The following is a 141,806-nucleotide window of genomic DNA, read 5'->3' as shown; positions in this document are numbered from 1 at the left end:
GTAATTATCTGTCTGTAATATAATAAAAATATATACCATGTGATACTATAAACATATGGTATAATAAAATTATCTCCAGTATAACCCATACATTATATATTACCATATCATACTCTTTAATATTATATTTCTATTTTTTTTTTTTTTAATTTAATTTATGGCTGAGTTGGGTCTTCGTTTCTGTGTGAGGGCTTTCTCTAGTTGCGGCAAGCGGGGGCCACTCTTCATCGCGGTGCGCGGGCCTCTCACTATCGCGGCCTCTCTTGTTGCGGAGCACAGGCTCCAGACGCGCAGGCTCAGTAGTTGTGGCTCACGGGCCTAGTTGCTCCGCGGCATGTGGGATCTTCCCAGACCAGGGCTCGAACCCGTGTCCCCTGCATTGGCAGGCAGATTCTCAACCACTGCGCCACCAGGGAAGCCCTCTATATTTTTAAAGTGACTGTGAATATCTGTGATCAGAGAGTATGTAGAGGCAAGCCAGGAAGACTTCCTGTAGGAAGAGAGATTTAAGGGCTATAAATTTGACAGGCAGAGGAAAGGAGAGCGGAAAGGGAAGAAAGAGAGTTGAAATAGAGATTTATGGGTCTTTTTGGGGGGGGGGTCATCTGGGACAGGGATCCATGTCTATACTCCACCCCAGAAACACACAGCCTGGTATAGTGGAGGGCAGGAATAAAGCACACTGGATTAAAATGATCAAGACTTGCCAGCCCCAGCAGCTCCCAAACCTGGCTGCACAACAGAAACCCTGGGGAACTTGGTAAAACACAGATTCCTGGGCCCTTTGCAGAGTTCCTGAATTAGAATCTGGAGCAGCAGCACCAGGTATTTGAATTTTGGAAATTGCCCAACTGATTCTGCGGCCAGAAGTGTCTGTGTCTGGCACAGGTGGGTGTTTGGGAACCTTGGTCCAGAGTTCCCATTGTCTGTGGATAGAACGTGGGGTGGGGAGTCACTCACAGTTCTCACATCCTCCTCTGTTCCTGGCTATCCACATGCAAAAGAATGAAACTGGACCCCAACCCTACACGATATACAAAAATCAACTCAAAATGGATCAAAGACCTAAATGACCTGTCTGTTAAGGGTCCAGTATCCAGAATATATAAAGAACTCTTACAATTCAAGAAAAAAAAAAGACAACCCAATTCAAAAACAGGCAAAGGGGGACTTCCCTGGTGGCGCAGTGGTTAAGAATCTGCCTGCCAATGCAGGAGACATGGGTTCGAGCCCTGGTCCGGGAAGATCCCACATGCTGCGGAGCAGCTAAGCCCGCAAGCCACAACTACTGAGGCTGTGTGCCACAACTACTGAAGCCCGCGCACCTAGAGCCCGTGCTCAACAAGAGAAGCCACCGCAATGAGAAGCCCATGCACCACAACAAAGAGTAGCCCCCGCTCACCACAACTAGAGAAAGACTGCGCGCAGCAACAAAGACCCAATGCAGCCAAAAATAAATATTAAAAAAATAAATAAATTTACATAAAAAAAGAATGAATTAGAAAAACAGGAAAAGGTCTTGAATAGACCTTTCTCCAAAGATATGCAAATGGCCAACAAACACATGAAAAGATGCTCAACACCATTAGTTATCAGGGAAATGCAAATCAAAAACCACTTTGCACCCACTAGGATAGATACAGTTTTTAAAAATGGAAAATAAGAAGTTTGGGCAAGGATATGGAAAAACTGGAACACTTGTACATTGCTGGCAGGAATGCAAACTGGCTTGGCCACTGTGGAAAACAGTTTGAAGTACTGATTCATTCTACAACGTGGATGAACTTTGAAAACATTATGTTTTAGTGAAAGAAACCAGACACAAAAGGCCATAAATTGTAGGATTCCATTTATGTGAAATGTTCAGAATAAGCGACCCATAGAAACAAAGTAACTGAGTGTTTGCCAGAGGCTGGGAAGAAGGAAGAATGGGGAACGGCTGCTAATGGATATGAGCTTTCTTTTTGAGGTGATTAAATGTTCTAGAATTCGATAGTGGTGATGGCTGCACATCTTTGTGAACACTAAAACCCACTGGTTGTACACTTTAAAGGATTATTTTATGGTATGTGAATTTTATCTCAATTTTTAAAAATCAGAGCTGCCTTTAATGCTGTGTATCTTTATTGTGCTAAAATATATATATCATAAAATTTCCCATTTTAACCACTTTTAAGCATTAATTACATTCCCAATGTTGTATAACCATCACTCTCTATTTCTAACATTTTCCATCACCCCAAGCAGGAACCCTGGATCCATTAAGCAACAACTCCCCATTCCCTCGCCCCTCAACCTCTGGTAACCTCTAATTTACTTTCTGTCCCTATGAATTTTCCCATTCTAGATATTTCATATAGGAGGAATCATACAATATTTGTCCTTTTGCGTGTCTGCCTGTATGGTCAGGCCACTCAAGATGGCTGTTCTCTTGCTTTCTGTACATCCCCTGCTTGACCAGTCTCTGCTTCTCCTGCACCTACTCACTCGAACGTGCTTGCCCCCTGCTCTAGCTAGTGATTGTTCTAATCCTCAGACCAGAGTGGCTCCACCTGCTAGTTTATTAAAGGGAAACGTCTGCCCTCCTGATGGTCATTAACCTGAGGGCTGAGGGACGTGCCCCAGCCGCTGGTTTCCTTGGTAACTGATGAGCCAACGTGACGTCACTTCCTCCTATAAATGGCAGCCTCCATCTCCCCGTAGTAGCGCAGATAGCCTGCAACGTCCTGCCTGCCGGCTGTCGTTCGCAGCGGGGGGAGGGGGGGTTGCTCCAGGCCCCTTTGTTCTGGATGCGTAAGATACCCCGTCCAATAAACCATTGATGTCTCTGTCACTGTTTCCAGGCCCTTTCTTCGGTCTCGAGGCTGAGCAACTACAACACTTGCTGGGGTGCAGCCCAACAATTGGCGAGCCGGCCAAGGAAACTCCTGGGAGCATTGAGATGTCCGGAAATGAGGACGGTGAACGGAAGGTTGTGAGAGTGATCCCCGGGGTGGCCGTCCACTTGCATGTGGAGCCCTGTGGCAGCTGACTACCATGAGAAACGTCTTTCTGTTCCGTTATGTTGATGCTATCCTGTTAAACCTTCCCAGTTTAAAAGTAGCAGCCCTGTGCTCGTGGCTCATCTGACTACATGAGGTTGGCTGGTGAATACAGACAAAATGTAAGGACCTGGATTATCTTGGATGTTAACTGGTTGGGTAAAACAAGCATACCCCCGACCTACCATCCCTAAACGATTACAGACACAGGCTTTAGGGATATTAACTCAGGGACAAGCTTGTGAATTGGACATGGCCAGTTACCTGGAAGGATTTGGTTGACCTGGAAGGATTTGGCTGCAGCCTGCAGCAGTGGCAAAATAATATGAGTACCCTTGGGCTTCTGGTCCCAGCTATGGAAGGGGGCAGAGCAGTGGTATAGTGTGATGGAACACTAGCTATATGCGGTCTACAATGTGTTACAACAGGTGAAAGACATGACAAAAGTCAAACAATGCAAAAAGCCACTATTTTGGATCTAGAACGGCTGTACGTGACATATAGGACCTCCATGGACACTGACAGCGACCAAGGAACCCACTTTACCAGCCATGAAGTTCAGGAATGGGCCGATAAAAATGACACACTGGCACTTCCACCTGCCTTACAACCCCATAGCTGCCGGGCTATGAATGGACTGAAACAACTATAGAGATGGGAAACCCGCTCTGTCAACACATGGACACATCCCAGGAGCACTCCTCCCAGTGCTCATGCCATGTTAACCCAGAGGCAACCAGTCAACACAATCAGAGCTCAACTGTTGACCACCAAAGGACCGTTGCCTACTATTCATCAGACAACAACTAGCTTTTGCCCTTTGCCACAGCATCTGCCCCCAGGGGAACACGTTATAAAATGGCCCTGGAACTGGCAGGTAAGTGTCTGGTGGTTTGGGTTTGCCGCCTCGTGGGGAATAGGATTAGAAAGGGACTTACAGATTTCACCTGTATTCTACCTGGCCCCGCCTAAGACTACTAAGGTAATTAATCTGGGCCCCTCACCGGAGAAAGGCACCATTATATTAACCCTGTGGTCTGTTGTTAAACTACCTCCCCGGCATTCCGCACTGGCTGTGGGTACTGAGGGTGGACAGAGGGTATGGTAAGGCAGGCCAGGACAAAAACCACAGGCAGGGCTGCTATTATCTCAGAATCCTCTTACTGCTTGTATTTTGCTTAATGGTCATGATCATCCCTGTGTTGTGCCTGTTAAACAGCTCACATTTCGTCCTGTTACCGAACCAAACTTGGGTCCGCTCGCCCACATTGCAGCAAAGCCAATCTACTGACACCAGGTTGTGATGAAGGAAAGTGCAGTGTGGATTGCAGGGCACCAAGCAAGGAGTCCAGCAGCTATGCTCAAAGGGCCCAAATTCCCCCAGGGCTTTCAGGGAAAGGTTTATTAAAGACAGGGTGAGGGAGAGGGTTACTGGGTATGGACATTCTTCTGATTGGTTGGTGGAGAGGTAATTGGGAGTCAACACCATCAACCTTCTGGTTCCAATGGGTCTGGGGTCTACATGCTTGTGGTCAGCATACAGTTAACTTCTTCCACCTGGTTGGGGGTTTCAGTATCTGCAAAAGAGCTCAAAGGACTTGGCTCAGAGTATTATCTATAGCCCTTGAGGAGGGGATGAAGGTCCTTGACTTTGTTTAATAGCTAAATTATTATTTTGTCTTGCTTGACTGTTTTCCTTTTGTTTCTGCATTTTCTTACTTCTCTGAGTAAATTTATGCTATGGAACTTGGGGAAGGCCTAGGAGGCTCAAGTTTTTCTACAAAGAGATAGGCGGAGGAGGCGGAGGGGTCTCTGTCCCAGGAAGGCCCCATTGGGTCCTGCTCACTTACAGTCCATGGTCTGAGGGGAGGGAATCTGTTGGCCAACTGGGGGACAACGGTGGCCTCACTGCGAAAATACTCTGTTTGCTGGGTCTACAGTGAGATGCTGTTGTCGTCCTCCTCGAATTCCATGAAAAATTGACCCGATATGCGCCTGGCTCCAAAGTTTGCCTACCTCTTAGTGTCTAGACACTCTCTAGCTGCTGGTGTCTGTATTGCATTTGTGGTATTTGGTTGCAGTGCCCCTCTGCACACCTGACCTCATGGATAGAGCGGAAGACGGGCGGACTGAGATGGTAAGGGTCGTGCAGGGCATATAGTGGTGGAGTGTATGGTCAGGCCACTCAAGATGGCTGTTCTCTTGCTCTCTGTACATCCCCCTGCTCGACCAGTGCCTGCTTCTCCTACACTTACTCACGTGAACGTGCTTGCCCCCTGCCCCAGCTGGGGATTGTTCTAATCCCCAGGCCAGAGAAGCTCCACCTGCTAGTTTGTTAAAGGGAAACATCTGCCCTCGTGACGGTCATTAACCTGAGGGGCTGTGAGGGAGGTGCCCAGGCTGCTGGTTTCCCTGGTAACAAGTGAGCCAACCTAATGTCAATTCTCCCTGTAAATGGTGGCCTCCGCCCCTGAGTAGCAAATTACTGCCATGACCTGCCTGCCATCTGCCGTACTTGGCGGGGTATCCATCTAGGACCCTTAGTTTTGGAGGTGGAAGATCCCCTATCCACAAAATCTTTATCTCTGTCACCGTCTCAAGGCTCTTTCTTCTGTCTTGAGGCTGGGCAAATACAAGGCTTGCTGGCTGGTAGGGTACAGCCCAACACTGCCATATTTCACTTAGTATAATGTTCTCAATGTTAATTCACACTGTAACATGTACCAGAATGTCATTCCTTTTTTTTTGACAGAAACGTTTCACTGTAGGTATATACCACATTTTGCTTATCTGTTCATCTATTGATGGATGCTTAGCTTGTTCCCATCTTAGGCTATTGTGAATAATGTTTAACTCTTTGAGGAACTGTTTGCCATAGCAGCTGTACCATTTTAGAGACACACCAGCAACGTTTGAGGGTTCAAATTTGTCAACATCCTCAGCAAAACTTTTCATTTAAAAAAAATTATAGTGATTCTAGCAGGTGTGAAGTGGTTTTGATTTGAATTCCCTTATGACTAATAATAAATTTCCTTGATGTCTATGCTAATGCAGTACCACATTTTTGCAAGATTATTTTGGCTCTTTGGCCTCTCTTGGAACTCCATATGAATATTAGCATTGTTTTTCCCATTAAAAAAAAAACTCTGAGATTTAATAGGGATTGAATTGAATCTGTATATTGTTCTGGGTAGTTATTATTATTTGAACAATATTAAGCATTCTAATCTTTAAACATGGGTTATTTTTCATTTATTTAGGTCCTCTGTAAATTAAGCAATGTGTTGTAGTTTTCAGGGTACAAATCTTTCACCTCCTTGATTAAATTATGTAATATATTTTTTAAAATTTTTATTGGAGTATAGTTGATTTACAATGCTGTGTTAGTTTTAGGTGTACAGCAGAGTGATTCAGTTATACATGTACATATATTCACTCATTTTTAGATTCTTTCCCCATATAGGTTATTCAAAAATATTGAGGAGAGTTCCCTGTGCCACACAGTAGGTCCTTATTAGTTATCTATTTTATATATATATATATAGTAATGTGTATATGTTGATTCCAGTCTCCTAACTGATCCCTCCCCCTGCCCCCTTAGGTAACAATAAGTTTGTTTTCTACATCTGTGACTCTATTTCTGTGTTGTAAATAAGTTCATTTGTACCATTTTTTTGAGATTCTGCATATAAGCAATAACATGTGACATTTGTCTCACTTAGTATGAGAATCTCTAGGTCCATCCATTTTGCTACAAGTGGCATTATTTTGTTCATTTTTATGGCTGAGTAATATTCCATTGTATATATGTACCACTTCTTTACCCATTTGTCTTTTGATGTACATTTAGGTTGCTTCCATGTCTTGGCTATTGTCAATAGTGCTGCAGTGAACACTGGGGTGCATGTATCTTTTTGAATTATAGTTTTCTCCAGATGTATGCCCAGGAGTAGGATTGCTGGATCATGTTGTAGTTCTATATTTAGTTTTTAAAGGAACCTCCATACTGTTTTCCATAATGGGTATACCAATTTACGTTCCCACCAACAGTGCAGGAGGGTTCCCTTTTTTCCACACCCCCTCCAGCATTTATTGTTTGTAGATTTTTTGATGATGGCCATTCTGACTGGTGTGAGGCGATATCTCATTGTAGGTTTGATTGGCATTTCTCTAATAACAGCAATGTTGAGCATCATTACAAGTGCTGTTGGCCATGTGTTTTTCTTCTTTGGAGAAATGTCTGTTCTGGTTTTTGGCCAATTTTTGAATTGAGTTGTTGGCATTCTTTACATATACTGGATATTAAACCGTTAGCAGACCTATAGTTTGCACACATTTTCTGTCATTCTGTAGGATGTTTTTTTGCTCTGTTGATAATGTCCTATGATGCACAGAAGTTTTTAATTTTTATGAAGACCAATGTATCTATTTTTCATTGTTTTCTGTGCCTCTGGTGTCATATTTAAGAAACCATGGCTAAATCTAAGGTCATGGAGATGTGCACCTGTGTTTTCTTCAATAGTTCTATAGCTTAGCTCTAAAATTTAGGCCTTTGGTTGATCTTGAGTTAAGTTTTGTATATGGTATGAGGTAGGGTCCAACCTCAAGGTTCTGCATGTGAGATCCAGGTTTTTCAGTACCATTTGTTGAGTCTGTTCTTTGCCCAGTGAGCAGTCTTTGCACTCCTATCAAAAATCAAGTGAAAATCGATGTGAGGGTTTGTTTCTGGGGTCTCAAGTGTATTCCATGGTCTATACGTCTACGCTAATGCAGTACCACAATTTTGCAAGATTATTTTGGCTCTTCGGCCTCCCTTGGAACTCTATATGAATATTAGCATTGTTTTTCCCATTTCTAAAAAAAAGAAAAGAAAAGAAAACAACAACTCTGCGATTTAATAGAGATTGAATTGAATTTGTATATTGTTCTGGGTAGTAGTATTATTTGAACAATATTAAGCGTTCTAATCTTTAAACATGGGTTGTTTCCATTTATTTAGGTCCTCTTTAAATTAAGCAATGTGTTGTAGTTTTCAGGGTACAAATCTTTCACCTCCTTGATTAAATTCTGTAATATTTTTATTTTATTTTTTAATTTTTATTGGAGTATAGTTGATTTACAATGTTGTGTTTCAGGTGTATAGCAGAGTTATACATATACATATATTCACTCTTTTTTAGATTCTTTCCCCATATAGGTTATTAAAAAATATTGAGTAGAGTTCCCTGCGCTACACAGTAGGTCCTTATTAGTTATGTATTATGTATATAATAGTGTTTATATGTTGATCCCAATCTCCTAATTGACCCCTCCCCCCTTCCCTTTTGGTAACCATAAGTTTGTTTTCTACATCTGTGACTGTATTTCTTTTTTGTAAATAAGTTCATTTGTGCCATTTTTTTAGATTCTGCATATAAGTGATATCATATGACATTTGTCTTTCTCTGTCTGACTTACTTCACTTAGTATGAGAATCTCTAGGTCCATCCATGTTGCTGCAAATGGCATTATTTCCTTCACTTTTATGAATGAGTAATATTCCATTGTATATAAGTACCACTTCTTCTTCACCTGTTCATCTGTTGATGGACATTTAGGTTGTTTCCGTGTCTTGGCTATTGTAAATAGTGCTGCAATGAACATTGGGGTGCATGTATCTTTTCAAATTATGGTTTTCTCCAGATGTATGCCCCAGAGTGAGATTGCTGGATCATATGGTAGTTCTATATTTAGTTTTTTAAGGAACCTCCATACTGTTCTCCATAATGGGTGTACCAATTTACATTCCCACCAACAGTGTAGGAGGGTTCCCTTTTCTCCACACTCTCTCCAGCATTTATCCTTTATAGATTTTTTGATGATGGCCATTCTGAATGGCGTGAGGTTATATCTCATTGTAGTTTGGACTTGCATTTCTCTAATAATTAGCAATGTTGAGCATATTTTCATGTACTTTTTGGCCATCTGTATGTTCTTTGGAGAAATGTTTAGATCTTCTGCTCATTATGACTGGGTTGTTTGGTTTTTTTTTGATGTTGAGCTGCATGAGCTGTTTGTATATTTTGGAGATTAATCCCTTGTTGGTCACTTCATTTGCAAATATTTTCTCCCATTCTGTTGGTTGTCTTTTCATTTTGTTTATGGTTTCCTTTGCTGTGCAAAAGCTTTTAATTAGGTTCCATTTGTTTATTTCTGTTTTGATTTTCATTACCCTAGCAGGTGCATCAAAGCAGATATTTCTGCGATTTATGTCAGAGAGTGTTCTGCCTTTGTTTTCCTCTAAGAGTTTTATAGTATCTGGCCTTACATTTAGGTCTTCAATCCATTTTGAGTTTATTTTTGTGTATGGTATTAGATAGTGTTCTAATTTCATTCTTTACATGTAGCTGTCCAGTTTCCCAGCACCACTTATTGAAGAGACTGTCATTTCTCCATTGTATATTCTTGCCTCCTTTTTCATAGGTTAGTTGACCTTTGGTGTGTACGTTTATCTCTGGACATTCTATCCTGTTCCATTGATCTCTATTTCTGTTTTTGTACCAGTAGCATACTGTTTTGATGACTGTAGCTTTGTACTATAGTCTGAAGTCAGGGAGCCTGATTCCTCCAGCTTTGTTTTTCTTTCTCAAGTTTGCTTTAGCTATTCGGGGTCTTTTTTGTTTCCATACAAATTGTAAAAATTTTTGTTGTAATTCTGTGAAAAATGCCATTGATAATTTGATAGGGATTGCATTGCACCTGTATTTTGCTTTGGGTAGTAGAGTCATTTTGACAATGTTGATTCTTACAGTCCAAAATCATGGTATATCCTTCCATCTGTTTGTGTCATCTTTGATTACTTTCATCAGGAACTTATAGTTTTCTCAGTACAGGTCTTTTGCCTTCTTAGGTAGGTTTATTCCTAGGTATTCTTTTTGATGCGATGGTAAATGGGATTGTTTCCTTAATTTCTCCTTCTGATCCTTCATTGTTAGTGTATAGGAATGTAAGAGATTTCTGTGTATTAATTTTGTATCCTGCAACTTTACCGAATTCATTGAGCTCTAGTAGTTTTCTGGTAGCATCTTTATGATTTTTTTATGTATAGTATCATGTCATCTGCAAACCTTGACAGTTTTACTTCTTTTCCAGTTTGGATTCCTTTTATTTCTTTTTTTTCTCTGACTGCCGAGTCTAGGACTTCCAAAACTATGCTGAATAAAAGTGGCAAGAGTGGATGTCCTATTCTTGTTCCTGATCTTAGAGAAAATAGTTTCAGCTTTTCACCGCTGAGAATGATGTTAGCTGTGGATTTGTCATATATGGCCTTTATCATGTTGAGGTAGGTTCCCTCTACACCCACTTTCTGGAGAGTTTTTATCATAAATGGGTGTTGCATTTTGTCAAGAGCTTTTTCTGCATCTGTTGAGATGATCGTTTGGTTTTTATTCAATTTGTTGATGTGGTGTATCACATTGATTGATTTGCGTATATTGAAGAATCCTTGCATCCCTGGGATAATTCCCACTTGCCCATGGTGTAAGATCCTTTTAATGTACTGTTGGATTTGGTTTGCTAGTATTTTTTTTTTTTTAAATAAATAAATTTATTTATTTATTTATTTTTGGCTGTGTTGGGTTTTCGTTTCTGTGTGCGGGCTTTCTCTAGTTGTGGCGAGTGGGGGCCACTCCTCATCGCGGTGCGCGGGCCTCTCATTGTCGTGGCTTCCCCCGTTGCGGAGCACAGGCTCTAGACGCGCAGGCTCAGTAGCTGTGCCTCACGGGCTTAGTTGCTCCGCGGCATGTGGGATCTTCCCAGACCAGGGCTTGAACCCGCGTCCCCTGCATTGGCAGGCAGACTCCCAACCACTGTGCCACCAGGGAAGCCCGGTTTGCTAGTATTTTGTTGAGGATTTTTGCGGCTGTGTTCATCAGTGATATTGGCCTGTAATTTTCTGTTTTGTGGTATCGTTGTCTGGTTTTGGTATCAGGTTAATGGTGGCCTCGTAGAATGAGCTTCGGAGTGGTTTTTCCTCTGTAATTTTTTGGAAGAGTTTCAGAAGGATAGGTATTAACTCTTCTATAAATGTTTGATAGAATTTACCTGTGAAACCATCTGGTCCTGGACTTCTGTTTGTTGGAAGTTTTTAAACCGTAGTTTCAATTTCATTACTTGTGATTGGTCTGTTCATATTTTCTATTTCTTCCTGGTTTAGTCTTGGAAGGTTGTATCTTGCTAAGAATTTCTCCATTTCTTCTAGGTTGTCCATTTTATTGGTGTATAGTTGTTTGTAGTAATGTCTTTTTTTTTTAATTTTATTTTTTTTATACAGCAGGTTCTTATTAGTTATCCATTTTATACATATTAGTGTATATATGTCAATCCCAATCTCCCAACTCATCACACCACCAGCCCCCCCCGCCACTTTCCGCCCTTGGTGTTCATACGTTTGTTCTCTACATCTGTGTCTCTATTTCTGCCCTGCAAACCACTTCATCTGTACCATTTTTCTAGGTTCCACATATATGCGTTAATATACGGTATTTGTTTTTCTCTTTCTGACTTACTTCACTCTGTATGACAGTCTCTAGATCCATCCACGTCTCTACAAATGATCCAGTTTCCTTCCTTTTTATGGCTTAGTAATATTCCATTGTAAATATGTACCATATCTTCTTTATCCATTCGTCTGTTGATGGGCATTTAGGTTGCTTCCATGACCTGGCTATTGTAAATAGTGCTGCAATGAACATTGGGGTGCATGTGTCTTTTTGAATTACGGTTTTCTCTGGGTATATGCCCAGTAGTGGGATTGCTGGGTCATATGGTAATTCTATTTTTAGTTTTTTAAGGAACCTCCATACTGTTCTCCTTAGTGGCTGTATCAATTTACATTCCCACCAACAGTGCAAGAGGGTTGCCTTTTCTCCACACCCTGTCCAGCACTTGCTGTTTGTAGATTTTCTGATGATGCCCATTCTAACTGGTGTGAGGTGATACCTCATTGTAGTTTTGATTTGCATTTCTCTAATAATTAGTGATGTTGAGCAGCTTTTCATATGCTTCTTAGCCATCTGTATGTCTTCTTTGGAGAAATGTCTCTTCAGGTCTTCTGCCCATTTTTTGATCGGGTTGTTTGTTTATTTACTATTGAGCTGCATGAGTTGTTTATATATTTTGGAGATTAATCCTTTGCCCGTTGATTCATTTGCAAATATTTTCTCCCATTCTGAGGGTTGTCTTTTCCTCTTGTTTGTAGTTCCCTTTGCTTTGCAAAAGCTTTTAAGTTTCATTAGGTCCCATTTGTTTATTTTTGTTTTTATTCCCATTACTCTAGGAGGTGGATCAAAAAAAAACTTGCTGTGATTTATGTCAAAGAGTGTTCTTCCTATGTTTTCCTCTAAGAGTTTTATGGTGTCCAGTCTTACATTTAGGTCTCGAATCCATTTTGAGTTTATTTTTGTGTATGGTGTTAGGGAGTGTTCTAATTTCATTCTTTTACATGTAGCTGTCCAGTTTTCCCAGCACCACTTATTGAAGAGACTGTCTTTTCTCCATTGTATATCCTTGCCTCCTTTGTCATAGATTAGTTGACCATAGGTGCGTGGGTTTATCTCTGGGCTTTCTATCCTGTTCCATTGATCTATATTTCTGTTTTTGTGCCAGTACCATATTGTCTTGATTACTGTAGCTTTGTAGTACAGTCTGAAGTCAGGGAGTCTGATTCCTCCAGCTCCGTTTTTTCCCCTCAATTCTGCTTTGGCTATTCGGGGTCTTTTGTGTCTCCGTACAAATTTCAAGATGTTTTGTTCTAGTTCTGTAAAAAATGCCATTGGTAATTTGATAGGGATTGATTGAATCTGTAGATTGCTTTGAGTAGTATATTCACTTTCACAATGTTGATCCTTCCAATCCAAGAACATGGCATATCACTCCATCTGTTTGTATCATCTTTAATTTCTTTCATCAGTGTCTTATACTTTTCTGCATACAGGTCTTTTGTCTCCCTAGGTAGGTTTATTCCTAGGTATTTTATTCTTTTGTTGCAGTGGTAAATGGGAGTGTTTCCTTAATTTCTCTTTCAGATTTTTCATCATTAGTGTATAGGAATGCAAGAGATTTCTGTGCATTAATTTTGTATCTTGCAACTTTACCAAATTCATTGATTAGCTCTAGTAGTTTTCTGGTGGCATCTTTAGGATTCTCTATGTATAGTATCTTGTCATCTGCAAACAGTGACAGTTTTACTTCTTCTTTTTCAATTTGTATTCCATTTATTTCTTTTTCTTCTCTGAATGCCATGGCTAGGACTTCCAAAACTATGTTGAATAATAGTGACTAGCGTGGACATCCTGGTCTTGTTCCTGATCTTAGAGGAAATGCTTTCAGTTTTTCACCATTGAGAATGATGTTTGCTGTGGGTTTGTCGTATATAGCCTTTATTATGTTGAAGTAGGTTCTCTCTATGCCCACTTTCTGGAGAGTTTTTATCATAAATGGGTGTTGAATTTTGTCAAAAGATTTTCTGCATCTATTGAGATGATCATATGGTTTTTCTTCTTCAATTTGTTGATATGGTGTATCACATTGATTGATTTGTGTATATTGAAGAATCCTTGCATCCCTGGGATAAATCCCACTTGATCGTGGTGTATGATCCTTTTAATGTGTTGTTGGATTCTGTTTGCTAGTATTTTGTTGAGGATTTTTGCATCTATATTCATCAGTGATATTGGTCTGTAATTTTCTTTTTTTGTAGTATCTTTTTCTGGTTTTGGTATCAGGGTGATGGTGGCCTCTTAGAATGAGTTTGGGAGTGTTCCTTCCTCTGCAATTTTTTGGAAGAGTTTGAGAAGGATGGGTATTAGCTCTTCTCTAAATGTTTGATAGAATTCACCTGTGAAGCCATCTGGTCCTGGACTTTTGTTTGTTGGAAGATTTTTAATCACAGTTTCAATTTCATTACTTGTGATTGGTCTGTTCATATTTTCTATTTTTTCCTGCTTCAGTCTTGGAAGGTTATAGCTTGCTAAGAATTTGTCCATTTCTTCCAGATTGTCCATTTTATTGGCATAGAGTTGCTTGTAGTAGTCTCTTAGGATTTTTTTTTCTGTGGTGTCTGTTGTAACTTCTCCTTTTTCATTTCTAATTTTATTGATTTGAGTTCTCTCCCTCTTTTTCTTGATGAGTGTGGCTAATGGTTATCAATGTTGTTTATCTTGTCAAAGAACCAGCTTTTAGTTTTATTGATCATTGCTGTTGTTTTCTTTGTTTCTATTTCATTTATTTCTGCTCTGGTCTTTATGATTTCTTTCCTTCTACTTACTTTGGGTTTTGTTTGCTCTTCTTTTCTCTAGTTCCTTTAGGTGTAAGGTTAAATTGTTTATTTGAGATTTTTCTTGTTTCTTGAGGTAGGCTTGTTCTGCTATAAACTTCCCTCTTAGAACTGCTTTTGCTGTATCCCATAGGTTTTGGATCGTCATGTTTTCATTGTAATTTGTCTCTAGGTATTTTTTGATTTCCTCTTTGATTTCTTCACTGATCTCTTGTTTATTTAGTAACGTATTGTTTAGCCTCCATGTGTTTGTGTTTTTTACGTTTTTTTCCCCATAATTGATTTCTAATCTCATAGCGTTGTGGTCAGAAAATATGCTTGATATGATTTCAATTTTCTTAAATTTACCGAGGCTTGATTTGTGACCCAAGATGTGATCTATCCTGGAGAATGTTCCGTGTGCACTTGAAAAGAAAGTGTAATCTTCAGTTTTTGGATGGAATGTCCTATAAATATCAATTAAATCTATCTGGTGGTCTATTGTGTCATTTAAAGCTTGTGTTTCCTTATTAATTTTCTGTTTGGATGATCTGTCCATTGGTGTAAGTGAGGAGTTAAAGTCCCGCACTATTATTGTTTTACTGTCAATTTCCTCTTTTATAGCTGTTAGCAGTTGCCTTGTGTATTGTGGTGCTCCTATGTTGGGTGCATATGTATTTACAATTGTTATATCTTCTTCTTGGATTGATCCCTTGATCATTATGTTGTGTCTTTCCTTGTCTCCTGTAACATTCTTTATTTTAAAGTCTATTTTATCTGATATGAGTATTGCTACTCCAGCTTTCTTTTGATTTCCATTTGCATGGAATATCTTTTTCCATCCCCTCACTTTCAGTCTGTATGTGTCCCTAGGTCTGAAGTGGGTCTCTTGTAGACAGCATATATATGGGTCTTGTTTTTGTATCCATTCAGCAAGCCTGTGTCTTTTGGTTGGAGCATTTAATCTATTCACGTTTAAGGTAATTATCGATATATATATTCCTATGACCATTTTCTTAATTGTTATGGGTTTGTTTTTGTAGGTCCTTTTCTTCTCTTGTGTTTCCCACTTAGAGAAGTTCCTTTAGCATTTGTTGTAGAGCTGGTTAGGTGGTGCTGAATTCTCTTAGCTTTTGCTTGTCTGTGAAGCTTTTGATTTCTCCGTCGAATCTGAATGAGATCCTTGCTGGGTAGAATAATCTTGGTTGTAGGGTATTCCCTTTCATCACTTTAAATATATCATGCCACTCCCTTCTGGCTTGTAGAGTTTCTGCTGAGAAATCAGCTGTTAACCTTACGGGAGTTCCCTTTTATGTTATTTCTCATTTTTCCCTTGTTGCTTTCAATAATTTTTCTTTGTCTTTAATTTTTGTCCATTTGATTACTATGTGTCTCAGCATGTTTCTCCTTGGGTTTATCCTGTCTGAGACTCTCTGCGCTTCCTGGACTTGGGTGGCTATTTCTTTTCCCATGTTAGGGAATTTTTCGACTATAATCTCTTCAAATATTTTCAGGGGTCCTTTCTCGCTCTCTTCTCCTTCTGGTACCCCTATAATGCGAATGTTGTTGCGTTTAATGTTGTCCCAGAGGTCTCTTAGGCTGTCTTCATTTCTTTTCATTCTTTTTTCTTTATTCTGTTCTGTGGCAGTGAATTCCACTTTTCTGTCTTCCAGGTCACTTATCTGTTCTTCTGCCTCAGTTATTCTGCTATTCATTCCTTCTAGTGTATTTTTCCTTTCAGTTATTGTATTTTTCATGTCTGTTTGTTCTTTAATTCTTCTAGGTCTTTGTTAAACATTTCTTGCATCTTCTCAATCTTTGCCTCGACTCTTTTTCCGAGGTCCTGGATCATCTTCACTATCATTATTCTGAATTCTTTTTCTGGAAGGTTGCCTATCTCCACTTCATTTAGTTGTTTTTCTGGGGTTTTATCTTGTTCCTTCATCTGGTACATAGCCCTCTGCCTTTTCATCTTGTCTATCTTTCTGTGAATGTGGTTTTTGTTCCACAGGCTGCAGGATTGTAGTTCTTGCTTCTGCTGTCTGCCCTCTGGTGGATGAGGCTATCTAAGAGGCTTGTGCGAGTTTCTTGATGGGAGGGGCTGGTGGTGGATAGAGCTGGTTGTTGATCTCATGGGCAGAGCTCAGTAAAACTTTAATCCCCTTGTCTGCTGATGGGTGGGGCTGGGTTCCCTCCCTGTTTGTTGTTTGGTCTGAGGCGACCCAACACTGGAACCTACGCAGCTCTTTGGTGGGGCTAATGGCGGACTCTGGGAGGGCTCACACCAAGGAGTACCTCCCAGAATTTCTGCTGCCAGCGTCCTTGTCCTCATGGTGAGCCGCCCCCCACCTCTGCAGGAGACCCTCCAACACTAGCAGGTAGGTCTGGTTCAGTCTCCTATGGGGTCACTGCTCCTTCCCCTGGGTCCCGATGTGCACACTACTTTGTGTGTGCCCTCCAAGAGTGGAGTCTCTGTTTCCCCCAGTCCTGTCGAAGTCCTGCAATCAAATCCTGCTAGCCTTCAAAGTCTGATTCTCTAGGAATTCCTCCTCCCATTGCCAGACCCCCAGGTTGGGAAGCCTGATGTGGGCCTCAGAACCTTCACTCCAGTGGGTGGACTTGTGTGGTATAAGTGTTCTCCAGTTTGTGAGTCACCCACCCAGCAGTTATGGGATTTGATTTTATTGTGATTGTGCCCCTCCTACCATCTCATTGTGGCTTCTCCTTTGTCTTTGGATGTGGGGTATCTTTTTTGGTGAGTTCCAGTGTCTTCCTGTCAATGTTCAGCAGTTAGTTGTGATTCCGGTGCTCTCGCAAGAGGGAGTGAGCACACATCCTTCTACTCTGCCATCTTGAACCATCCCGTAGTAATGTCTTATGATCTGTGTATTTCTGCGGTGTCCATTGTAACTTCTCCTTTTTCATTTCTAATTTTATTGATTTGAGCCCTCTCCCTTTTTTCCCCTGATAGTCTGGCTAAAGGGTTATCAATTTTTATTATCTTTTCAAAGAACCAGCTTTTAGTTTCATTGATCTTTTCTATCATTTTCTTCATGTCTATTTCATTTATTTCTGCTCTGATCTTTATGATTTCTTTCTTTCTACTAACTTTGGGTTTTATTTGTTCTTCTTTCTCTGGTTGCTTTAGGTGTAAGGTTAGGTTGTTTACTTGAGATTTTTCTTGTTTCCTGAGGTAAAATTGTATTGCTATAAACTTCCCTCTTAGAACTGCTTTTGCTGCATCCCATAGGCTTTGGATCGTCATGTTTTCATTGTCATTTGTCTCTAGGTATTTTTTGACTTCCTCTTTGATTTCTTCAGTGATCCATTGGTTGTTTAGAAGCATATTGTTTAGCCTCCACGTGTTTGTGTTTTTTTACATTTTTTTCCTCCTGTAGTTGATTTCTAATCTCATAGCTTTGTGGTCAGAAAAGATGCCTGATATGATTTCAATTTTTATTAAATTTACTGAGGCTTAATTTGTGGCCCATGATGTGATCTACCCTGGAGAATCTTCCATGTGCACTTGAGAAGAAGGTGTATTCTGCTGCTTTTGGATGGAATGTCCTATAAATATCAATTAAGTCCATCTGGTCTAATATGTCATTTAAAGCTTGTGTTTCCTTATTGATTTTCTGTCTGGATGATCTGTCCATTGGTGTTAGTGGGGTGTTAAAGTCCCCCAATATTATTGTGTTACTGTTGATTTCCCCTTTTACGGCTGTTAGCATTTGCCATATATACTGAGGTTCTCCTATGGTGGTTGCATATATATTTAAATTGTTATATCTTTTTCTTGGACTGAACCCTTGATCATTATGTTGTGTCCTTCCTTGTCTCTTTTAAGAGTTTTTATTTTAAAGTCTATTTTGTCTGAGTATTGCTACTTCAGTTTTCTTTTGATTTCCATTTGCATGTAATATCTTTTTCCATTCCCTCACTTTTAGTATGTATGTGTCCCTAGGCCTGAAGTGGGTCTCTTGTAGACAGCATATATACAGGTCTTGTTTTTGTACCCATTCAGCCAGTCTGTGTCTTTTGGTTGGAACATTTAATCCATTTACATTTAAGGTAATTATCGATATGTATGTTCCTATTGCCATTTTCTTGTTTTGGATTTGTTTTTTAGGTCTTTTTTCTTCCCTTCCTCTTTTGCTCTCCTTTCTTTTGGTTTGATGAGTATCTTTAATGTCGTGTTTGGGTTGCTTTTTCTTTTTTGTGTGTGTACCTGTTGTAGTTTTTTAGTTTGCAGTTCCCATGAGGTTTTGATATAGCAGTTTATATATATATACAAGGTTGTTTTAAGTTGCTGGTCTCTTAATTTCAAATGCAATTCCCATTTCTCACATTTGTACTCTCCTCTTCTCACGGTTGCTGGTTTTGATATCATATTTGTGTGTGGATGATTTCCTACTTGACATATTTTATTTTTTGATAGTATTATAAATGGAATTGTCTTTAATTTCCTTTGGGTTATTGATAGTGTACAGAAGTAAAATTGATTTCTGTGTGTTGATTTTGTCGCCTGCAACTTTACTGAATTGATTAGTTCTAAGGGTGTTTGTGTGTAGATTCTTTAGGGTGTTATAGATATAAGATCACATCATTTCCAAGTAAAGATAGTTTTACTTCCTTTCCAGTTTAGGTGTCTTTTATTTCTTTTTCTTGCCTAATTGCTCTGGCTAGAAATTCCAGTACACTGAATAGAAATTCCTGATCTTAAATAGAAGGGGGAAAAAAGCAGTCAGTCTTGTCTTGCCCGATCCAAGGGGAAAAGTTTTCTGTTTTTTAACCATCGAGAATGATGCAAGCTGTGTTTCTCATATTTGGCCTTTGTTATGTTGAGAAAGTTCCATTCCATTCCTAGTTTGAGTGTTTTTATCATGAAAGGGTGTTGGATTTTGCCAAATGCTTTTTCTGCATCAGTTGAGATGATCATGTGGTTTTTCTACCTTCATTCTATTAATGTGGTATATTACCTTGATTTTTATATTGAACCACCTTTGCATTCCTGAGATAAATCCCACTTGATACTGGCATATAATCCTTCTAGTTAGTTGCTGAGTTTTCTTTATTATTATTTTGTTGAGAATTTTTTGCATCTGTTTTGATAAGGGATGTTGTAGTTTTATTTTCTTGTAGAGTCTGTGTCTAGTTCAGTGTCAGGGTAATGCTAGACTTACAGAATGAGTTAGGAAGTGTTCCCACCACTTCAGTTTTTTTGGAAAGAGTTTGAGAAGGATTGGTGTTAATTCCCCTTTAAATACATGGTTAAATTCATCAGCAAGGCCATTTGATCCTAGGCTTTTCTTTGCTGGGAGTTTTTTGATTAGTGATTCAATCTCCTGACTTGTTGTAGGTCTATTCAGATTTTCTATTTCTTCTTGAGTCACTTTTGTTAGCTTGGGTATTTCTAGGACTTTGCCCATTTCATCTAAGTTCATCCTATTTGTTGACATGCAGTTCATAGTGGCCTTTTATGATCCTTTGTATTTCTGTGAAGTTGGTACTTGTATGTATATTTTGAGGGGTCATTCTCAGTGTCCTAGATCACCTAACCAATTTGATTTCAAGGGTCCCAGAAAGAACAATCATATGCAGTGAGTTTCCACTTTGGGTGTGCCTCTTGGCCCTTCAGCCCCATCTTCATCAGCCTCAGGACAAAGGTGGCAGTGCCACCCCCAGGCTGAGGCATGGGAGCTGCATGAGTCTGATGACAAGAACTGGATCAGGCTTTACTGAGCACTCAGCATGAAGCAGGTTCAGGTGAGGGCTTTCCAGGCACTGGAAAAGTAAGGCACTCCTTAATCTTCACAATAGCCTTGGCACCTGCCACCCATTACTATTCCCATTTCACCAATGAGAAGACAGCCTCAGAGACATGAGGTACTTGCTCAAGATCACATAACTAATATGAACCTATTTGACATCAGGTCTGCCTATCTGTGCATATTTCGACAACCATGCTATGCAGCCTCCTCCCTTCCCAAGGGACAACACCCTAGAATGGGGCAAAGGCTAGAGAATTTAAGCTCCAGCCTATCCATCCCTCCCTCCCTAAAAGTTTGGCAGAGTGGAGCCTCCCCAGGTACCTCTAGCAGAGGAGAACCTCCATCTGTTACTACACAAAGCAGCAAATACCCCTCTACCCAGTCCCCAGTACCAGTGAAGAAGTGAAGGGCAGAATAGCATGAGCAGTACAAGCCAGCAGAGGATGTATGTGTACTTAGCTACTCATATTTGTAAAAAAATACTTCTGGAAAGATCCACAGAAACTGGTGGTAGTGGTTTCCCCTGAAGAGGTGAGGGTCAGGGGGGTGGGGAAGAGGTGAGGGTCAGGGGGGTGGGGAAGAGGTGAGGGTCAGGGGGGTGGGTTAGAGGTAAGGGTCGGGGGTGGGGTGAGCTGTTTAGAGGTGGACTTAGATCTCACTGTAGGCAGTGTTGTGTTTGTTTTATCTTCGTGGATATATATACACACACATACACACACACACACATACATACATACATACATACATACATACTTTTAAATGTCCAGCCTGGAGAGGGACAGGGTCAGGCTCAGTGAGTTCTCCCCACTTTGCCTCATGACAGGAGGCAGGACTACCCAGGGGGCTTAAGGCGGTGGAGTCTCACAGACCAAGGACTCGCAGCTCTGTGACCCTGGCAGAATCACTTAACCTCTCTGAATCTCAGACTCCTCATCTACATAATGGGAATGATGACAATCCCTACCTCAGAGTTGTGGCAAGGATGAAGAGAGACGGCACTTGACAAGCAGAAGGCCTTCCCGACAGAGTGAGAAATAGTTTTTATTACCCATGTCATTGAATTCTTTATAATATCATCACCTCACCACCATTAACTAGCAGCCCAGTCTTTGCCGGGGAGGCTCACACCGACTCTAGCCCGTCAGAGACTGGGATGACAGTGTCCCCTGGTGGACATGTTGTGAACTGCACCAGATAAGTCTGACCCATTGGAAAAAGACCATCAGTCAAAATTCAGCTTTATTTTTCCCTTTTACCCATCAATATTTCAGCATGTACGACTTAAGGGCAATGACATACTCTTACAGAACAGTAATCAAAATCACGTAATTGAACATTGATAAAATACTATTATCCAAGTACACAGTCCATGTTCACATTTTGCCGGTTGTCAATATGGTGTTCTTTATAGGTAACTCTTTCCTGGTCTAGGACCCCTCCAGGATCATAAATGACATTTGATTGCCAGGTCTCTTCTTTATCCTTTAATCTTGAACCATTTCTCCGCCTTTCTTTATCTTCCATGACCCTGACAATTTTAGAGTTCAGGCCAGTTATTTTGCATAATGTCCCTCAACATGGATGTGCCACTGTTTTCTCCTTGGGTAGATTCATGTTAATGTGTTTGTCAGGAATTTCACAGGTGTTAGGCTGTGTCCTTCTCAGGCAAGCAATGTTGGTTTGTCCCAACACTGGTGTTCACTCTAACTCCCCCATTTGTGAGCATGTGGGAGCTGGGAGTCACCTATAGTCACACAGCGAGTTGGAATCCTCAGCTCAGGGGCTTGACAAGCGCTCAGGATACGTGCAGCAAGGCAAGAGCTTCCCCCCAACAGCCAGGGCCTCCTCTGGCCCTGCACTTTGGGTGCCTATGGGCTGGGGGAACAGCAGCGTTGCTTTCATGGTAGCATCCCAGAACAGTCCAGCTGCCTGGACCCCCTTTCTGCTTCACCCATTTCTAATTACCTTTAAGACTTTTTCATTCCACAACTGACACATGCATTTTCATTGTTTTTAGTAAAATATTTCAGCCAAAGCTAAAGTCCCCTTTGAAATCTTCTCCCCTTTCCCTGCCCCCTCTACCAGAGCTAACCAGTTATCAGTTTGGCGTGAGATAGAGATAGCTAGCTACATTGCCAGGAAAAATAATGCAGAATAGCATAAGCAGTACAAGCCAGCAGAGGATGTATGTGTACTTATTTATGTAGCATTCTCTTTCCACAAATGGTCACACTTAGGTCAGTCTCAAAGATATTTCCTGGTGGGACCTGGAGACTGAGCTGATTATTCTCTCCTCCATCATCATGTTTCAGCATGTGGCCACACGAGTGGCTATTTAGCTGATCCCCTCTAGGTGGACATCTAAGTTGTTTCTAGGGCTTTGCTATTATGGAACACACTGCCCTGTGCACCTGATCCAGGGCTTCTTTGAGGGAAATGCCCACTTCCAGGATCCAACACTGCTCCTGGGGCACCATGTCCCCTGAGTGGTCTCCTCACTTAGGGGATGAGGAGGGTTCGATGTGTCTTTGTTCACTCAACCTGTTAGAATTGCAGGACTCTTGGGACCTCTGAGAGCACCTGGGCTGGGCTTTCACAATGTGTTTCAAGGATTCCTAGGGTTCCAAGATAGTATGGTGACAGAGAGGAGTTGAACAGATGACAGCCCAGATACTCACCCCAAATCCAACCAGAAACACCCTTCCTGCCTCTACCTGGTTTTCAATTAAGTTTCTCTTAAAAAACAAAAGGCTGTTTTAAAATTCAAAAATCTCTGATGTAGCCTGACCACCCACCCAGCACCGGAATCCCATCTGTATCATGCAGATCCACTGCTCCCATTAATGCAGCCTCCACCCATGTTCTTGTTGCCCCACGACCCATACTAAGCTCCCAGCTGACAAACCCCAAACAGGTGTCCGCAAGTGCCGCCCTTGTACCATTGGGGTTGGTGTTTTGCTGTGCTCCCAGCTGTGTCCCAGCACGCCCAGCCGTCCACAGTTCTGCGGAGCTTCTGTGGCTCATCCTTCGTGGCCTGATTCAGTGTTCCCACACTTTCCTGTGCGGCAGGGAGTTTGTTTAAAAGCCACATTTCTGGGTCTCTCTGCCAGAGGTTCTGACTGAGTGGACGGGACTGGGGGAGCCTGGGAATGTGCATTTCATAAAGTTCCACAGAGGCTCCTGCCTCTCTGCTCCCTGCCTCTGCCCCTCCCCCGCAAATCTCAAGCTCAACCAGGCTGGGAGGGCTAGGAAGTCATTTGTTTTTACCCAAAGTTTTTATTCCTCGGACAGCGGGACTCTGAAGTAATTAGAACCCGTAGAAACCGTCTATCTGAGCCGGGGTTTCCCAGAGTGCTGGAGAGGTTGTTCAAATGCAGGTGCTCGGGCCGCACCCCACATCTGCCAGAGAGGAATCTCTGGGGGCACAGCCGAAGAGTCTGCATTTTAAGCAAGTTCTCCAGAGTAGCCACTGAGTCCAACTCCTTCCACACCCCTAAGAGATGAGGGAAACTGAGGATCAGAGGGTAAGAGTGACTTGGCCCGGTCACATCACACACTGATAGCAGAACTAATTCTAGACTGAGGCTCTTCTCAGTGCTCCATCCCCAGCACTTCTCAACCATCTAGCGTGGCTGAGGGCTCTTTGTCACCTGAGACACCCCACTGGCTGTCCTGGGACAGGCCTCTGCTATCTAGAAAAGCTTCAGTTTACAATCCATTGAATTGACCTTTGATTTGACAAAGTCACCTTGTGTGTACGGGGGCGGCCAGACTGGCTGTGCATGTGAACATCCTTCTCTCCACCCTCCCCTGTGGGCCTTGCAAGCGTCAGACAGACGGACAGACATGACCAACGTGTACAAACAGAACCCCACTTTATTAGCAGTTAGTTCAAGATTGTACATTAATGGAGGGAAGGTTCCCATTTTTAACACAACCCAAAACGGCTGGTTTGAGAGCCCTGACCAGGTGAGTGGGGTAGCGCCCCCCTCTCTACTCCTCTCCCCACTCCCACAAGGGAAGGAAACCTCTGCCTGCTCCCCTAATGTGCCCCGCACCCTCTCCAGTCAGCCCTCTCCTCTCCCCAGGAAATGACATGAATTTCATGCACAAATTACAAAAGGAGCCCTCTTGCTGATAAGAAAAGCTAACACAGTCATAGAAAACCCTCTCCGCCCTCATTCTCCTCAAGGGCCACAGAGAGGAAGGAGAGAGGGAGGGATGAACTTATTAGGATAAAACACAGCCAGAGTCTCCCCATAGGCCTTTGACATTGACCCCACACAAAGCCCATGCCTCTCCCTTGTGGGAACTAAAAAATGTCTCTGGTTGTCTGAGCTGGCGAGGGGAAGCCTCTGGGGGCAGGCAGTCCTGGGCGAGCAGCCTGGGGACCCAGCAGTGCCTCGCGGGCAGCGGTGAGGGGGGCCTGGGACCTCCATCCTCACTTTAACTAGAGCAGACCTGCTTCCTTCTTTGACGTCTGAAAATCCATGCTGTAGGCCCATCTGATCATTCTAGGTGGGGAAATTGAGTCCCTGGGAGGAAAACTGTCACTCAGCTACTCAGTGTACTCAATTGGGACAAAATTTCACATCTCCTGCCTCCAGCCCAGTGCTCTTCTCCGCAACCGCAGCTTGGGTGGGGCAGCGCCCCCGCGGAGCCCTTCTTTGGTGCGTCCCAGGGGCTGGCTCTGCTCCAGTGCACACAGACCATGGGCCTCCAGGAAATGAAAACCCAGAGACCACAAAACAGAGAGAAAGAGAGATGCTCTTTGGTGCCCTGTGCTCCATCACCAGGAGCAAAGCGGGCAGCACAGGATCTTCTGAGTCCGGGCCATCTCATTCCCAAAAGGCCCACACTGCGTGGTCCAGCCTCTTCTTTCTAGACCCTCCCAGGCGCGGCTGTGATGCTTCCTCCCTCGCCCTCTCCAGCTCTGGCCGGCCCCTCTGCTGATTTGGCACTTGGTACCGGTGACAGCAGAGGGGCATCTTAGGATGGACTGAAGTTTTCAAGTCAGCACAAAAGGTACCAATCCCCATAGCCTAAGTTACCCTTGCCAATACAGGGGTTAGAGGAACTTGTTCTATGTTACCATGAAGAAACAGACAAATCCAGCATGTGGGACTTCCATAAGACAGCAGCCTGCTAGCCTCCGAAATAATGTCATTCAAACAACCAGAGTGAGCAGAAGGGAAACTTTACTGACTTGAAAGAGATTTTAGAAAACACAGTTCCAAGATGCAACATGTGCACCTTAACTAGTGCCCGATTCCAAAACCAGGTATAAGTTATTTGGGAGAACTGTGAATATGGATTGATTAGCAGATGTTGCTGGGAAATTACTGTTGTGATACTGGGTGTGATACTGGGCCAATTGTAGGAGAATGTCCTAACTCTTAGGAGATGCAGGCTGATGAATTTGGGGTGGAGTCTCATTATATTTGCAACTTTTAAACTAGTTCAGAAAAAATATGCTTGTACAGAAGGAAAGATTAAAATGTGGCAAAACATTAATTTTAAGTCTGAATGGTGGGCAGTGGGAGTTCATTATAAAATATTTGGTCCAACATTTACTTATTTACATGCTCTTTCTCCTAACAAACCTGCGGGGACAGCTCGATGTTGGGACCGGCAATCTCTGCGAGTCAACCTAGCGGTATTCTTCTACTGGGGACAGACCACTGCTCCCCCAGCTGGGCCCCAGAGGCACTGGCTGCTCCTACTTAGAGGCTCGAAAGAGACCAGTCTTTTTAAACCTCAGACTCCTTCTCCCGGCACAAGAGGCCCGCACTGTGGGCAGCTCTAGAGCCCCGAGTGGCGGAGGCGGCTGCAGGTGACACGTGCCACCTGCACCGAGCTTGAGGCACAGGTGTGTGGAGGAGATGGCAGAAGGGATGGTAGAGTTTTTTTCTTGTTTTTGGCCAGTGACTTAGGACACAGGGAAGATGCTGAGGATACTGCGCCCACTGACCCCTGGTTTTCTCCTCTCGTTGGGGGGATCTGTGTGCTCAGCGGCTGAGAGAACCTAGAGGGGCTTCTCTCCCCTCCCCAGTACCCACCGGTCCTGGAAGTGGGCTCTCTCGAGAGATTCGTTAGTGGGAAGGGAGAAAGTAGCAGTGACAAGACAGACTTAAAACATGTGACAGGCCAAGTCCCCAGCCTCCCAGAAGGGCCTGAACAAAAGTCTCCAGCATTTCCTCTGCTACCACAGGGCCTCAAACCTGCCTGTTTCTTCCTCAGGCCAGAGGACGAGGGGAGCGGACCTGCCCGCCCCATGAGGACAGGCTCCGGGCAGCCTGCCCAGGTGTCCAGGCCCAGAGGGAAGATCTCAGACGGTGGGAGCTGTGACGTCCTCACGGGCCACGGAGCAGAGCCCCGCGCTGACAGATGGGAAGTGAGGCCCAGGTTTTGCACTATGGAAGCCGCTGCCCGCTCTGGGAGTCTGGCTCCTGGTGCAGGTAAGTCTTCACAAGCGTACACGCAGACCTGCCACCCTGCCCTCAGACACTCCGCTCCTCATCCCCTGCAGGGTTAGCAGCGCCCAGGGTTCCCGGGTTCTAAGGCCCCAGTGAGAAGCATGATGGAAACGCTTCACTCAGGAGACAGTAGAGCCATATGCAGCCGGCCCCGTAGGACATTCCACTTCTCCATCCCAGTGGAGACCCTGGGAACTAAGACCCAGGCTCCCAGGCTGGGAGAGGACCTTTTGAGGTGGGGAGAGCACGACAGGGATGCAAATGCAGATCTGCAACTGAGAAGGCTCAAAGGCACCCTGGCTGGGAAGGAGTGGTTTGTCCCCATATCCTGGAATGACCAAGGGCGTGACTAAAGGAGGGACAGCAACCTGGCACAGAGTAGGGTCCCAAGGATGGGCTCAGAGGCAGTGTGGCATTGGAAGAAGAGCACTGGGCTCGGAATAGGGAGCCTCGAGTTCAGTTCTGGGCCCTGCTCCCCATCAGTTCTGTGACATCAGCCCCGGAGGCCACCTCCCATTTCTGGACCTGCGTCCATACCCGTTGAAGGACCCTTCAGCCCCAACATGCTAGAGTCATCTGAACAAGACAAGGCTCTCCAGAAAGGATTTCCCAGGTGTCAGTTCAAAGCTGAACTGGCAGTGGGAGGGGCTGGGGAAAGGCACCCCAGCCTTAGTCACTTCACATTGTTAAAAGATGGGGGTGGGAGGGGTGGGTAGGAGCAGGCCCCAACCAGAAAATAGCCCAGAGATCCCCTTGTCTGCAGGGGGCCTGGAGGCAGTTCTGTGGCTCCCAGGGCAGCTCCCAACCTAGCACCATGTGAGGGGAAGGGGAACAGGCCAGCCTTTAAGCCCCAGGGTCTCCTACCCCAGCCTGGCTGTTTCCTTTGGCCAAAAGTGCCCCAGGGTCACCGCGCTTCATGAAGCCAGATCTCCTGGAAAGAGTAGGTCTTGCTTATGCATCTCGCCACCTGTTCACCCGGGGCAGCCATGGCACTTGACCTCTGCCAGGGCACTTCCATACTGTGTCCTTGAGGCCTCCACACATGAACATGGCCCCCTGCCCTTCCATCCCATTCTCTAGCACTGAGATATGACGCCCTTTGGGACTGGGGCTTGCCACCATTTTGTACGACTGAATTAAAAACAAACCCAACCAAAAAAAATATAATATATATATATATACATGTTATATATATATATGTAACACAGTGCGACCCCAGCACCCAGGGTATAAACTCTGGCACCAAGAAAAAAAAATATTAAAATACTTTAGCTTCTTAGTATTTGGGAGGTTAAGGGGCTCTCTAGAAACCCTTGGCCACAGGCAGCTGGCACAAAGCAGGGATGGCAGTCTCATCAACTCTGCCCAGCATCTGCCAGAGGCCAAGGCCAGGTGGGCTTAGGGACAACATATGTACACTGGACCATGTAGACGGCCGACTCCATGACCGCCTCAGTCTTTTACCACAGGAAACACCACACATATCCCAGGGGGAAGAAACGGGGTAGGGTTGAGGCCTGGGTCTCTGGGTCCAAATGCATGGCAGTGCCCCAGGGCCCTGAAGGAGGCCTTTAGGACTGGGTGGGTACTGTAGGAACCAGCGATTCTTTCTCTAAAGAGGGAAGGTGAGATGGGAAGGTATGAAGCAGAATGGGTGTGGAGGTCAAGCGTTCTCTCGAGGTGGACACACTCACACCCAGCCTAGGGACCACCTCTGGGTTCCCAGCTGACCCCTCTGAAGAGCCTGGCTTGAACCATCAGGGAAACGTCCAATCTCTCTCCCTGGTTTGGCAAAAGCCCCAGCTGGGCTCTTCTCCTCGTTGTCTGGAGGACAGGGAAAATAGGGCAGTTAATACCGAGTGGACACCCTACTGGAGCAGGGAGTGATGGGATGGAGAGGGTACGGTGGGTAGAACACAGGGACGGAAAACAGAGTCTTGTGGACTCCTTCCTACCAGCTTGTGGTCTTCCACCAACAGGAAGTGGCCTCCTCATGAAAGACTATGAGCAGAATGGACCCCGGTTGGCGAAGGAGGTCCTAGAGGCCACCAACCCAGCAGCCCAGCACTGGACGCTCTGAGGCGCGTGTGGACCTGCCTGGGCTCTTCTCCTGGCCCTGCCTGGGCCGCAGCAGAGTATTGCTTGTAAGTGCTTGGCCAGCCCGGGCCCAGCTCCCCACTCTGCAGGTCAGTCTGGCTCAGCGTGTGGCGGGACGTCCCTGCCGTCACATTCAGTCTGGCGGTGGTGGCCATGGCTACCTGGTGTTCTGGAGCTCCTCCCGTAGCCAGGTGGGCAGTGTCTGGCCCATCTTGTACAGCAGCTTGGAAAGCTCGACGTTGTGGTCCCGGTAATAGTCCTTCAGGAAGGCGCGGGACTGTAACAGAAAGGAAAGCTCAGATCCTGGTCGTGTGCTGACTCAAGAGTGACCCCCCCCTTCTTTAAAACCACCATCCTGTTGGCATCATCCCACACTCCCGTTATTTATTCACAATCTTCTTCAAAATCACAACCTTCCAAAGAAAACTCATAGAGTAGGAGCACCAAAATATAGCACACAAGGTCCAAATTCTTGTGACAGGGAGAAGAGACACAGAATTAAAACCAGGAGCAAACAAGAAAAGGGAAACAGTATTTTGTTGAGGATTTTTGCATCTATGTTCACGAGTGATACTGGCCTGTAATTTACTTTTTTTGTGGTATCTTCGTCTGGTTTTGGTATCAGGGTGATGGTGGCCTCATAGAATGAGTTTGGGAGTGTTCCTTCCTGTGTAATTTTTTGGAAGAGTTTCAGAAGGATAGGTGTTAACTCTTCTCTAAATGTTTGATAGAATTCGCCTGTGAAGCCATCTGGTCCTGCACTTTTGTTTGTTGGAAGATTTTTAATCACAGTTTCAATTTCAGTATTTGTGATTGGTCTGATCATACTTTCTATTTCTTTCTGGTTCAGTCTTGGAAGATTGTACCTTGCTAAGAATTTGTCCATTTTATTGGCGTATAGGTGCTTGTGGTAGTCTCTTATGATCCTTTGTATTTCTGTGGTGTCGTCTGTCAGTTGTTACGTCTCCTTTTTCATTTCTAATTTTATTGATTTGAGTCCTCTCCCTTTTTTAAAAATACTTATTTTTAATTTTTGGTTGTGTTGGGTCTTCGTTGCTGTGCGTGGGCTTTCTCGTGGGCTTTCTCTAGCTGCGGCGAGCCGGGGTTACTCTTCGTTGTGGTGCGCGGGCTTCTCATTGCGGTGGCTTCTCTTGTTGCGGAGCACTAGCTCTAGGTGCCTGGGTTTCAGTAGTTGTGGCGCACGGGCTTAGTTGGTCCGCGGCATGTGGGATCTTCCCAGACCAGGGCTTGAACCCGTGTCCCCTGCATTGGCAGGCGATTCTTAACCACTGCGCCACCAGGGAAGCCCTCCCTTTTTTCTTTGAGTCTGGCTAAAGGTTTATCAATTTTGTGTATATTCTCAAAGAACCAGCTTTTAGTTTTATTGATCTTTGCTACTGTTTTCATCTCTATTTCATGTATTTCTGCTCTGATCTTTATCCTCAACAAAATACTAGAAAACTGAATCCAACGATACATTTAAAGGAGCATACACCATGATCAAGTGGGATTTATCCCAGGGATGCAAGGATTTTTCAATATCTGCAAATCAATCAGTGTGATACACCACATCAACAAATTGAAGAATAAAAACCATGTGATCATCTCAATAGATGCAGAAAAAGCTTTTGACAAAATGCAACACCCATTTATGATTAAAAACTCTCCAGAAAGTGGGCATAGAAGGAACCTACCTTAACATAATAAAGTCCATATATGAAAAACCTACAGCTAACATCATTCTCAAGGGTGAAAAGCTGAAAGCATTTCCTCTAAAATCAGGAACAAGACAAGGATGTCCACTCTCACCATTTTTATTCAACATAATTTTAGAAGTCCTAGCCATGGCAATTAGAGAAAAAGAAATAAATTGGAAAAGAAGAAGTAAAACTGTTGCTGTTTGCAGATGACATGATACTATACACAGAAAATCCTAAAGATGCTACCAGAAAACTACTAGACCTCATCAATGAATTCGATAAAGTTGCAGGATACAAAATTAATACACAGAAATCTCTTACATTCCTATACACTAACAAAAAATGAAAGATCAGAAAGAGAAATTAAGGAAACAATCCCATTTACCATCACATCAAAAAGAATAAAATACCTAGATGTAAGGCCGGACAGTATAAAACTCTTAGAGGAAAACACAGGCAGAACACTCTCTGACATAAATCGTGGCAAGATCTTTTTTGATCCACCTCCTAGAGTAATGAAAATAAAAACAAAAATAAACAAATGGGACCTAATTAAACTCAAAAGCTTTTGCACAGCAAATGAAACCATAAACAAAACAAAAAGACAACCCTCAGAATGGGAGAAAATATTTGCAAACGAAGTGACCAACAAGGGATTAATCTCCAAAATATATAAACAGCCCATGCAGCTCAATATCAAAACAACCCAATCAAAAACTGGGCAGAAGATCTAAATAGACATTTCTCCAAAGAAAACATACAGATGGCTAAAAAGCACATGAAAAGATGCTCAACATCACTAATTATTAGAGAAATACAAATCAAAACCACCATGAGGTATCACTTCACACCAGTCAGAATGACCATCATCAAAAAAAAAAAATCTACAACCAGGGGCTTCCCTGGTGGTGCAGTGGTTAAGAATCTGCCTGCCAATGCAGGGGACATGGGTTCAAGCCCTGGTCCGGGAAGATCCCACATCCCACGGACCAACTAAGCCCGTGCACCACAACTACTGAGCCTGTGCTCTGGAGCCCGTGAGCTACAACTACTGAGCCCATGTGCCACAACTACTGAAGCCTGGGTGCCTAGAGCCCATGCTCTGCAACAAGACAAGCCCCCACAATGAGAAGCCCGTGCACCACAACGAAGAGTAGCCCCTGGTCGCCACAACTAGAGAAAGCCCACACACAGCAATGGAGACCCAATGCAGCCAAAAAAAAAAAATCTACAAACAATAAATGCTGGGGAAGGTGTGGAGAAAAGGGAACCCTCTTGCACTGTTGGTGGGAATGTAAATTGATACAGCCACTATGGAGGACAATATGGAGGTTCCCTAAAAAACTAAAAATAGAATTACCATATGACCCAGCAATCCCACTACTGGGCATATACCCAGAGAAAACCGTAATTCAAAAAGACACATGCACCCCAATGTTCATCGCAGCACTATTTACAATAGCCAGGTCATGGAAGCAACCTAAATGCCCATTGACAGACGAATGGATAAAGAAGTTGTGGTACATATATACAATGGAATATTACTCAGCCATAAAAAGGAACGAAACTGAGTCATTTGTTGAGACGTGGATGGATCTAGAGACTGTCATACAGAGTGAAGTAAGTCAGAAAGAGAAAAACAAATATCGTATACTAATGCATGTATGTGGAACCTAGAAAAATGGTACAGATGAACCAGGTTGCAGGGCAGAAGTTGAGACACAGATGTAGAGAACAAATGTATGGACACCAAGGGGGGAAAACTGCAGTGGGGTGGGGATGGTGGTGTGCTGAATTGGGCGATTGGGATTGACATGTATACAGTGATGTGTATAAAATTGATGACTGATTAAAAAAAAAAAAAAAAAAAAGGAGTGGTGCAGAAGACCTAAATAGACAGTTCTCCAAAGAGGACATACAGATGACCAACAGGCACATGAAAAGACGTTCAACATCACTAATTATTAGAGAAATGCAAATCAAAACTACAATTAGTACCACCTCACACTGGTCAGAATGGCCAAAATCAAAAATCTCCAAACCATAAATGCTGGAGAGGGTGTGGAGAAAAGGGAACCCTCCTACACTGTTGGTGGGAATGTAAATTGGTGCAACCACTATGGAAAACAGTATGGAAGTTCCTTAAAAAACTAAAACTAGATCTATACAATATGATCCAACAATCCTCCTCCTGGGCATATATCCAGAAAAGACAAAAACTCTAATTTGAAAAGATACATGCACCCCAATTTCATAGCAGCACTATTTACAATAGTCAAGATGTGGAAGCAACCTAAGTGTCCATCAACAGATGAACGGATAAAGAAGATGTGGTATATATATATACACTATGAAATATTACTCAGCCATAAAAAAGAATGAAATATTGCCATTTGCAGCAATGTGGATGGACCTAGAGAATAGCATACTAAGTGAAGTCAGACAGAGAAAGACAAATACCATATGATATCTATCACTTATATGTGGAATCTAAAGAATAAATCTATTTACAAAACAGACTCAGAAAACAAACTTATGGTTACCAAAGGGGAAAGGGAGGGGGGAGGGACAAAGTAGGAGTATGGGATTAACAGGTATACTGCTATATATAAAACAGATAAGCAACAAGAATTTACTGTATAACACAGGGAACAATATTCAGTATCTTGTAATAACCTATAATGGAAAATAATCTGAAAAAAAAAAATATCACTGAATCACTTTGCTGTGCACCTGAAACTACCACAATATTATAAATCAACTATAATTCCGTTTTTAAAAAATTATCAAGGGGTAATGGAAAAAAAAGGGAAATGTAACCAGAGTCACAGTGTGTGCCCTTTCCCCTATATCCTTATACATGCCGTCCTCTCCTACAAGAATGCCTTATCCTTCCATGCCATAGGTCCAAATACTACCCCATCCTTCCAGGCCCAACTCGAGAGACAACCCCCCACCCCCCCACCTCGTCTGAGAAGCCTTCTTACCCATCCAACTTCAAGTGGCATGTCCTTGTTCTGAAGTCTCACAGCACTTGTTCATACCTAACTACACGAAACACTTCCTCCCTTGTATTCTACTTCTTGGCACATGTGACTCATTTCCCTCCTAGACTAGGAGCTCCTTGAAGGCAAAGAACAGGTCTGATTCATTCTCAAAGCCCCATAGCATTCAGCCCTTGTAGAAGAAATACTCATTTGACTAAATCAATTCTGATCCACCATATCCCCTAGCCCACATTTCCTCCTGTTAAGAACACCACCCAAGAAATGCCAAGGCCATTGAGTGCTGGGTGTCAGGTAAAGAGAAGACTCCCTCCAGTACAGGGACCCCCATCATTTATTCCCCTGCCGCAGGCAGCAGGTCTGCTACTTACATCCAAGTCCATCTCTGGGTACTTCCGGCCCTTGCTTTTGCCTAGACACTTGGTTTTTCCTCCTTCGAGCAGCTGGCACCAAAATCCTTTCTTTGGATCAAACCTGTGAAGGTGGGGAAAGCCTGTGGATGGGAGCTGGCCTGGCCCAGTCCAGCCCCTTCCCACTTCAGGCAATGTTCACAGACCTCAGGAATGGCAGAGCCTACTAGAAAATCACAGGATCCACTCCCATATGCACATTCTGGTTTGTGGGACTGATATTTGCATCTGTTTGCCCAAGCTTTGGCTCTGGGCTCCACTAAACACACCTGCCCCCTCTTCCCAGCAGAAGGCAGGCCGCATGCTCTGAGATCTCTCTTCTCCTGACTGGGCAGGCTCAGTTCCTGCAGCAAATCCCTAACATGAACACTTCCCATCCTTCCTTATTCTGGGGATCCTCTTAGCACTCTCCAACTCAGGGGTGAGAACCCAATAGGGCGATAAAAGTTTAGTGGAGGTTCTTTTGCTTTTTAATAAATTCAATCTTTATCAAGAAGTGCTGTATCTACAGTTGCATTTAAGCATGTGCATCACTGGAATGTTGTTTTTTTTTTTTTTTTTAATAAATTTCAGAAATGATAGAGCAAGACTGCCTTCAGAATTGAAGTCATGCTGGACCTTCAAAGGTACTTTTGGGAGAGGAGATCTGATGCTGTCATGGGGAGGAGAGGCATAATGGCATCAGAATTCAGTCCCAGATCAGGAACCATTAGGAGGTTCTCGGGCATGAGGACAGAAGGAAAACAGAGTTCACATTTGGCAGGAGAGGGAGACAGGGATTTTTGAATGGGTCCCAGGGTAGGCACATGTGATGGTAATGGTGGTGGTGATGATGATGAGTAGCTATCATTTACTGAGATTAGTACATCCCGGGCACTGAGCCAAGAGCCCCACCCACATGCTTTCATTCAAGACAGTGACTCTCCGGAGGTAGGAATTATTACCTTTATCCCCAATTTACGGAGAAGGAAAGTGAGGCTTGAAGGAACTAAGACACATGTCCAAGGTCCACAGTTAAAGAAGATGTCTGGGATCCTAACCCAGGCATCTCTACTGCCACAGCCATACCCTCAGCTGCTGCTCCTTTCTACCCTCAAAGGGAAGGACTGACTACCGTTCTCCACCTTCCGTTTTCAACTTCCAAAGTAAGGAGAAGGGAATATTCTTGCTGAAGGGCTTTCCTAAGAAGGTAGCTGGGGAAGGTGACTATTTCTCCTTCTCTTGAAACTCCCTCATTCAGATGTGTCACCTGTCTGTGACCCTCGGAGACAGCCTCTCCCCAGCCCTGAGCCCCTCAACATAGGCTGGCACTTATCCATCTTGGGACAGCGTTCTCAGTGCACTTGCACTGGGTTTTGAGTGATGGGAATGATTAGCCAATGACAATATTTATAGTATCTTTTTCCTTAAATTATGTGTAAGTCATAATCTAATGATAAGAAACCCTTGTGGGAATTGGAGTTGCTCATTGCTGGTCTAACTTACTTAGGTAAAACACCCTGAAAATGTTCAGCCCAGAGTGAAAAGAACACCCCAGGTGTAGGACTGACCAGAGTCATCACATCACTTTTTCTTGAGTCAATATCTTTATTAATATGACTCAAGTCATATTAACTTTCCTGCTAAACTGCCATCAGGGACATGCGTACTTTCTCACACTTGCTGACTAATCTGTGTTTTTCTCCTAATCATTCAAGCCTTTGGCTTTTGGGCCCAGGTGCCTGCTCAGGACATCCCCCTGTTGAAAGGCCAAGGTAACACTCACGCCAAGGTTTTGTGGTAGTCAATGGTGTTCGTCACCCCAAGGAACTTTTGCACTGTGTCCATCACTTTGGCAGGTTCCGTTCGCAGCAGTTTGCCATCCAAGACCAGAATCTGGAAAAAAAGAAAAAGCAGAGTGTGATCTGAACCTGTTTTCACTCCAGTGGCAAACAGGCCCCCAGTCTTCTGGGTCAGCAGCCATGGTTATAAATTGGGGACCCCACACTCTGTAGACTGCTTCTCCCTCCACCTGTGGACGGGAGGTGTCCCCATGCCTCAGTCCTGGGCAGTCTAACTCCCTGCTTTCTCCCAGCTTCCTCTGACCGATGCCATCCTCTCCTAGGGTTTAGGCTATCGGCAAAACCCTGCCTGCCCCTCATATCCCTGTGACATCCCCTCTCTGCCTCTCTCCAAGTTTCCGGACCACATGTCACTCTCCTGCCTAAATCCTCCAAGGGTTTCCTTAAAATGCCTCAGCAATCTGGCCCCATCTACCTCTGCAACCAGGCTCTCCCTCCGTCACACACGCCTGTCTCCCTCACTCCCAGGGGCCTATCCCAGAACTTTCTGGGTCCCCTTAGGGATACAGAGCCTGTTGTGATGGGACAAGGGCTTGGGATAAACAAGCCTTGTCCTTGAAACCTTTGAAGACCCCAAAGATCTAACTCTCCAATGACACCATGTCTGGCCCTGTAACTGGTAAAAGAGATTTTGAGGCTCTCTGCTAACCACCCAGAGCCAGGGCTGTGATTGCCCTCCCGAGGGTCAGGGACAGGCAGCTACCTGGTTGGCGTGAAAGGCGCTGAGCCAGCGCTCGATGTGGGTGGCATACCAGCCGGGGACCAGGCAGCGGTTCTGGAGGGCACGCAGTTTCAAGGATGCATCAGGCGCAGCTGTGATCACCTCGTGGAATGTGTACTTCAGGGCCACCGGGTCATCATGGGCTCGCTGGTGCTGCAGACAAGGGGAGAGAGAGGGTCAGCATGTCACGTGGAGGGACCAAAGTAAGAGGCTTTTGTGGGACAGAAACCAGGAGGCAGCCAGAAGACCCTGAGCTGGAACCAGGAGCCCTGGGTTCAAGTTCTGGTTCTATCTGTCATTACCCTTTGACTTCAGGGAAGTCATAGCCCCTCGGAGCCCTAGTTTCCCCATCTTTGCGAGATGGGAGTTGGACTAGATCAGAGCTTCCAAATGTTGGTCGCTTCACACCATCTATGCAATTTCTGCCATATCCACAAACCACCTGTACGTGCCAAGTCAACCTAAGTTTCTTTACATTGAATCATCTTTCTTATTCACGTAAATGTATTTCAAAATAAAACTCAATACTGCCTCCATAAATAGAAAACTAGAATCAGTTGTCATATATAAAGGTAATCATTCATAAATACAATAAAAATAAAGCAATGTTCTCAAACACCAGGCAGATACAAATGTCTGCTACTGGCCCTGATACAGTCAGGAGGGTGGGGTTCCTGTGATGGGATTGGTGCCCTTGTAAGAAGAGGCACCAGAGTTCGCTTGCTTGCTCTGCCATGTGAGGACACAGTGAGGAGGTGGCTGTCTAAAAGCCAGGAAGAGAGCTCTCACCAGGAACCAAACCGACAGTCACCTTGATCTTGGACTTAGACTTCTAGGCTCCAGAACTGTGAGAAAAAGGTTCTGTTGTTTAAGCCACCCAATCTATAATATTTTGCTATGGCAGCCCAAGCAGTCTAAGACAGGAGGATTGGGGAAGAATTGGAAAGGGGAAAACACCAGGTTTGAACCACCTAAAATAATGCCACGGGCAGTCAGCATCTGCAGAATTCCCAAGTCCAGAGATCAGGAACCTGTCCACCAGGGGTAACCCTCACGAGCCCCTACACCTCCACTGAAGACCACACAGAGCTCGGGTGGGGGAGGTGCAATAATGGTGCATAACAGCTCCTCCTCCTGACCTTCCCTCTGAGGCAGGCCACTGTCCTTCCTCTCCCTCCAGCACCTTCCTGGATCCTCCTGGTAGGAATTAGTCCCCCTTCTCCTTATCCCGCCTCGACCATGGACAGAAGAAAGAACAGGGTCTTAGACCTGGAGGAGCTGGGTTCAAAATGGCAGCACATGAACTTGAGCTAGTCACCCGGCTTGCTGAACCTTGGTCTTCTCATCTGTGAGAGGGAACACGCACAAAGCCCTCTGCCCTCTAGAAACTGCCGTGACGCTCCAATGAGGTGAAGATGTAGAGCAGGAGCATTAGAACAGAATGGGGATGGACTTCAGCCAGGGCCGCTTTCCCTCTACAGCCTTCTCCTTCCTCTTTCCTTCCCCCATAAAAGCAGACAGCCAATCTCTGCTCATTGCCAGGAGGTGGGGAGCACTCGGCAGAGCAGAAAAGAGAAGTGGCCTTTGTTCCCCCAAAGACAAAGCCCAGAGGGAAGGAGAATATTGGGATACAGACAGAAAGTCCTAGAGAAGCAAGTAGAAGAGAGAGATTGCCCACCAGATGAGGAGGGTCCCCAGGCTTGGGGAGTGAGAGGAGAGAGAGAGGTCTGTGGGAACAGGGAGCAAAGAAGGTCTGCACCTGCCTCCTGCCAGCCTGTGGCCACAATGAGGCCCCAGACACGAGGCTCAGAGGGTGGCCAGAGGGGCCTTCCTGGACCGGCTCTAGACGAGGAAGCCCCACACCCTGGCACTGTGGCATAATCCTAGGAAGACTGGTAGGCAGGGAAGGAAACCCCAAAAGGCCAGAGCCTAAGCTTTCCTGTAAGCCCAGTGGAATGATGTTCAGAAAAAATTAAGTCAGGTCATTGAAATTAAAGAAAATTCTAGTTCTTACATAGTCAAGTAGGAACTAGGAGTCACACTCTAGCACAAACCGCAGTCCACGTAACTTCCTTACCTGATCGGGCATTTGCATTCTCCACTAAGAATGGCAGGTCCTGTGTCTTGTTCTTCTCTGATTTCCCACCCCCCTCCCACCCCGTGCCCAGCAAGGAGGCCACAGTTAGTATGAGCCCAGATCACTGTTCACCAAATCTAGGCTTCATCAAGATGGAACCAGCCTCCACCTCTTGTTGGTGTCAGAGTCAGAGGCAGGTCCCCAGATGAAGCTGGGAGGGTGAGCAGGTAACTCGGCTGGGATTCAACATGGATTTCTGCCTGGCTTCTCCTCCGGGCTAGAAGCGCAGTGGAGGCGGGACCGTTCTTACCCACCACAGCATTCCAGGAGCCTACTGAGGGCTGGCACAAAGGAGGCGCATAATAAATATTTGCTGAGGGACTTCCCTGGTGGCCCAGGGGTTAAGAATCCGCCTGCCAATGCAGGGGACATGGGTTCGAGCCCTAGTCCGGGAAGATCCCACATGCCGTGGAGCAACTAAGCCCATGCGCCACAACTACTGAGCCTGTGCTCTAGAGCCCACAAGCCACAACTACTGAAGCCCATGCGCCTAGAGCCCGTGCTCCGCAACAAGAGAAGCCACTGCAATGAGAAGCCCGTGCACCACAACGAAGACCCAACACAGCCAAAAATAAATAAATAAAATAAATTTAAATAAATAAATAAACATTTGCTGGTATTTATTGGTGGCTGAGTGGTAGACAGAGCCCATACCCCCACCCAGGGCCCCACCCCCACCCCGGCTCACCTGGTACCAGGAATAGGCTCGGTCTGCTGGGTTGATGAGGATGGTCAAGACCTTGGCCTTGGGTAACAGGGCAGCCGCCCGCCGGGGAGCCACTTCCGAATCAAAGTAGTTGGCGCTTTTCTCAAAGTAGAAGTCAGAGGTGGTGTTGGAGGGGATAGGGAAGAACTCCATGTACCTGCAGGAAGCCCAGAGAGGAGGGCTCGCAGGCAAGACCCAGGATGAAGGGGCCTGAGGGACGCAGCTGGGAGGGCTGCAGTGGCTGGGGGTGGAACTTGAGAAAGCAAGCAGGCACATGGCTCTCAGTCAAACAAGGACTCACTTCTGGCAGGGGTCCTAGACGGAGTGGCCACTTGGCAGTCTCCCTTTTATGAATTCATTCCTTTTTCGGGGAGACTCTGGGGTCAGGAGGATGTGAAGACTTGTGGGTGTGGTATGGGTGGCAGGGTATGGGAAGGGGGCTGCATCTTTCCATCCTAAATGGGATGGTCCCAGAGTGAAACTGGCAGGGCCCTAACTCTCACTGCCGCTAGGGGGCAAGCGGGGATGCCTCTGACCCAGGAACGCCAGCACTGAGGGGAGGGATGCCTTCTGCTGCCTCCAGACTGACCTCTGATGGTGCTTTCTAAGCTGCTACTGTGGACCAGGAGACAAGGCGGGGACGGGGTTCACCTCCTGCCACCCATACCCCCTCCCCGGCCTCATGCGGGTGAACCTGATAGCTTCCCAGATGAACCTCCCACGTCCCACCCAGAGTGACTGTCCACACCAGCCCTGTGAGACCACCTGTAGGTTGAGGGCCCCTCAGAAAACTAAGTGAACACTCCAGACCCTCCCAGGAGCACCTACTAAGGCAAAATAGAGGTACAACTTCAGGGGTTTGTGGGAACCAAAACCCACAAAGCCTACCCTAGTTAAGGGTGTGGGATCCCTACTCTATCCTGTGAGACAGGGTTTCTCTTAGGTGGTCCCAGGGACCCCTTTATCAGAAATCAGAATCACCTGGGGGCTTGTGAGATTTCTGCACCCCTACAAACAAAATCAAAATCTTGAGAATGGAGCCGAGAAACTGCTAGCTCTCTCACATTTCTGAATTTTCTTCACAAAATAGCATTTTTACGTCCACAATCCATCGTTTGTTATATCTAAATGGAGAAAGCTCTGAGAAAGAAGCTTTTCTCCTAAGTTTGTAGCAAAGACATTTGGCAGCAAAACCTGACTTATGAATCTTACTTGGCATAAATATTCACATACTTTGCTACAGATATATTAATGTATTTGCTAATGGGCACTGCCCCAGACCTTGGTGAAGGTGCTGTTAAATATATTGTGTCTCTCTAAATCCGGAAAGAGATGACTTTCAATAATGCATCTGGCTACAGTGGGTTTTAGATAAGAGACTGTGGCAATATTGGAGCAAGAAATAGACAGGTAGATTGACAGATGATTGGCTGATTGAAAGATAGACAGGTAGAAAGAGACTGATGGAAATACACACAGAAAAATACCACAACACAAACAGAAGAACGCCCATGATATCTCTACTCAGGTAAACCACTGACATAAAAATAATAAACAAGAGTAATACATGTGTTACAACCGCTGGTGAGAATCTGCAATTTCAACCACCTCCCCAGGAGACTCCCTGAAGGCTAGCAAGCCACCTCTGAAGGGCTCACAAGAACACCTCCTGCTCCACAGTCAGCCATCCACAGTGGGAAGGGCCAGCCTTCGGGTCAGAACCCTTGGATTTTAGCCCCAGCTCTCGGGAACTCGGGCATGTCCCTCTTCTCTGGGACTCAGGGTGCTTCTGTGCAGGCAAGGGAGGGGCTGGACTCTGATTTCTAGTATTCTCTGAGCCCAGGCAATAATGTAAAGGGGCAAAGGGCTTCCTCATCAACTATCCCATCTGTGACCAGGCTCCAGCATCATAACTCATGGGTCACCGTGTTTTGTCCCTGTTTACAGGAACTAGCTGTGTGTAAGCGAGCTCCAGCTGCTTCCTGCTATGGCCACAGCAGACCTCCTCCTGGTCAGACTCCATGGTGACCATCCCATCCCGCTGTTGACAGGCCCACTCACCAGTCGATGCCTTTGTGATAGTTGTGGCCGTTAAAAAACTGGATCTCCTCAAAGGTCTCGGAGCTGGGGTAGTTGCTGCTGAGGTCGGGGTGCATGCCCAGGAACAGGTAGAGGGCCGTGGTGCCTGTGGGGAGGGAAGGTAGGTGAGACCTGGGCCCAGCACCCCAACACAAAGACAGAGTCTGAAATTCTGGGTTCTGGTCCTGGCTCTCCATTACTCACTGGGAGATACTGGAAAAGTCCCTTCCCTTCTCTGGGTTTAGTTTCCTCATCTCTACCATGAAGGAATCATACTAAACTCAGGATGGGCAAATACATGGCTTGCATGTGGGCATGCCAACTCCTGCATCCACTGCAGACATCACTAATCCATCACGGCATTCTTCATCACTAAACAAAGACTTGGCCTCAGAATCCTCTCACCACTGTACTCCAGCAGTCATGTCCACTTGATTACTGTCTCCTCATAATCCAGGAATTATAGACGGTTTCTGCTGGTCCCTTCTGGCTCTGGACCTCTGTGCTCTATGGCACTTGGGATGAACTCAAGGACAAGGGAGTTCCAGACTCTGCAGTGTGCTGATGTGAAATTCTTGAAGGGCTAAGAAATCTGGCTCAGATGCCTCCTCTTTGGGTACCCTTCCTTCACTCATACTCCCTCCCCTAATTGACAGTACAGGACCGACCCCCTCCTTTAGAGAGTTCATTCCTTTCCTACGTGTGAGTCTACAGTTAATATGCTATAATGAGAGGTTCCAGAAGAGAAGGAGACTACAGAGTTTGGTGATCAAGAGTATAAGTTTTGGGGTCACAGAGACCAGGGTTCCAGACCTGGATCTGCCATTTCCTAACTAAATGTGTTAGGGAAAGTCACTTAACTTCTCTGAGCCTTGAGTGTTTTGTCTGTAACATGGGAGTACCCATCCATGCCGTATAGTGCGCATGGTAAATACTTAGCAACCATCTCTCCACTGCTCCCTCCTGCACCTCTGGCAGACATGAATAATTGATCACAGTCTTCTTTGCTCTGAACCAGTTTTGCCTGGCACTGCTCCAACTTGCAGAGTAGCTGATCTGGGCTTCTCTGATTTGACTCTGAGACTCCCAGCAGGACACAGGGAGAGCTCCCTGAGGCTGTGGTTCAGGACAGATAGGAGAATCCAATGCCCAACCTCTATCCTCTTCCCACCTCCACACTGATGGGCAATTCATGTTCACCCCAGCTTCACTCTCACTTCCTGGGAAAGAGGGGGCAGATTACTGGGGAGTGGGACTAGGGCATGGTGGCCCCCAGAATTCTGTGGCTGAGAGAGCAGGCACTGGGGGAGGCTGGTCAAGAGTGGAGAGACCTGCCTGTTTTCTGGGGGCCAATGATGAGGAGCTTTGGGAAGCGGTCACATGTCTTCTCCTTGGACCAGATGTCTTTATGGCGTTTGTCTTCACAGGGATCCTAAAACAACAGGGGAAGAGATGTCAGGGGTGCCCAAGAATGGACACTGGACTCCCACTGCACATGGATATGTGGCTCTCACAGCCCTGAATGACAAGTGTAACTGCATGTGCCCTTGTCACATCCCCATCTTGGGACACTGAATGGCTGGCAGGCAGCGACCATTTCTAGTCAGTCTCACGCTCCCAGACATAGCCTAGTAAAATGCTCAGCACAGCACTTGGCTCATGAGCTCCTACTGTTGAATTTAAAAGTTCAGCAAGAGGTCAGCAAACTTTCTCTATAAAGTTTAGTAAATCTTTTGAAATGTTTAGTAAATATTGTATTTTAGGCTTGGGTACTATCCGGTCTGTTGCAACTACTCAACTCTGCTGTTGTAGCTTGAAAGCAGCCACAGATGGTATGTACAAGAATGAGTGTGGCCATGTTCCAATAAAACTTTATTTACAGAAACAGACTGCAGGCCGGACTGGTTCACAGGCCATGGTTTGTGGACCCCTGAGACCATCAATTCCAGCTTCTGCTTCCAGTTTTTGACACGCCCTGGGGCAACTTCCCCAAGAACTGTCCCCCAAGCCCTGTGATCAGTCCCCTTTCCCACGCTCAGAGCCTGCTGGAGTGAGAAGGTCCATGCCAGGCAGGGCAGCTGCTTTCCACACTTGTTTACACTGTGTTCACCTACAGTTCTGTGGTGCTGTTTTTCAGAGGCTGTGAGTATGCATGCACATAGGTCTGCGTGGGAGGTCTAGTGTGCACAAGAGCAAGCAAGCATGCCCATGCTGGTGAGCAAGTGTGCACCTGAGTTTACACTTGAGAGAGCATGAGGGCCTGAGGACTGAGTCCCTGAGACCATACCTGGGGTGCATGCCCATGGGTGGTAGGCCTTCCATCCCTGCAATGAGGCACCCAGGCCACCCATCCCACCCACCTGCCAGAGCGGGTCCTTCTCCTCAGAGAAGATCTGGAAGTACTTCTGGGCCAGCTGCACTGGGGGCAGTGTCTGCAGCCGGAGGTTGGTCCAAGAGTGCAGGAAACGCACCAGGTGCTTAAAGGTGTACAGGCCCAGGCGGTCGTTCCCGTAGTTGGACAGGTGCGTCATGAAGATGCTGATCTGCTCCGGGGAGGGAAGATGCGAGGTGGGGCCAGTTAGCCTCTGAGCCCCTTTCACTACCTTCACCCCCACTTCTGACCCTCTGGTCTTGCTTGAGCTTGTAGGGCCGCTCAATGACCAGTCCAAGGTTCACCGGGGCCGTCAATAAACTCACCGTGTGACCTTGGGCTAGGTACAGCCAGGTGAATCTGGTCTGACTGACACCTGAAAGGGGAAGCTGACCTCCTGTGCAGTCATATGGGTGCTCTTTTGTACTTTTTTGGCAGGAGGCTGAGGGGGTGCGTGGAAGATAAGGGGTACACGGTTACCCCATAAAACTGATAACACCACCACTTGATATCTATCTAATATTATTAAAGCATGGATGATTATTTCCACTTTACAGATAAGGAGAGACCCAGAAAGTTCAGCTGAACTTTCAGCTGAACTATATATATAGTGCATTTTAAACTATCTATCTATCTATCTATCTATCTATGTAGATATATAGTTTAATATATAGCTTAAGAGATTCATTTTACTATGTATATTAATATACAATATTTATATATTTATATACACACACAAAGACTGGAAAAAGAACACAGACAAAAATGCCAACACTACTGGACTTCCCTGGTGGTGCAGACTAATAAGAACCTGCTGTATAAAAAAATAAAATTTAAAACTTTAAAAAAAAAATAACAAGTTAAAAAAAAAAAAAAAAAAGAATCCGCCTGCCAATGCAGGGGACATGGGTTCGAGCCCTGGTCCGGGAAAATCCCACATGCCGTGGAGCAACTAAGCCCATGCGCCACAACTACTGAGCCCGTGTGCTGCAACTACTGAAGCCTGTGTGCCTAGAGCCCATGCTCCGCAACAAGAGAAGCCACCGCGATGAGAAGCCCGCGCACCGCAACAAAGAGTAGCCCCCGCTCACCGCAACCAGAGAAAACCCGTGCATAACAACGAAGACCCAACGTAGCCAAAAATAAATAGATAAATAAATAAATAAATAAATTTATTTTTAAAAAAAAAAGTGCCAACACTATTGTATGGAAGTGCAAGATTATAAAAGGAAAAATAAGACTGCTCAGGGGCTTCCCTGGTGGCGCAGTGGTTGAGAGTCTGCCTGCCAATGCAGGGGACACGGGTTCGAGCCCTGGTCTGGGAAGATCCCACATGCCGCGGAGCAACTGGGCCCGTGAGCCACAACTACTGAGCCTGCGCGTCTGGAGCCTGTGCTCCGCAACAAAAGAGGTCGCTATAGTGAGAGGCCCGTGCACCGCGATGAAGAGTGGCCCCCGCTTGCCACAACTAGAGAAAGCCCTCGCACAGAAACGAAGACCCAATACAGCCATAAATAAATAAATAAATAAATAAATAAATGAATGAATGAATGAATGAATGAATGAAAGAAAGTCTTTCTTAAAAAAAAAAAAAAAAGACTGCTCAGATTCTCTACCAAGGTCATGCAGCGGAGCGGGGACACAGCCCGGGCTAGAGTGCGGGTTTCCCAACTCCTGGCCGCATACTTGCTCCTGCCCCTCCCCCCAGGCCTGGGAAGGCCTGCCTCGGCTGCAGACGACTGTCCGGCAGCCCCTCCTCACCGCCAGCCAAGGGCTGTGGAGCACTCACAGGGTTGAGGAGCACTGTGAGGAAGAGCTCGCCCCCGTTGATGATCTTGTCCAGCTCACTGGAGCCGCCTGGGTACTCGTTATAGAAGATCGTGTGTGTGAAGAGGCCGCAGGTCTGCCGCGGGAGGACCTGAGGATGGGGCGGGAGAGAGGAGCTATGGCTTCTCCAGGCACAGATGGTGACGAGCAGGGTCACCAGAAAGGTGATCTCAGAAAGGCAGCCTCTTGTGTGACCACACAGCCCCCCAACCCTTGGGGGTCTTCTCCACCAAAGACCTGCAGCCTGTGACACTCCCCCAAGTGAGCCCACGGGCCCTTGCCATTTTACATATGTACACACTTTTCATCTTTCTCTCTACAAAATGAGCAGACTCCAAAGTAACAGGGACAGGCAAGTGAGAATGTTTCTGGAAACTTGGACTGTGTGCCCAGCGAGGGTCCCCGCCCCTCTCTAGAGCAGCTCTCCCAGGCACACTCTGTGACTTCTCTCCTGGCTTTAGAACCTGCCTCGTAGCACTCTTGGTTGTACACTGGTTTAGCTGTTTAGTATGCGATCCAGGAGGGCAGAGAACTCACCCGTCTCGTCACCGCCTCATCCCCAGAGTCAGTAGGAACGCCTGGGAGGTCAGTGGATAGATGGATGCAGGCGTGAATCTGGCCTTCCCATAGCTGCCCATCTGGACTGATGAGAAACGTCTAGCCACTCCAGTGGCTGAGGCCAAAAACCTGGAGTCATCCTTGTCTTACCTCTCTCTCCCATACTCTATATCCAACTCATCAGCAATGCCTGTTGGCTCTAACTTCTAAATATGTCCAGAATGTGATCACGTCCCAGCATTGCACCCTGGTCCAAGCCACTATGCCTCAACGGGAAGACTGCAGCAGCCTCCTAACTGGTCTCCCTGCTCCCCACTTGGCCCCCTACAGGCTTTGCAACTCATAGCAGCCAGAATGATGGAAATCCTCTTAAAATATGAGTTAGATCATAAAAGCACTCCATTCAAAACCCTCCCATCACAGACTAAAAGCTAAAGTCCATCCAGTGGCCTTATGTCGCCCTGCATGATCTGGTCCATCAATCACCCCTCTGACCTCATCTCCTACCACCTCCTCCCAACTTGCTCCCTTCCAGCCATACTTGTCTCTTAGTTGGTCCTCAAAACCACGCAGCACAAGCCTGCCTCAGGGCCTTTGCACTTGTTTTCTCTGCCACGCATGCTCTTCCTCATGTAGCAGCATGGCTCATTCCCAGGAAGGCTCTCCCTAACTATCCTGTTTAAGCTTCTCCTCTCCTCAGCACCCCGTCTCCATTCCCTGCTTGATTTTTCTCCACAGCACTTATGCCATCTGACCATTGTATACTTTACACAGTTATGAATGCACTGTCTCCTGCCACTAGAATGTCAGGTCTACAAAGGTGAGGACTTTTGTTGATTTTGTGCACTTCAGTATTGCCAGATTTTGTGCACTTCAGTATTCTGTAGAAAAGGGACACACACACATTTTACATAAGCCAACAAATGGATGAGACAGAGGCCTATCCCAGGGCCTCCCTAGAGGCCCCTTAAAGAATGCTCATCTCCTGATCCCCTGTCACAAAAGCATAGGAGTAGCTCATGAAAGAGGCAGACTGGCAGTCCTCCTTCCCTGGGATAGAGAGCCTCAGGTGACAGAGGGGACAGTAGAAAGTGGCCTGAAACCCCTAACCAGCTCCCCAGACTCATGCTTCTTCCCAGGATAGCATGTGCATACCCGCCTCCCAGGCTCTGGGCCGCACTCACCATGATGCCGTTGTGGATGAAGCCGCGGCGGTAGCGGGCTGGCTTCAGGTGGGGGTACTCCTCCGTGCTAGTCACGCGGATGTTCCACACCTGCTTCCAGGCCTCGTACAGCTGCACGTGCACAGGGTACACGCCCGAGTGGTGGGGCGCCACTGCATACCCCATGTCTGTGGGAATGCCGTGCTCCTAGGGAGAGGAGGGCCAGGGCAGGGTGAGCACAGGATTTCTTCCCCTCTGGGCTTTATCTCCCCTTTGCAGAGAAAAATCAGAGGCTAGAATGGCAGAGCAGTGGGTCTGAGCCCTTGAGGTGCAGATGGGGAAGCTGAGGCTCAGGGCCCAGAGTCTTGGAAAGAGGCACCAGCCGAGCCGGGACTCCAATTTGGCCCAGCGTTCACTTCCTCCAGCACCAGGAGTGAGGAACAAGGACGGGTGCTGTTCCTGCCTCTCTTGGCCTCTGACTGGCTGGTGGCTCAGGCTGAGCCAGCAAGCAGGCCTCATCCCCTCCTTGCTGGGCATCTCCTCCAGCCTTCTGGGGTACCCACTCTAGCCTGAAGATGAGAGCTTGGGCTCAGGAAGCAAACAGGCCTGGGTTTAAGTCCTGCACGGACCTCTTATTAGCTGGTGTGGCCTCCCAGAGCTCCAGTTTCTTGTTTAAAATGAGGCTATTGAGATACCGGCCTCTTGGGATCCCTGTGAGGCTTCAGTGAGACAGCAGCTATAAAGATGTTAATAAAAAGCTGTCAGACGAACTGCAAAAGCAGCACAAGGCCAGTAGTTCTGACCCCCAGCCCAGCCCCAAGCCCTCCCGGCTCTGCCCTGTAGGGAATCTTACTCACGACAGCGAACTTCTTGTTCAGGGCCATCTGCTCAGCCAGTACGGACTGGTTGTGGAAAAGGTGGGGCTGCATGTGGCTCCACATGTGGGGGAACCACCAAAACTCCTTCACGTACGACAGCAGCAGGTCGTCCCCCGCGTCCTCAGCATCGGTACCTACAGCCCGAGCACAGGCAGCTCAGCCCGGCCCACCTGCCACGAGGCCCGGGGATGGGTGTGCACGGCCACAGCCCACCTGAGAGCTGCTTAGAGTAGTTCCGTGAGCTACAGTGTGGGGCAGATAGAGCCCCAGTCCAGGGCCCTGGATTCGAGTATGGCCTTGACTCAGTGGGTGACTTTGGCCAAGTACTCCCCATCTCTGGCCCTTGGGGCCTGTCTATGCAATATGCAGTTCAGAGGCAATGATTCTAATGGTTTCTTCTAGCTCTGACTTGCCTGCTCTGATCCTATTCCTATTTTTCTACTGGGTCATTTGTCTTTTACTTATTGACTTGTAGATGCTCTTTGTATATGTACAAGATGTTTAACCCTGTCTTGTGTATATCACTACAACTACATCTGATATACTAAGGGTTAGGAATATAAAAATACACACAGACAACCAAGTGTTGCTCTTATTTGGCTTTGGAGCTATGCTGCAGACTTTCCTCCCAGAACTTCAGACTAATAGGGTTTGCCTAGAATTCAAGAGAGGCTGTCCTCACTGTGGCCCACGCAAAAGGCAGCTCGAGGGAATGCTCACTACAGATGACTACTCAGAGGCTGTTCCCTCCTGCCCAGTCCCAAGGGGCAGCTTGTGAGGACCTTGGGAAAGCCCCCAAGAGGAGGGCAAGTATGAACCAGGTAACCCTGAGCCTTCAACCTCAACCCTTAAGACTCAAAAATAAAAAATAAACTCATTCCAGATGAAGGAACAAGATAAAAACCCACAAGAACAATTAAATGAAATGGAGACAGGCAACCTACCTGAAGAAGAATTTAGAGTAATGATAGTAAAGATGATCCAAGATCTTGGAAAAAGAATAGAAGCACAGATTGTGAAGATACAAGAGATGTTTAACAAAGAGCTAGTGATTTAAAGAACAAACAGAGATGAAAAATACAATAACTGGAATGAAAAATACACTAGAAGGAATCAACAGCAGAATAATTGAGGCAGAAGAATGAATAAGTGAGCTGGAAGACAGAATGGTGGAAATCACTGCCACAGAACAGAATAAAGAAAAAAGAATGAAAAGAAATGAGGACAGTCTCAGAGACCTCTGGAACAACATTAAATGCACCAACATTTGCATTATAGGGGTCCCAGAAGGAGAAGAGAGAGAGAAAGGGCATGAGAAAATATATGAAGATATTATAGCAGAAAACTTCCCTAACAGCAGAAGGAAACAGTCACTCAAGTCCAGGAAATGTGGAGAGTCCAATACAAGATAAACCCAAGGAGGAACATGCCGAGACACATACTAATCAAACTGACAAAAATTAAAGACAAAGAAAAAATATTAAAAGCAACAAGGGAAAAGCAACAAATAACATACAAGGGAATCCCCAAAAGGTTATCAGCTGATTTTTCAGCAGAAACTCTGCAAGCCAGAAGGGAGTGGCACGATGTATTTAAAGTGATAAAAGGGAAAAAGCTACAACCAAGAATACCCAGCAAGGATCTCATTCAGATTTGATGGAGAAATCAAAGATTTACAGACAAGTAAAAGCGAAGAGAATTCAGCACCACCAAACCAGCCTTAGAACAAATCCTAAAGGAACTTCTCTAGGCAGAAAAGAAAAGGCCACAACTAGAATCAAGAGAATTACAAATAGGAAAGCTCACCAGTAAAGGCAACATAAAGTAAAGGTAGGAAATCATCCACACACAAATATGATATCAAAACCAGCAATCGTGAGGAGAGTACAAATGCAGGATATTGCAAATGCATTGGAAATTAAGAGACCAGCAACTTAAAACAATCTTGTACATACATAGACTGCTATATCAAAACCTCATGGGAACTGCAAACCAAAAGTCTACGATAGACACACACACAAAAAAGAAAAAGCAATCCAAACACAATACTAAAGACAGACATCAAATCACAAGAGAAGAGAACAAAAGAGGAAGGGAAGAAAAAAGACCTCCAAGTCCAAAACAATTAACAAAGTGGCAATAGGAACATACATTTCAATAATTACCTTAAATTAAATGGATTAAATGCTTCAACCAAAAGACATGGGCTCGCTGAATGGATACAAAAACAAGACCCATATATATGTTGTCTACAAGAGACCCACTTCAGACACAGGGACACAGATAGACTGAAAGTGAGGGGACAGAAAAAGATATTCCATGCAAATGGAAATCAAAAGAAAGCTGGAGTAGCAATATTCCATATCAAACAAAATAGACTTTAAAATAAAGACTGTTACAAGAGACAAGGAAGGACACTACATAATGATCAAGGGATCAATCCAAGAAGAAGATATAACAATTGTAAATATATATGCACTCGACATAGGAGCACCTCAATATATAAGGCAAATGCTAACAGCCATAAAAGGGGAAATGAACAGTAACACAATAATAGTAGGGGACTTTAACACCCCACTAACACCAATGGACAGATCATCCAGACAGAAAATCTACAAGGAAACACAAGCCTTAGACCAGATGAACTTAACTGATATTTATAGGACATTGCATCTGAAAGCAGCAGAATACACTTTCTTCTCAAGTGCACATGGAACATTCTCCAGGATAGATCACATCTTGGGCCACAAATCAAGCCTTGGTAAATTTAAGAAAATTGAAATCATATCAAGCATCTTTTCTGACCACAGTGCTATGAGATTAGAAATTAATAACAGGAAAAAAAACTTTAAAAAACACAGACACATGGAGCCTAAACAATATGTTACTAAACAACCAACGGATCACTGCAGAAGTCAAAGAGGAAATCAAAAAATACCTAGAGACAAGTGACAATGAAAATACAACAGTCCAAAACCTATGGGATGCAGCAAAAGCTGTTCTAAGAGGGACGTTTACAGCAATACAATCTTACCTCAGGAAACAAGAAAAATCTCTGAATAAAGGTTATTCAGAGATTAATAGGCTAATAAACAACCTAACCTTACACCTAAAGCAACTAGAGAACGAACAAAGAAAACCCAAAGTTAGTAGAAGAAAAGAAACCATAAAGATCAGAGCAGAAATAAATGAAATAGAGACAAAGAAAACAATAGAAAAGATCGATGAAACTAAAAGCTGGTTCTTTAAAAAGATAAAATTGATAAACCTTTTGCCATACTCATCAGGAAAAAAAGGGAGAGAATTCAAATCAATAAAATTAGAAATGAAAAAGGAGAAGTTACACTGGACACCACAGAAATACAAAGGATCATAAGACAACGCTACAGGCAACTATGGGCCAATAAAATGGACAACCTAGAAGAAATGGACAAATTCTTAAAAAGCTACAATTTTCCAAGACTGAACCAGGAAGAAATAGAAAATATGAACATACCAATCACAAGTACTGAAATTGAAACAGTGATTAAAAAACTCCCAACCAAAGTCCATGACCAGATGGCTTCACAGGTGAATTCTATCAAACATTTAGAGAAGAGTTAACACCTATCCTTCTGAAACTCTTCCAAAAAATTATAGAGGAAGGAATACTCCCAAGCCTGATACCATCACCCTGATACCAACACCTGACAAAGATACCACAAAAAAGAAAATTAAAGGCCAATATCACTGATGAACATAGATGCAAAAATACTCAACAGAATACTAGCAAATCGAATCCAGCAACAGATTAAAAGGATCACACACCATGATCAAGTAGGATTTATCCCAGGGATGCAAGGATTCTTCAGTATCTGCAAATCAATCAATGTGATACACCACATTAATAAACTGAAGAATAAAAATCATACGATCATCTCAATAGATGCAGAAAAAGCTTTTGATAAAATTCAACACCTATTTATGATAAAAACTCTCAAGAAAGTAGGCATAGAGGGAACTTACCCCAACATAATAAAGGCCATATATGACAAACCCACAGCTAACATCATTCTCAATGGTGAAAAGCTGAAAGCATTCCCTGTAAGATCAGGAACAAGGCAAGGATGTCCACTGTCACGACTTTTATTCAACATGGTTTTCGAAGTCCTAGCTACGGCAATCAGAGAAGAAAAAGAAATAAAAGGAATCCAAATTGGAAAAGAAGAAGTAAACCTGTCACTGTTTGAAGATGACATTATACTATACATAGAAAATCCTAAAGATGCTACAAGAAAACTACTAGAGCTCATCAATGAATTCGGTAAAGTTGCAGGATACAAAATTAATACAGAGAAATCTCTTACATTACTACACACTAACAACAAAAGATGAGAAAGAGAAATTAATGGGACTTCCCTGGCAGTCCAGTGGTTAAGACTCCATGCTTCCAATGCAGGGGGCGCGGGTTCGATCCCTGGTCGGGGAACTAAGATCCCACATGCCGCGTGGCGCGGCCAAAAAGAAAAAAGAAAAGAAAGAGATATTAAGGAAACAATCCCATTTACCGTCACATCAAAAAGAATAAAATACCTAGGAATAAAAGTACCTAAGGAGGCAAAAGACCTGTACTCTGAAAACTATAAGACGCTGATGAAAGAAATTGAAAATGACACAAACAGATGGAAAGATATACCATGTTCTTGGATTGGAAGAATCAATATTGTCAAAATGACCATACTACCCAAGGCAATCTACAGATTCAATGCAATCCCTATCAAACTACCAATGGCATTTTTCACAGAACTAGAACAAAAATTTTTTTACTTTGTATGGGAACACAGAAGACCCTAAATAGCCAAAGCAATCCTCAGAAAGAAAAACGGAGCTGCAGGCATCAAGCTCCCTGACTTCAGGCTATACTACAAAGCTACAGTAATCCAAACAGTATGCTACTGGTGCAAAAACAGAAATATAGATAAATGGAACAGGACAGAAAGCCCAGAAGTAAACCCATGCACCTATGGTCAATTAATCTATGACAAAAGAGACAAGAATATACAATGGAGAAAAGACAATCTCTTCAATAAGTGGTGCTGGGAAAACTGGACAGCTACATGTAAAAGAATGAAATTAGAACATTCCTTAATACCATACACAAAAATAAACTCAAAATAGATCAAATAATGTAAGGCCAGACACTAGAACTCTTAGAGGAAAACATAGGCAGAACACTCTTTGACATAAATCACAGCAATATCTTTTTTGATCCACCTCCTAGAGTAATGAAAATAAAAACAAAAATAAACAAATGTGACCTAATTAAACTCAAAAGCTCTGCATAGCAAAACAAACCATAAACAAAATGAAAAGACAACCTACAGAATGGGAGAAAATATTTGCAAAGGAAGTGACTGACAAGGGATTAATCTCCAAAATATACAAAACAGCTCAGGCAGCTCTATGTCAAAAAAACAGACCACTCAATCAAAAAATGGGCAGAAGATTTAAATAGACATTTTTCCAAGGAAGATATACAGAAGGCCAAAAAGCACTTGAAAAGATGCTCAACATCACTAATTAGTAGAGAAATGCAAATCAAAACTACAATGAGGTATCACCTCACACTGGTCAGAATGGCTATGATCAAAAAGTCTACAAACAGGGACTTCCCTGGGGGTCCAGTGGTTAAGACTCCGTGCTTCCAATGCAGGGGATGTGGATTCAATCTCTGATCAGGGAACTAAGATCCCACATGTTGCGCAGTGCAACCAAAAGAAAGTCTACAAATAATAAATGCTGGAGAGGGTGGAGAGAAAAGGGAACCCTCCTATACTGTTGGTGGGAATGTAAATTGGTACAACCACTATGGAAAACAGTATGGAGGTTCCTTAAAAAACTAAAGATAGAACTACCATATGATCCAGCAATCCCAGTCCTGGGCATATATCCAGAGAAAACCATAATTGAAAAGATACATGCACCCCAATGTTCACTGCAGCACTATTTACAATAGCCAAGACATGGAAGCCACCTAAATGTCCATCAACAGACAAATGGATAAAAAAGATGTGGTACATATAGACAATGGAATATTACACAGCCATAAAAAAGAATGAAATAATGCCATTTTGCAGCAACATGGATGGACCTAGAGATTATCATACTAAGTAAGCCAGACAGAGAAAGGCAAATATCGTATCACTCATATGTGGAAGCTAATTTTTTAAAAAATGATACAAATGAACTTATTTACAAAACAGAAACAGACTTACAGATAACAAAAATGGTTGCCTAACTTATGGTTACCTCAGGGGAAACATGGTGGGGAGGGATAAATCAGGAGCTTGGGATTAACATACACTACCATGTATAAAATAGATAACCAACAAGGACCTACTGAATAGCACAGGGAACACTACTCAATAGTCTGTGATGGGGGAATTCCCTGGTGGTGCAGTGTTTAGGACTCCACACTTTCACTGCTGAGGGCCTGGGTTCAATCCCTGGTCAGGGAACTAAGATCCCACAAGCCAGGCAGCACAGCCAAAAAAAAAAAAAAAAAAAAAATTCTGTGATAACCTATGTGAGGAAAGAATCTAAAAAAGAATAAATATATGTATAACTGAATGACTCTGCTGTACACCTGGAACTAACACAACATTGTAAATTAACTATACTCCAATAAAATTAAAAAAAAAAGAAAAGAAAAACTCATGACAGTGCTCATCTCTGGGGTGGGTACAATTATAGGGCATTTTCATTTTCTCTGCTATAAATTTCTGTAAAATTCTTAAAATTCAACCAATTCCTTTCTAAGGCAGAAGTAGTACAAAGAATATTAAAAGGTGGTGGTGAGAGGGAGACAAGAGGGAGAAGATGCCCACCCCCTGAACAGCAGAGCCTGAGGCCCGGGGACAGATGAGTGGGGGCCATCGTGTGTCACTGCTGTCTCCAAATGCCCTCTGCCTGGGGCTGCGACTGCTCTGTGGGCTGTCTGGCTCTGGGAGAGGCCACAGAGGTCAAATGTGGCCCTAAGTGGGCCCATCCGCCCACCTGCTGACCCCATGGCATAGCGCTCCGAGGGTCTGGATGTTGAGGGCCCCTGGAAGTTGCTAGTGGGGGCAGAGCCAGGCCCACTTACCTGTGTGGAAGAATTTCCCTGAGTAGCCCAGGTTGAAAGTGAAGTTTGGGATGTGTGTCCGTAGTTCGTTCTGCGTATCAAATAGGGCCTAGGATAGGCAGAGTGGGGAGAAAGGGGTGAGGGGAAGCCAGAAGTTCCCCGCTCCTCCCATAAGGGTCCAGAAGGGTCCTGCTCCTGCAGAACCAACTACAAAGTTTGCAGGGCCCATAGAAAAATGAAAGTAGGGACCCTTGCTGAAAGATTGTTAAAAATGTCAAGAAGGAAATAGCAGAGCATTATCTTGAATGGGCCCCTTCCAAGCATGGGGCCCTGTGTGACTATACAGGTCCCATACCCATGAAGCCAGCCCTGTGCTGCCACCTCCACCAGGCCTCTGGCAAGACAAGACATAGACTCTAGCCTGGTTCTGCCATGCCCTTGAGAAAGCTTTGCAACTTCTCCAGGCCCCAGTTCCCCAGGTGTGAAATAGGGATAATAATAGCTCCCTCATGGGGCTCTTGGGAGGATTAAGTGAGATACTGCAAGTAAAACAGCCTGGCATTTTGGTTAAGTGATGAAAAATGGTGCCATTATCATGTCTGTGGTCACTGCCACTGTGAGCCTCATGTCTTCATCTGTCAAACGTGGGGGATTTCACCTCATTGGTGACTGCAAGGCTGATGTCAAAGGACCACGACTTTTCCAGAGACGTACTGTGTGCCCAGCAATGCAATGTTTCCATGCACAGCGTACCCAGTGCTTTGCAAGTCAATGAAGGGATGCTGACACTTGTGAAACAAACATACAGTTGTCCTCTGGAGTCAGGACTCAAAAAAATCCCTACCAGGTATGATGCACAAGGCTGCTAGGAAACCTGTAAGAAGAGCCCGCTATCAGAACACTTTGCAAACAAAAAGTCCTGGCACTCCTTGGGGCCACCACCGGCATCTTACCAAGGCCATGCACTACCTGATGGACATCCATGCTCTAGCTGTGTGGCCTTGGGCCAGTTACTTCACCTCTCTGAGTCTTAGTGTCCACCTCTGTAAAATGGGATTTAAAACAATACCCACCTCACAGAGCTGCTGTGAGGATCAGATGATGCAACGCACAGAAAGGGCTGAGCACAGAGCCTGGCGCTCGCCAAGCCTTGAATAAGCACTGCTGTTGGTATCATTTAAGTTGCACTGTACAGCCCGTACTGTACAAGTTAATGAGGCAACATTCATGTCTCTGCAAGAAAAGCTCAGTTGTAGCCAGTCCTTGGGATTAAAGAAAAAAAAAACAAAACTGTCCTTTCTGACTCAAAAGGATGTTTAAGGCAAATGGGACCTGGCTGGCGTAGAGCTCTGCAGTCTTCACTGAGCTGAGTACACTGAAGAGGGCATCTCTTTTGGTATTCTTAAGGCTCCAAACTGCTAGCATTCTTCTCATTCCAATAATGGGGAAAATAAGAACGAAGAAGGGCAAGCCCAGGGTTCACAGGAGACACAGTGAGCCTGGCAGCCTGATTTCCTCATGGGGTCGACCCTGGACCAGTCTCAAGGACTCATCCTGGACAGAAAGCAAAGACCTAGGTTACAGCAGGAGAGAGCAAGGTTGGGCCACCCGAAGAACGTCCTAAGGAGAAAACAGAGTAATCTACTTTGCTAGAGGTGGGTCATGGCATTGCATGAAGCCTCAGAGCTGGAAGGCTCAACAGGAGTCGTCTCAGAACTTTCTTTCAATAGCGGAGCCCTTGAGGAAGTGAAATCTCAGGAGCAAACACACTGGGTAACGCAGATCAAAGCAACACTGCTCTGTCCCAGAGGTAGAGCCGGGAGGGCTCAGAGCCTGGCATCTGTACATGTCCCCTCACCCCAGCCATCCAGGCCCTTCCCATCCACCCCATCTTGTCATTTCACCACTGAGGCTCAGACAGGGGAAGGGACTTGCCCAAGTCACCCAGTCAGTTAGGGGCAGATTGGGACTGGAACCCAGGTCTTGACTCCCCAGACAGTGCCTGCTCCTCAGCAGCATCTGCTCTGCCCTTCTCCTCTGGAGGTGTAAGGAGGAGCAGAGAGTTCACTCTAGACCAAGGCAGGAGGACAATGTACCCCGCCCCCTGCCCCAGCCCAGGGCCTTCCTTCCAGGACCCACGGCCAATCCCAACACAGCATCCACACGGAGGAAAGCATTCCTCTTAATTAAGTCTCTTTTTCAATCCTCCTCCTAACGTCAAAAAGAAGTCTTGGTTTGGTGCTAATACGTTTCTAACTCTCACTAATCTCGTGTAAGAGAGGACAGGCCAGCAGTAGGCAGCAGTACTTCGCTAGAATTTAATCCCCTGTTTCGTTTTCATTGGATCTATTGTTATGGTTGCCCTCTATGTATGGCAACTGATACTGATTTCCCCATTTACACTAGTGATGTTGTTCCTTTTGCATACAACTCTGAGTAAAATAGTGAGTAGATGAAAATGGTCTTAATTTGCAGGCTTCTCTTTTATAGTGATACATGTGTAAACTTTCATGGTTTGCAAAATGCTTTCACATACAGTTAGTTTAGTTTGGTAAACATTTTTTGAATTAAACACATGCCTTTCACTATCTATATAGACCGCAGTTAAAGTATGCTTTGTATATGATTCAAACTCTAATTCTTGTTTTATGAGTTTTGTAGGAGCTTTGGTACTGACATAAACATTTTTGAGAGTTAAAAATCATGTCTGGATTAAGAGGTAGGTACTCTCTGCACAGCTACCATCTCTCTCTCCATAGTTATATTCTTGAGCTCCATACAACCAGATGCAAAATTCCTGTATATTCAATACTTCAAATAATTTTAAATGGCACTTGCTTCTAATAAGACAATAAAACCAAGTGGCCAAGGGAGGGGGACTGACAGCACAGGGGAGGTGCAGACAGCAAAGTCACGATGGGGACAGTAAGGTCTGAAGGTGGCGAGGCCCACCCTACGTGGTCTGGCGCCCCCAGCCGTACCTTCACGTCCTCCACCTTCATGCGCGTGCCCTCCTTGCCCACAAAGATGTCGTCAATGTCCACCAGGATGTAGCGGTCCAGAGGCAGCGAGAGGCGCTTGCCTGTGAGGAAGGCCACGGCGTCGATGAAGACGAGCTTGTGCAGCCAGAAGTTGAGGTTGTTGCCGAACAGCACGCGCTGGATTCCGTCGTGGAGGCCCAGGTCCTGGACCACAGTGGCATGCAGCGCGGCGTGAAGGCCGGCATCCGCGCCCAGGTGCGGGATGGACTCGGATGACCGCGTCTTGGCCAGCAGCACAGGCTCGTAGGTGGAGTGGTTCGACTGGAATACGGTCCAGTCCTCGCCGGGCAGCACGCCCTTCTCCACCTCGCTGGGCCGGGTCACGTACAGCAGCGGGGACTTGGGGTTGATGCTGCAGTCCTTCAGGCCCAGGTTGGAGTGCAGGAACAGGGGGAAACCTTTGAGCTGCGCGCTCAGCAGGCTGTTCTCATTGGCCTGCAGCCGGGTGGGGTGGGGCAGGGGGAAGAGAGCCATCAGAACCACAGCCCCAAGGGACTACGGAGTATCAGTTGGGGACTCATAACAGTCATGTCAACAGTACTCACTAACATTCACAGAGGGCGTGTCACGTTCCTGATCCTGTGCTGACCTAGCGGTGCAAACCCCGCTCTGCCTGTCATCGTAATAGACCAGCTAACACACATGCCGTGCTTACCAAAGCCAGGAACCAAGCTCGTGCACTTGACATGAAGGGGTGCCATAATCCTCACAGTGACCCCACGATGGAGGCATCACTGCCATTCCCATTATACAGACAAGGAGACTAGGCCCAGAAAGGCTAAGTAACTTGTCCAAAATCACACACAGGAAAGTCTAGCAGTGGAGAGCATGGATTCTGCCACCAGACTGCCTGGCCTTGGGCAAGTTATGTAACCTCCCCGCGCCTCAGTTTCCTCTGCTGTAAAACATGGCCAAGAATGGTAAATCCCTCAAGGGGTGATGGAGGAGGTTGAGCGTTGACTCCTGCAAAGTGCTTAGAACAGGGCCAGCGGCATCGCCCATTGCTCGCTCAGTCCTCACATCAGCCTCAGGAGGAGGGTTCCTCTGTCATCCCCACTTCACAGACGAGGACACCCAGGCTCTGAGGGCGGTGCTGCCTTGAGTCGCACAGTGGTCAGGACGAGCCACACCTCACAGCCAGATGGCTGACCCCTGAGCCCACACACCTGACCACCAGGCTCCCCTGCCTGGGGTTTCCAAGCTGGCTTTTGTCACAATCCTTTCTTCAGGAGAAATCCTGGGCGGATGCCAACAGAGAAGAGCTCAAAGAGGAGGTATCTTCTGGGAGTGCAGGAGCAGACACTCTGCCCACAGTGCTCCCAACACCCACATGCCCCCAGCACTCCCAAGGCCACGCCCCAGAGGAGCCCAGCTCCCTGTGCCTCCCTCTCCTCCCAGGACCCACTGCTGCCCGCTCCCTGGGAACCTGCAGGCAGTACCCACAGCACCCCCTTTTCCTCTTCCCTAGACTCACAGCCCCTGCTCCTTATCCCTCACCCTCCCAGCCACCTGCCTCTGGATACAGTACAATTTGTCCTTGTCCCTGTGCCAACTCCTTTTGGTCTTCTTGGCCTGACAAACTGCTCATCCTTCAAAACCCCATGCATCAGGACTTCCCTGGTGGCACAGTAGTTAAGAATCCACCTGCCAATGCAGGGGACACAGGTTTGAGCCCTGGTCCGGGAAGATCCCACATGCCGTGGAGCAACTAAGCCTGTGCGCCACAACTACTGAGCCTGCGCTCTAGAGCCCAAGAGCCACAACTACTGAAGCCTACGCGCCTAGAGCCTATGCTCTGCAACAAGAGAAGCCACCGCAATGAGAAGCCCGCGCATCGCAATGAAGATTAGCCCCCGCCCGCCGCAACTAGAGAAAGCCCACCTGCAGCAATAAATAAATAAATAAACAAACAAACAAAAAACATGCATCTACCCTCTTCTCTTCATTGGCCTCCCTGGGACATTAAAGCCTCAGCTGTAGCACTTCTCACCTTGGCTGCTGCACTATCTGTTCAGAGTCTCCCCCACCAGTCTGCACCCTCTCAAGGGCAAGTACTATGTCACTTCCACCTTGGATCCCTGGTGCCAGCACAGGCTCGACACCCAGTGGGAGCAAACGCATATCGGATGAGTCACTGGATTTTTAAAAAGAAAGAAGAACAGACAGATCCCAAATACCTGGCACATGACAGCCTTTCATTATGGGTTTCATTTGTTTATCCCACAATTATTCACTATGCCAGGCACTGTGTTAAGTAACAGGGATACAGTGAGAAAAACAGACATGGCTCCTGCCCTTGTGAACTGTAAAGGCGAGCAGAGAAGAGAGAGAGTAAACAAAACAGCAGAAATATACGTAAACTTCAGTGTGACACATGCTACACAGAGGAGGTTCATAGTCCTAGAAGAGTAGATAACTGGGCATAGTCAGCTGGCTCAAGAGAGGCTTCCTGGAGAAAGGGACTGAGTAAGCATCAACTAGGGGAGAGGTGGGAGCCAAGTTCAAAGAACAGCAAGTGCAAAGGCCCTGAGGTTGGAGAGAGCTCAGCACAGTCAAGGAATATCAAGAGGCCAGCAGAGTGATCGAGAGGGAGGAGAGGAGATGACGCAGAAAGGTCAGCTGGGACCAGACCTGCACGACCCTAGAGGCTTGAGTGGGAAGCCATCAAAGACTCCATCAAAGGGTTTTGAACAGAGGGATGACAGGTTCCAATTTGCATGTTAAAAAGATCCATCTGGCCACTGTGTGAAGAATGAGTGGGGTGGGACAAATCAAGAGTGGACAAAGGGCAGCAAATGAGGTTGGAGAGGCAGGCAGAGTGGTACACAGGGCCGCCCTGGAGAGCTCACCACGTGAGCACTGAACAAGGACACTCAGCTGAGGGCTGAGCCCTGGGCCTCAAGTAGAGCTACATCTGCCCAGGGTGCCTTTTAGTAATAACCTTCATGCAGAAGTGCTTTTTTCTAATTCCCACGAAGGCTCTACAGGGCCCTTGCCTCGTAAACCGAGAAAAGGGGCCTGCATTTGACCCTCCACTCACCAGGAGTACCTGCCAACTCCCACCCTGTCCTGAGCCAGCCTCTGGTGTTGACAGCCCCAAACTGAGAGGCCCCTCTCCCAGCCCCCGGCTCCCCAAGACCACTAAGCCGACACTGGGGACAAAGGCAGTGGGGGCCAGCGACATTTCAGGCCCTGTCCATCACCTGCTGTGGCCTGGGAGGCCACACTGGACCACAGGCACTGAGGGATCCTATTTCAAAGCCCCGATTCTGAGCTGATTGCCAGGCGCTGGCAGCTCAGCCAGCTGCCCAGCTGGGAGGCATCAAGGAAGGGAGAAAGCCAAGTTGCCGACTGTCCACCCCAGTCTGCAGTGAAAGCAACCATCTGGGGAAGGGAATGGAGAGTAAGCCTAAGCATCGCAGAGACTGACCCCCACTGCGGGCCTCGCCCCATGGGAGGGGAATCCCTCCTGTTCTTCAGCACTGGGGACCCACGCAGGAGACACCAAATCTTCCAGTGGGGTCATCAGGCAGAGGAAGGAAGAGCCCTGATCGGGGAATGGGAGACCCAGTACAGACTTAGGTAGTAACTGGCTGCATGACCTTGGGAACCTTGGGGTCCCCAAGGTGCTTCCTCTCAGGGCCTCAGGTCCCGCATCCGTCGGTCAGTTTGCTCCGACGTGCTCACCCGTGGTTGGCTTAGAAGGGCTGAGCGCGGTGGTCAAATCTTGGCTCTGACTTATTAGCTGTGTCGGTCTAGACAGCCACATAACTTTTTGAGCCTTGATTCCTCACCTGAAAATAAAGTGCCCACTTCACAGGGTAGCTGTGAGAATTGCATACGATAAGGCCTGCAAAGCAATGAGCTCAGGGTCTGGCACGTAGTAAGTGTGCAATCAAGCATCAGTGGCCCTTGTCAGGCCTCTACCAGGATGTGCTCAACCCTGGGGCACCTGGAGCTGCAAGGCTGAGCCAGGAAATGGGGCTACTGATGAAGACCCGCTCCCACCCTCAGGGTCCTCAGGGGCACATGTTGGCCAAGCCACAAGACAGATAAAGAGCTACCACCAGCTGTGAGTGCCGAGGTGAGATGACAAGGCATGCCACCTGCCATTTATTGGGTGGCTCTGGGTACCAGGCACTGTGCTAGTGCTTCCCTTCCACTATCCTATCTTCAACATGGCACAGGAGGTGGTGCTGTGATTGGCCCCCCCTTCACAGATGGGTTGAATATCCTGCCCAAGGTCACTCTGCCTATAAGTGACAGAACGAGTTGAACCAGAGTCTGGACTTCTCAGTCCCTGCTCTCCCACTGACCTGGGAATCCAGTGCCAGCGGGCATTGGAAAGTGAGTGTCTCCAGATCCCTGGAGTCCCAAGCCCGACGCACAGCATTGAAGCAGGCCTTGCAGAAGAGCAGGAGGATGCAGCTTGACCACCAGATGGCTCCCGTTAGAGCAGAAAGTCACAGGCCCCTGACCAAAACCAAGGAGGGGTCTTGTCTTACACAGCAGGGTAGGAAGAGCACGGAGACCTGGAATTGCCACTGACCCCACAGGGAGACTCTGAGCACCTCCCTGCCCCTCCTTGGGCCTCACGTTCACCTTCTGTAGAGCAAGGAACCGGGGCCTGATAGGAGCCAAGCTATGTTGTACCGACTGTGCCCAATGACCACAGCCCACTGCTTGGTCCCCACAGACTGTGGGAGCTCTGTGCACCAGTTGTGGCCTCTGATGCAAATTCTACTAAATAGAATAAATGGTATTTGAAGTTCCTGGACTCATCCCACAGTGTAGGAATAAAGCCTCTGGAGCCAGACCACCTGGGTTCAAATCCTAGGTCTGTGCTTATTAGAGGTGTGAGTGTGGGCACATTGCTTCACCCCTCTTTGCCTCAGTTTCCTTCTCTCTTAAATCAGATGACATCCACCTGGCTTGGAGGATGGTTTATGAGGGTCAAATGTGTTAATTCACATAAAGCACGTAGGACGTGCGTGGCGCTGGGTGAGCACTCGGCAAGTGTCAGCCATTGTGATGTTTTTCAGGCCTGGGGCTCTGAATCAAGCCTAATGAAGTTCATGGCAGGAAAGGGAACAGAGTCCAGGAGCAAAGGGAAACAGACAATGAAGCTGTCTGATGCTATGCCACTGCCCAGCCATAAACCGGGCCAGCGTTTCCCAGACAGTGAGCCATGAAATAAAGGGTTTTGTCATTAAGCCAGCTGGGGAACAAATCTCACCAGGTTGCTCTACTGCAGGACTTCTAAGGGCCTTCAATTTCTTGGCCCACAAAACCTGTTTTAGTGGCAGAGCAACCCGATCCATTAGTGCATGCAAGAACACAGCCGTGAGAAACCCTCAGCTAGACCAGGCTCCTCCCAGCACGGAGCACGGGTCCAGGGCGAGGCTGTGCCGCCAATGCTTGGGGACGAACAAGCAGCCGTCGGTGGACACGGCCCACTTCTGACCCATCTCCTGCTCCTCTCCCCACTCATGCCAAGCAAGAGCCGACCTTGGGACCCGTGTGTTTACTGTCCTCTCTGCCTGGAAGGCCCTTTGCACAGAGAGCCACGGGCTCCTCTCACTCCCTTCTGGTCACTTTATCAAAGATGACATCACTGGTAATGCATTCTATCAAAACCAGCACCAACTGCCCATATCCATCACCCACGTGCCCTTCCTCGCTTTCTTTTTTTTTTTTTTGTACTTATCACCACCTGTCACATGGTATGTTTATTTGTTCACTGTCTAGTCACCCACCCCACCCACTGCACTGAAATGTCCACAGCACCACAGCCTGGACTTTGCATACTTCGATAACCACTGTGTCCCCAGTGCCTAACGAAGGACCTGGAACATGGTAAGCATTCAGTAAGTATTTGCTGAGTGATGGAACAAACACCCCCAAGCACCCAACTACAGTCCCAACCACCCACCTTGCACGTCAGAGTTCTCTGACCAGAGCCTCTGGATCCCCCATCCCGCTGTTCACAACCTCCTCCCCAAGGACAGCATCCCCACGACACTTTCAGCAAGGACTGTGGTCCCAGCAGTTGCCCTGGGTAACCCGCGGAGCCCAGAGCAGCTCACCTGTCCACTGGGACTTCTTTCTCCTCTTTCTTCCAACGCAAAAGGGCTCTGGTTCAAGAGGTACATAAACTCCACACCCCTCCACAGCCAAGAGGAAAGGGCGCAGGACCCAGAGCCCCCAACTGTCTAAGTCTGGGTTCAGATCTTGGCTCTCCCACTTACTGGCTACATGGCCCCCTGTAACCTAACTTAATCCTCCTGAGTCTTGGTTTGCCCATATGCAAAACAAGGACACACCCCATCCATTGGGAGGACTGCCATGAAAGGTTTTGAGGGACCCAGCAGAGCATACGCTCTCCTCCCTTGCACCCATCCCTGGGGCCTCCCTTAGGCACGAGCCTGCTGTGTGCCGGGCCCCACGCGTGGAAGGCAATGCCCCTGTCGTGTGCTCCCAATGAAAGCTAATACTTAAAAAGTACCTACTAGACACCAGGCGCCAGGCGCTCCAAGCGCCTTACCTACACTCACCCACTTACCTTTCATGACAACCTAGGAGGAGGCGCTACCATTACACCCAATTTACAGGTGAGGAGAGTCAGACACCCAGTTAGCAAGTGTGGGGATGAGAATCAAACTCAGCTGGAGCTCTCCACAGCTCGGGGACCCACTCCCCACGTACCTTGAAGAAGCCGATGATGCCCACGCCGTAGGCCACGCAATACTTGTCCAGCAGCTCCCGGTTCCAGGCATCCAGGTTGACGTACTTGAGGATGTTCTCATAGATGATGAGGGCGAAGCGGCCGCGGCCCTTGTCGGTGAGTGTGGGCATGTCACCCTTGCCCGGTGCGATCTCTGTGCGGTACTTGAAGCGGCTGGACTCCAGGATGGCCACCACCTCCTGGCCCAGCTGGGAGTAGAGGCTCTCCACAAACACCAGCACCAACGGGTCCGTGCGGGAAGGGGTGGCCACCTGTATGGGCTTGAGTGGCAGCAGGCGGCTGGGGGCCACGGGCGGCGGGTCCCCACAGTCAGGCTCGGGGGCGTCCACCGAGGGCTCCAGGCCCCGCTTCCAGCCATATAGGTAGTAGGCCGAGACAAAAACGCTGAACAGGCAGAAGGCGAACAGCAGGAAAAGTACAGCCTGCGGGGACATGTGCCGACACAGCCTGCGGAGGCGCGCCAGGGCGGGCATCCTGGCCCCCGAGACCTCGGCCACCGGGGGCCCGGCCGCCCTGGCTGCCCCAAGGCCCCACGCAGGAGAAGACTCCCAAGTTGTCCACCGACCAACAAGTTCACAGAGACTCAGCGAGCAAGGCCCGAAGCGGGCAGTGGCAGTGGCAGTGGCAGTGGAGGATCCGGGCCCCGGCCCTTCCTCCCAGCCAGGGGCGCAGTCCGCGGCTGGTTGCACTCCTTCCTTCCTCCGCGCCCCTTTATGTCACCATGGCAAACCCCCACGTGGTCCTGTGCACAGCAGAAGTGCCCCAGGGCGTTAGGGCCTCCTGGGGGGGCTGGGCAGTGGGCCGAAGGATGCTGGACATGCCTGGGGGTGCCGCATGCCGCTCGCTCGGTGGGGCCCCCGGGGCTAAGGCTGTGGAGAGAGGAGGAGAGTCAGAAGGTGGAAAGTCAGAGTGTGGGCTCTGGGGGTCCGCTGACTGTGGACCCACAGGTCCTGACCTCGGTGGGCCCAGATTCAAAGACCGCTACCCAACCTGAGTTCATGATTTGGGGCAAGCTTGTCAATCTCTCTGAGCCTCAGCCTCCGCATTTGTTGACAACAGTACCTGCCTCACAAGAGGCTGGGAGATTACACTAATGTGTATAAATCACACTGGGCAGTACCTAGCATATGATGTCTACAATGATAGTTGCTATTTATCATCATGATCAGTCCAAGACTAAACCAAGAAAACTCCAGAAGCAGGAAGGACAAAGTGAGACAATAAACATTTGCAAGGCCTAGGAGCTAGAGGTGGAATTCTAAATCACGACCCAACACCACGTTCTCACCATCTTCCCCTCACTTACCCACGTGCTTCCCCACCCATTTCTCTGAATGCACCCAGCAGCCCCATCTGACAGACGAAAAGACTAAGGCTCAGGCTAGGATTCAAACTCAGGGCTGTGAGGCATCAGCAGCTTGGCTGTGCTAGGAGCCCCTCTCAAACACCAGTGGTCTCATCTGGAAAGCACCACCCCTGCAGCATCGGGTTGGGGCCAAGGGATAAGTGAGTAAACCTGTCAGAGGAGCCCGGCATAAGCAACACTCAAGAAATCGCAGCTGTCGCTATCTGCCCCTTAATGCAACAGGCATCTCTCATCCTCAGGGTACGTGCCCACAGTGGCACAGGACAGCAGGCGACTGAACCCCCCCAACTTGAGGATCCCAAGTTGCCCAACTTCCTCACCCAAACAGCGCCCCCCCCACACCACGGCCCTCCAGTCTCCCTTTAACATGAGTGGAGGCAGCTGCTGAAAGCTGGCAGAAGAGCTCCCCTGGAGATGGGAGATGGGGACAAGGATAGAAGGTGTGAGGGACTGGGCTGCTGCCAGGGAGGGAATGTGAGCCTCAGACCCGGAGTCGGGGTGAGGGGGAAGATCTTCAAAATCCCTCCCGGCCCAAGACTATATGGTGTGCTTCGCGTGGATACAGTATACCAGAGACCCTACAATTGTACTTCTAGGAACTTATCCTAGAGGGAGTAATTGCAGAAGTGTGTCAACATTTCCCCACAAGAATACGAATCCCAGTGCTGTTTATAACAGCAAAGGATGTTGTTTATAATAGCAAATGCCCAACCATAGGGGATTGTCTTTAGCAATTATAATGCAAGCATGTGATGGAATCCCGGGCAGCCATTTACAATATGTTGAAGGAGGACGTTTACTGACATAGAAGTATAATTACCAGGACTTCCCTGGTGGCGGAGTGGTTAAGAATCCGCCTGCCAATGCAGGGGACATGGGTTCGAGCCCTGGTCCAGGAAGATCCCACATGCTGCACGGAGCAACTAAGCCCGTGCGCCACAGCTACTGAGCCCATGCGCCACAACTACTGAAGCCTGCACGCCTAGAGCCCACGCTCCGCAACAAGAGAAGCCACTGCAATGAGAAGCCCGCGCACCGCAAAGAAGAGTAGTCCCCGCTCACGGCAACCAGAGAAAGCCTGCACGGAGCAACGAAGACCCAATGCAGCCCCAAATAAATAAATAAATAAATTTTCAAAAAAAAAAAAAAGAAAGAAATATAATTACCATATATATTGTTAAAGTGGAAAACATTTATAAGACTGTATGCATGGTCATATTTTTGTGAAAAATTTTATGCATAAGCCAGAAACTGGTACTAATCCAAGAAACAAAACAAAAATGGTAACAATTATCTCTGATTTTTATTTGCCTTTGTTTCCTAAATTTTCTACAATAATCATTTATTATTTTTGTGAATATAAGAAAACAAATGTTTTTAAAAGATGTGCTCAGAAGCAAGAGGCAGGGGTGTGAAATGAGGACATGTCTTGGACATCGGGTCTGCTCCCAGTTCTGCCATAATGTGCTGTGTGACCCCAGGCACACCCTGCCCCTTTCTGGGCTTCTTCCCTGTTAGAGAGGGGCCTGGGCCAGATGGTGTCTGGGGGCTCTTCCACCTCTGATATTCTACAATTCAGTCTCTACTATGTGCCAGCATCACAGGGAAGCCGAGACAGCCAAGAAAACAAGCACCTACAATGCAGAGAGTGTGACAGGGGAACGGAGGGTATTTGAGAGAACTGAGGGGCACTTAATCCCCCTGCAGCAGGAAGGGGGAGGACCAAGGAAGGCTTCTTGGAGGAAGTGGTAGCTGAACTGGCCAGAAGACCGAGTAAGGGTTGACCAAGGGTAGGAACAGTGAGGAACACATACACAGCTTGGAGATACGGGAGTAGGCAGAGCTTTCCAGGGAGTCCCTGCAATTCCAGCTGAGAGCAGGGCCATGAGGGGCAGGCTTCCTGGGTGGAGCCAGAAGAGCTGAGGTGACTGGCCCTGCAATTATTCCCAAAGGGCACCCATGTCCCACTTCCCATTGATAAGGGCAGCCCTCTGCCCTGCAGCCACAGCGAGCCCCACCCCTTGGCCCGGGGCCAGGGCAGGAGCACAGTGAGTGGGGAGGCAGAGCTGCCTCGAAGGTACCCTGCCTGCTGCCTGGGGGCACCTGCCTACTTGGGCCACCTAAACCCACAACCCCTGCAGGCCTGGACACTGCGGTCTCTGGCCTTTGGTCTATTGCATTAACAGCCTTTCAACATGTGTGCTAATGACGACACAACCAGCAGTCTCAGGCATCTCGGGGTCACAGACCCCTGTGTGAATCTGACAACATTTCTCCATAAAAAATATGCACATATGCTAGAAAATGTTTTAACAATTTCAGAGTCCAAACCCCGTGTCCCCAACCCCATCCATGGACCTAAAGCCCTAGTTAGTAGAGCCTAAGGATTACATGGGCAGACTAGAGCCAGGCAGCTTCGTTCAAACCCAAGCCCTACCACCCAGTAATTGTGCAATCTTGGGCAAGTTATTTAACTTCTCAGTGCCCCCAGCTTCCTAATCTGTAAAATGGGAAAACTTGACATACTTCCCAAAGTTGTGAAAATTAAATGAGTGGATACATAGGAGGTGCCATGCCTGGCACACAGTGCTGAGCAAGGGTCAGCCGCTGTTTTCATGCACTCCTGTTGCCTATTTAACATACTCACAACGTGGGTAACACCTGAGCGCACAAAGCACCATCAATTTCCTTGCTCTCTCTCTCTCTCAAGTCTCAAACAGCCCTTGGAATCCCAAATCCCCATTTTGAGAAGCCGTGTCTTGCCCGGGAGCTGGATGGATGAGCAGAGGCCAGAGAGAGGCCAGCAGGCTAGGGAGAAGGCCATGCAAAGCCCAGGCCCGAGAGAGGGTAAAGGGAGAAAGAGAGTGGGCCAACTAGCCCCCATCCCCAGAGAAGGCCGAATACCCTGGCAAAGTGCTGACCACCCGTGAGCTGGCAACGGGGGCCTCCAGCACTGGCCCCACTGCAACCCCTCAAAGGCCTGGCACCAGCCATTCAAGGCCCTCCGTGCCCGCCTGAATTCCTGCACCCCTGTGGCTCAAGGGATGGCAAACTGGGGGTTTCTAACCCCTCTGGAGCCACCCAGGCCTCAAGGACAGCTGCGGGGCTGAGGCCTCAACACCTCCCTCCCGCCCTGGGCCTGCCTGGGCCTTGCCGACATCACCAGCCGTTTTCCTAAACTCCAGCCTCGCCCAACCAGTCACCAATCTTGGTCATGCATCTAAGCCTTTGCTAATGAAGTTCCCATTGCTTGGAATGCCTCCCCCTACCCCTTGGGACACTTACTCATCCTTCAAGACCCCAGTTCCAATGTCATCACCTCACTGAAGTCATCTCCACCCACCACCCCGTTTCCCACCCCCATGTCCCATTCCTTAGGCTCCCACCCCATCCCTAAGCTATAGCATGGAAGCTGAAAGCCAGGACCCTCAAGCTAAAACAGGATGCAGCATTCTTGTTCCTTGACAGCATTTTTCTTTGAGATTAGCTATCAACATCTTAAAATCAGGAGATTTCATATAAAAGTCAGAACTTCCGACTTCTTTAAAAAGAGTACATTTTAGGGACTTCCCTGGCAGTCCAGTGGTTAAGACTCCGAGCTTCCACTGCAGGGGCACGGGTTCGATCCCTGGTCGGGGAACAAAGCTCCCGCATGCAGCACAGCACGGCCAAAAAAAAAAAAAAAAAAAACATAAAATAAAATTAAAAAATGAAATATAAAAAGAGCACATTTTGGTGACACACACGCCCACTGGCCACCATCAGCTGAAGCTATAAAGTGCCGGCCTCAGATGGGTTAACACAGTCCCATAACCAACCTCCCTCTCTCATTTGGCTTCCTGCCCAGCCCCTGAGCACACCTGAGTGTGTGGTCCAGGCAGAGCAGACTTGGGGCATTTCTACATACGGCTCTGTGCCCTGGAACCTGCAGATCACGGGGCCGGACCAGGATATACTGACCTGTGCATGGGCAGGCCCTGCCTGGTACCTGGCACACAGAGGCCTTCCCCACATGCCTGGGCTCCCCAAAGGGCAGGGACAAGTCTGATTCATTGTGGAAGCTCCCATCACTTTTCCCAGCAATGGTCCTTACTGAATACTCAGGATATAAATGATGAGCAGCTGTTATTATCCCCAGTTTACAGATAAGGAGACTGAGGCCCAAGGTGAAGTGACTTGCAGTCCTCCATGAAGCCCAGGTGCTTCTATAATAAAAATAATAGCAATAATACCATTATAATTATCATCATTGTTATTTTTAACTGCATTTACCCTGAGCCAGGCACTGTGCTAAGCACTTTTACATACTTTATCTCAATTAATCCTTACAACTAGTACTGTCATTATTCACATTTACAGTTGCAGAAAATAAGGCTCAGAGATGTTAAGTCACTTGCGCAAAACCATACAGCTAGTCAGTGACAGAGCTGAAATTTGAACCCAGACCCCATGAAATGGTGATGGATCCAGAACCCATAGGGGAATATTGGCAGGGACAGGGGAGAGCATGAGGGGGCCTCAGCTACCAAGGCCTCCAGCCCTCAGCCAGGCTTCCACTGCGCTCTCCCAGCCCTAGGCCTAGCTTTCCCTGCCAAGGTGCTGGGGATAATGAATGAGATGCTCTGGTTGTCATGGAGATGCCATGGCAACACTGCACTTTCGGGAAATACCACGGTAACTGTGACCACTGCTCTGGAGTTGAAAGTCACTCACGACCCCACCCCTCACTCCAAAATGCTCTGGTGCCCCCACAGTCCTCTCTAGGACCCAAAGGAAAAGGAGGCAGAGGTACAAGGGACTTCTCGGAGACCAAGCTGTCTAGAGAGCAGGACTGGGGAGGAGGGCCAGCTCTGCCATGGATAGACAGGTGGGCTCCAGGAATGAGACCAAGAGCTCCCTGTGCCTTTTATGGTAAAATGCACTTAACAACCCAACTCCCATGTACTTGCTGCCTACCATGTGCAGCAGGCCTCCTGTGAAGGGCCGAATGCATCATGCTGTTTCACCCCAACCGTCTGAGGGGCAGTGATGCAGTGGCTGCTAGCATCTCTGTTAAAGGCTCAGACTGGAGCCAGCTTGCATGGTCTTGAATCTTGCCTCCATTATTTACCAGCCTGTGACCTTTGCACAAATCTCTCGACCTCTCTGAGTCTCCATTTCCCCAAGTATAAAATAGGGTTATACTACTTATCTATTTTGCAGGGCTGTTGCCAAGACTAAGAGAGATGATATGTGTAAAACTGCTCAGTGCCTGGCACACAGTGATACAGGCTAACAAAATGATTATCCATTTAATGGAGTTGGAAACTGAGGCTCAGGAAGGAACTGACCCAAGGCCACATATCAAATTGATAGTGGATCCAGAAAGAGGAAGAGACGTCAGGCTTGGGAGCATACTGGAAGTCGGAAACAAGCAGAGGATCCATTCCCTGTTCCCTCATTCTGTACCTGAGCACTGCCAGGTACCAAGCCTGGCACTGGGCACTGAAGATGCAGGCCTTTGGGCTCCAAGGTTTTATCTGGTGTGATGCTGCTGCCGGGTGAATGGAGCAGGTCCCCAGAGCCCCGCATGCTCACCCAGCCCATGCTCACCCTGCCTGGGTCACTCCTGACCATGCCCCCTACTCCCTCCCCTCTCACAGGCACACGAATGGACAGGCAAACTCACATGGTGCCGAGATGTTCAAATGGTGTCATCACGGGCATCTGGGTCACAGGTACAAGTATGGGGCGGGGAGCTGAGAGGAGTGCAGGGAGAGCCCCACAAGCAGGCTCAAAATTATGTGAATGGGCACCTGGCCTCGGGGAGGAGGAGTGGCTGCCAGCCGGGCACTGGTAGCCCCACATGCAATCCCAGGGCCACTCCCCAGAGCTGACTTGGCCCCTCCCATCCTGTCACACCCCCAGCACAGTCACGCCACCACCCATTACCCAGCCATACCCCACAGCCACGCTGCTCCACCAGCTACCGGGCCCTAGCCTGCCCCACCCACCACGTACAGCAAAGAAAATCCTCCACATTTGCTTCCCAGCTGTGCAGGAGTTTCTCCAGCGCAATTACACCCTTGGGAGGCCGAGACCAGAAGCAAATCCCTTCCTCTACTGTAATCTGCTGCACACCCCATCCCCCATAGCCCCGCAGTACCGCCTGGCTGGGGGCTAAGATGCCGCGCATCAGTCACCCCGGAGTCCATGGTTGCCACCAAGGGACTGTCAGAAGTCTGGCTCAAGGGTCTCAGGGTTACAGAGTATACAGTCCATCTTGCGGTGAGCACATGGGGACACTGAGGCCCAGAGAGAGAAAAGGACCCCCTCGGGTGGCGTTGCCAGGCCTGCCCCACCTCCACCTGCCTTGGCCCATTTTCTTACCCACTAAAACCCTGCAGGTCCTCCTCCCAGGCCAGCCCCACCTCCACCTGCCTTGGCCCATTTTCTTACCCACTAAAACCCTGCAGGTCCTCCTCCCAGGCCAGCCTCAGCCGAGAGCTGGACTCTGCCAGCTGTGGATTTCAGAAGTCCTAGATGAGCTCTCCTGCTCCATACTCCACCATGCAGTGCCGGATTTATGCTGCCAGATGTCGGCTGCAATTATAACTAGAACACTGGTCCCCAACTTCACCTAAAGCTTTCCAAGGCAGAAGCGGTCTCCCACCCACAGCAAGTACTTAAGAGTGAAGTGCCCTTGCCAATGACCTTTCCCTTTTTGAATGTGCTATGAAGACTCGCCAAGCTAAATGCATTAAAACATGAACTTCCATTTATCAGACATGATATGCCTGCACTACATGCTACTATTAATCCTTACAATAGCACCATGACCTACGTTCCCTTCATTTTACAGATGAGGAAACCGAGGCCCAGAGGGGGCCCGTGATTTGCCCAGCCACAGAGCTAACAAGCGGGTAACTGGGAATCTCAGCACAGAGGCGCCAGCTCATCATCCTTCAGCAACACACGCCCTCCGTGTTCACCTAGGACAGCTGACATAAGCCAGCGCCCACACACCCCATGCTCCACTCCCTTTGAATACCACTTTCTGTTTTTATTTTCATGCATTTTATTTGTGTTTTAACATCAAAAGCAGCCTCTAACGATCCTTCTTGGAAGCAGACCCACAAATCATGCATCAATTGACAAGCAAACAAAGCATAAAGCGCCGGTTCACTCCCCAGTTCTCAACCTGGGATTTGTTCTGGGTTCCCGGGAGGGGAATGCCCAACAAAAACCTCAAGAACTTATACCCCCCACTTGTTGAGAATTTGTGTTTCTTCCAACAAGCCCTGAGTTGAGAGTTTATCTTTGCACCAGCTCTGAAAAAAAGAGTTTACTGAGCAAACAAACAAGACAGCTGGGGGCAAGGGGGTTTGCAGAGTGGGGAACAAGACAGGTCAGGACCAGCTGCCCTCTGGTCCCACTGAAGCTCTAGGGCAGACCAAGGTGGGCAGGACCCTCACAGGGCAAGCTCTTCGTTAGCCCACGGAACTCCCCAAAATAGGACTCTCTCCACCCAACCCCCAAATCCATCTACGCAGAGCCAAATCCATTCCTAGCTATTTTTCTTAGGCTCAGATCACAGGCACTTGAAAAAAACAGAAAGATATTTCTTTGCAAATATCATAACCTCCCTCGCTGACAGCAGCCAGCACTGACTGAGCTCCTGGTAACTTGCCAGCCCCACACCAGCTTTCCCTGATTTATCACACCCACTCCTCACACTCTGAGAGCTGGTGTCACCGATACGTGCACTCACAGACAGGAAACCTAGGCTCAGAGAGGGTACGAAGCAACTGACTCAAGGTCACACAGCTGGGCAGGGGGAGAACTAGGACAACCCCAAGCCGGCCCACCTCGGAGCCCCTGCTTGTAACCTCCGGGCAGCTGCCCAGCATTCCACACCATTCTTGAACCAGGTCGGCGGCCCAGAACGTACCCAGAGACAGGCTTCCTGCAGGTAACCAGCCCCAGCTGCCTCAGCGCAGGCTGATCGGCTCCTCTGGCAATGGGAAAGCCTCCCTTCACGGGCAGACAGGGGCACCACAGATCCCCAGAGGCAGGACCTCAGCCAGAGGGTCTTCACCTTCCCCCGCCCCAGGGGCCTGTGTCATCCCCAGATAGGCGGAGACCCCACATGAGAAAGGGAGGCTGCCTCTATGCCCCAGGCAGAGGTCTCATGCTGAGGAATGGGAGAGAGAGGTGGTGAGGCTCAGAAGCAGGAGATCTCAGCTAAAAGGGCCAACTCAAAGGACAACGGTGACTGGACAGCCTCACAGGTCTGCTGCACGCCAGGTACAAGCACTTCCCAATCATGACCTCAGTTATTCGTCATCTTCTCTCAAAGAAGTACAAACAAGTTTACCATTATTCATTCCCCCCTGTCTGCCACCCCTGCAGAGGAGCCAGGAAATGCTGGTCAGCCCCAGCCCCTGCCCTCCTACTTGCCCACTCCAGGTTGCCGTATGATCCCTGACAGATTCTGAGAAACAGGTGTATGGGGGGTGGGGAAGCCCTCCATCTCTAGGATGCGGAAGCAAACTCCATGTGCGCTTGGAGGCCACATCAGCATTCCAGCGCTTCCACTGGCTCCCTCTGGGCAATACCCTTCCCTTCTCTGAGCCTGTTTCCTCACCTGGACAGCAAGGGGTATAGATTAGATCAGAAGTTTGTGACCTCCTGGGGTTACAGAACCCTTTGAGAGGACTTCCCTAACCAGCACAGTGGTTAAGAATCCGCCTGCCAATGCAGGGGACCCGGGTTCAAGCCCTGGTCCAGGAAGATCCCACATGCCGCAGAGCAAATAAGCCCGTGCGCCACAACTACTGAGCCTGCGCTCTAGAGCCCGCGAGCCACAACTACTGAGCCTGCATGCCACAACTACTGAAGCCCACGCGCCAAGAGCACATGCTCCGCAACAAGAGAAGCCACCGCAATGAGAAGCCCGCACACCACAATGAAGAGTAGCCCCCGCTCGCCACAACTAAAGCCCATGCGCAGCAACGAAGACCCAACGCAAAAAAACCAAAGAAATAAAAAATAAAATTAAAAAAAAAAAAAGAACCCTTTGAGAGTATCATGAAGGCTGTTAGTGGACTCTCCCCAGACAGATGCCATACTTACTCCATACAAATTCAGGGAGGTTGTGACCGCACCCCTCCCCAAAAGCCAAGTTAAGAACATGGAAACTCTGTAGCAGCCCCTCTGACTTAGACAAGCCATAGCCTCACGGTCAAGATAAGACTGAAGCCATGAATGTAACATCTGAGCCCCTGGGACCGCATCATTCCAGCTCCCCCCATGGCCTTGCAGTAAATCTTTAACTCCCAGACCTGCTGGCTTCAGGTGGATTTGTGAACTTGCTGAGCTGTCAGGAGAAGCTCAAAGAGAAGCTAAGCCCTTCCTTCCCACCCCTCAGCCATGGTCTCCTTTTCCATCAGGAATCTGCCAGGTCAGCCCTGGCTCATCTCCCTGGGGCAGTACTGGGGGCTGGGACACTTGAGGAACCCACTTCTGGTCCTGAATGCAGACGGGACCCAGTGCCAGGCTTAGGGGCCAGCTCGCCCTAACCCCTGCACCCCCCGGCCCCCTCCTGCATTGGTATGAACACGCACACACTGTGGGTACACACACATCAGACAGACCTGGGAGGACTGGACAGGAGGGAGGGGACATGGGGCTGTGGTCAGAGGGTACAGGGAGGCCGGGGAGAAAATGACAGGACCCACCCGAGCTCCAGGTAGTAGCTGCTCAGCTCCACTCCACTTCGCGTCACCGCATCCTCTTAATGGCTTCACGCTCCTCACGTAACGCAGTCACAACTAATCCCAGAGCCAGGACAAATGGCATGACTGTCCACCCAATTCCCTCCCTGGGAGGGAGGGGGTGGCCCTAGGGCACCCTGGGCCACCAACCACGTTCCCAGAAGCCTCCAGGCCTCCCCACCACCATGTCCCTTGCCAGAGGCCACCGACCCCTACCCTCAGGAAGAGGATGTCTTGTCTGACTCTGCCCCATGCCCAGGGGACCCCTCAGCAGGCAGGGATCCCGCTCGCTCACCCCTGCCCTGCCAGAGGTGCCTTCCATGGAAGAGGAGAAAGCATGTCCCTGACCCTGATGCCAATGGGCCCTAGGCTTCCTCTCAAGAAAGGTGGCAGCCAGGAGCAGCTGAGCCCTCACTGTCAGCAAGGGTAACTGGGCTCTGGCTGCAGCCCTGCCTGACTGCCTATGCGATCCAAGCCGGGCCCTTCCCCCACCCCAGACCTCAGTTTCCCCGCCTGTCCTGAGAAGAAGAGGAAGAAGGACTGATATCTCCTATCAGGCCAGCAGGTGGTCAAAGCGCCTGTGATGTTGGCTTTTGGTCAGCTCAGTGGCCAGGCCCTTCCCATTGCCCTCGCTGCCCCGTCCCCAACCCCCGCAAAGAAAGACGGGTAACTGCCAGAGTGCGGAGGTGCTAGGGCTGAAAAGGGCCTTCCAAAGCCCAGAGAGGAGAAGCAACTCGGCCATGATCACACAGGCAGCTGGATGAGGGTCAGGCTAGCCTGGGTTTGCTCTTCAGCAGCAAACACGAAAGAGTGTCCACCTGCGAGGGTATTTGCCTTTTTATTTATTTATTTATTTTTGGCTGCATTGGGTTTTCGTTGCTGCGCGGGCTTTCTCTAGTTACGGCGAGCAGGGGCTACTCTTTGTTGCGGTGTGTGGGCTTCTCACTGCGGTGGCTTCTCTTGTTGTGGAGCACGGGCTCTAGGCTCACGGGCTCAGCAGTTGTGGCTCACAGGCTCTAGAGCGCAGGCTCAGTAGTTGTGGCACACGGGCTTAGTTGCTCTGCGGCATGTGGGATCTTCCTGGACCAGGGCTCGAACCCATGTCCCTTGCATTGGCAGGTGGATTCTTAAACCACTGCGCCACCAGGGAAGCCCTGGTATTTGCCTTTTTAGAGGATGCCAAGGAGAGCGCAAGGAAACTTGCTAAGTAGCAGAATTTCAGGTCCCAAGAGCAGCAGTGGGGAAAATAATGGCATGTCTGTACATGTAGGACCTGGGGATGGAGACTGCCGACTGTCCAAGGCCCCTCATGTCAAACCACGAGGGTGGCCTAGGCTCCTGCCAGCCCCGGGTGATCCCAGGAACGCCTGCAGGGATTAGCAGCTGTGGCCACCTCTTCACAAGTCACCTGAGGCCCAGCCTGCAGGCCCGGAGGTGGTGATGGGGAGATTGGCCCAGATGGACACCCCAAGACCAGGCTTCCCAGAAGCCTTGGGGAAACTGAAAAGGCTCCAGGCCCTGTGGCCAGAGTGGAGGGAAGCCAGGTGCACTGGGGGCAACAAAGAGGAAGGGAAAGCCTTGAGGCACTTGGAGCCACAGAAGCCCCCTAATCTCCTGGAGGCCTGGTGGGCACAACCCAGGCCTGCTGAGACCAGGGAAGCTTCATCAGGGCCCGCATGAAAGCAGCCTCGTCCCTCCAGACTCTCTGAGGCTTGTCGCCGTGACAGGAGCCCGCCGCTAACATGCCTCCCCTCCAGGGTGAGGGGCTCGAATGCTTACATGGAGGCGCAGCTGGCAGGGGAAGGGGCAGCAGGTGGGGAGAGGGGGCGGGAGGACCTCGCTTTCTCTGGATCACAGACCGCTAGAGAGCAGAGACAGAGTAAAAAGCACCGGGCAGGTGACCTGCTTATCGAAGGTCCTTTTTAAAGGGGCCAGGGGACCGTGGTGAGACTCTACAAGGTAGCTGGCAGGTGTCCCCAGACCCCCAAGGTTCGGGGACCAGTTCCTGGGGTCAGAAGACTGGCGCTCTAGTCCTAGACTGGGCTAGGGTGAGGCATCCAGGCAGCAGGCACAAACATGAAAGAGGCGCCCACTCCCAGGTGCTGGCGTGCACCTGCATGACGGCGGTGAGAGTCGCACCGCGGCCCCTGAGCACTCCTCACAGTCTGCCTCTAAGTGCCTCCCTCGCCTCGCCCTAGGCCCAGCCTTGCACTAACCTGCCAGCGACCCCACCAAGCACCCGCTCCTGTCAGGCCTTGCTTTGCTCACCAGTAAAATGGAGTGGCGCCAGATGACTCCAGGGGCCCTTCTAACTCGAAGCTGGGCAATTCTGCAGGGAGTGTAACTGACCTCCACTGCTCATCCCCAGAAATGGGCACACTGGCCCCCACTCCCGCCACCCATAAGCCCATCGGGCACCATGCTCCACCATGATACAACCTCTCCATATAACCGTGTGCTATGCCCTTTGCTAAACGCTTGGCCTCTGCTTCATCAAGGCCTCATTTTACAAATGTGGAAACAGGCTCGTGGAAGTTAAGCAACTGGGCTTGAGCTTCCAGTTGGGAAGTGCTGAGCTGAGATTTGAACCAGCACCTGGCTATAATCCTACATTCCATGGGATCCTCCACAGATAACCCAAAACTCACTATGGCTCAGAAGATGCCATTGGGTCTTTGCACCTCCTACATCTTCGAGTGTACAATGTTGAGGCTAATGCTAAAGGCGGGCTGCTGGAGGCGGGAGCAGGCAGGCAGGAATGGGAAGCCTGTGTGGGTGCTGAGCATTTGCAGACTGACCAGCCTCCACCCCAGCCAGCTGTCCACTGCTGTGGCTACAATGTCCTCGTCACCATCAGCACACCACAGCCACCACTGTGCCATTTTTAAATCATTACACAGATGCAAAGCTTTTTCACAGATGCTGCTCTGGCATCACATGACAAGCTTCTAAGATCATGGCAGGGATTTCTTCCCTCTTTCTCAAATGAGGAAAGTGGGGGTCCTGGAGGAAGAGTGACTTCCCAAAAGTACATGGTGAGGCAATGTTTGGCAATGAACTTGGAGCCCACATCTTCTTCCTCCAGGTCCAGAGCTTTGTCTACTCTTCCATGCCCTTGACTTTTCAGTTCAACCAGCATTGATGGGTCTTTGTAATAATGACCTTTTCTTTTTTTTTTTTTTTTGGCTGCGTGATCTCAGTTCCCCGACCAGGGATTGAACCCAGGCCACGGCAGTGAAAGTGTCAAATCCTAACCACTAGACCACCAGGGAACTCCCAACAATGACCATTTTTGAGAGCTCATTCTGTGCAGGTATTATACCCAGCACTTCACGTATTATCTCATTTAGCCGTCAAGACAACCTCATAAACTAAGTACTGCTACTGTTTTCATTTCGTAGACAGAGACACTGAGGCTCAGAAATGTGGAGTATCTTGCCCCAGTTCGCCGTGTTAGGAAGGGGCAGAGCTGGGATTCAAACTGAGGTCAGTCTAGCTCTGGGGCCTGCGCTCAGAACCTCCGTGCTTTGTCTGGGACCAGAGGGGAAAGGAGAGCAGACACACTCGAACAGCATGTGTGCCTGGCAGGTTATGGCAAGATTAGGATAATAGGAAGACAAACAAAGCTCTTGGAGAGCCCAGAAGATGGAGGTTGTTTCAAACGTCCAGGCAGGAGGCCAGGAGTCTGAGCAAGGGACACGGGAACAGAGGGAGGTGACAGATAGGAGGGAGGCGGCCTTGTGAGACCTTGGTCAAGTGCCTTGCTCTCTCTGGATCTCAATTTACCCAGCTGTTAAGAAAAGTTCCTGGAATATCTCCAGAGCCCTCTCCATCCCAAAAAGCCCTTGGACCCTGGGAAAACAAGCAATGCCTGGTGACAGCCTGGCTGCCAGCCCTGGGGGAACCTGAAATGTCCTTGGCCGTCCTGGCACGATTCAACTGCTGGGTAACAGGCTTGCAAAAGCGCAGGGCTCGGCCAGCATGCCTGGGCACCACTGAAGTGTGGGTCCTAAGGGGGCCACATTCCGCCCATTGTCAACCTCTCCATGGCCCCACTGGAACAAGCACCACCCAGCCGGGACCCAGACCAGCAACCGAGGTCACATCCAAGTGCCCAGTGGAATGTCACTCCAGGCCTGCCCTGCCCCCGCTGATCCTGTCCAGACAACTCGAGTACATTCAACATCACCCACCCCTCAGAGCCCCACACTCACATTCCCTAAGGTCAGCCACTGGGATGTAGAGACAAAGGGTTCTGTAGGAGATCTTCGGGAAAATGACCACCCCCATCCCCAAGGGACCTGTTCAAGACAGAGGTTGCCCATGCCAAGTCAGTGAAGACCTGTAGTTAAAGGAAGGGCAGGAGAGTCCATCAGGGCTGGCCCTCAGTTCTCACTCCGGCAGGTGGAAGGGGCTCAGCCCAAGTCTCCGAACTCACAGCAGCCTCCTCAGACCACATGAGTACCGGGTTCCTACTCGATAGCCTTCCACGGCCCCCACCACCTACCAGGCAAAACCCCTTAACCTGACCGACTGCACAGTCACTAACAGTCCCTGTTAACTGGGTGTGGAATATGCCAGGGACTTGGCTAAGTGCTTCGTGTGCATTTTCTCATTTAACCCTCACAGCGACTCTGTGATGCAGGTTCTATGGTTGGCTCATTTTCACAGATGAGAAAATTGAGGCTCGGAGAGGCTATGTCACTGGCCCAGAGTCTCACAGCCAGGCGGCCGAGCAAGGATTCGCACCCCCACTGGACTTCAAGCCAGGTTCTTCACCTCTGTGCATTCAGCCTCCTCAAGGGCTCCCTGCCACCCTCAGAACCCTGGAGCCAACTTAACACATCTATGTGCAGGAGAGGAAAGCAAGGCACAGAGAGAAACCTCTCTCTGTTGGGAGCCGAGCCAGGGACAGGCCTGAGGCCTCTGGCCTCCCCTTCCAGGGCTGCCCCTAGCCCCCCACCCAAGAAGCACGGCAGGCAGAAAGGCCAGGGCCACCATCAAGACAGTAAGTCCTCAGAATCTGCCTTTTTCCTCTGTCCAGGAGGAAGGGACAAGCAGGAAGAGCTTTACAAAGAAAGAAAAAGAACACGAAAGGCCCAGGAAATACTTATTCTTACAGACAGATTCTCAGAGTTCGGGAGGTCCTACAGGGCACCCCTCACACCCCTTCAACAACAGGAACGTGCAGGCCCAGGACCAACCTCTACCCATGTGTCTCCCCCCTCCCACCAGGTATGCTCCAACCTAAAACATCTGACCTGAAATCTCCATTTCTCTCCCCAAACCTGCTGTCCTGCAGCCTTCCAGTCCCTCAGGCCAGAACCCTTGCCATTGACACCTTCTTCCTCTCACAGCCCACACCTAATCCATCGGCACATCCAGTGAAACCAATTCAGAATCTGACCCCGGGCTGCCTCCCCACGTCCCCACGCTGAGCTGTCCTCCCTCACCTGTGGCACCCACTGGCTGGAGGGCATCCCGCTTCCAGCCTCCAGGCTTCTCTCCACGCAGCAGCCCTCAGGATCCCTCTCAAACATGTGTCAAAACAAGGCAGCCCTCAGCCCCAGCTGCTCAGCAGCTTTACTTTACTTTACCCTTTACTCAGACCAAACAGCAAAGTCCTCTTGAAGGTCAGGAGGCCCTAGGCAATCCCCTCCGCCCCTGGGCAGACTCCCTCTGGCCACATCTCCTCCCAGGACCGCTCTTATTCTTCCGCCCCTGCCACACCAGCCTCCTTGCTGCTCCTCGAGCACACCCTGCACCCTCTTGCCTCAAAGCCTTGCGTTGCTATTCCCTCTGCCTGGAATGCTCTTCCCCACATACCCCGTGGCTCTCTAGCTCCCCTCCTGGAGTCTCCTGTCCCCTTACCAGAGACTTTCCATGACCCCCAACATAGCAGAGCCACTCCCTTAAGTCACACTGTCCACCCTCAACCCAGCTTTATTTTTGTGGCAGGCACTTCTTGCCAGCTGACAAATAGCTAGTATTCATTGGTTTGTTGACTCTCTCCCACCACCAGAACGTCACCCCCAAGTCCAAAACAGGGACTGAGCTGTTTTGTTCACTGCTGTGTCCCAGTGCCCAGAAAAGTGCCTGGAACAAAGTAGATGCTCAATAAAAATGTGTTGGATGAGGGACTATGGCTGCCCTCATCTGAGCACCTTTTAGTTTCTGCAGTCCTCTAGGAGACCAGGGTTGCCTGGAGGCGGAAATGAAACTCCACCCGTGCCAGCTGGAATCTTGATGGCTGTCACATGAACAGTCCTGGGACAAGTAACTGCTTGGACCAGAACAGGACTTACGCCGGTCCCTGTCCGATACCTTTGCCCACCATTTTGGCCACTTTTGGGTCTGACAGCTGGGCCCACAGGGCGGCTCCAGCCCCAGGGGGAACATGGACTGGGCTGAAGCTGGGCTCCCTCCCAGCGCACCAGTGCTTCCGGGGTCCAGCATCTGACAAAGGCTGCCCCATGCTCCCAGCTAGAGGAGGCGGAGGAGGGAGGCCCAGTGCCATGCCTGCCCTTTTCCTGTTGTCGGCAGGAGGACTGTCAGAAGGAAGCTTTGTTCTCAGAATAAAGAGCATGAAGCCCAGTGCCAGGCGGAAACGGGCACAGAGGCAGCTGGCCCATCAGAGACAGTCTAAGGAAAAAAAAAAAAATGGGATGGAGGATGTTTGAGAGGTAATTTGCACACCCAACCGGTTTCATGCCTCCAGGGTGGCTGTGACGATGGTGGCTTCACTTTTCCAGGCCCAAGCCTCAAGGTTGTCACAGACAAGCAGACTGTCCCAGCTGGGTGATCTGGCACCGACCCTGCAGAGTGAGGTGAGGACAGAGGAGTGGGTTCTTGCCTGGGAGTCAGAAGATCTGGGGTCCAAGCCCAGCTTTCCACACACTCATGTGTGACACGGGGGGAGTCCCTCCCTCCATGTACCTCAGTTTACCCTTCTGTAAATGGCTTGTATAGGCTTGCGCTTGAAGCCTCAGCCTGCCTGCCACAGGATCACACAGCAAGGTGCCCCTCAGCCTGTGGCCAGGTCACTGGGCAGTCCAGGCCAGTCCTCCAACCTCCTTGGGCACAGCCCCTGCCCACTCAGACTGGGGCTTCCAGCCTGCCTCCTGCCCTGACATCAGGGCACTCCTCTTCTGAGCTGTTAGCTGAACAATGTGAAATCTCTGTGGGCCCGGCCCAGACACTGGCACCTGCCCGGATCCCCCGTCATCCTCTCCAAGGATGGCTCACCAGACGCTTTCAGCCACCACCACCAGGAGGAGCCCCCCGTATTAGTGCACCCAGGGTAAAAGAGAAGCCCAGAGAGGGAAAGGGGCACGCGATGTCACACAACTGCCACTCAGGGGTCCTCTCTACCAGCCCTGGCCTCCCTGAGCTAAGGCAGGGTCCTCAAAGCGTGTCCACAGACCCTCGCGTCTGAATCTTCTATGGTGGGGACACTGTACCCTGGACTGAAGGAATCAAAGATGGGGGCCAGAAACCGGCATGCTTTTTTTTTTTTTCTACAAGCTTCCCAGGTTTTTCTTGTCCCCAGCACAATTGTGACCTCTCCGCTAAGACCTCTTCAAGGAGGAGATAGCTTAGCTGGTCTCTAGGGAAGGTTCGGATTTCAATTAAGAGAGTGAAATACGCCTTGGACAGACAGATAGCTGGACAAAGAAGCTGGTGGCTAAAGCGCACACTCTAGGAGAAGAATAAAGCAGAGAAAGGCCTGAAGGAGGGAAGCCTAGTCCATTAAACACCTGAACTGATCCTTCCCCCCATCCCACTGTCTCCCCAGGATGCCGAGGTCTGCACTCGATGCCATCTGAAGGTTGCTGATCCCAGCCTCCCTCTCCCCGCAAGCTCCTCCAAGCCCCCTAGGAGAGTGAAACGTGGGGACAGCTTCAGGAGAAATGTCCCTCTCCTTGTTTATACTGCACCGTGGGGACAACACTCTGAGTGACTGTTTATCCGCAGCTTAAGAAGCTGCCTGGGTCAGTGGCTAAGCAGCCACAGCTTATCTGGGAGGAGGATTCTCTGGCCATGGGGCAGGCTGATCCAGAGGCTTCCATTAAATGGAATCTTCACAGCTGGTGAGGAGCAGCAATGCCCCGCCTTCATTCATAAATGAAGCATTTATTATGCTCCTGCTGTGTACACAGTCCTGAGCCTGAGCACAATGCTTCGAGGGACACAGAGATGAGTCAGACCCCCACCACCACCACCAAAGAGCCCACAGAGCAGACAGATGGGGGACCACACCACAGCGCAGGAGAGAAACCTGGCCGTGCCTACAGGACGGGGTCGAAAATTCAGACGCCTGGGGGCTAGAAAGACTGTATAAGTGTGCGAAGTGGGCGGGGGAATGGGGCAAAGAGGAGCTTACGTGCTTCATCTCCAGTAGTGGCCACTGGAGAACTACACTCAAAGTTGTATGATCGTCTCATTTTTGAAGTAAAGCCAGAAGTTGGGATTCTTACGTAAAATCTCCTGTTAGCAACTAGCTCAAGATTTGGCATGGGCCAAGTAAAAGCTGCCCATGGGGTGCATGTGGCCTGCCAGTTTGTGGCCTTTGTTTTCTTAAAGAGGATAGAATGCAAAGCTCAATAGATGAGCCTTCCCTGCAGCCAAGGTACCAGGGAAGGCTTTCTGGGAGAGGAGGATTGGCGCTGGGCTGCAAGGATGGGTAGGTCACTCGTGGGGAGTCATGGTGGGGGTGTGTACCCGTTCAAGCCATAGGGGCCATGGGTCAAGGGTGCCACCCCCCAGCCTATAGCCTGCCTATCCCCCTAAAAAGGGGTTCCTGTCTCCACCCCCAAAGCAGGCACAGAGGCATCAGCTCTGTCTGTCCCCAGGTAGCCAGGGGAGGGGCCGCTTGCCCAGCAAACCTCCAGACTAAATCAATTGGTGGCAGAATAGCACGGGTTCGATTTCATCCCTGGAGCTTGGGGAACAGGTCAGCTAATGCAATAGCCCTGTGGGGGGAAGGGAGAGGAAGAGACAAGGGAGGACAAAACAAGGTTGAGAATCATGTCCTGCCTGGCCAGGCCCCACTGGTTACATAATCTTGCCTTAGGACAAAGCTACGTTCAAGGCACCAGTGAGGGCCTGGGCTGGGGAGCCCAGGGATGAAGAAGGTTCCTCCTCCCTCCCCTATTCTCCAACCTCGCCCTGCAGCTCCTGAAAAGCCCAAAAGAGCTGCAGGTGGAGACTAAGACCCCAAGATAAGGCACTTAACAGGATCACACAGCAAATTAGCAGCAAAGCTGAAACTGATAATAATAGCAAACTTTAACCAAGTGGTTACTTTGTACCAGGCACCAGGATAAATTCTTCACACACATTATCTTATTTGAAAGCCTATAACACTGTGAGATAACTATTCTTATTTTCCCCATTTTACAGATGGGGAAATTGAAGCACAGACACAGTAACTTATCCAAGGTCACACAGGAGCTGGCTTAGAGGAGGAGCCAGTTTAGAGAAGCCAACAGTGGCCTCCAAGACCATTCTCTGAACCACGACACTATACTGCCACCACGCTACTTTCGACTAGAACCATACTGCCTCTCCAGCAACCTTCTCTCAAGCCTGTAGAGCACGCGTTCGGCCCCCGGCCCTCCCATCAGCACTTTGGGTGACACCAAGCCCTCTGACAACCTGATGAGACCTACAGATTCTCTCTGCAGAGAAAGAATCCACGGAAATGCCTACAAAATGTTGCACCAGATTTTAGGGGCTTACATACCCCTGCACTGGTGAGAAGAGATGGATCCAGATCATGGAATACTCCAGAGATAGGAGGTAGCAGAGGAAGAGGACTCCCCCAGGTTCTCTGGTCCCCTCATGTCTGAACTTGGAGCCCAAACGGTTGGCCACTTTAGTCCACAGGCATGGGCACTTATCAGGGCTCAGGGCCTAGTCATCCTGTCAGGGCTAGGAGAACAGAATGAATCACGATATACAATAGTCCCCGCCTCTGCACCCACTGGGTGTGACTCACAGCTCCCAGCTGCTGGGCAGACAGTGCACAGCTGGGCCCCAGCATCTGGACGGGGGTGGCATTACCAAGCACACCACTATGCCTCCCCACCATGCAGGTCACCATCCAATGGGCACACCTCACTACAGACTGGACCTGGCCTTGTCCTGACTCTAGCAGCTCTGAGTGTTTCCAAGAGGGGACCCTCCACGGTCCCCGCGAGCCTCCAGGCCAGCCAAGGCCATGGGAGCAGTAAGTCGAGACAACCGCCCCTTACAAGGCACCGCAAGACCCAGGCTCCCATCCCAAGTCTTCTGTGCCTCACTGTGCAGCCTCAGGCAGCAGCCCCCTCGCCGCACCTCTGAGAGCCTCAGTTTCACCAACTGTAAAGTGGGAAGACTACCCTATCACGTCCTTCCCAGCTCCACAGCCCTGAGTCTATAAACAACAGCATCTGACAAACTTCACAGAGCCCTGGGATCCTGCTTTCAGGAAGTTACATAAACATCCTTCAGAGAAACAAAAGTCAAACCTAAAGACTCTACTTTCTTTTTCTGTAAGGATATCAAGAAGCCCTTTTTATAGTCTGACTTCCCCCATTCTACTTCCATTGTTCCAGATATCCTCTCAGGACCTAGAAAATACATTTGGTTTCCGTCTGGGGTCTGGGCTTCTTGGTGCTCTTTCTCTTGCATGCTGCCCCACCCTCCTTGGCAGCTTTCTCCCCCGGACACACCCATCTCTACCCCCAGCATTGGTCTGGGCCACTCTGAGGGCTACGGCTACCCAGCCTGCCAAAGGAGGCGTGGGGGGCAGGAACAGTCTTCAGGAAACAAACCCTTCCCTGGTCAGAACAGAGACAGCTCTATGTCTGGTCCCAAACGTGACACGGTGTGTGGCCCTGTGCGAGTCCCTGCTCCTCTCTGGGCCTCTGTTCCCCACTGAGAGATGAAGGGGTTCCTGCACTGTGTCAGGAAAGCCCTTGGGCTCCTGGACCGTACCCTGGAGACACTGAGGCAGAAGAGAAGAGCAGGGTGGACACTGGGCACTGATCTTGACACCCCACCTCTCCTGCTAGAACCAGAGAAGACCCTGGTTTTTTCTCTCCGATTCTATCTCTTGCCCTAGCTGTGGGACCTTGAAGTCAGCACTGTGCCTCTTTGTGCATCAAATGGCCCATCCATAAGAGGAGAATGACAGTGTCTGCAGTGGAGGCCCCAACTTGGAGGCTTGAGCCCTAACCATCCCAACACAATCCCATCACCCCCCCGCCACGGTAAAGCCCAATTTACTCATTTGATAGAATATATATTTCTGCAGCTTTATAAAGCCTGCTACCCAAACACTCCAAGACAACCCTCCACCGCCCTTCTTCCAATGAGATCATGTTTCCAAGCACCCCTAAAGAATTCCTAGATTCTACCTCCTTATGACTGTGTGCCCTCAGTATTTTCACCTATAAAATGGGGCCAATAATGTTGTCGAAGTTATAAGATTACTCTGGGGATTACTCCAGATAAGATTACCTGGAAGTGCCTATCAAGCACTGACAAGCTCTCCACAAATGTGAGCAGCAATTATATGATCACCATTATTAAATTACTGAGATGCTTAAAACCACTGGACTGGTGACCCCTTGGCCCTCTTGGACCACATCTGGTCACTGTAATCACACATGCATGCACATACCCCCGGCCTCAGCACACACCCTTCTCTGAAGCAGGACCCACTCTCTGACCCCTGCCCTGGCCCCAGCCCTAGAACACAGCCAGCTTGTTCCCGGCACTCATCCTTGCCACCCACAAAGCCTCCCACCTTCGAGTCCCCCAATCCCACCTTCTTTAAGTGGCCCCAGCACTGTCTCCTGTAATCATGTTGGGGTTCTGTTCAACAGAACCCCATCACTGTGGCACAAGACTGTTTCCTGGGCAGGAGAAGCTGTTATAAGACGGTGGCTCTTTGAAGACAGGGTAGAGAGAAACTGGGCTTTCCTCTGGGTCCCCGACCTTTGCTGGTGTCTAAATACGTTAAGAGCCCAAAGAAAGAAGCATCAATTTTTTTTTTTTTTTTATATTACCTAACCAAGTGTTTGTGGATGTTTAGCATGCACTGGAATCACCTGAAGAACTTAAACAGCTTGTTGGGTCCCCCTCCTCACCCCCGTCACCCCGCCCAGTTTCTGATTCGGTAGGTCTGGGGTGGGGCTAGATAATCTGCGTTTCTAATAAGTTCCCAGGTAATGCCGATGTTACTAGTCCAGAGACCAACCTTGAGAACCACTGACTTGACCTGCAGGTGAATCAGGGAGCGCTTCTGTGAACAGGTGACGCTAACAGTGCTGTAAACGCACAAGCAGGAGCTGCCCGGTGTGAGGAGAGGAGGAAGGGGGACCTGGGCAGAGGGTGCAGCCTGAGTGACGGCCCTGCGATGATGACATTCATTTCTCCTCACCTGGCCTCTGCCTGGGCACGTAGCATTAACCAGCGGTGGCTACACAATAACCACAGCAAACCTCCACCGACCGACAGCCCGGACCTGCCCGGACAGGCCGATCCTTGGCCAGGCCGCAGGTGAGGAGAATCCAAGCTACGCCTCGTGGACCAGACCTCGGCTCCCCACCACTTCTCAGCCACGTGAGCACCAGGATTCCGCTCCACACCTCCAGACACAATCCCTTCCGTCCTGGCCAGCTCTGTTTCCTCACTCCCAGTGCCTCACACGACAAGTCAGATTCATCTGACCAGAGCAGCCCCTCAAAATCACCAGACCCCAATGGCAGTCCCCCGAGTCTGAACCTCTCCAGGCCGAGCCGTCCACCTTGCCGGGACTTAGTCACCATATCTGCTAAAAGGGGGTGGTAACACTGCCCGTCTCCTACTGCTGTTGGGAGGATTAAAATAAGCTTCTTAGTCATTAACTACATCATCAACTACAACAATAACCATACCTAACATGGACTGGGCTTGTAGTTAAGCACCTTCCCTGCATTTTCTTTCTAAATGCTGTGAGACGGGGACAATTATTATCCCCCCTTGTACAGATGAAGAAACTAAAAACAGCTTGCCCAAGGTCCCGTAAGTACGAAGTGGCCCATCAGAGATTTGAACCCAGATCATCCTGCTCCAGAGCCCAGTTCCCAGCCTCTCCTCTATCTGTGTCCTAGTCACCCACCTCGAGTGAGATCTAGCCCAGGTCACCTCTCCCTGCCACCATCCTCTCCCCCTTCCTGGGGCACAGGGAGGCTGAGCAGGAGGCCTCTGGAGGCTGCAGCCTCCACAGTGTCCACAGTCTAGGGTACGGGTCCCTGGTCTTGAGGGCAGTCACAAGGCCTGCCAGCCAGGCCAACTTATCTGGCACAAGTTTTAGATACCACTCCACGTGGCCACCAGGGAGGAGGCTGGGACTACAGAACTTGAGCACCTTAACCTTGATGAAAGAAGAGAAGAGGAAAAACAGGTGTAACCGAGAGAGGAAATCCTGCCAGGCTTCCAGGATAAGACGGGCAGGTCCCACACCCTAGGCAAATTGCTCTTTCTCTCCAGGCCTCAGTTTCCTCATGCATACAAGCTTCAAGTCATTAGACAGAAAGTTGAGAAACTCAAACTCCAGAGATTCTTCCCTCTATCTCTAAAAGGATAGATCATCTCCTAGGTATAAACAGTAATTATGATAACCATTGTTAGCTTTGAACAGCTCCCACTTACTGGGTTCTTACAATGGGTCAGGCACTGATCTGCTCAATCTCCCTAGCAAAACAGGACTGTGTGTTACTATCCTCATTTTGCAGCTGAGGAAAACGATGCCCAGAGAGATTTAGGTACTTTGATCAGGATCCCACAGCTAATGGTGGCAGAGCTGGGATGTGAAGCCAGGGCTTCTGACTCCGCTCTGCAACGCTGCCCACACCCAGTGGGGCAGGAATGGGCTGCCCACAGCCACTGCTTCCAGAGCACAGAGCCTGGAGGAGATGAGACGTGTCCTGAAGGAACCGGAATTCAAAGCCGGGTGTGTGATGGGCCCTGTAGAGGCCCAGATAACAGACTGTGCACATGGAAAGCAGGGAGCAGGCAGTGCGAGCTCTGCGGAATTAGGAAGAGGTCACACTGGAGCTGGGCACTGGCTGGGGGGGGACTTGGGGGTGGGTGAGGGGAAGTGACTGGGGTGCAGCACCCCCACGGTGAGCAGAGATGTGCAGGCAGGAAGGGATAGGGCGCACACAGGGAGGGAGAAGTGGCAGGTTCTCTTTGAGGGGTGAGGGGGACTGGGAGGTGAGGCACTGTGGTCACACAGCAGGCCACCTCCCACGCCTTGTCCTCAAATAAATAAATGCTCATTTGCAATGCACATTTTAAAATTAGACTAATCCAATCTGTATCAACAAATAAAACAGGTAGGAATAAAAAGGGCCAAGAGGCAACTTGACACAAACCCTTCTTCATCTAGATAAGAGCTTCAGGCCCCTCTGTAACTCCTTTGGTGACAGACTGGCTTTAGCCCTGAGGCCACACAGTCCAACACATCCACATCCACCCCTTCCTCTAAGTTCCCAACCTCCAAGCTGAAGCTGATGGACAGAGCTTTGTGCCAGCCCCACAGGCAGGAGAAAGCACCTTGGCTTGTGACCCCTGAGGCCGGGAGCCCCGGCTGTACCCTCTAATGAGGGGAAGGAGGGGGACAGCCCTGCCCCCCAGCCCACGTACCCCACCCCTCCCACTCCTCACTTTCAAATCCATCAGCCCTTTCCTCCAGCCCCTACTGATTCAGCCTGACTCGTGATTCAGCCTTGTTTCCTCACATTTGAGGAACGAGAGACTGAACCCATTTCACAGACTGGGAAACGAAAGCAGAAGGTTCCAGTCCTCTGTGAAACCACAGTCCCTGGTAACCCAGACTTTGGCGGCTGATCCAGAAATTCTGAGGGGCCCCTCAAAGGTCAGCTGGGCTGAGTGTTTTCCATGGGGTAAGGGCTCTCCCAGGCAGAGCGCTGCAGGGGAACTTCCGGAAGGGGCAGCTATGAAAAGCTATGAGAAAAACGGAGTAGAAGTGGGCCGAGCACCACCCCAAGTTTCTCGGGTGAAAAGGGAACTGAGAGAGGTCACCCAGGCATGACCCTCTCAGTACATGCCTCCGGCACCCTCTCCAACTCTCTGGCCTCTTTGCATACTGTCAGCAATGGGGATCTTGTTGCCTCCCCAGGCAGTTAATTCCCGTTAGCTTCATTGTCACCCTTGGTGCTGTCTCTGCCCTTGAGAGCCACACAGGACAAGACTATGCCCTCTGCCAGTAGACAGCCCTGCAGGGAATTGAAAGTAGTGACACTGCCACTTAAGGGTCCTTCCCCAAACCCTACACCACGTGTGATGACCCCATCCCCAAGATACCTACAAAGTCCTGCAGCCTCCCTCTCCTTCCCATGGCCTGAGTCAGACCTTTGGTCAACTTTCTGCCAGACCACAATTAGCATCATCTCTGAGCTGGTCTCAACCCTGCCAGTCTTGGCACCATCTTTGGCCAAATGACCCCTGAGAGGAGCAGCACAGCAGGGCAGAAACTGTTCAAGCCTGGGTTCCAACAGTTCTGTAAGTGACTCGACCCCTCGGAGCCTCCACTTCCTCATCTGAAAATGGGGTGGGGCTGGGGGTGGCCAGCAGCAGCTACTTTGCAGGGGTATTGTGAGATTTCAATGGAGCGTCTGTAAGGAGCCTGGCACAAGACACAGTAACAGGCATCGACTCAACGAGCTGCTTACAACCCTCTGTCCTCTCCACCAGCCACAGAATGAAATCCAAACCCCCGAGGAGAATACTGCAATCTCCCCACGACCCCATCTTGCCTCCCACAGCCCCCTTTCCCATTGCCTGCACCCTCACAAACACTTCCTCCCCCAGGAAGCCCTGTTGACATTAACAACCAGAAGAGCTTTTCCCCTCCACTGACCTTCCAAAGCCCATCTATCACTGATCCCATCCTGCCTCTTCGCCATCACTTGATCCTTGCCTTCCCTCCCCTGTCAGATTAGCGGCCTCTCCAGCCAGAAAGCAGGAGCATCTCACCTCATTTCATTTCCCAGTCACCCCCGTCCACAGACATTTTCCATACATATTTAACAAATTACCCTAACGTTCCATTTCAAGTAAAGAATGTCCAAGTCCTCCAAACAGTCCAGATATTTCAAGCCATACCCAAAACCAAATTCCAAGCCAGCAGAAGTCTGCCCAGTCTCTAGGGACTCGCAGGCCTGGCTTTGACCCCAAAGTACAGAAACCGGGTCAAGCAGGCCCAAAGCCCAGGGCAGAGAAAGCTCTGGGCTGCTAAGACCAGAGTCCATTTCTAAGTGTCTCATGTGCAGGGTCTCTCAGTTGGCCCCTAGGTCAACCCCAGCCTATGATTTCATACTCTTAACCACATCCTCAACTTGTGATTGTAAAACTGTTCTTTGTATACCCCTTGTGATAGGAGACTCATCATCCGTCTTTTCATTCTTGCTGGTTCCTCCTCCCTTCACCTGCTGATTCTCTTGCTCTGATCTCAAGGAGGGTCTGACCACATGCCTAGGGCCATCCCCATCCCTCAGGAATCTTTTCAGCCCCTCCACTCAATCCCCCACATTTCTGAGCCCCCTTAAAGTCTAGCTAAGTAGTGGAATTTCCACTCTTGTTCCTACCAGCTGGCAGTGAACTGTCAGCCCAGGAGGACCCCCTATTCTCAGGGCCCAGGAAAAGCCTATGGACACTGCAAATTCCAGAAGCAGTGCAGGCACAGCCCTCGGAGAAGTTAGAATAGTAATGCACAAACTTTCCTCTCCCCAGGACTTTTTTTCGCTATCTGCTCCCACTCCATTGTTTTAAGATGTCATTCACTAACTAGCAATTTGTTTCCCATTTTTTTAGAAATTACTCAAGGCTCCCACTCAGAGCCTGACCCATAGTCATGGGATGGTACCCTACCAAAAGGCTAGGCCAGCACAGGGCACTAAGGTGAGTGAAAGTCTGGGCCACCCCACATTCACTCCTGGGCTATTTACATGGAAAATGCATGCCCTAGGCTCAGAAACACATACACGCATGCATTTTCCATGAGGATTCTGCAATTGAGACATGTGCTCAAAGTCCACCCTTCATTACTGTTCTCAAGGACCCTTGGGGCTGGGGCATTACTTTTGCAATGAGGACCCTGCTGATGAGTCACACAAGAGGACACCTGCAGTATAAATCCCATCACCCCAAGGGCTCCACTCCTGGCCCTACCTCTGCCCCCTGCTGATCTGAAAGTGACCTGGCCTGGATGTAGTAGAAAGGCTCTTCGGTCCCCTGGGTGCTGGGGAGAGGCCTGTTGTCAAAGCCACCAGCTATCCCCAGCCGGAGCCAGGGAGCACTCCTCCCTGCACCACCCATACTACGAAAGCGTTCCTGCCACGGACCCAGCCAGCAACAGAACTTGGACCCTTAATGGAGCTCCAGGCCCAGGCTCCAGCTGCCCACAATAACAAGAGCCAGGGCACAAGACCTCAGCCCACGCCAGTACCAGACAGAAGGAGCATCACCTGGGGGTAAGGGTAAAGGGAAGAGCGGCCTGTGTCCTCATGATTTCAATGGAAAATGAGCTCGGTCACAGCAGGATCTTATAAAGCCTTGTAGTTGAGACTCAGGCTGGGGGAGGGGAGTCAAATCCAAGTTCCACCACATCACAGCTGTGCGAGCTTTACGATTCTGTGCCTCAGTTTGCCCCGCTGTAAAATGCTGCTAATAGTAACATGGGAGAATTAAATGAGATAATGTATCTAAAGCAATTAGCCCACGGCCTGACATATAGTACACATACAACAAATACTTGTTGAACATAAACATGCCACCGTTTACTAAGGTACCACAGGTTCTCATTTCATCCTTATTCTGGCAGATTCTATACTTTGCCCATTTTACAGGTGAGGAAACTGAGGCTAGGGGAAGGTAAGGAACCAGCCCAAGGCTACAGAGCTGGGAAGTGACAGACACCCAGGTCAGTCTGAACCTCAAACCAGGGACAATAATGCCCCAGGCCATTCCAAATGCTCTGGGGCAGGGGGTGGGGGGGGCGGTTTTACAGCACCCGGGTGTGATGGTGGGATTCTGTATCCTCTGGGCCTGGCATGGCTCCTAGCTGACCCGCTTGCTTAAATCTGGGAAAGAGCCAATTTCCCAGTCTGTCCCAGAGCCCACGCGTTCACGTACGCCCCCTCCTACCCCGTCCCAGGGTGTTAAAGGGCAGCGTTCAAAGCGGGGGTATCGTTGCTCCCGGAAACCTGAGGGAGGAGGGGAGTTAGAGACCAGGACGATCACAGCCCAGAGAAAACCGGTCCGGCTGCCTTACCCTTTCCGAAGCGGGGACCTGGCCTCTAACCCCGTCCCTCGCCAGACAAAAGTTTCCCCTGTTCGGGAGTAGAGGAGGGGGAGGGGGCATTCCTCGTGAGTGACATTATATGTGACCTACAGCTGCCGCGCTGCCCTCACCGGCACCCCGGCCTGCCCCCGGCCCCCGCCCGGTCCCCCACCCCTTTGTCCTCCCACCCGGGTGCGCGGGGCCAGGCAGACTCTACGAGCCCGCCCGGCGCCCGCCCGCACCAAACTTGCGCCGGCGGCCGCTTGGGCCCCGCGCGGCCTGCACGCCCAGCTCGGCTCGGGCCCCGCAGGCTCGGCGACAGGGGACTGGCCCGCCCCGGCCCTCCCAGCCTCTTACCTGCCACGGCTGGGGCGCCACCCGGGGGAGGGGGCGCTCCCGGCGAGCCGCCGGACGCCTGGGTCCCCTGGGCCGTGTGTGCGCTGCCGGGCAGTGGCCCGGGCCGGACTTAACCCCTTCGCGTCCGCCTCCCGCAGCTCCCACCCCCGCTCCACGCCGCAGCCGCCGCTGCCGCCGCCCGCCCCGCCTCCCGCCCGTTCTCCTCCCCCCCTCCCCCTCCCCCTCCCTCTCGGTGCCCAGCCCCCAGTCCCGGTCCCCGGCACTGCGCTGAGGCAGCGCGCAGCCTCCCCCCTCATCCCGCGGTGGGAGGTGGGGGTCCCCCTGAAGACTGGAAGTTGGGGCGCGCCGCCTCGCTCCCCGCGGGCCCGCGGAGCACAGAGGGGCGAACCCGCGCGCCAAGGGGCCCCCAGCCTGTCCCCCCTTACCCCCTCAGTCCCCGGCGCCTACCTCCCCGAATGTCGGCGGAGGGAGCGGGGTTCGATCCCGTGATGGAGCGTGGGTGCCGGCCGGAGATCGGCTCCGGAGGCCCGAGCGGCCGGCTGGCGTGCGGCGAGCACCCCGGGGCGGGGGCCGGGGCGGGACCGGGCGCTGCTATCGGGGCTGGATTTCTCGGCTTCCACCCGGATTCTCCCTCGGCTTTCCCGGCCGATTCGGTGCTGCTCGGCGACCACGTGACGCAGGCTGCCTTTGACCCCAGTCTCAGAGCGGGTAGGAGGCGGGGGCCGGAGGGGGTGTCAGATGCGGGACCCACGAGGGCCCGGGGCGGCTGCCGGGAGTCCGAGAGGCGGTGACCCCGGGGAAACAAAGCCCGGGGGAAGCCAACAAGTTATTCGGGGGTCAAAGAGGGAACAGCACTGGGGGTCGGAGAGGCTGCAGAGAGACCGAGAGAGACAAAGACCCGCGCCCGCCGTGCCTCCGAGGGTCCTCGGAGCGCCCTGGCTGGCCCGAGGGGGCCTCCCGGCTCTACCAACACTGGGCTGATGACAACCCTCCAGGGCCTCCTCAGACGGCTCCCCAACAACCAGGTCTCTGCTGGAGTGACCCCTCCTGGGCAGTCCTTCCCAGCCCCACCTACCCCTTTGCCCTTACTCTCGAAAACCCCTTTATTTCCTTTTTCGTGATTATCTGGTTCACTTACTGGTTGCATTGTTTACTAGAATGTCATCTCCCCCAACAAGTTGTTCCCAGCTGAATTCCCAGCGCCTGGCACATAACAGGCAGATGAAGAGGTGGATGACGTTGTGCAAATCTCTTCTCCCACTGCGCCTCAGTTTCCCACCCCTAGTGCAACCATCTCAAGGACCCTGCAAATTAGGCAAGATTACACTAGTCATCCTCATTACACAGATGAGAACAGCGAGGCCCAGAAACACAAAATGATTTCTGGGCGTCTCTGAAGTGGCTGAGAGCCCCAGCCTGCACTCAGATCTGACTGTTCCAGGTGGGGCTTTTTACCATCCACGAGCCTGCCTGTAATGAGGGACTGGGTCATTAGTTGATTGGTTGATTAGTGAGCCATAAGGAGCTTGCTAATGATGTAGATCACCAGGCCACCCTAGAGATCCTGACCCTGTGGGCCTGGGGTGAGACTAGCAAATTTGGAAAACAATGGATTGGTGGTTTCCTAAGGACCTTCAGAGGCTCGAGATTACCTAATTGTAGGAGCAAAGCTTAAAAAAAATATGAGCAACCAAAGCAGAGCCAAGAGAGGTAGAAAAGCCAAGCTTGACATACGAGAATAGGACAGAATCATCCCAATTCCCCTAAAGGGTAACCTCCTGTGCTGGCGGGGAGTGGGGGAAGGGGTTTCAGCCAGCCCACTCATGTCTCAGAGGAGGAAAGACGCTGAGGCCTGAGCAAGGTTGATGCTGGGGAATGGGACCAGGCTCTGGACTCCCAGTCATGCCCATGTGACAGCTTTGCATGGAGTGTAGTCAGTAGGACTAAGCCTAAGGGTGGTGATCACAGGCCCAAACTGCAGGCCATGTTCAAAGATAGGCTTGTGACTTCCTAGTGCATACTCCAGCCATGCCACCAATTTAGCCAGGGAAATCAACATCCACCAGCAAATTCTCTTTTATAATCTATGTTCCTGTGGTCAATGATCTAAAGTTCTTGAATACTGTCTGGGTCTTGGGCAGGTTAAACAAACCCCTAGAATCTTATGCTAATCTCTGCTTTAGAAGACCATTTTCATCCACATGAGGTTCTGTAGCATCTTCCCTGTGCCAGGCACTGTGTTCTCGGTAACAGAGATACAGGGTTGAAAGAGACATGGGTCTGCACTCTCGAGAAGTGTCGGGGTGTGTTTGGAGGTGATATGCATGTCCCTCCCTGTGTCCGGAGGTTGGCTGAGCTGAGGGCCTGCTGGGGAGGCCCAGGGCAAGTGCTATGGCCCACAATAAGAGGGGAGCAGAACAAGGGAACTTTGGGAGGACGCAGCCTCTGAGCAGAATCTGGAGGGACCGGAGGGAATCAGGGCAGGGATATGGACATTCCCGGTACAAGGAACAACCTGTTACAGGCCACATGGAAAGCGTTCAGGAAAAGCTGAGTGTTGCATGGAGGGGGGTGGGCGGAAGGGTAGAGGAAGCAGGAAGGAAAGAATGAGCAAGAAAACTGGAGTGGGGGCTTCCCTGGTGGCGCAGTAGTTAAGAATCCGCCTGCCAATGCAGGGGACACGGGTTCGAGCCCTGGTCCCGGAAGATCCCACATGCCGCGGAGCAACTAAGCCCGTGCGCCGAAAGTACTGACCCTGCGCATCTGCAGCCTGTGCTCCGCAACAAGAGAGGCCGCGATAGTGAGAGGCCCGCGCACTGCGATGAAGAGTGGCCCCCACTTGCCACAACTGGTGAAGGCCCTCGCACAGAAACGAAGACCCAACACAGCCATAAATAAATAAATAAATAAAATTTAAAAAGAGATAAGCAAAACATTCTCTCTATAAATTTGATCTCTAAAAAAAAAAAGAAAGAAAAAAAAATCTAATTTGTTTAAAAAAAAAAAGAAAACTGGAGTGGTGGGTTAGGAGCAGTTTATGGGTGACCCTCTATGAGGGGCCCAAAGGAAAGGACATTATCCTGAGGGCCAGGTGGAGTGAGAAGGCTATAAGCAGGGGAAGGAGGTAATAAGAACGATGCTGTGGGAGGGTAGAGGGGAATGGAGGCTGGTCAGGTCACGGAGCTATTCTCCTGCCCAAGCTGAGCGAAAGCCAGCATCTCACCAATGGAGCTGCAGGTCCCAAGCATTGGCAGGGGGGAGGGGGGAAAGCTGTGAGCTGGGGTGACTCCCCATCACCGACAGCTCTTCCTACTCTTTTCAAGTCTTCAGTTACCGTTCACCAAGTTGGGCCCAAGGCCCTCCAGCTCACTGTTACCCAGAAAGCCTGCAAAAAGGCAAGGCCCAGGCTCCACCCTGGGCATTGGCCTCCATGGGTCTAGGCGAAGCTGAGGACTCGCATTTCTAACCATACCCTGGGAGGTTCTGAGGAAGACTGTCGAGGTGCCCTGCTCCTCCATCCCCTCAGGACCCACCCACACCTCCCAGAGCTTTGGGGACCTTTTTCGTGCTGGTAACTTCCCCTGCCTACAACCCCTCCTCAGTCCAGTGTCCTCCCCACTGGCCACTTGACATGCTCCTTGGCTGCCCCAAGGTCCCCTTTATCCAACTCCGTAAACCAAAGGCTGAACTTCCAAACCTGCATCCACCCAAACCTGCTTCTCTCCCTCCTCCTATGTGTCCAGTTCACATGTCCAGTCCAGACATCTGTCACCAGCCCCTGTCCCCACATCCCATCCATGAGCCAGGGCCATTGGTTCCGCCTCCAGTTTTCTTCTCTAACCCAACCCCATCCCTTCCTCTTCATCACTACCACCCTAGTCCAAGCCAATATCTTGTCTCTGCCTCGGCCCATGTTAACAGCCCCTTCACTGCTCTCCCTCCCCCCCACTTTGCCTCCTCTAATGCAACCTAATCATGCCCATTTCTTACTTAAAGCCACCAATGCCTTCCCATTGCTCTCAGGATAAATTCCCCACCTTGTTGTCCAGCCTTATCTCTTGTCCTAAGTGGTATGCCTGGCCTTCCCCTTTACCTGACTAATTCCTCGTTCAGAGTGTGGACTACCTAGGTTTGAATGCTGGCTCTGCCGCTTACAAGCTGTGTGACCGTGGACCAGTTTTTATGATTTTAAAAATAAATTTATTTATTTATTTATTTATTTTGGCTCGTTGGGTCTTTGTTGCTGCAGGCAGGCTTTCTCTAGTTGTGGCGAGTGGGGACTACTCTTTGTTGCGGTGCGTGGGCCTCTCATTGCGGTGGCTTCCCTTGTTGCGGAGCACGGGCCCTAGGTGTGCAGGCTTCATTAGTTGTGGCACACGGGCTCAGTAGTAGTGGCTTGCAGGCTCTAGAGCGCAGGCTCAATAGTTGTGGCGCACGGGCTTAGTTGCTCCGCGGCATGTGGGATCTTCCTGGACCAGGGCTCGAACCCATGTCCCCTGTATTAGCAGGTGGATTCTTAACCACTTTGCCACCAGGGAAGTCCCTGTGGGCCAGTTTTTCAAACTTTCTGTGTACATCTCTAAAATGGGATAATAGCCTGTACTGCCTAGGACAATTGTGAGAATTAAATGAGTTAAACACGTAAAGCCCTCAGAGTGGTGTCTGTCACATGATAAGCACTATTAAAATGTTAGCTAAATGGTTAATTTTTATTTTTGGGGTATCATGTTAAATTTCATTTCCTCCTGGGGCTTTTCCTGTGTCCCTAACCCAGACCACTTCCTGGTCTACATGTCACAATCCCTCTTCATCATCCTTGTAGTTACTTGTCGGCTGCCTCTCTCTAGAGTGTAAGCTGTGCGTGAGCAGGACCACATTTGTCTCGGACACAGCTGAGCTCTGGAACCCCACACAGAGCTAGGCACAGGGCAGGCAACCAGCACATATTTGCTAACTAAATAGATAAAATGAAAGTCAACAGATTCATCACAGAACAAAGAACACTGCCTCCGTACAACATGCCCGTCCATGGTACTTCATTCATTTAGTCATTTGACATTGATTAGTACCTCTCCTACAGTTTTCCTCACACCATCCTGGTGGGGGAGGAAAAGTAGAGGGATACAGAGATGAACATGACAGATGTGGCCCCTGTCCTCAAGGAATGTATGGTCTACTGCAGAGACAAACATGTAAATGCACCAGAAGATATGACGCAATGTAACCATGTTGTTATACTGGCCTGAAACAATTCTGCTTCCCAGGAGGTCTTTGGAACAGGAAAGTGAAAAGTAAATGAAAACAGACACTGTTGCCTACTTTAGCCCCTACCCCCAGGTCTTAGCAGGGTTGTCTATAACAGAGCAGGAAGGGTAGGTCCTGTCCCAAGGGCATTAAGATCACCCCCTCTTTCCCTGCCTGGAGACCTCCTATTCAGCCTTCAAGGCCCCACTTAAGCAGAACCTCCTCTGGGAAGTCTCCCTGTTCCTGCCAGGGATCTCTATGGGACTTGGTCACGGCTCTAGTGATTTTCTGGGACTACGGTGGGATTTGTCACAGAGAATCCAAATTTCATGTCATTTGCTTCTTAAAAAAGTAAAAGGTGATTCAATGAATGTGTAACTACATGTGATTTCACGTTTGGACTTCAGTGGAGGCAGAAAATAGCCTCTGTCAGACCATGTGACCTGATTTGTGGTTTGGAGAACATGGTCACCGTAATTACAGCATTGACCACATGGTGTAACAGTTTCCTCTCTCCTCTCTCTCTCTCTCTCTCTCTCACACACACACACACACACACACAGACACACACACACACACACGCACACACAGGCAGTTCTTCAAGGACAGGGACTATTTGCTTCCTGGCAGACCTTGATATCTGTTAAGCAAATGAAGGAGAAAAATCTGTGAAATGGGCAGGTTATCCATGCTTCAGATGGACAATGGATATAAACTGTTCTGAAAAGCAACCAAAGACTGTCTGAGGTGGGGGATGGGAGTAATTAACAGCAATTAATTGCTTACTCTGGTGCATGCTACCTGCTTTCCGCCATTTGTTATTGAGCAGCCCAGAGAGTTGTAGCTCAGAGAGGTGAAGCAACTTTCCCAAGGTCACCCAGACAGGCGTGGCAGAGGAGGTTTCGAATCCAGGCCCCCCTAACTCGAAGGTTAAGTTCTTAGCACTATTAGCCCACCTCCCAGTGCCCGGGGGCAGTGAGTCTCCAAACTGTGCAGGACCACCTGGGTTCTGTGCCCTATTCCCCCACTTCCACAGGGTTCGCCCACCCTTCCCTGTTGCACCCCCACTTTCATCTACGCTGCTGCTGTCTGAAGAGCACTTGCAGCTGGTTTCCAAAGCAGTCCCGTCTCTGGGGCCAGGTTTCCTGTTTCAGGCAGAACCCACCCAAGGATGTGTGTCCCGCCTTCCCCAGCCCATTCCTCACTCCCAGGAGCTGCCTGGGCCAAGGACTCAGCTAGCACAATCCCTTGCACGTGCAGCACTCTTCCTGTGTTTTCTAAAGCATTTCCCCATTCTGTAAACCAATTCCTGGGGACTCCACAGCAGTCCTGAGGATTTTTCACAGTGGAGGCTTTTTCACCCCCATTTGATGATGATGAGGCTTTTCCACCCCCAAAGATGAGAAAATGGAGGTTTGGCCAAACCGTGGGAGATCCCCTCAGCTGATCAGAGAGCCGAGCTGCAGCTAAACACCATTTCAGACCAACCGCCGCATTCTTCCAAGCCCCTGGAAGGTTCAACTTGACCAAGAGAACGGACATGAAGGGTGAAAGATCTTCAGGATCCTCACACAGAGAAGATAATAGCTTCTGCAAACAAATGTAAATCGGTTAATTTCCCTTTTTACTGTGTTCATTGTGATGCACTAATTACAACCTGGCAAAAGAAAAATACAAGCGCGTGTGGTCTCTAAATGACACTACCGCAATAAGCTCAAAGTCCTCTGAGGGCAAGGCAGGGTCCGGGGCTCAGTTCCAGCCTGCTAATCTGGGAGCTGAACCCTCCTAATGTGAGGGCAGAAGCTAAGGGCGGCGGCGGAACTGTTCTTTCCCAAACCTCTCCAGAGGGGCTCTGCACTGGCCTTGCCCTCACCCCCAGGCGATTTCTCATCCACTCCTCCACTATCTGGCCTCCTCATTCTTCAGTTCTCTTCACTTGACCACCGGGAGCTAACTCCTTTTTTAAAAAATTGAAGTAAAGTTGATTTACAATATTGTGTTAGTTTCAGGTGTACAGCAAAGTGATTCCGTTATATATTATTTTTCAGATTATATTCCATTGTAGGTTATTATAAGAATAATATTGAATATGGTTCCCTGAGCTATACAGTAAATTCTTGTTGCTTATATATTTTATGTATAGTAGTGTGTATGTGTTAATCCTATACTCCTAATTTATCCTTCCCTCACCCTTTCCCCTTTGGTAGCCGTAAATTTGTTTTCTATGTCTGTGAGTCTGTTTCTGTTTTGTATACAGATTCATTTGTATTATTTTTTAGATTCCACATATAAGTGATATCATATGGTATTTGTCTTTCTCTTTCTGACTTACTTCACTTAGTATGATAATCTCTAGGTCTATCCATGTTGCTGCAAATGGCATTATTTCGTTCTTTTTTATGGCTGAGTCATATTCCATTGTGCATATATACCACATCTTCTTTATCCGGTCCTCTGTTGATGGACACTTAGGTTGCTTCCATGTCTTGGCTATTGTAAATAGTGCTGCTATGAACATTGGTGTGCATGTATCTTTTTTAATTTAGAGTTTTCATTTTTTCCAGATATATACCCAGGAGTGAGATTGCTGGATTATATGGTAACTTTTTTTTTAGTTTTTTAAGGAACCTCTATACTGTTTTCCATAGTGGCTGCACCAGTTTACATTCCCACCAACAGTGTAGGAGTGTTCCCTTTTCTCCACACCCTCTGCAGCATTTATTATCTGTAGACTTTTTCATCATGGCCATTCTGACCGGTGTGAGGTGATCCCTCACTGTGGCTTTGATATGCATTTCTCTAATAATTAGTGATGATGAGCATCTTTTCATGTGCCTGTCGACCATCTGTATGTCATCTTTGGAGAAATGCCTATTTAGGTCTTCTGCCCATTTTTAAATTGGATTGTTTGTTTTTTTGATATTGAGCTGTATGAGCTTGGAGCTAAATCCTTTTAACATGACTCAGATCAAAAGATTACATTCATCAAAGGCAGGGGGCACATTTCTCCTCAAGATTCCCATCAATTATTCCAGTTAATTCTCACCACTCCCATGGGGTAGGCGGTGGGCACCACAATCCCCACTTTCTAGTTAAAGAAAGTGTGGCACCTGGTCTGGAGGTTGCTGTCCAGTTCTCCTGGGTCCCCGCACTCCTTACACATACCCAGCCCACCTCATTCGTTTGCATTCTCCTCCTGGGCTACCTTGTCATCTTCGTTTATGATTCCTGAACTAATCCAAACTGCCTTTTTACAGAAATGGAGACACTGAGGCCCAGAGAGGAACAGGGGCCTGCCCCCATCACCAGTGATGCAGTCGAGCTACGACGACCCTTCCCCATTGCCCAGCTGTGTGTGCATCAGAAGCTGAGAAGAAGGTGGCACCAGTAAGGCAAGGACTCCCAGGGTCAAGTCTAGACACCATTCCTGGGCCCTTGGAGATGTGCCAGCATATGGGGGGAAGGGCAGTGTTGACCCCAGTGGGAAGTTGGCTCTGGAACTGGCATGGTGGCCAGACTCTTGTCTGGGGCTATCTGCTCCAACAGGCATGGAAATTCTTATCATTCCAAGGCCTCCTCTTCACACAGACCTGTCTGGGCTGGGTGTGTCCTGAGATGGAGCTGGGGTTGGGGGAGGGAAGCAGGAGGGAAATGGCAGGGATACCCGCCCCCCATTCGCACACAACATGGTCACACTCATTCACTCATCCGCTGCACACACCGCTCACCCCACCCACCCCCCTTTCCCCCAACCTGCCCTCCTTCCACTGCTTAAGAGCTTTGGAGCCAGACTATTCTGTGTGGAAATCCAAGGTCAGCCTTCACTTACTGTCACTTAACGTGGCTTCAATTGTTTATATTTAGAATGGGGATAATAGTACTTACATCATAGGGTTATTGAGAAGATTAAAGGAAATATTAGGAAGCCACTTAGCACCATGCCTGGCATAGCTATAGTTGTTACTGTTGTTTTATCCAGCACTCCCCTATAGCTCACTGGGGTTCCCCCTCTATTGTACATACACACCCCTCCCCAGAGGCCAACTCCCAGGCTGCCCTCAGCCAGCTGAGCCCACCCTCACAGCCCTACCACCCCCCTCTTACCCCTCTACTCCAGGCAGCCTGGGACCCTCAAGGCCTGGGTACCGGCCATGTGTGCCCAGCATCCCTTCTGCCCAGAATGCCCTCCTCTCCACCTCTTCACAACTCTAACTACCCTCTCCTTTCCTTCAAGTCCCAGCTCCAGTCCCACTTCCTCCAGGACGCCTTCCCTGACTGACCTCTGATCTTCCTCCTCTGAATTGCTGAGGTGCTCTGAGTGAGTCATTGCCACTTAGTACTGCCTTAGAATTCCTGCCTCTGTCAGTAAGAAAGCCTCTTCCTTCTGCCTCCCCACAATCTCTTAAAATTGAAAACAGCATTCTACAGGCAGATTTGAAGCACCCTAAATCAACCTGCTGATTCCTGTGTCACCCCACATCCTAGCACCTGCAGTCACCCATCACACATCTTCCTAGAGCTGGGAACAGGGTGGGGCCCAGAGACCACGCAGTGCAGGCCAGTTACCCAGACAGACAGAATACTCTACAAACTGGGAGAGGCTAGAAGGATCCTCACTCTGTCATTGGGGTCCGTCCCAGGAACAGTTCTGCTGAGGGATGGGGAAGCAGAGAGGGGCATCTGGAGCGGAGGCTCCCTGAAGCTCACCTGTAGGAACAGGTGTCGAGGTAGACCCTGCAGCCTGTAGACCAGTGGCCTGGGGGGAGGGGAGGGAGGGGCAGGACTCAGACTCCACACCTTTCAGGAGGAGAAGGATGCAGACCTGTTCTGGGAGGCCCTGGAAGATGCTCTGGGAACCAACCATGAGGGTGGAAGAAGCTGCAGGAAGCAGATCCCACCTGATACCCAGAAACTCTAACCATTCCAAAAGCCCAGCCGCCATGGCGGCAGTGAGTTCTCCACTGGGAAGGTGGGGGGAAAGGGTAGGCAGAGGCTGGTCAGTGTTGGTCAAGGTGGGCTAGAGGATCCCTGCATTGGGTGGGAGAAGGATCAGGATTCTTCTCAGATTCTTTTAGGCTCTGAGAGTTAGTGTCTAAGACTCAAAGTCAGCTAGCAATGTAAAGATCTGGAAATCTGGTTCTAAAATTCTATTTAAAATTCTGAAATGAAATACATCAAATTAAAAATTTTCCAGTAGCCATGTTTTAAAAGCAAAAAAAAAAAAAAAGGTGAGATTCATTTCAGTAATACATTGTATTTAATCCAATATATTTAAAATATTATCATTTTGACATGTAATTAATATAAAGAAATTATTAATGAGATGTTTAAAATTCTTTCTTTTATACCAGGTCTTCAAAATCCACTGTCCACTTTGTATTTTACACTGTCCACTGTGTAATTAATATAAAGAAATTATTAATGGGATGTTTAAAATCCTTTCTTTTGTACCAAGTCTTCAAAATCCACTGTGTATTTTACATGTACGGCTCATCCCATTCAGACTAGTCACATATCAAGGGCTCAATAACCACATGTGGCCAGTGGCTACAGTGTTGGATGGCACAGTTTGGAAACCTAAAATCTATGACTCACTTTTCTGAAATTCTGGGATGCTGTGCCTCTGAGATTCTAGAATTCTGCAGCGTACTCATGTTCTATAATGCTACAACTGTGATTCCACCAGATTAAAATGTTGCCCCAAGTCTGCGTGCGGATGAGGCTTCTCCCCACATGTCTTTTGTGTGGAAAGAAATCTAGGCCCCTTCAAAGCCTCTGGGTTGGGGGAGAGGGGAGCAAGGAACCCTCCCCTCAGCTGCCCCCACCATCTGGCCCAGGCGGTGGAAGAGGGGGTGGGCGTGCCCGTGTGCCCAGGGCGCTGGCCTCTCCACGTGGAGCTGCCTCTCCCACCATCCCTCCCGCTCGTCATTTCTCCATCCGTGCGCACAGGCCTGGCAGTGGGGCTCCTGCCTCTGAGTCCTCCTGGGGAGGGGGCCTGCCCCTGCCCTCCAGCCTTGGTTTCTGTCTGCTCTGGAGAGCATCTGGGGGGGCTGCTGGAGCAGACTGAGCTGGGGAGTGTGGTTCAAATCCCAGATGGAAGCCCCTGAGGATGGAACTGTCTCCATCTGCTCGAGCCTAGGGCCCAGAGACCCACCCATTGCACCTCAGAAGGCTTAATGTGAGGTACTGTGATATAGCCTGAACAATGCAGATAGGGAAAGTGAGGCCCAAAAGCAGAAGGGATTTCCCCCCCAGGCATAAGTCAAGTGTTGTGATCTGCCAGAAGGATGCCTCCTGATTAGCCACAGGCCTCCTCTTCCTACTCTCAAACTCCCCGTTCCATCTCTGCCTGTGGGGAAAGTCAAGGCGCAAACCTGGAATGGCAGGGTGTTAGCGAGGCTGCTGGAAGGCCCCACAGGGGTTGTATCCAGGGGGTGACTTCTTGGCTTCGGGATGCTTGTGCAAGGCCCGGAGTGTCCTGCTTCCAACCAGGCTCTTCCCAGGCTCCCCCTGCGGCAGGCCCATAGGCCCTACAAAGGGTCCGGAGAATGGGCACTGGGGCACAGGCAGGAGTCTGGGTGAGGCAGAAGCTGGAGCTGGGTGGGGAGGGTCTCAGTTGACATCAATCAGCTTCTGCATCTGCTGGTATCCAGTTCTGTCCTCTATTTCAAAGTCCTTTCACAGCCACAGTCCCATTTATCCTCATGAGAGCCCAAGAGGAAAGGTGGGAGGGAGGATGTGCCATCAGCCCATCAACTCCCAGCATGAAGGCCATGCAGAAGGCCTGGTGCTGGAGCTTTGATACTGTCCCACTTTTCACAGGTGGGGAAACTGAGGCCCAGAGTGGGGCTATGACCTGTCTCAGACTATAGAGCCAGAGGGAGGGTGGGTCTAAGCCCCTGGGGAATCATTGGCTCAGCACCCATTCAGGGAGTACACCCACCCCACCCCCGCCCCCCCATCCTGCTCCACTCCCAGGCACCCAGACGCTCTGCAGCTGAGGAGACAAAGATCAGGAGTTACCCGTCGCCATATTTTCCAAGCTGGGCTGCTTCCAGGCTGGGTTTCCCCTCGGAGGAAAACCCCAAGGTTGTTCTGTGTGGTCAGGAGAACCAGAGAGGAAATGACAAAAATCCTGCTACAAAGGGCCGCAGAAAACAGTCTGACCTTTGGCCTCTAGGGATCTGGCTCTGCCAACGTGGAGGCGCGGAGGTGGGGGGTAGGGGGGTGCCGCAGGAAGGTAGCCCTGGAATCCTGATTTGGAAAGGCATCAGCTTTGGAGTGAGGTGCGCCTGGGTTGAGTCCCAGCACTGCTACTTAGTTAGTAGCTCTGTGATCTTGTGTCTGTGACTTCAGCTGGGCTCTCTCCGCGGTGAACTGGCTGATACCCATCTCCAGGGCAGTGGGCGTCTGAGTGTACATAAACTAAGCCCATAGTTAGTTCTTGCTCAAATGCCCTTCCAAGAACTGATCAGTTTTGGGGGCCCCCATCTGCCATACTTCGCTGTCATAAAAATGCTCCATAAATATTTTTTGAATAAGCAAATGAATGAATGATTTTTGCCAGCCAAGAATACAGCAAAATATAGGGGAAGGCTTTTAACTAGTCTCTCCGGAGATCTGACAGATTCTGTCACAGCTCACAGGGTAGCCTCATTTTTTAAAGCCCTTAATAATAACTAACCTTTCTGAAGCACTCACTATGTGTCACGCTTTGTTAAGAACCTTAAGAGCACCTAGTTTTCCCAGCAACACTCTGAGAAGGTGTGACTATTATCCCCATGTTTCAGATGAGGAAACTGAGGCACAGAGAGGCTAAGTAACCCCGTGGTCACATTGCTGGTTTGCCGTAGCACCTAGACGTGGACCCAGCCTTCCTGCCCCCAGACCCCATGGTCTTCACTTGCGGATGGCCGAGGACCCCTTTAGCTCTCCCTTCCAGGCTCCTCTGGCCAGGACTCCTGTCACGGAGGGCGCTCCCCTTCCCGGGCTAGTGCTGGTGCTGTTCAGGGCTTCCCATGGGTTTTGGAGGCTCCTGCAAACCAGCCTTTGGGGGTGTATGTGGGAGATGAAGTGGGAGCTCTACCCACTCCAAGACTGTCACCCCGGCCCTTTGTCAGAGATTAATTCTCACAGCTTTCTGGCTACTTCCTGCCCAGAGGGAGGCAGGAAGTAAGGCCACCTGGTACTTGGGCTCCAGCTCCTTTGTTTTCCTTTAGCTTATCCTCCCCCTCCCCTGCCCCAGCTGTGGACCTTCCTCTTCCTTGCCCAACCTCAGACCTTGACCCTGAGGTTCACTCCCAGGCAGACTTTCCAGTGTGAGGACAACAACTCAGGGCTGGGAATCCAGGGACTGGGTTCTATGTGCTGCCAAGAACGGGGGAGGGGGGGGCTATTTTCTCTCCGTGGAGGGGGCATATTTGGAGAAAACCTGCCCCAAGATGGGGGATGTGGGGGTCGGGAATGTGCCAACAACTCACATGGGCACATCAGTTCTCAAAGAAGCTCCACAGTGAATGTGTGGGATCACCCTGACCACCCTGGTTAGAGATGAGTAGGTTTATTATCACCCCAATTTAACAGAAGAGGAAGCTGTGGTCCAGGAGGATTAAGTGACTTGTTCATGATTATGCAGACATTTAGGGGCAGGAGCAAATGTTTACCCAAGTCTCCAGAGATTGTATGATTATAATAACTATTATTATTATTGCAAATATTTACCAAGCTCTGACTCTGCCAAGAACTTTCCTCTCATTACCTCATTTAATCCTCTCAGAAATTCTAAGTAGTGATCCCCATTTTACAGATGAGGAAACTGAGGATCAGAGAAGCAAATCACATGCCCAAAGTCCAGTTATTTGCATCCACTAGTCAGGGTGTGAAGGAGATTTGAACTCAAATCTGTCTGGCTCCAAAGTCTCAGGTCTTACAGGAAAGACAGGGCCACCTCCACCTGGGGTAGAGGAGTCACCTTATTTCCCAAAACAGGGCCTGGAGCAAGCCTGGCCTCACCATCCCCTGTTTAGGGTGCTGCTTTGGGCCTGGTGCACATAGCCCCTGGGACCCCCTCTGGCAACGGGCTCTGGGAAATGTAGCAGGTACTGCAGGACTCTGGGACATGTTGGGGCCATGTCTGTGTGTGAGCAGCATACCTGGTCTAGGCCTACGTGACCCTGTGACACCCTCAAAGATGAGCTCACACATGTGTGCACACAAATTCCTTCCTTCCTTCATTCATTTACCAAATGCCAGCGCACCAGTCTTCATACCTTCATATTTCTACACACAGACATTCCAGTTTTTTTTTTTTAGACATTCATTTCTTTTGCTGAGCTCCCCAAGTAGGGACAGCTACATAATTGATGGGGCCCAGTACAAAGTGGAAATGCAGAACCCCTTGCTCAAAAATTAAGAATTCAACGACAGGCACAGCAGAGCATTCAATGATGCATGAGGCCCGGGTGAGTGCACAGGGGGCCTGCCCCTGGGCATGCATACCCCAGCTCACCTTGGCCTCTCCCTCCGGACCTCCCCTCCTGCCACCCCATCCTCCTTTCACATCCTCACAAGGTCCATGATCTTCTCCACCTCAGGGCTTTTGCAAAGGCTGTTCTCCCTGCCCTGAACACTTTTCTCAATCATTCTCTCATGAGGTCCTTCTCATTATTCAGCTCTCAGCCCAAACACCACCTCCTCAGGGATGCCTCCCTGGTCCTCCAGCCTCAAGTGGCCACCCACTTAGCTCTTCATCATATCTGCTGTTTATCCCTTCCTAGTGGGCATCAATCTGTGACCTCAAGTGTACTTGTCAGTTTACTGTTTATTATCCATCTTCCCTGGTAGAATGTCAGCTCCCCAGCGCAGGGCCATGTCTGTCCTGGTCAGCACTGAATCCCAGGGGCCCAAGCCAGTGCTTGGCACATAGTAGATGTTCAATAACTATTTGTAAAACAGTGAATGAATGAATGAATGAATGGACGCAGACACCCTTCCACCCCCCTCTCCCTGCAACATTGCCCCGCACCCTCCCTGTGCACCCCAGATAAGCACAGGGGTTCTCCCTGAATGTCCTGGTGCTCCAGACATCCCAACACAGAAAGCTGATGAGACCCAGATGGTCAGGCAGATCCTGAGGTCTTGAAATGAGGACAGATGGAAGAGGCAAGGCCTGGAGAAAAAGAAAAGAAGATAGAGGGAGGGAGGAGAGGGGAAAAAGGAGGAAAAGTGGAAAGAGAAAGGAAATGGAGCCAGAGGAAGGACAGAAGAGGTAGACAAAGAGGGGAGAACGCGTTGGGCTTGGTGATAATCCCGTTTCTCCTCTTTATTAGTGAAACTAATAATTACTATTAATACCTGGCCCCTCCCTGGTCCCTTCATCCAGGCTGGTGGGGAAGTTTTGAAGATGAAAGTCTGGGGGTGCCTCTCAGATGCAGGTTTCAGGGCTTCACAACCACTAATTAAACTTGGCAGCCCCTTCCAATTACCACCCCACACCCCCTCCCCCGGGATGCTCTGCCACCTGACTCAATGTCGTTCCAGGTGGGAATGCTACCTGGGCCTTGAGGGAGGCTCAGCAGCTGCAGTTGGGGAGTGCAGGGTGGGGATGTCGGCAGAGACAGTCATGGGGGAGGTGCTAGAAAGAGGGACCTCACACCAGGTGGCACTGAAACCCAGGAGCCCTGCTCCCAGCTGAAATTACAGCCCCATCCCAGAGGCTGCCCTCCCCCCAGTCCCACCCCAGGGTCTGTGTCTCTGGGCCCTGCCAGATGGCAGTGGGGGAAGTGCTACTGGGAAGGAAGATCTCACCAGGCAAAGAGGCATGTCCAGCTCCTCCACGCGGCCCCAGGGCCACCCGGAGTCCTGGTCTCTCGTACCTTCAGGGGCCATTTCATTGCACCTCCCTCAAAGAGGCCCCCCCTGCTCTCTAGCAGTCATGAGGGACATCAGCCCGGCTCCCCCGCACACCTGCAGTGGTGGGACCCTCACTACCTCCCGTTATTGAGCTGCCTGGACTTTGGGCTCAGTGAGCTCATCCAATCCCTTGATATTAAATACAATCTAGAGGCTCCTGAAGTTACATCAGCAGCTTTCGACCTTTCCAATGAGCCCCAACTGCCTGCCCCATCTTTCTACTAGGATGTCACATTGGTGGCTTCAAAAATAACAGGGCCTGAGCTTGGTTCCCTCCCGCCACCCACGTCACGACCTCCCCAGGCTCTCCCACCTTGGGAAATGGCCCCACTGTCCACCCATTGCTCAAGCTTGGTACCCGGAATCATCCTCACCCCTGCATCCAATCCATCTGAAAATCCTACCGATTCTACTTCCAAAGTCTCTCTCAAATCTAGATATCGTCCTTCACCTTCACAGCTGCCATCGTGCTCCGAGCCATCAACGTCTCTCACCTGCGTGATCATCTTCACCTGCATCTCTAAACAAAGCCAGAGTGGACTTTGAAATACACAAATCACACCATGCTGCGCCCTGCTTAAAGCTCCTCTCACTTCTCACGGTATGTAGATTATAACCCACACTCCTCATTCGCCAGGCTCCCGGCCGCCTGGATGATCTCACTTCTTTTCCCTCTCCTCGCCAGCCCCCCACCTCCATGCGGTCCCTCAGCTCTTTTCCACCTTGGCAGCTTTTGCACTAGCTTTCGCCTCTGCCCAAATGCCGTTTCTCCTGCCGGCCTCATGTCTGCACCTTCTCACACTCAAAGTCCTGTCCCTGCCCCTCTAAGTGTGAGCCCACCCCGTAACCTTCTCGGGTCCGCCTGTTTCCACAGCACTTACCATAATCTGTAATGTTGTCAGCTGGCTTACTTGTATGATGTCTGGCTGTCTCCCCCACTAGACTGTGCCTTCATGTCTACGCTACTCATTGCTTTATCACTCACCAATGCCTAGCACAGCGCCTGGCATATAGTAGGTGCTCAACAAATATGCTAAATGGATAAATGCCCAGGATTTGTAACCTGGTACCAGCAGCCCTTTGGGTCCTGTTCTTCCATTTGGGGTGACTCAGAGCAGGTCCTTCACAAGTAGGTCCTGCCATGTGGCAAAGGGCACAAGGGCCCAGATCCGTCCTAGGAGGCCTGGTGGCAATCTCTGTGCACTTACTCCACTCTGCACCAGCCGAGCGACCTTGGGCTCAACCCCAACCTTCTTCTGCCCCAGCTTCCCACTCTGGAAAACGAGAATAATAATCTGAGCTCCTGGGGGTGTGATGAGGCACTAAGGGAGAATGTACACCAAGGCCACATCACAACCACGTCCCAGGTGGACGTCCTGACAGAAGTGAAGATTTACACACACACACTCACTCACTTACACTTACATTCCCTAGCCAACCTTGGGGCTCAGAAACTACAAAGCTAACTCCCCGGCCCTCCTCACCCCAGTGTACCAGCCCCAGCCAAGGCCTGTCCTTCCCCCAGGAGCGTGGTGATCAGGCGCCATCTAGCGGGCACCTAGGCGAGAGCCGGCATTCCAGCCCTCCCTTCCACTCCTCAGGGTGGGTGGGGCAGCTCCTTGGGACCCTGCCCTGACCGTCCTCACCAGGCAGAACTAGGCCTAGGAACAGAGGCACTGCCCATCAGGGCCCTCAGCCTCTCCCCAACTGCATAAAGTCTTAACCCTGAACCGCTGAAGGCCCACCTCCCCAGTCTTCGAGCTCACCTCCCACCATTCCTTCCCCTCCAGCCATACAGAACCTTCCCACAAAAGATCCTGAATAATCCAACTTTTCCTCTCATCTCAGCCTGGGAGTTCTCCCCACCCTCTTCTCCCTGTCCTGGCTGACCCCTACTACCACTCTGCACCTCTACTTGAATGGCACCTGCCTAGAGGCCCCTGACCAAGCTAGATCTGCCCTCGGTTGCCCCATGGGCCTCCTCACCCCCTGTTGCTAAACTAGATCCACACACTGTGTTTCTTGCCCTCATTCCTCCTTAGACAAAGACATTGATAGCAGACCCTGTAACGCTCCCCTCTGCATGCTAAGTGCTCAGAGAGTCTGGGGCCCATAAGCTCAGACTGAGGGTGAGTTCTGTAAAAATCCGAAGCAGGGGAATCCCCTGGTGGTCCAGTGGTTAGGACTCTGGGCTCTCACTGCCGAAGGCCTGGGTTCAATCCCTGACTGGGGAACTAAAATCCCACAAGCCCTGCGGTGTGGCAAAAAAAAAAAAAAAAAAAAATCTGAAGCAGGCGGGTCACAGCCTGTGTAAGATGGGAACTGAGGGGTTCCAAGAAGGATTCAGAGTGCTGCTTCAGGCTGGGCCCCATCTTCAAGCCCCAGCACCCACTGAGCTGCCGTTAGTCTCTGACCTCTGGCTGTGCTTCTCTGGTGAGCTAACTCACCCTCTCTGGGCCACAGCTTCTTCTCCCCACTCTCCCCTTGCTCCTTCATGCAGAACTTCCTTCCAAGGGATGAAGCCCATGGGCAAATTAAAATATGAGTTGTTGCTAAGAATGGGAAGTATGGGGCCTTCCAGGTTGTCCTTGAGGGTGCAGGAAAGGGTCTGGATTTCTCAAGGCCAATTCTCTGTTCTCCCTTCATCCACTCAACAAATACGTAAAAAATGTCTGGATCCGAGATTAAAAGTATTGGGGCTCTGGAGTCAGATTGTCTGGGCTCCGATCCCGGCACCACTGCTGATGGCTGTTGGCTGCTTGTTTCCTTAGCTGTAAAATGAGGGTGATAAAAATTTCTGTCTTACAGGGTTATTGAGAGGATTCAATGAGAGGATATAGGCAACTCACTTAGTACCGGCTCTGGTCTGTCGTAAGGGTACAATGTGGGGGCTATTGTTGCTACCACTATTCATGGAGCAACTTCGGTGTCGGGTCACTGATCTCACACTGCATCTGTCCTCCACGCCACACCTAGGGCCTCCCTTGTCTCCTGCACTCCAGTCCCTATGGGCCCTGGGCAGCCCCTCCCCAGTTCCCTGTCGGACTCCTCCTCAACACCTTAAGGCCTTCTGCTGCCCTCAGGAATTCCAGAACACCTGCAGTGGAACCTCCTCTCTCCCAGTCTTTTCTCTGAACGCTTCCGTCTTGCCCTAGGAAACCCGCTCTCCCCTGAGGATGCTGTGTTCCCCTGCAGGCCTCCCAGTGGCTTCTCCTTTCTCTTCCATAGCCCATGGACAGGAGAAAAAATGGAGAGAGGGGAGGGAGAAACCACAGGCATGTTGTCCTCCTTGCACCTCACCGTCCCTTTCAGGCTGTCTGCGTTCCCACCTCCCTAAAGGATGCCCGTTTTGAGTCTTGTTTCCACCCTGCAGCACCCACGCCTTCACCTGGGCGCAGATGTCTACCAGCCTCTGGGGCACAGCCTCCCGTCTTTGAGGGCTTGCCCCTGGCCTCAGTGTCACTCTCAATCAGTCTGTTCCTGTTGTAGTTCTTGGTCATTCCAATATTCACAGAGATGCTGCTGCCATCACCTTGGCCTCTGGTCCCTTGACCTGTTCCTAATGATCTTGTCCCCCCCCCACCCCATGTCAGCCACTCCCTACCATGGTCTGAAACTCCTCCCCAAACCATTATCTCAATCTCACGTCCCCTGTCCCTGATCGCCAGCTCAAAGTATCAGCTGGTACCTGGACTTCAGCCATCCCTTACCCCAGTTGGACCTCAAATCCATTGTTCCCACCACCTTTCTGCTGCCCCTCACCCCCTTGATGCTCTCACTACCCCAGTTACCCCAGCTTCAGTGCCTGCTCAGTGGCGATAATCATTCCTGTACATTCAGCCTCCAATCCCCTGTTCTTCTCTCAAGTTGTCTTCTCTTGGCAAAAACCACAACCCTGGTTAAATCCAGCCCTCTGCCTATTCCATGCCTGCATCCACGCAGCAGAACATGGCTGGAGAAAACGTCCGGTGGACCCTTAATGCTGCCCTGGAATCACCCCCTAGTGCCCTAGCTCTTGGTGAGGTTTCAAACCTTCTCTCCACCTTCAATCTTCAATATCCACCCACCCCCAGCCTCACAGCTGTTCGCTTCCTACGTCCCTGACGAGAACGTTCTCAAGCTCCCACTCCCAAGTGTGCTAACCCTCCAGCATCTCCCTACTCCCCGTTTGCACAGATGTGCTATCCACGCTCCCGTCTAAAGCTGCTACCTCCATCTGTGCACTAGAGTGGGTCACCTCTTCCTGCTCAAGGACACGGCACCATCATCAACTTTTTTCACTCTCTACTAGACCATTCCCATTGGTATACAAATATCTGTTACTGATGCAATCTTAAAACAGAAAACAGAAAACAGCCTCTTGATCCTGCTTCCTCATTCTTCTGCCCTTTTGCACACCTTCGCAGCAAAACTCAAGTGCTGTCTATACCTTCCTTTCTCTCTTGAATCTGCTCCATTCAAGCTTTTGCACTCCCCTCCCCTGACCCCTGCCACACACACCTTGACCTCTTGCCAAGGTCCCCAATGGCCTCCAAGCTGCTACATAAGTGGTCATTCTCAGCCCTCATCTTACTCGACCTCTCAGCACTCGGACACAGCTGCCTGCTCCCTCCTCCTTGATTCCCTTTCTTCACCTGGCTTCCTGGACACCCCCTCTCTTGGTTTTCCTCCCATCTCACTGCTCCCCGCTGCTTTCTCCTTGGCTATCCTTCTTGTCCCCACGGTTTAAAGCTCCGTCCTTGTATCTCTTCTCTATCTGCACTCAGCCCCTGGGTGGTCAAAGCAGTCTCATACCATCTAGATGCTGAAGACTCCCAAATTTACACCTCCAGCCGAGACCCTCTCCTCACTTCCAAACTCATACCCCCCAAACCTCCTTGACATCTCCACTTAGATATATAATAGACATCTCAAACTCAGGCCTAAGACTGAACACCTAATCTCCACCCCCGCTCCCCAAATTTACTCCACCCTTGGCCTCCCCACCCCAGCTCATGGTGACTCTGGAGTTAATTTTTTTAGAAATGTATATTGAAACTTATGTCTTCATTGGGCACTTACTCAGTGCCAAGCTCTGAGATACAATAATAATGGCACAAAGCTAAGACTTGAAAACAGGGTAGGAATTACCTAAACAAAGGCAAAAAGAATGGTCTGGGTGGGGAACATGTATACACAAAGGTCCTGGGCTGGGAAGGCACTTGGAGAGTTGAAGGAATTAAAAACAGCTGGGGCGCTGTATGTGAGGGAAGAGGGATGGGAGATCAGGCTGGAGAAATGGCAGGAGCCGCTTTCTGCGGGCTCTTACCTCGCAGTTGCCTTGTCTGTTTTTCCTATCCCACCCAACCCCATGCGCTATCAATACTGTGAGCACAGGAAACATATCTACCACCACCCCTCATAGGTGATTCATTCATTCAGTAAATACTTACTGATCACCTAGTAGGTATCTGGCACTGTTCTAGATACTTGGGATACATCGATGACCAGAACAGATAATGATCCCTACCAACTTGGAGTTTACATTCTGGCAGGAAAGGCAGACGTAGTACTTAAGTAAATGTCCTATTATGTTAGAAGATGACCAGTACTATGAAAGAAGAAGAAGTCAAGCAAGGTAAAGGGTATAGGGGTCTGAGGAAAGGGGTGGGGCAGGTGCAGAATTAAATAGAGAGGGCAGGGTAGCCTTGTTGAGGAGAGATTTGAGCAGAGGCATGAAGGAGGAAAGGGAGCAAGCCTTTCCATTATTAGCGATAATCCAAGGGAAGATTATTACTGGAACAGGGAACAGCATGTGCAAAGGCCCAAAGGTGGAAACACCACTGACATATTCTAGGAAGAGCAAGGAGGCTGGTATGACTGGAGTAGAGTTAGTGAGGGGAGATGGGTGGGTGACAAGGGGATGTAATGATGAGAGAAAACGGGTGGTGGGGGCAGATTATATAGGCCTTTAGGTCATTGTAAGGATTTTGGCTTTTGCTTTGACTGAAGCCATTTGGAGGGTTTTAAGCAGAGGACTAACAAAATCTGACTCATGTTTTAATTGGATCAGTATGGATGCTCTGTGGAGGATAGTCTCTCAATGGGGGTGGCATGAGGGACTAAAGTAGAAGCAGGGGTCACAGTTAAGAGGTGAAAGATAATTGGTACCTGAGACCAAGGTGGCATTAGTTGGGAGAGAAGGAAGTGCTCAAAATTTGGTTATATTTTGAAAGTAGATCCAACAGGATTTCCTGGTAGATTAAACATGGGACATGAGAGAAAGGGCTGTCAAAGAAGACTCTTCTTATCCAAAGCAGGAACTTACTCCACACTGCTCCAGACTCAGCTAACAAACCTCCTTTACTAGGGAACTCAGTGTTCGAGAACAAAAAAGTTTTTTCTTTCAAAGAATATAAAGAGACAATTCACAAGAGAGATGCAAATGCGCAAAACAATCCATAAAGAGGTGTCTGACCTTATTAATTATGGAATAAATACAATACAGCAAGGAGATAGATTTAGTTTCTCAGTTTAGCAGAAGTGAAAATTGATATCAACTTTCTGGAGGGCAGTTTAGCAACAAATATCAAAACTTAAAATATATGTTCCTTTTGACTGCTGGCAGTTTACCCAAGGAAAGAATATCACAAGTGTGTTTCTGACACTTTTGTTTATATTTGAAAATTCTGGAAATAACTTAAATGTCCTACAATAGAGAACTGACTAAATAAACAATGGTACAGCTATGGAGAGGAATATCATATAGTAATAAAAAGTAATGCAATACAGGTATTCCTGGTTGCTTGCAAAGAAGAGGATTGGGTTGCTGGGGACAGAAATGACAGGAGTAGGGTTTTTGGGGGTTTTTTTTGTTTTTTTTGGAGTAGGGTTTTTTTAAACATACTTTTTGATTACTGCAATTTTTAATTTGTGTGAATACATGTAATATTCAAAATAATAAATGAAATTTTAAATATCTGTTAAAAAAATGTTGTAGATCTCTATTAGTTGTTACGGGAGGATGTCCACAATGTTGAGTGAGAAAAAAAGTTACCAAATGGCATATAGAATACAATTTCATTTACATGAGATTGTATATTATATACTAAAATTATAGGTATAGATATAAGTATAGAAAGTTATTTCTGGAATGATGCTCCAATTTGATAATAGTGGTATCTCTAGATGAAAAACTTTAGAGATGATTTTTACTTTTTTTGCTATATACTTTTCTGTATTGTGTGGATTGTTTATAATGACCATGGATTTTTTTTATACTATAAGGGAAAAATATTGTAAGGTTATTTTCTTTTAAAAAGGAAGTGCCTCGGACTTCCCTGGGGTGCAATGGTTAAGAATCTGCCTGCCGATGCAGGGGACACGGGTTCGAGCCCTGGTCCGGGAAGATCCCGCATGCCGCGGAGCAACTAAGCTCGTGTGCCACAACTACTGAGCCCACAGGCCACAACTACTGAAGCCCGTGCGCCTAGAGCCCGTGCTCCACAATGAGAGAAGCCACCGCAATGAGAAGCCCGCGCACTGCAACGAAGACCCAACACAGCCAAAAATAAATAAATAAAATAAATAAATTTATTAAAAAAAAAAAAAACTAGAAACAGAACTACCATATGATCCAGCAATCCCACTCCTGGGCATATATATCTGGAGAAAACCATAATTCGAAAAGATACCTGAACCCCTATGTTCATAGCAGCACTATTTACAATAACCAAGACATGAAAGCCACCTTCGACAGAGGAATGGATAAAGAAGAAGTGGTACATGCATACAACGGAGTATTACTCAGCCATAAAAAAAGAACAAAATAATGCCACTTGCATCAACGTGGATGACCTAGAGATTATCATACTAAGTGAAGTAAGTCATACAGAGAAAGACAAATATCATATGGTATCACTCATATGTGGAAACTAATTTTTAAAAAAATGATACAAATGAACTTATTTACAAAACAGAAACAGACTTACAGACATCGAAAACAAACTTATGGTTACCAAAGGGGAAATGTGGTGGTGTAGGGATAAATCAGGAGTTTGGGATTAACATACACACACTACTATATATAAGATGGACAAGCAACAAGGGCCTACCGTATAGCACAGGGAACTCAGTATTCTGTGATAACCTATATGAGAAAAGAATCTGAAAAAGAATGAATATATGTATATGTATAACTGAATGACTTTGCTGTACACCTGAAACTAACACAACACTGTAAATCAACTATACTCCAATAAAATTTTTAAAAATAAAATAAAATTGCTTTCTTTAAAAGAGAAGTCAGGGCTTCCCTGGTGGCGCAGTGGTTGAGAGTCTGCCTGCCAATGCAGGGGACACGGGTTCAAGCCCTGGTCTGGGAGGATCCCACATGCCGCGGAGCGGCTAGGCCCGTGAGCCACAATTACTGAGCCTGCGCGACTGGAGCCTGTGCTTCGCAACAAGAGAGGCCCAACAGTGAGAGGCCCGCGCACCGTGATGAAGGGTGGCCCCCGCTTGCCGCAGCTAGAGAAGGCCCTGGCACAGAAACGAGGACCCGGCACAGCCATAAATAAATAAATAAATAAATAAACAAACTTCAGTTGTTTACTCGGGTCCTTTAAAAAAAAAAAAAAAAGGGAAGTCAAAACAGCATCTATTTGATAATGTGGTGAGGATTAAATGAGGCAATGCCTATGAACCGCTTATCCCAGGCTGGTATACAATGGTAAGTACTGAATAATTTATTCTTATTTTGCCAAGTACACAGAAGTTGAAAGTCTACGATCACCGTGGTTTTGTTGTTGTTGTTCGCCTCCACACCACGAGGGGCGCTGCCGCCCCCAGGCCGACCAGGCTCAGGGTCAGGGAAGTCTGTCTAGCCGCGGTCGCCGCCATCTTAGGACACAGACCTTCCTCACCCACCGTGTGTGCTGCTTCGTGCAGTCTTAGCAGACCCCCTCGCCAAGACACCCAGCCTCTTACCTCCTTAGGCGCTCCTTTAAGTAAGCCATATTCTCGAGGGCGTTTTAATCTCCTTGGAAACGCTAAAATCGGCGTCTTCCGGGAGCCGGCCTCGCCCCGTGACCGCAGACGTACACTTCCGGGGACACCGGCGTGACCCGTCGCCCCGCCTTCTCCCTCTCTCTCTTTCTGGTGGCAGATTCTGGAGAAGACGAGCGGGTAGGATCCCTGGGCGAGGAAAATCGGGTGGCATCCTGCGGCACGGGGGCCCACCGGGGCCGGGGGGGCGGGGCTGGGGTCTTTCCGCGGAAGACAAACCAAGTGCCGGGCGAGAGGAGCTCGGCGGGCCGACCCAGACTCTGGTTCGCGCCCTGTCTCGGGAGGCGGCGGTCTTGCTTCAGGGAAAAGCCGGTAAAGCAGGAGTGAGTTGGGTCTAGCCTCGAAGGCATAGGCCCCGCGCCACTACCACACCTACGCTTAAGCAGCAGCACAGCGTGGTTGAGCGGGAAAGGAGCGGGAAACTTAGTTTGTTGTGATCTCCCACCTTTACCCCACCAGCTTTTTCGTGGGCGGTCGCAGGCCGGTCCCCTGATTTCTAGTTTGTTTTCGATCTGAAAAGTAGGACTAGTCGTCGCACGAATCCCGTGGGGATGTAGTGAGGATTCCAGAGGGGAATGCAGAAAAAACGGCTCTTCGTTAGGTGTTTCCTAAATCTGAGTGACTGCTAAGTCGGGCACGTTTTAATTTCTGGGCGCTCAGGGCAGGTTTCTCAAAGCCAGAAATGAGGGGAAGGCTTAATTTCCCTCAACATCAGCGTTTGCTGAGCACCTACCGTGCGCCTATTGCCTCTGAAGGCCGAGACGAGGGGCGCTCAAGTCTCGCCAGGGTGGGTTGGGAGGTGCAGGGCAGGATTAGCCTCCAACAAGCGACACCTGGAAATCCTGAGCGCTGGCGTGTTCGCGGCGTGGGGCGGGAGAGCAAGTGCCCGCGTGTCCCTCGCACCTTTCTCGGGGGAGCAGTTGTCCCCAGAGAAGTAAACCTTGGGGTTTTCTGTCGTTAACACTGGGATTCTTTTTTCTTTCCTTAAGAAATGGCACCTCGCAAGGGGAAAGAAAAGAAGGAAGAACAGGTCATCAGCCTTGGCCCTCAGGTGGCCGAAGGAGAAAATGTATTTGGTGTGTGCCACATTTTTGCATCCTTCAATGACACTTTCGTCCATGTCACTGATCTTTCTGGCAAGTGAGTACCTAGGTGGAGAGGCCCAGGACCCAATTAACAAGGGTTGGGGTTAGAAACGACCCTGGAACTGGGTGGCAGTTTAAGGGGATCTCTTGAAATAAATGTTGTAAAATGTTCAAATAAGGATATGTGCTTGGTTGATGAGTCCACAGATCGTGTAATCTTCTAGGTACTGGAGTTCTAAGAGAGAAGGAGACATTTTGTGCCCTTACGGGCTTACAGCATGGGGACCTCGTATGTGACATGAGGAATTACTCATGGAGTAATAGGAGGATTAAACGTAAAAGTACATGTAAATCGTCGATACAGAGTTTAGTTATCTAGGATCTGAACCCCATCAAGGCAGAGCCCATGGCAGTCTTGTCAGATCAGGATGCATGTTCAAATTGACCTTCCTTCTCTGCCCTACCTGAGCAGTAGTGCTTTTTACTCATTAGGATGTGGTATGCACTCCGAATCCTTGTTGGGTAAGAAAGAAAGGACCCTGTGCTTTTGTCCCCAGGGAAACCATCTGCCGTGTAACTGGTGGGATGAAGGTGAAGGCTGACCGAGATGAGTCATCTCCATATGCTGCCATGTTGGCTGCCCAGGATGTAGCCCAGAGGTGCAAGGAGCTGGGCATCACTGCCCTCCACATCAAACTCCGGGCCACAGGAGGAAATAGGTAAGGCTGGGACTGGGTAGTGAGGTCACTGGGCTTGGGCGAGACATCCTAGGAGTGTACATAATTAATACAGGCATACCTCAGGGATGCTGTGGGTTTGGTTCCAGACCACTGTATTAAAGCAAATATATCAGTAAAGCAAGTCATGTGAATTTTTTGTTTTCCCAGCATGTATAAAAGTTACGTTTACACTGTACTGTATGTAGTCTACTGAGTGTGCAGTAGCATCATGTCTTTAAAAAAAAAAAAAACCCAGTGTACGTAACCTTAAGTTAATACTTCACAGCTGAAAAAAATTTCTAACCATCTGACAATGAAGGGTTGCCGTAAGCCTTCAATTTGTTTTTTAAAAAAGGCATTATCTGTGAAGTGCAGTAAAATGAGATACGCCTGTAACTGGTTCCTGCACCCTCCCAACTTACTGTGTTAATTGAGCACTCAGAGCATACGAGGTACTGTGTTCTAAGTACTAGAAGAGAGTGACGGAAAGTAGATATGGTCTCCCTCCTCCTACGTGGCTCTTAGGCTGGTGGAGAGTCAGGCTTTAAGCAGTATAGGGCAGGGGAGCATGTGGTTTCTTTTTGCAGCAAGTGCTGGGAAGTAAAAATGTGTCAAGGATGGGTTGGTAATAAAGTTTAAACTAAGACCTAATGTGGTGGTGTTAGAAGTCGGTCCAGTGAAGGAAGGACAGGGGAGAGTATACCAGCCAGGAACAACTGGAAGGAAAAGGTCTTGGGGTGGAAATGAGCTTGGCACATCTGTGGGAAAGAGTGGCATGAGGTGTGATCAGATAGGTAGGAGCGGGTGAGGTCCTGCTGGGTCTTGAAGAACCTGGTTAAGATTTGGACTTGGGCTGGGTGGGGGGGGGGCATGAAAACTTGTTAACAGTAATGACCTGTTGAGGTTGTGTTGTAAGGTATTTCTTTTGTTGTTGTTATTTGTCTTTTAAGATGACTGCTGTGTTGGGAACAGACCAGATAGGAAGTTGTTAAAGTGGTCCAGTGGACCGATGATAGTGTCGTGGTCTTGGGAGGATGGAAAAGGACAGATCACCAGAAAGACTTAGAATCACAGCATGTGACCAAAAGGGGCACTTCCTTAAACAGGGTGCAGGCAGAGCAGGATACAAACTGTGACCCATGGTGGTGGGGGGAGCATGTGACAAAAAGTAAGTGGCATACTAAGCCTGAAGTATTTACGGTCTGGCCCTTTGCAGAAAGAAAGTTTGTAGACCCCTGAACTAGAGGGTTGTGGGATCTTCTAATGACTTGGCCAAAGGCTTTTCTTAATTTAGATATTCATTTCCTAGGACCAAGACTCCTGGACCAGGGGCCCAGTCAGCCCTCAGAGCCCTCGCCCGCTCAGGAATGAAGATTGGGCGGATTGGTGAGTGCCCCTCTTTGGCTTATGCTTGGATTTGCTTTGAAGCACTGACCCCGGAAAGCATGTGGTCTGCGCAGTGGATACAGGGTCTAGTCTGGTAGCTTTTGGCAGTTAGGTTTGTTAATAGGGAGCGCAAGAGGCACCATGTGACATAAACTCTCCCTGAACACCCTTGTCGCCTTGATGTGAATGTCCTGCATTGGGACAGTGCCGTCTCATCTCTGAACTTTTGTGCCTGATGGTGACTGGTGGAACTGACGGGAGATGAATTGTCCTTTCCAGTGTTCTCATGGGGATTGCTATTGGTATTTTGGAGGGGTGTCTCCTGCGTGATCATTGACTACTCAATATCAGTAGGGCAGGCCAGGCATTGTGGCAAGAGTGTATGGAGGGGGCAGTAGCTCCCATGGTTGAGAATCACAGCAGTTCTCTACAATTGTGTAGCATTTATACCCTCATGTCTGATCTGGCCATTTATATCTCTTAGGAAGGAGATGTTAGCCCTTCCCTATTGTTTCTGTGGCAACGTGTACTGAACCCTCAGTCTAATGGTCTAGCCCTCTCAAGATTTTTTCAGAACATTTTCAACCTCTTAGCTATTAAAAAGGTGATATTCTTCAGTTTATGAGGATTTTTCCACTAGAGTCAGTGGGCTAGGTGTCAGAAACCTGGATTTATCACCTGCCTCAGACATCCTGTGCAAGTTACCTACTCTCTCTGAGCCTCAGTTTCCCCTTCCGGTAAGTTGAGTTCAAACCACATCAGAAATTTTGAGGAAGCAGCAGATGGGGCAGCTCCACATCTATCTGTTAAATACTGAGGACTTAACTTGTGAAGCAGCAGGATCCACTGCTGATCCGTTAGACCGTTGGCCTAGGGAGGCCTGGACCCCTTTCCATCCAGCTCCAGGCAATGATGTTTTCTCTTCCTCCCCACAGAGGATGTCACCCCCATCCCCTCCGACAGCACCCGCAGGAAGGGGGGTCGCCGTGGTCGCCGTCTGTGAACAGGACTCCTCAAATTATTATTTTCTGTTAATAAATTGCCTTGATGTAAGCTCTTTTCGACTCTAGTCTTTTCTCCTTTGTGTAGGGGCCACCCTCGGGGATATTTTGATTCCTTCTCTATTTAACCAGGGTGTGGGACTGTCTTGAGGTCATGGGTGCAGTGATAAACCAGCAGCCATTTAATAGATACATTGCTTCAGAGAATGTATATAGCCTGTCAAAGAGGAACACGAGAGGTACTGATTCAGCCCCCACCATGGGACAGGGTGAGCCTGTGTTCTGTGAACTGGTTTCCTGGGAGGAGGAGCCTAAGGAAAGGTGAGATAATGGTGGCTGCGGTGGGGTCTTTTCTACACTGCTTGTTGTGGTGTTAAGTTACCTCAGTCATCTAAAGCCGACCAAGGCCTTGAAGACCTTGTTTTGAAAGTGAAGATGTTGATTCCGAAAATGGACCAATTCTTAAAGAGCGGGAGCGGAGTGGAAACTGTTGAGCTAAGTGTATGTAGCCTGCGCAGAAGAGCCTTCCAGACGGCCATATATAAACACGTGTGGGTGTGTACTCGCCCCCCACACCTTCTGTGCAAAAAAGGGATCACACTATTGCATCTTGCTTTTTCTCACTTGGCAGATCTTGGAGGTTGTTCCACATCAGTACATAAAGTACATAAAGATTTGGTCACCCACAAATACACACCAAGCCCTATTTTCGTCGGTGATGAAAAAGAAAGTTTCTGCTTTCCGGAAGCATGCATCCAGCTCCAGGGACCCAGTGGCACCAGATGGTACTGAGTGTTCTGCAGAGGCTTAGCGTAGGGCTGTGTGATAGTGACTGCTACCCCAAGGCAAGACAATGGCGTAATGTTTTCAGGGTTCATCACAGCATGTTTCAGAACTTCATTCCTTTTTATTGCTGATTAACGTTCCATTACCTTGATACACAGATCTCTTCACAGTTCGCTTCCCACTTGGAAGAACCTTGGAGAGGTGGGTCTTGCCATGGCTCCTACCAACTTACCCTGTGTGATGGACAAGCCATCTTTTTTGAGTCTCTTTGTTTCTTCATCTTAAAAATGAGTGATTACAACCCAAAGTATAAAATGAGTCCGTGCTGTTGCAGGTGATTTGAATAAATTAAGGCATAAATCTTAAAAAAGATTCTAAATAAAAGTAGATGCTCCCCCTTCCAGTAAGTGGAACTTACTGTGGGCTAGACTTAGTGACTTACTTTCCATAGAATAGAACATGGAAGAGGGAAAATGTTAACTTTGTTCTGGAGAGACCTTAACCAAACTATTAAGGTTGCTTAACACTTCTGATATATCATGTTGATAGTACTCTGATTTGACAAGATGAGCACTTCACCTCTGAATTCTGTCTGAGAACCCATAGTCCAGTTAGAGACATTCTACAGTGTTATCGACATTTAAATTGTCAGAAGTTACGAAAAACAAGGACTTAAGACCAGAGGAGGGACTTCCCCGGTGGCGCAGTGGTTAAGAATCTGCCTGCCAATGCAGGGGACACGGGTTCGATCCCTGGTCCAGGAAGATCCCACATGCCGCAGAGCAACTAAGCCTGTACACCACAACTACTGAGCCGGGGTGCCACAACTACTGAAGCCCACGCACCTAGAGCCCATGCTCTGCAACAAGGGAAGCCACTGCAATGAGAAGCCCGTGCACCACAATGAAGAGTAGCCCCTGCTCGTCGCAATTAGAGAAAGCCCGCATGCAGCAACAAAGACCCAACACAGCCAAAAATAAATAAATAAATTTATTTCTATAAAAAAAAAAGACCAAAGGAGCTGAAGGAGATATGATATAATGCATTGGATCCTGGACCAGAAGAGGCATTAGTGTAAAAGCTAATATCTAATCTGGAGTCCAATTAGTAGTAATGTACCTATGCTCATTAGTTTGACAAATGTATTGTTATAATGTAAGATGTTAACATTAGAGGAAACCACATGAGTGTTATACAGAAACACCATATCTTTGCAACTTTTTGGTAGATCTTAAAGGATTCCAAAATAAACATTAGGGGAAAAAATGAGGGTACTTTTCTACTGTCATTCTGGTTTCTAAGGCAGTACGTGGTGCACAGACTCTCAAGAGGTAGGCATTCCAGGATGAAACTCCCAGTTCCCCAGATTTGGACTTTAACCTCAGGCAAATTATTTAACCCCTCAGCCATTTAGTGAAAATTCCTGTGATAATGGCAGCCTCATAGGGCATCACAAAAATAAGATTAAAGCGTTTAGCACAGTGCCTGGCACTGAAGAAGCTGCTGCTATTCTTATGCCTGTTCAGTTCTTCTGCCAAGCAGCATGAATGACAGCTAGCTGGAATCCTGGTGGGAAAATGCTGGTACTTGCTGGAGCGTTCTTTTTATTTCCTGTGATGGGACTTTGCAACCTGTCCTGCTGTTTCCTGGTAACCAGGGATGCAGTCAGCCAGGTCTTTGAAAGCAGTTCATTTCTAGGTTTTGTTTGCAAGTTACAAGGAGAGCTAATTGGTGCAGCCCAGGTTGGAACGTAAGCAGCCTCCTGGCCACTGAGGTGGACAGGGCAGGACTCGAGCTGTTGCCCCCCCTGAGACTGCAGACCATGGAAGCCCAGCTGCTGGCTGTAAGTGCAGCCTCAACCAGAGCCATGGAGATGGTCCCTACTTCTTGCTCCTTTCTCTTACCTGAGCTCCTGCAACAGTCTCTCCAACAAGTCTCCCTGTCTTCCCTCAGGCCCCTGCCTATCCCTAGGCCACACTGCAGCTGTGTGATCTAAAATTAATTGGATTCTGTCACTATCCTGCTATTTTACCCCTGCCCCACTCTTCAGTCTAGAAGCCAATCTCCACGAATCTCCAGTGTTTTATCTAACCCTGCCATACCCTTCACCCTCTCTGCCCAAACCAAACCTAGTTCCTTTCAGTTTTCCAATTCTCCATGCCTTCAGTCTTTTGCTCATGCTCCCTCCTCCCAGCCTGGCTCCTTCAGTATCTCCTCTCCCCAACTTGGCCTCACTACCTTCTGTTCACCTGTTGGAATCAGTTTTTCATCACTCACAAAGTTACCTTCCTGGATGCCCCTCAAGATGCTTCTCCACTCAGTTCCCCCAACACCCTTACTCTCCTCGTGTACCACTAGTCTCCCTCTGTTCTAATAGCCTATTTCCCCACTAATCTGAGCTCTGAGAGGGCAGAGAGTATGTCTTGTTCAGTGTCTGCCAGCCCAGTCTGCAAAAGTAGGGGCTCTATGAAGATTTGTTTGATGAATCATTGAAAGAATGGGCTTCACCTTCTGTAGTCAATTAAATAGTTGAAGGACTTTTCTAGATCCTGGATACATTAAAACAAATATGCATTCTTGGGCTCTATTCCCAGGGGAGTTAAAGAAATGAGAAAGAAAAGGACATTAAGATGAAATGCATTAGGGAGCAGAGAGCTGTAGGCAAAGAAAGCTGGGGTAGCCCTCAGGGCACATACTGGAGTCAGTGCCCAGAGATTAAGTTTAGGCTCTGCCCTCAGCCCCACCCACAGCCCCAAGGTGAGGGAACTGAACTTGACCTTCATATTAAGCCAGAAATCCTCAGATTTCAGAGCTAATGTGGTCCCAGGTGGGAGTGTCTCTAGGCTCTTTGTAGAAAAGCAAGTCCTTTCTGGAGAAAACCATCTATATTTGAGGTCTTGCCAGTTGTTTCTTCTTCTGGGTTTGCTTCATTGACCTGGGTGAGGGTGTCATGGCTCCCTTTTGCCCAGGAGAATACAATCAAGGCCATTCTCAGTCTCTTAATGAAGGATCTGGAAAACCTTTCCCAAAACGTGGCCTCAGGGGAGCATTGCTGACCTTAAGTGCTGACCTTATACACCTTAAGAAGATGTATAAGGGACTTCAAATAAGTAAAGTTCTGTCTTGGGGAAGAGGGAGCAAGCAGTCTTGTTGTTTGTAGTCCTAAGGTAGTAGAACTTGGCCAGTGGGTGGGTAGGAGTTGTAGAGAGATTTAAGCATCAGATAAAGAAGAGTTTTCTAAAAGAGAGCTGCTAAGAGGAAATAAAACTGCTTCATGAAGAGTGGATCTCCTAATCATTGGAGGCATACAAGTGTAAGCCAGACCCCCGAAGGCTAGTTACATCAGAATCACTTAGTGCGGCAGAGACAGTTGTTCCCTAAAGTGCTTCTTTTTTCATTATGAATAGCAGTCTCAATTTTTAGCTGGATGTATGGTTGATCAGAATAGAGATTACAGTTCCTAACTATAGTCACCATGCTGTATATTACATGGACTTATTTTATAAATAAAGGAAACGTCTTAAAGGGAACATTCCCTTTCCTTTAGATAATTGCTTTCAGATCTTTGCTGGAACTTGTCACCTTATCAAACAGCCCTTCCTTGATCATCACAGATCAGTTAATGTTTCTTCCCCCTGCCCCACCTCTAGCCATCATTCTTAAGCTGTTTAACTGCCACATTCATAGCACTTAACCCCAACTGATAGTCCCGGAGTCTGTGCCTCTTGAGTCCAGTGGTTCTCAACCTTGAGCGTGCATCAGATTCAGTAGATCTGGGATGGAGGCCTGAGAATTTCTGTTTCTAACAAGTCCCCAGGTAGTGCTGATGTCAGTGGTCTGGAGACCACACTTTGAGAACCACTGGACTTGTCTGTTTAGGTCACTGCTGTATCCCAGCACCAGGAACAGTGCGTTAAGTTGTGTTCTCTAAATATTTGTTGACTCAAATTGCAGATATTATCTCATTCAGTAGCTTTAAGGCAAGTACTGTTATCCACATTTTACGTATGGGGAAACTGAGGGTCAGAGTAAGTGAGTTGTCCAGGGGCACATAGCTAGAAAGGGTCAGAGTAGAGATTCAAACCTGTGCTTGTCTGTAACTGTGGAGCGTGCCCTCCTCAGTCACTATGCTGTCATACCTTTGTCAGGCTGGGGCTCTGTACAGTCTGGTTGAGGAGCAGGAAGAGGAGGACCCTCCCTGTCCTTGCAGAGGATTGGGAAGTAGATGGCAGCAGTGCCCCTCCGGAAGGGAGCCCTGTGGCTATTGAGTTTGCAGCCATCATATATGGGTGGCCACCAGGTGGCAGCATCGTACAGATAGGACGCCACCTGCTGGGATGGGGGGAGGTGTCTGGGTTCTGCCACCATTAACTTCTGTGGCCCTAGGCATACACCATTTCTTATGGGCTTTAGTTTCCCCATCTTCATAGACAGAAGACTGGATCTCTATAATACATAAAGAAAACTTGCAGCTCAAATACCACCTATAAGAGACAGGAGCAGCCACTGAAAATCAAATGCCCCCAAACCAAATACACTGTTTCTCTTCTCCCACACTGAAAAAAACCCCAAAACCCAAAAAACCCACCACCAACACCCCCCCCCCACATAATACTCCACTGTACTATCACTGTCCAAAACAGATATGCAAACCACAAAACCGAGCCACATGTCATTTCAAATTCCCTAGTAGCTATATTAATAAACTATAGAAACTGGCATTAATTGTAATAATACATTTTATCTAACCCAATATATCCAAAATATTTTCACTTCAATGTATAATCGATATAGAAAATTATTACCAAGATATTTTACATTTTCTTTCTCTACTAAATCTTTGAATCCCGGTGTGTGTTTTACACTTAACAGCACATCTCAATTCAGACTAGCCATGTTTCAAGTCTTCAACTGCCACATGTGGCTAGTGGCTGCCCTGTTAGACAGCACAGTCCTAGGATATTAATCGCAAACGTTTATTGAGGTAGGCACTGTACTGTTTTATATACATTATCTTAATCAGTCCCCATAATACCTTATAAATTAGGCGAGATTATCATCAGTCAAATTTTGCAGATAGGGACTTCCCTGGTGGTCCAGCAGCTAAGCCCATGACCCTTGGGGAGTTCGTCTGGGCTGGGGCAGATGGAGAAGGCTTTGGATGGGAGAAAAGTGAGGGGGATGGTAGCTTGGGCCAGGAAAGCTGTTTGAACAAAGGAGTGAGACTTTGTGGATGATGGGGAAATGGTGGCTGGCTTCATGAGAGGTGGGGCTGAGGGTCCTGAATCCAAGATCTCACTTTGATGTGGCAGGGACCAAGGCAGGCAAGTGAGGGTTTCTGATCAGTTGAGCCAGGATCAGGTATCTGGGATTTGGAAGGTGAATCCAACAGCCACAGGAGATCAGAGGAGAGACTTGGGCAGGGAGACGGGAGGGCAGCAGTGACTCTAGGAGACAATAGGGATTTCTGTTTTATCCTCTGGGATCAGCTCCAGGAAGTTCTGTTTCTGAAATGAAAGCAATCTCATCTAGCCCAGGCATGGGGACTGAAGCTTCTTGCCTGTCCCTGGAGGCAAATGACTGTCACTGGACCTTGGAATCCAATAGCTCTAGACATTACCACCTCCTCCAGGAAGCCTCCCCTGACTTCCCAAGGAGCAAATCCACCCCGGAGTCATGTTCTGTTATGGCAGAACCAGGCCCACCTCCAGCTCAGCCCAGCTTCCCTCAGAGCTTTGACAATACTTCCTCATTCAACTGACGCAATTCCACCAGCCCAGAGAAGGCAAGGAAAGTGTATGTGGTCCCCTTCCCTGGGTAGATCTCAATGTAGCTTAGGGGACCAGCCTCAGTGACTGAAAGCAGCCAGAGAGCAAGAGGGGAGCACTTGTAAGCGGTACCCTGCATCTCCTATGAGCTTGGGGCGGGCCCACCGCACCTGGGACTGAGGCTGAAGTCTCTCCCAGGTCAGCCCGGTCACCTCAAGGCTGAGAGCCAGAGGCTCTGACTGTTCCTTCCAGGAAGGCCTTATTCCTCTCCTCTCCCTCCTGTTCGAGGTCTCCATTTCCCTGCTTCCTCACTTCCCCAGAGCATGATCCAGGGGCCTGGGCCCCCACCCCGACTCCGTAGCAGCAGGCTGTACAGACTGCTTTCCAAACCAGCTGTTTTGTGATGTTTTGTGCTTAGAGGTCATGCCAGCCTGTGGCAAAACCACTGTGTACTGTATTTATTTATTCTGTTAGTTGAAAAAACAAGACTCAAATGCCCCTCCCCTGCTCCGCCCCCTGTGTAGTACAGCATGACACTCTGTCTCGTGTATCCCTCTGTCTGTCTGTCTGACTTCCTGTGACATTGTGACCTGTTCTTTGTCCTACTTGGCTAATAAAAGAGAATCTGGCAGCACAAAAAAAAAAAAAAAGAAAAAAAAAATGCTGCCACTGCAGGGGACACGGGTTCGATCCCTGGTCTCGGAAGATCCCACATGCTGCGAAGCAACTAAGCCCATGCGCCACAACTACTGAGTCTGCGCCCTAGAGCCTGTGAGCCACAACTACTGAGACCTGTGTGCCTAGAGCCCGTGCTCCGCAACAAGAGAAGCCACCACAATGCAAAGCCCGCGCACTACAACGAAGAGTAGCCCCGGCTCACTGCCACTAGAGGAAGCCCACGCGCAGCAATGAAGACCCAATGCAGCCAAAAATAAATAAAATTAAAAAAAAAAAAAAAAGATCCCACATGACATGCAGTGTGGCCAAAAAAAATTAAAAATTTAAAAATTTAAAACTTCATTTTGCAGATAACGAAACTGAGGTTCAGGGAGGCTTCTTGACCAAGATCACACAGCAGGTAAGCAGAAGAATCTGGATTTGAACTTGGCTCTGTCTGGCTCCAGAGTGTGTACCCTTCACCTTGACATAATCCTGCCCTGATAGATGTTTAGGATATGCAGTCAATGAGGCCCACTGATTGGGATTCCAAATTCAGGGAATGCAGAAGCCCAGGAGCCAACAAGAAGGCCTGTGAGGGCAGGAGGAGAGAGACCTTGAAGCTGCCATTTTCCCACCCTCCTCAATGTTTGGCAACGTTGAGCTTCCCTAGCAAACAGCCAGTGACTCTGTCAAGAAGAAATCATGATCTTAGGAAAATCATGTTAGCATGATGAGTAACTGAGCTTGCAAAAAAAAAAAAAAATTGGTGTCAGGAGAAAATGAAAATTGAGAAATGCAGGACAATAGGAATAACCTGCAGGGAGTACGGAAGAGGGCAGAATTCCAAGGGACAGGGCTAGGCCCAAAGTGTGGAAGTCATAGAGAGCAAGTTGTAGCTCTACCTCAGGAAAAATAGCAATAATGACAGTGTCAGAGGCTAAAATTTATTAAGCACTTACCAAGCAACTTAAATGTAGCATCTTATTTCATCCTCATACTAGGAAGTAGGTACTGTTACTATGATTTTACAGATGAGGAAACTGAAGCACAGGATGCTAGTAGGAAGCAGAGTTGAGATTCAAACAACTGGAGTCCACACTCTGTATTGCCACACTATCCTGCCTAAAATGAGCTGCTTGTGGAGGTACTGAGCTCTCTGCTCTGGAGGCATGTAAGCAGAGCACCAGAGATGTGAGGAAATGCTCCAAAAGGACCATTCCCAAGAAGGACAGAACTAGTGAACTGATAGTTAAGCTTGTCCGGAGAGTAATGAAGGTAGACACTGCCCACAAGGATTGGGAAGGAATCCTATCTGCCTTTTGAATCCAACCCCTTGGGAATAGGGGCTGTAGGCGGCATGGCCTTCACTAAGACTGGTCAAAGTGAGTTAAGGGCTCTATGGGAGGCATGGTACTTAAGAGAATGGGCTCTGCGGACAGCTCAGACCTGGGCTCAAATCCTGGGTTTGCCACTTGCTGGCACTTAGCTAGTGTTTGTACATCTCATTTAATCTCCCTGAGGCTCACAGGGTTATTGTGACAATAAAATGAGAAAACACAAGGAATAATTTATACTCAGTTAGAGATGAGACAGATCTCCGCCAAGTCAGGAAAGTCAGGAGCCAAGGCCTTGGTGTAATTCAGAAAGCTTCACTTTTTCCCCACACCCAGTGGATGGACTGTTGGTGGCAGCAATTGGGAAATGAGCTGCCAGGCTGAGGAGGCAGGTCTGAGAGCTGGAGAGCAGGAAAAGAGAGGCGTCAGGGAGTTGGTTTGGTGCCTTCGAGGAGAGGCACTCCAGGACCACTCTTGCCTGGGGAGGAGGCTGGTCAGCCACACGACCCTGCGGTTCAGGGGCGGCTCTGTGGAAGTACCAGGGACTCACTGTGCAGGAGCTCAGCAGAACCCCTCCTCCTCAGCAGCATCAGTCCCTCCCTCCCTCCCTCCCTCCTGAGGCGTTCCCATCCGGACAAACATGTTCAAACACCGTGACCTGTGTTCTCTTCCAGGGGCTACCCTCACCTCTCTGCTCCCCCTCCCATGCTGGCTTCACTTCTTCCCTCCCAATCACCTCCCAACCCAATTCTCAGACCTGCTTTTGTCAAGATCTCCCGTGACCTCCATGTGGCCCAGACCAGTGGGCATTTCCCTCAGTGATATTTGACACAGCTGACACTCCTTCACTCCTTTATTGGGATCTGTGATCACACCCTCTCCCCGTTTTCCTTCTGCTCCCTGACCACTCCTCTGCACTGCTCAGAGCTGCTCCTCATCCGATCTCTACACATTGAGGGTCCCCAGAGCTCAGCCCTGATCCCATGGTTGAAAATACTGTCTGCAATTTGGTCATTTACAAAGGTGTATGCTCACTCTTTCAAGTTTCAGTCTGGGGCCTTCAGTCATCTACTTGATGTCAACACGTGGGTGTCACACAGAATACAGCCAGAACCAAACTCTAGGGTCTACCGATTCCAGAACCATCTTCTCCATCCCAGCGAATGCCACCATCCATTGTATAGCTCTAAACCCGGGCACCGTCTTTGAACTCACTCCCACAGCAAGTCCTGACATTTCTACTTTCAAAACAGCTATCGAACCCATCCACTTTTCCTTGTCTCCACCACCGTCTCTCACCTAAACTACTTTACTCCTAACTGATCTCCAGGCTTCCACTCCTGCCCTTGGTAAATCTATATGCCGCACATCATATAAAAACATAAACCAGCCCCAGCCCCTCCCTGCTTGACACCCTTTGCCAGCTTCCCATTGTTCTTGGAATAATACCTAAGCTGCAGCCCAGCCTGTTCCCTCAACAGCATCTGAAACCACCCTTCCCCTCACTCACTAGGCTCAGACTCACTGTACTTCTTTCTGTTCCTCAAATGTGCCAAGGACTTCTTGTTTCTGTGAATGACATCATCTCTGTCACCCAAGCAGAAAAGGTCAGCAAGCATCTTGGTCTCACCCCTCTATCCATATCCAGTTTTGCCTGAGTCCTGTGGACTTCCTCCTGACATTTTTATTCTTCGTCACCTTTCCTCCAATGCTCCTAGCTATAGCCTCCAACAGGCCTGCCTCTCCAGCTTGACTTTTCACCACAGCCTCCTGACTGGTCTCCCTGCCTCCAGCCTCAGCTGTGACCTGACCCTAGCCACAGATTGACCCCGACCCCTAAGCCCAACCTCAGCCACTGGTAGCCTGGTCTCTGACTGAGACTGGGGCTCAGCCATCGCCAGGTGTCTCCAAATGCCCCTGTGTCCTAGTGACAGGCACAGAACTGGTGCTTGATACATATTTGTTGGATGAATGAATTCTAGGGGAAGGCTCGGTCAGTCCTGCTCAGCTGTGCTAGCTGAGATCACGTGTCCAAAGGTCATGCTATTAACCTACCTGCCAGACAGCAGCTGGGAGAAGAGTAGGGGATTCCCAGATCCTAAATTGGTTGTAGAACATCTGACCTAGGGCAAATCAAATCCTCTCCTCACTCAATTGTCCCTTCAGTAGGATGGGAAGGAGCGAAGCAACTCGTTTCTTTCTCCCAGAAACACTGTACTGTATTCAGTATAAAATGTTTCCGCACCCCAGTTCTCCTTGGACCTTCACAGCAGTGCCATGAGGCAGTGGGGATTATCTGCCCCTATTGTACTGATTTTCAACACAGCCTGAACCACCCTTTTAAACTGCAAGTCAGATAATGACACTCCTTTGCTCAAAGCCTTCCCATGGCTCTTGATTTTACTCAGAGTAAAAGCCAAGTTTGTGACAATGGCCACAGGATCTGACCCCAGAACTTGCTGACCTCATGTCCTGTCATGCTCCACCTTAGTGGCGCCACTCTAGCCTCACTGGCCTCCTTGCTGTTCCTCAGCCATGCCAGGTGCATCCCCACTCTGGGATCTTTGTTCTGGCTGTTCCTTCTGTCCAGGGAATCCTTCCCCCAGACACGGGCTTGATTAACCACCTCAAGCCTGTGCCCAAATCTCGCCTTGTCAGTGAGGCCCAGCCCAACACCCTATAAAGTACTACAACCTGCCCCTATCCTGCTGCTGCAGTAATACCTTTCCTTTTCCCGATCTCTGGCATCACTCTTTTTTTTTTTTATTGGGGTACAGTTGTTTCACAATGCTGTGTTAGCCTCTACTGTATAGCCAAGTGAAGTTCCCTGTGCTATACAGCAGGTTCTCATTAGTTATCTATTTTATACATATTAGTGTCTGCCATCACTCTTTTTTAAATTAATTAATTAATTAATTAATTTGGTTGTGCCAGGTCTTAGTAGTGGCCGGAGGGCTCCTTAGTTGCGGCTCACCAGCTCCTTAGTTGGGGCTCACCAGCTCCTTAGTTGTGGCATGCGAACTCTTAGTTGCGGCATGCATGTGGGATCTAGTTCCCTGACCAGGGATCGAACCCGGGCCCCCTGCGCTGGGAGTGTGGAGTCTTAACCACTGCGCCACAAAGGAAGTCCCTGCCATCACTCTTTAATAAACAAATTTACTTGTTTATTTCCCACTAGAATGTAAACTCCATAAGGGCAGGGATACTTGTCTGCTTTGTTCATTTATGTAGCCCAAGGACCTGGCACAAAGTAGATGTGCAATAAATAATTGTTGAATGCGTAAATGAGTGAGTGAAAGAAGTGAAGTAAGTGGCTTGCCCAGGCCAGGCATAACAGGTACAGGACTGTAGCCCAGGCCTGCTCCTTCCCCACAAAGAGGACCTTTTCTGACCCCTTGTTCATGGCCAAGGTGTGCTAGGGTCCAAGGGCCCCCCACACAGAAAGGTTGGCCAGGCCATGTGGGGTGGTAGATAGGGCTGGACATGCACTGCCTACCACCTGGGGTGGCTCTTTCCTCTCAGAGACTTTGGGACCAAGGAGGAAAACAGGATGGGAGAGGTCCTGGGGGATTCCACCTCCTGGCTCACCCCGGTGATCTGGCAGGAACTCACACCTCTGGGTCTTGGAGTGCCCAGACCAAGGGAGAACAGGCATCTCAACCTAGACTAGCTTAATGGGGACACCACAGGAGGAGACTCCCAGGATGATCCAGAGGGGGAGGGTGAGGCCCCCTCTGGCTCTTTTGAGCAGCTGCAAATCTCTGGGTACAGGCAGGGTCCCAGATTCAGATGCAGCAGATTTGCAGAAAAAAATTTATCACTGAACTACCTAACATTTATTGCACACTTAGTCTCTACATCAGGCATATGTATATTAATTCATTCAATACTCCCAACAATCTAATGATTTAGGTTCTATTAGTATGCCCATTTTACAGGTGAGGAAACTGAGGCACAGTGGAGTTAAGTAATTTGCTCAAAATCACACATCCTGTAGTGGTGGAGCTAGAATTTTTTTCTTATCAAAACAAAACTTTTGATAGTTTCTGAGAAATTTCAAGAAGGCTTACAACACACATTTTGTGCTCATGCTGTGAAAGAGCCCACTGTCAATGTAATAATGTGTCAAGGTAACAGTGATGGGAATATAGTGTCTTCTTAGCAGCTAGCACAGTTCTTATATAGGAGGAAATTGGATTTGTACACAATTGCCTTTACTTTTTTTCTAACCAGTTATTATTCAAAATTTCAAACATACAGAGAAAATGTTCATACATATACCCACCACCTAGATTCACCTATTGTTAATTTTATCTCTTATCTTTCTATCTTTTTTTCCTATTTTGAAAATAACTTGCAAACCTCACGTCATGTCACCTCCAAGAACTTCATTCAGCCTTCGGCTTCTAAAAGTATATTTTTCTAGCAGACTAAAATTCCATTATTGCACCTAAGAAAAGCAGTAATAATTCCAAAGTATCAGCTAACATTCAGTCCATATTCAAATTGCCCCAGCTTCTTAGAAATATTTCTTACAGGGACTTCCCCAGCGGTCCCATGGTTAAGACTCTCCACTTCCAATGCAGGGGGTGCGGGTTCGATCCCTGGTCGGGGAACTAAGATCCCACATGCTCTGTGGCACAGCCAAAAAACCCCAAAAAACAGGGACTTCCCTGGTGGCGCAGTGGTTAAGAATCCACCTGCCAATGCAGGGGACACGGGTTCGAGCCCTGGTCCGGGAAGATCTCACATGCCACGGAGCAGCTAAGGCCATGCGCCACAACTACTGAGCCTGCGCTCTACAGCCCGCGAGCCACAACTATTGAGCCCTGCATGCCACAACTACTGAAGCCTGCACGCCTAGAGCTCGTGCTCTGCAACAAGAGAAACCACCGCAGTAAGTCTGCGTACCGCAACAAAGAGTAGCCCCCGCTCGCTGCAACTAGAGAAAGCCCACGCACAGCAAGGAAGATCCGATGCAGCCAAAAATAAATAAATTAATTTAAAAATTTTATTTAAAAAAAAACAAAAACAAAACCAAAAACAAATAAAAATCTCTTACAGCTTTTTTTCCCAACCAAAATCTTGTCAAAATTTACAAATTGCATTTGGTTGTTACGTTTCTTCAATCTTTTAAAATATAGAACCCTCTCCACACCCACACACGCACTTTTTTTCATGACATTGACTCTTCGATGGGTACAGTTGTTGTTTGTAGACTGTCTCTGAATTTGTCTGTTTCCTCATAGTTTTATTTCATTTGTTCTTCTGTGTCCTGTAAACTAGAATTTAGGTCTAAAGGCAGATTCACTTAATGATTTTTTTAGCAAAGATACTCCCCAGCTGAGTATCTTACCCCATTAGGAGATACATAATGTCACGTTGCTCCACCACTGGTGATGCTAAAAGTTTGATCATGTGGTGGTGACAGCAGGGCTGCACCACTGTAGAGTGCCTTTTCCTGTAAACAACCAGCAAGGACTTTGGGGATGATACTATGGCATGTGGATATCCTGTTCTCCCCCAACCCTTTGTCTCATGGTTTTGGCATCTATTGGTGGTCCTTGCCTGAGTTAATTATTACACTGGGGGTTACAAACAGGTGATTTTCTAATTCTGTCTTTTCTTTTACATTAGTTAGCTTGCATTCTTCTAGAAAGAAGGGTTTTTCCTCATCAACTGGGATTGAACTATATAGTTCCTTTTAAAGAGGCGGGGTAAATTATTCTTATTGATGCTGGAATTGTCTCATATTTGGCTGGCAGGTGCCTCTTCAAGTTGGCTCCAGGGTCCTTCTGACAAACTCCAGTGGTCTTTGAGCACTTCTTCGCTTTCTGGGAAAAAAAGATGTCTCCGACTCACCTGTGTTTTCCCTTTCTCAGCCCTGGGATCTTCCATTTTGGAACTAGAATGTGAATCCAGCAAGTTGGCCTCAGAGCTCTTTTGTTTAGACCAGTCCCAGCTGTGTGACCTTGGGCCAGTTCCTTTCCGCTTTCTGAGCCAGACTTTCTTCATACGAACAGTGGGGGAGCAGAATCCTGCCTTAACCCTGGATACCCCTCAGGGTGTGGCAGATACCAAGCCTTCCTTCTTCCTGTCATTCTGTCTCCATCCCCATGCAGGAGAGTGGGTAGGACGGGGCTGCTCCACTGGGCAGTGGGGCCTGTGTGACAACTGAGACCTCTTACCCTACTAGAAGAAAAGGAGGGAGCCATAATCTGGCCCACCCTCCTAGCTGGAATCATCTCCAGCCTCCTGTGGGCGAGGACAGGATGACCTTTGGGGTCACCCTCAGCTTTGGCCTAAAGCTGCTTCACAAGGAAAAGACATTAGACTACCATTTTGTTATCACAGTCAGTTTAGAATCAACTGACTTTGATGTTAAATGGAGTTTTACTTCGTATCAAAATTATAAATTCACATATTTAAATAATCAAATCCTTCTAAAAGTCTGGCTGTGAAAAACAGCAATTCTTTACCTTCCTTTTCACACCACTTTAAAACGTTTTTAGCCGATTCTTTTGGTAGTAACCTCCATATCTCTAAATAACTACCGGTATTGTTACTTCCAGATTGTTTCAGTTTTAAACATTATCTGGTTGGCTTTTCACTGTGGAAGACCAAGATTTAGCCCTCTTTTCTCCTCTAAGTGACTTTTCCTGACCTCTCATCCTCCCAAATGCCTCTATTGTATGTTTAGTTAGGTCAGTATTCAAAGTTTACTATATTATGACAATGCAAATGCCATTTATAGCTGCGCTATGTAGTATAGTGTGATGACTATTCATTTCCTATATAACTTTTGTTTTCCCAAGAGTTAATAGTTGTCTTGGTTTTTCATTTGCTTAATTTTCTGTGAAATTATCATAATTCAACCTCATACTCTCCAAAAAATGATCTAAATCACCTCTTAGTATGTTCAGACCTATCAGCTATCTATCAATTTTATCTTGTTGAAGAAATGTCTTTCAGAGCCTTTGGGCCTGATCCAATATGGATCTGTTGCTTTACTCCTGGGATTTTGCTGTATCATCATTCTGGGGATCCCCATTCCCTCTTGTGAGCTGAATTTCAGTTTCCTGTGTCCCAGGTCTTCCTTTATTTTTAGTGAACACCTTCATTTTGGTGGAGCATACCTTCCTGAAGCTTTCTGAGGAAGAAAAAATTTTTGAGATACCGAATGTCTGAAAATATCTTAATGACACCCTCCTACCTATTTAGTAATTTGGCTCAGTAAATATTCTAGGGTGGAAATCATTTTCCCATAGAATTTTGAAGGAGTTGCTCCATTATCTTCTGGTTTCCAGGGTTGCTCTTAAGAAGTCCAAAGTCTTTCTGATTCCTGGTCCTTTATATCTGTCTTGTTTATTTCTTTCTGTGGAATTTTCTTCTTGTCTTTATTTTTCTGAAACTTTACTTGATGTGCCTTGGTGTGAAATTATTTTTATACTTTGTCCCTGGTATTCACTGGGCCCTTTCAGTTTGGAAATTTATGTCTTTGAGTTCTGGAAATTGTACTGAATTTTTTCACTGATTTCCCCCCCTCTGTTTTCTCTGTTCTCTATTTCTGGAACTCTGATATTTGGCTATTGGGCATCCTGGACTGGTCTTTAATTCTCTTATCTTTTCTCTCTACTTCTTTCTTTTTATCTTTGTGGTCTACTTTCTGGGAGGTAAAACACATGCACACACACATACACACAAAACCTTTATCTTTTACCTACTGGTTGTTTAATATCTACCCTCATATTTTTAGTCTTTAAGAGATTTTTTGTTGTTGTTCTTCTAACAGTACTTCTATCTTTATAGCATCCTATTCTTGTTTCATGGGTGCAGTATCATCCTTTATCTCCCTAAGGCTATTAATGACTGTTCGCTTCCTCCATGGTTTTGGGGGTTTGGTTAGTTGTTTTGTTCACTCTTTTTTTTTGTTTGTTTTAGAATTACAACATTGAATTTTTTTTAAAATTAATTAATTAATTAATTAATTATTTATTTTTAGCTGTGTTGGGTCTTCGTTTCTGTGCAAGGGCTTTCTCCAGTTGCGGTGAGCGGGGTCCACTCTTCATCACGGTGCGTGGGCCTGTCACTATCGCGGCCTCTCTTGTTGCGGAGCATGGGCTCCAGACGCGCAGGCTCAGCAGTTGTGGCTCACGGGCCCACTTGCTCCGCGGCACGTGGGATCTTCCCAGACCAGGGCTCGAACCCGCGTCCCCTGCATTGGCAGGCAGATTCTCAACCACTGCGCCACCAGGGAAGCCCTGTTCTCTCTTTTATGTTAGAGGTTTACTTCAGATGTCCCATGACCCTTGATTGTCTAAAAAATCAAGTGGAAGCTGTGACCGATGTGAAGGGCTTATTCACTGAGGGCTTCCCTATAGGGTTATCTGGCTGGGTTGTTTCATTGTTGAACCCCTATATCAGAATCTTTAGGTCATTCCTTGTGGGATGGTCATGCTCTCCAGGGAAGCCTTCTCTCGTTTATTGCCTGGAGAAAGAAGGTCTGGCTTCTGGCATTCTGGGAACTGGGTCGGGGAGAAGGCTGGGACTCTCAGCTTCAGAACTGGGCCCATGCCCTGCACTGTGCCTGGGGATAGACTTCCAGTCCTCTTTCAGGGAGGGAGGGATAGTTGGGGAGGGAGAGGACATGGATAGCCAACTGTTTTCATAAACAGACTTCCAACGAATCTTCTTTTTAGCCCCACCTGTACTCCCACACAGTGTGCCTAATACCTCAATTCCTGAGCCTGTTCTATCATGTAAATTGGTGGCTTCTCAGCTTTTCTAGCTGCAGGTTTAGATTAAGGCTTTAAAGCTTTAGGATTAAGCTTTCTGGGGTCTGTGAATGACTACCTCTAATCCACCTGCTTTCCAGCTTCCAAAATTCTGCACTGTTTTCTCCTGTTCTCTTTGTCCTTATAGATTTACACTAAAAAAAAAAAAAAAAAAAGGCAACTCTTTGCCATTTTAGTGACAGAGCCAAGTGAAAGAGGAAGCAAAGCTATATATGTGTTCTAGCGATCATTACCAAGAAATCTGTTTTTAAATTGAGCTATAAATTTCACATAATAGTCAAGCTTTTCAAATGGTGCA

The 141,806-nt window shown here is 48.6% G+C and overlaps 2 protein-coding genes across 3 annotated transcripts; one reads left to right on the top strand and one right to left on the bottom strand.

The window, feature by feature from the left end:
• Nucleotides 1-21,441: 21,441 nt before the first annotated feature.
• On the bottom strand, nucleotides 21,442-95,449 carry NDST1 (N-deacetylase and N-sulfotransferase 1). 2 transcript variants are annotated; one of them, XM_061189857.1, is made up of 15 exons: nucleotides 95,225-95,449; nucleotides 64,923-65,831; nucleotides 58,158-58,652; nucleotides 55,198-55,285; nucleotides 48,054-48,208; nucleotides 47,218-47,403; nucleotides 45,438-45,566; nucleotides 43,638-43,820; nucleotides 42,613-42,709; nucleotides 41,260-41,383; nucleotides 39,181-39,355; nucleotides 36,338-36,508; nucleotides 35,559-35,668; nucleotides 33,755-33,857; nucleotides 21,442-28,955 (listed from the first exon to the last, which is right to left on the bottom strand). In XM_061189857.1, exons 2-15 carry the CDS (start codon nucleotides 65,433-65,435, stop codon nucleotides 28,836-28,838), a joined length of 2,649 nt encoding a protein of 882 aa, XP_061045840.1. In that variant the 5' UTR covers nucleotides 65,436-65,831; nucleotides 95,225-95,449; the 3' UTR covers nucleotides 21,442-28,835. The 2 variants fall into 2 exon arrangements, with proteins under 2 accessions (XP_061045840.1, XP_061045841.1); XM_061189858.1 differs by lacking the exon at nucleotides 95,225-95,449 and adding an exon at nucleotides 94,778-94,923.
• Nucleotides 95,450-119,985: 24,536 nt separating this feature from the next.
• Nucleotides 119,986-124,217, top strand: RPS14 (ribosomal protein S14). Its single transcript, XM_061188339.1, has 5 exons — nucleotides 119,986-120,094; nucleotides 120,964-121,114; nucleotides 121,617-121,778; nucleotides 123,088-123,164; nucleotides 124,100-124,217. Exons 2-5 carry the CDS (start codon nucleotides 120,966-120,968, stop codon nucleotides 124,165-124,167), a joined length of 456 nt encoding a protein of 151 aa, XP_061044322.1. The 5' UTR covers nucleotides 119,986-120,094; nucleotides 120,964-120,965; the 3' UTR covers nucleotides 124,168-124,217.
• Nucleotides 124,218-141,806: the final 17,589 nt, after the last annotated feature.

Source organism: Eubalaena glacialis, chromosome 4 (assembly GCF_028564815.1).
Source record: "Eubalaena glacialis isolate mEubGla1 chromosome 4, mEubGla1.1.hap2.+ XY, whole genome shotgun sequence".
NCBI classification, from domain to species: domain Eukaryota; kingdom Metazoa; phylum Chordata; class Mammalia; order Artiodactyla; family Balaenidae; genus Eubalaena; species Eubalaena glacialis.
This window is presented reverse-complemented; position numbering and strand designations above follow the sequence as displayed.

Coding starts and splice junctions, on each gene's coding strand:
- NDST1 (XM_061189857.1), bottom strand. CDS start 65,435: ATGCCCGCCCTGGCGCGCCTCCGCAGGCTGTGTCGGCACATGTCCCCG. Junction 47,404..48,053: donor TGAACAAGAAGTTCGCTGTC/GTGAGTAAGATT, acceptor TCCTCTCCCTAG/GAGCACGGCATTCCCACAGA. Junction 41,384..42,612: donor CATTGGCCCCCAGAAAACAG/GCAGGTCTCTCC, acceptor CCCTCCCCACAG/GCACCACGGCCCTCTACCTG.
- RPS14 (XM_061188339.1), top strand. CDS start 120,966: ATGGCACCTCGCAAGGGGAAAGAAAAGAAGGAAGAACAGGTCATCAGC. Junction 121,779..123,087: donor CGGGCCACAGGAGGAAATAG/GTAAGGCTGGGA, acceptor TTCATTTCCTAG/GACCAAGACTCCTGGACCAG. Junction 123,165..124,099: donor AATGAAGATTGGGCGGATTG/GTGAGTGCCCCT, acceptor TCCTCCCCACAG/AGGATGTCACCCCCATCCCC.